Consider the following 132,333-nt stretch of genomic DNA (forward strand, 5'->3'; position numbering starts at 1 on the left):
GATAATTTGGTATCGCACTGATGCTCCGGGCACTCCTGATGTCCGGATCATAAGTGCGATTCCAAATTATTAGCTGTGTTTATCACGTGGTCTTGTTATTGGCCAATCAGATGCCGCCTACCATATGCGCCACATGAAGCAGACGGGTAGCTCGGAGGGCTCCGATAATTTTGCACGCAAATGACCCTGGGTACTCGTCCAGGGTCATTTGTCAGGGTCACTTGTCAGGTTAAAATCTAATTTCTACACGTTTGTATGGGTCTTCATTGACATGATTGATGGCAAATTTCGTCGAAATGACACATCCTGAACACGCGGACAGGCAAATTTAGATTTCTAGATGAGTACTCAACATCCATACGAAATTATGTATGGCGGATCGATTTCGCTAGGTTCGAAAATACACAACAGCGTGGCATTGTATATCGATACAACGCCACGTTCACGGGCATGACGGGTCTTGCATTGTCTTGTGTCCAAACTGTGCAAACGAAAGTTTCCATTGTCTTTCAAATTGTATGAAAAATTTCACAGAATGCAGATTCGGTTACAATATCCCCCATAGCCTTTTTATGCATTTATCTACTGCGTTTATCCTGGAAAAAGTGAAAGAAAAATAGTCGAATCTTGTGCACATGCGCAGTTGGAATACCGAACTGGCTCCATTCGCATAACAATTAACACTATTCACTAATCTGTAATTTTACCTCAGTTCCCGATGGAAGGGGAATAACAGCATACTTTTTACTCTGACTGCCGTAACGGCGTAAACACCACTCACAAGTGGTCGTCATTTTGGCTAGACTTTACTGGAAATAGACAAACATTGAACTTTTTTTAAGCTCGTCGTCAGGTCAAACGGTCAAACGGTCAAACTCGAAGTCAGCCATTTTCCGCTGGTGCGGTCTCGATCTCACGTACATCTAGGGCAGGGTGACCGTACGGTCAGAGCCAAATTCTGCTAAATGCACATCAAAAATCTGTCAGATTTATCAAAAATCTGCCGAATTCCTCAGAATTACTCGAAATACACTATAAGCACTTAAAATCACATGCAGATTGGTAGTATTGCCTTAATTAAGATTCAAATTACATAATTAGCAAATCTAGTCGCATAAAGATGTTGTGAAGTTATTGGTAAATTTCGGGCAAAATGCTGATCAGGTGACAAAAGTCCGTTTCCCAGTGAACCTCAGCACCTAGACCAGCCATTCTGTCCCATTATGCAAGGGTTTGTTTGAAAAGGATTGAAGCTTTTTTAAACAAATGTACACTTTTTTGTTCAAATTTGCTGTTTTTCTGTCAAATAACCATTTTTGCAGAATCTGCCAGAAATCTGCCCAAAAAATCCATTCTGTCAAATTTTCTGTCAAACTCGTTTTTTAACAAAAATTCTGTCAAAGTTAGCCGAAAATCAGCTAAAACGGTCACCCTGATCCAGGGTGACCGCAAGATAATGGCAAAATTCTGCTACTGCTACATTTAACAAAAATCTGCCAAATCGCCTATTATAGGTTTTCCCGGCTATTTTAACACTTTTATCACACGAATTCCCTATATCGATAATTCAATTTCGTCCCCGATTATCGCCAAGCTCACTTCTCAATTTGAATTTCAAAAAGCCACCACTAGATTTCATTTAAGGTTCAGTATAATTCAAATTGTTAGCATTCCGATTTAATTGGTCCAAAACCTTTGAATTTCGTCACGTGAAGTAATCGGCGTTGAATTGACAAAGCAAATACGTTTTTTGTCATTCGTTTTCATGTTGTTATTACATTTCGTTTCTGGTGACTTAAAGTGTGTACGATTAAAAAATGCACCCAATCTTTAGACTTATTTGAAGAATTGTGCGCATTAAAACAATGATAATTTCAACACGTATTACCTTATTATGTATAAATAAAAGTTGTTAGCTGTATAAGGTATGCATTTTTATTTCTGTGTTTCACAATTAACATTAGAGTCAGGAATTGACATTTTACAATATGACACGAACACCAAACATTAGGCCTAAGGTCAAACGCCTTCTTAATGTTGCTCTTTGATAGACATACCTTATTTCTGTTGTTATATTCATATACATATATCAAAGAGCAACATTACGAAGGTGTTTGATGTCAATGCTTAATTTCCATATGCTAAACAAAGAGCATATTGTGAAAGTTCTATTTCTGATTTCAATGTTAATTGTCAATGAAAACTCAAAACTTACAGCTAACTTCTTTCGTTTATAAGGAATCATTTGTTAACAATTTAAATTTAATTAATGTGCACAATTCTTTAAATAAGTCCAAAGATTGGGCACATTTTTAATCGTAATGTTTTGAGCCGCCAGAAACGAAATGTGATGATAACAACATGAAAATGAATGACAAAAACCGAATTTGCTTTGTCAATTCAACGCCGATTGCTTCACGAGACGAATTTCAGAGATTTTGGACGAGTCGGTAGGGTAAAAATTTGAATTATACTGAACCTTAAATGAAATCTAGTGGTGACTTTTTGAAATTCAAATTGAGAAGTGAGCTGGGCGATGATCGGGGACGAAATTGAAGTAGCAATATTGGGAGTTCGTGTGATACAAGTGTTAAAATAGCCGGGAAAACATATATTACACGGAATACATTATAAACACTTATAAACTCATGCAGATGTTATAAAAATTTCCTTAAAACAAAAAAAAATCATAAAATTTACTTTCAAAAAAAGTAATTATTATTAAATACATATATATATATATATATATATTAAATTGCATGCCTAGCCGGTCTATAAACTTTACTATGTGCTCACGTCAGGTAAGTGAGAGGGAACCTCAAATTGAAGTTTTTTCAAAACTAATCAGCTATATTTTTCAAATCTGCCATATTTTTCTGTCAGATCACTAATTCTTACAGAATTCTGCAAGCAATCTGCTGCAAACATTCAATCTGCAAAATTTTCTGTCAAACTTGTTTTTTTTCCTAAGAATTCTGTCAAATTTAGCCGGTCACCTCGGTTTATTCGCGCGGTACATCGACCACTGAGACTGCTTCTCTCGTACCCGCCTGCTGGGGGGGGGGGTATTTCTGCTATAGGAAGGAAAGCGGAATTTGCTTTTTCCTGAAATGTTTTAAAATGCTTTTCTGCTTCTCTGGCTTTTCTGCTACCTGAACTTATTTTATTTTGTATATTGCAGCTTTTCACGAAGTGCTGGCGGATGAAAGTAAGGAGCAGAAATCAGATCAAACATTTTCGAGGTTTCCATTTTTTTTTGCTTTTCTGCTACTCGAAAAGAAGATATCATGCGGCCGAAATAATCCGGGGTCATTTTGTCAGTTCTCCTTTTAGAGAAAAGAATAGCCAATCGACTACGTTTTGACAACTGTACTTTTCATTCAGCTAAAAAGCAGATTTTACTTGGGGCGGCTGGACAGTCATTTGATTTTAACACATCACAAAAGCACGTCACAAAGCCGAATAAAGCTATATTCGTTGGTCAAAACTTTATCCCAGCTGAACGGCATATTGCTCATGGCTCATCAGCTTTGCGTCTGCATAGTATGCGCAACAACGTCAGAAGCAAGCGGCCTTCATAGTTGTCAAAGAAGTTCGATCGGCTTTTCCGCTTTCAAGAGAAATCTTTAAAGCACATTGGGTCTCTGAGAAAATGCCATGCAGTTAATATGTAAAAGAAGTGATTTTTCATCCTTTCTATGGTGCTTCAAACAGCTTTCAAATGTGCAATTTTTCAAATATTTTGACATATTTATGAAGCTGAAAAGGTCTATAAGCCTACAATAGGAATAAAAAGGATAAGATATACCTGTTCAGGTGAACAATAAAAAGGTGAAAAATAGTTATATATATACCTGCGTACGTATCATAAAAGTATCGTAGGGGGGGGGGGGAACTGGTGCCATGCGTCGATGGGGGCGCTGTTCAACACCGACGATTATACACACTAACGGATTATGGTGCTTTTCAGAGCGATACGTGCGTGAAATTCGAAAAAGGCACCCGTAACGGCCGATGGCACAGACAAGGGCACGACATCTTCTTAAAAAGGGCACTTGTTCCGAACAAAATAAGGGCACTTGTTCCGAAAAAGAGGCACTCGTTCCGAAAAAAAGGGCACTTGTTAAAAAAGGACATTCTTTAAAAAAATATTGGGGGGAGGGGAATACCCCCCCCCCCCCCCCCCGCTGGCTACGCCTATGGGAGGGGGGAACATGTCCCCGCCCCCACATTTCTTAAAGTGGCGGGGGGGGGAGGGTATCATATCGTTTGTCCCACCGACTTTTTGTTCGTCCCCGAATAAAATGTAGCCTACTACAGTTTGATTTTAGATTTTTCAGGATAGCTGATTCAATGACTCTAAACTCGATGTTTAAATATTGATCTTTTGCTCAAAAAAGAAAAATGGTTAAAGTGGTCAGATATTGCCTGAGATCGCACCACCGAACATCTAGAATCCAATTAATTTTAAGATATAAACTCCTGCAACCTCAGAGGCCTTATTTGCAAGAATTTGTAATAACATATTTGTAAGACCCTATGATTTGAAGCAAAAACCCACCTCAGTATAATAAGCCATATGAGCAACAATAATACAGTGACTGTTAAAATGAAGATCCGTCTCAGAACCCTTTCACCTATAAAGAAAATCACAACAAAACTAATGAAATTCTTACAGCTAATATCCATTTATTGCAATAGGCCTAAACAGCGGGTCATTTTGCAACCATTTTGATTAAGCATCACATGAAAAATTTAGTGAGTAAAGTTCTGACATTAAAGCAACTTATTAACACAATAACCGATGGTCTATTTCAACATCTGGTCTATTTCAGTATTATTTAAACACAAACACAAAGACAACATCAATGGAAACCAGAGAAGGCACCTGTTATTGTCTAACATGACAATACTCCTATTGCTTTAGAAATAAGACCGAAATTCATTAGTGTATTAAAACCGAAGTAAAGTTCAATCAACACAATAGAAATTAAGCTTTCTAAAAGTGAACGAAACGTTTTGTACACTTTTTTATCAAAACTTTTGAATTAGGTTTTAAGAAAAAACCAACACTTGTACTATACTTTGCTTTGAAGCTGGATTTGTTATCCAAAAAATGTTTTCAGCACATGCTTGGTTAGTCTGAGTAGGCCCTATCACTCGTTATCCACGGAGCCAAGTCTCCTGTATAACGTCTGATATGTCAAAGCATGCAGATTTACGCGATCTCGCGCCTCAGCCAATCGGAGTCGACTTTACTAAATCGTGACGTCAATTCGTTCCCAAATCAGGACTAAAAATGTGATTGGTCAATTCGAATGCAAGGTTTTGTAATACAACAGCCAGGCGCGTGTCGCGTAACATAATACAGAGCGCGTGACCACAGCCTTTGTTGCTGTGTCCAGCTGATTTTTAATCAATGTCTAGACGCGACAACCGGAGAATGACCGAAGACCCGACATAGAAAGCGCCGCTGATTGGTCAAAATCTAGAGGTCAAGATCAGTGGCGCACCCAGGATTTTAGGAGGGGGGACTCACAATTTTCTTTTCAAATTTTTTAGAAGTTATAAATTTTTTCCCCACAATTTTTGGCCGATTTTTGAGCCGATATTTGAAACAATTTTAAATATTATCCGGCTGAATTCAATAATGTGATACGCGAGTAATTAACAAATCACGGCAGAATCGCGTCAAAGCATCTGTGAAATATTGTCCAATAACATGATACACAAATAGACGTGGAACGCGCAAAATCTGAGACACACAAAACTTAACGTACAAAATTCCATAGGGTTGTCAAAGGGGCGTGGCTAACTCCAAACGGCGATAGGTCAATTTCATTTCTTCCTAGATCATATTTTTGTGAATTTAATATTAATTTACCTGCATGTATAAAGCATTCACATCAAGTAGCAGGTATACAAAAAAGCTCACTAAAGATATAATTTCGGGCCTCACAACATTTGAATAATCCATGCTGACCTGTTTTTCTTCATCATTATAGGATGACCCTGTTCAGATACTTTACGATCTAAAACATCACAAAGCAAACCCTAATCCTAGTACATACAACTCATTTCCATACATGCGTATTTAAAATACCCTGTCAATGTCATCATTATTAGACGGAAAACTAAATTCAGAAAAAAACCCACATTCTGTGTAAATCACGCACATCTCCATGTACTTGACTGTAATCAATGTGTATCAAAACCAAACGCTTATTTAAGACTACGAACAGTTTCTTTATAAGAAAGTGTCATCATATATCAGCAGTTGTTATCCTAAATAAGGCCATCAGATTAGTAAATTAGTTATGAAGATAGTTGTAAAATGAAAGAGCAAGATGAGAAATACCGTTAAGCCATTACATCAATAGTACCAATAAAACCAAATTAATGTCCAAAAAAATATGTAAGTTACCAAAACTTACTAGTCTGGACTGATGAATAATTCAAAATTTGTGACTAAACATATCCTCATGTCGTTGGCAGCATTTTTTTTTTTTAAAGTGATGCTTCGAATGCACTCTAATCATATCATAGTCAAGGGCGGATCCAGGGGGGGGCCAAAGGGGGCCATGGCCCCCCCCCAAAACGAAACCAATTTTTTTTTTTTTAATGTGACATCGCAATAAAGGCAGGCAATGAGTACACCACCATCTTTTCCTCCAAAAAAATTGGTTAAAGTGGTCAGAAATTGCCTCAGATCGCACCACAGAGCATCTAGAATCCAAAAAATTTTCGGGGCCCTCACGGGCCCCGAACCCCACGCCGTAATTTTTGAGACCCACTTTTTTGGGGGGACCAAATTTTTTTTTGGCCCCCCCCCAAAATTGTGTTCTGGATCCGCCCTTGATCATAGTCTGGCACCATCCTAGTCAACTTATTTACAATTTATGAAATAGATTCTGAGAACACGATCGAAAATGGCTTCTTTGTGAATAATGCCTATACAGAGACTGCATTGGGTAATTTGCGTACATGCAAGCGATGAATTTAGGGAACACACATTTTTTTTGGCAAAACTGAACTCTCTTCTTAGTCTAATTTTTAAACAGCAGAGTTTTTAATGACCATTCTTTGCTCTTTCCTGTGTCATTATATTGATTTTTTTGTAATGTACACGTATTTTTTGGGGAGTGTTTTTAAGGACTCCGATGGAAATAAGCCGTCTTATAAACAGCTTTTTAGGGTTATCCTTGGCTCTGTATTCATGTAATAAGTTCATTTTTTTAATGTATCACTGTATGTTTGTTCGTATTTGCCTAAATAAATAAATAGAATAATCAATAAATAAAACATGGCAGATATTTTGTCGGTACATAAAAAAAGTTAACTTCGTCCCGACTTTACGCGAGCTGTTGCGAATATATCCGAGTGTCAACGAAGTGTATTCGGTAAACTTCGGACATTTTCGGAAACGGGATGAATCCTGCATTTTTTTTTAAAGACGTGGCGGCTACCTGACCTAACTTGTCAGACTGAAAGTCGGAATCGCATTTATGTTGGCATAATACGGGGTCTACCCGATTCCCCAATACCTATGCTCCCCAACCTTAGGATTAGGTTAGGGTTATAGGGTTAGGGTTAGGACTGGGATATTTGGAAACATTAAGGTATTGGGGAACATAAGCATATGCACCCCATAATACATGAAAATCATTCATTTCCAAGATCAAAAGAGGGGAGTACCCTACCCTATCCCTACCCCCACCCCCTCCCTGGATGATCGACACCCTTACTGTGAGGGTTTTGTTTTCCCAAGCGGTATTTAGCACCATCATTGTAGTTCTTTATCCCTTTCCATGCAACTGTAAAGTGATTGGGCGTGAATGGCGCATAGTTATATGCATACATAGTAATAATAAAATTAATAATATACATTACCCCGGATTGGACATTTGGGAGCCATCACCATGGACTTGTGCACAAACTTTTTCAAACTGAAATGTGCCCTAACCCAATATTCCCTTGTCCTTTTCCCACGAAATTCGAACTCTTTACTTATTAGACCACGAGAAACAAATATAACCTAATTGCGACGATGAAATTGTGCATCTGAAAGGGGGCTGGGACATTATGACCGATGTCTCCCATCGTGCGAAGAAATTACGATAACGTGTCTCCTTAGTGGTACCTTTACACGTATAATAATAATACGCACAGAAAACAGAAAGTGAGTAATTAGACTCAATATCGTAATAATTGAGTCATTTTGTCCGTGTAGTGAGACACTTTGAGCCAAAGTGTGTCACTATGCGGACAAAAATGACTCATTTTTTTACGATAATGAGTCAACTTACACACTTTGTGTTTTCTGTGATAATAATAATACTAATTTACATTTATAGCGCTTCACACGCCTTGTTTCTAAGCGCTTTACAAAGAAAAATAGCAAACCAATATATAGTACATAAATACTGGAATTAACAAAAACTTGAAATAGAGTAAACAACAAAAGTGGCATAATGTATCTATTATTTGAACGGATATGTTTTCAATCTACATTATTTTATTAATTCCCCCTGGAGTCGGTTGACGTCCATCCCCCCACCCCACCCCACCCCCTCCTCCCCATCTCGCCCGAATTTGAAAGCTGCTGGACCCTCCCCTCCAATGTTGACAAGAAATCCTGACTCCTGGTGCCATAATAGGCCTATTTATGTATTTATTTTTACCCACTTCAATATCCGTATATAGATTCGTATTTCCCCCATGATTTCAATCGACTGCAGACTCTACTCGTCGCAGTTAGTGTAAAAAATCCAGTTGACATCATGAAAAAATGACGTTATACCAATGTACTTGACATTAACCCGATGTGAATCATCGTGGTACTCTATGAAGGGCGCCACCTCGTGGCCGCGACCCACCTTGATAGTCCAGCTGTCGTAAGTTAGCCAAAGTCGGCGGTACTCGTGTTCACTCATGATCCCAGGCGTGTCAACCCTTGCGTAGAAACTTTCAGTGTGTTTGCGGGCCCGGATAATTGTCCTTTGGTTGTTCCAAGCAGCTATAACTGATCAATTAAAAGAATCAACACAAAAACATACGATAGTCGTGTAGTTTAAAGAACACCTCTGAGTTTGATACAAGTTCGGTGCAAGAATCAAAACCCTGTCTTGTCCTCTTTTTACAAAATTAAGCTGGCTGATATTCAACTTAGTATCATAGTGAACTATTTAGATGATTTCGGACACATAAAGTGACTCGTGGATTCATAGCCAAGTGTTCATAACCCTAAAAGGGCCGGGGGGGGGCGGAATCGACTTTTTCCGCGATAGCCTTGAAAAAATTTTTTTCGCGACCCGAGCTATTGTGACTTTTTAGCCTTAAGCCTTGCGCATCTGTTGACACCAAAAATATAAAAATCGAACCACGGGTTACCGCGCAGCGAAAATTTTTCCGGCGAAAACTGAATTTTCCAATACATATACGTCGTGTACATAGAGCAGAAATACCATCCGTACATATGAATAATTAATTAGCCATAATTCCAAAACCCGGCCCTTTTAGGGTTAAGTCCCAAAACATTGTGTCTTTTCGGCTTTTTTTTTTTTTTTTTTTTTTTAAACTCTGATGAGGTCCGAGGTACGGGGCATGGCGCGGCCAGATGATTGACTTCGGGTCCCTGACCACTGATCTCGCCTGTGCGTGTGCACCCGACCGTGTCGCCTCGCACACACGTGGAGGCCATTTTGAAGCTCCCTAAAAATAAGCCCCACAACGCACGGCCGGATCAAAAAGCACAGAATTACATTGGTTTAGGAAGCGATTTTGGATCATCAAACACGTTTGTATTTATTCATTTTGCCCACAGTGTTATTTTACTCATGTTAATATTTGTTCAAATATTTAATTTTTTTATGACTATATACTTTTACGTGGCCAAAAGGAGCTTCAAAATTGCGTCCAGTGACTTCATCCCCCGCGGCACGAAGCGTTATCCAGTTAGTATGATAGAGATCAGTGGCCTAGACATACAATATACATGATGAAGCAATACTTTATTTTGTTTTTAAGCTCTTCCAACCTCATCTAGCATATTGTTTACTGCAATGGTCTATGCTTACCGATGTCATACAGATTGTCTTCATTTGTCCATTCAGAGAGAGCGAATATGGCATCTTCTTTTCCTTTCACAGCGAAGTCCAGTCGATAGGGCTTGCCTTCCTTGGGAGGTGGCAGTACGAAGAACTTGTATATGTATTCCTCTGTAGTCTCATATTCAAGACACTCTAAACAAAATGGGACGAAAATGAGTGATTTAGGCTCATAACGACTGTAGGTCTTACGATTGTCAAGTTTATACGCTTGTCAAGTTTACGGTTGTATTGTTGGGCACATCCACCACAAGTTTTTTTTTTTATCTTGCCTCCACAGAGTGGAATTAATAATCGTCTATTGAATCTAATTGAACTGAAGCTGATTGGAATGCATGAATTAATGAATTCACAGCTCCTTGTGGAGGACAGTTACTCTTTTATTGTTATGTTAACTATAAGCAGGTGAAGTCTTGGAAAAATAGTACGTTATTTTATAAGGATGTGTTTAATGCGTATTTGGACTTGTTTCAACCCAGACAAAATAGCTGTTGCATCCCAGTGTGTTTGGAATAATCAACATAATGTGTATTGATAAAAGGCCTTGCTTTTATAAGCATTTGTTGGATAAGGGAATTAAGACTGTTAGCGATCTTTCTTTCTTTTTGTTTTTTGCAATGATAATTATTCCTTTTGAAACTTGGGTAAATAGAGGGGTCCGAAATAATTATTTTTTGCACTGGAGATGTATTATTTCTGCAATATCGATTTTGGGAAGAATATTTTGAAAGAGGGCTTTGCCAGAAATCAGTGTGTGCCTCAGGGATTTTCATTGAGTCATAAAGGAAAGAGGTATAACATTGTCGCAAACGGCGGACTGGTATGCAAGTCTATTCCTCATTATAATATTTTACTGTGTATAGTATTCGGTTCGTTAGTAGTATGACGTCACCTCCAGCACTTTCTGCACGATTGGAACAGGAAGTTAACGCAGCTCGAGCCTTTGTAGCCAATCGGCGCTAGTAATCAATGGTGGGCGCGCGTGAATGACGTTTTTACTAGCGAATCGGATAGCGTGAATGTATGTGACCCATTTGGTTACGTCACTAGTGTTATTCAATAGGGTATCATCTTAAGTCATGCGCTGGGCTCTAGCCTAGATTTCGTGTCTACGATCAGTCTGTGTGAGAGAGTTCGGGTCGAGCACTTGAGGCCGAAGAAGTTTCGCTTTACAGCCATATGGTTGCGAAGACGAAAGCGTGCCGGTTGTCAAGAAAAGCGAATCCGATTACGTACTTAGACGCTGAACAGAGCAGTGAAATTCGTGAACCTTAAAAAACATGGCATTTTGAACGTTGTGTTTCTCAGAAAATATGCATGCTCAGTATGATTGAAATGCGAAATTATAACGGAAGAACAAATTCTAAACTTCATGTCAGTACAAAAAATTGCCATCATCAATGCCGAAACGTCAATACTGGTTACTGGTAAAGCTGACCTTCATGTCTGGAAAAAATCATTCGAAAACTTCTCCAAAATCTATGTATTTATATCAATTTCTAGGAATTTCTTCAAGTTGTTATTTCACAAGCAGTTGTACATTTATATCATCTAAGTTTATTGCGAATTTCAGCTTAATCTGTTGTTGCAAACGCTAGTGTTACACCTTGAACTATCTCCAAGGAAATTTCGACAATGATTTTTTGCCAACCTAACTCACGTGCATTGCTCAACAAAGCGCCGTAGGCGCTAGCGCTACGGTTGACCGATTTCGGCCCGGCAAAACGATGACGACAGGCATATTAGCATATTCATTAGCGTCACTCGGCGTGACTTGGCGTGGGACTCGGTATCGACCAATGGAAGCCGGCAAAGGGTGATATTTATCAACCAATAACTCGTGAAGGAGGCTTTTCTGCAAATTGTTACTGCACACAATAATTGATAAGAACCTTATTAATAATCGTGAGGCTTGAAAAGATTGACAGATATTGCAAACGCCAGTGTTACAACTTTCAAAAATGCACGTAGCCAGGCCTATTTTTCCAATTTTAACGAAAAGTAATAAACATGTCACAACGATTTTTAGCACATAGTTACTTGGATCATTATAAGGGAAATAAACCCAAAAAGTGCATGAAGATATGGTCTTCCAAACGGGAGAAATTAATTCTCAAAGATTTCGCCCGCCAACATGAACATGTATGTGCGCATGTAGTTTCATTCAAAATAAAGTGTTACGTAACCTTTAGAAATCGCCCTTCTCAAACACACGGCTGTATATTTCCGAGAAGAACGGAGGCCTGCTCGATTGAGAGACAGGTACCGTTACTGTACTGGTAGAGCTTCTTATTGTTGTCGATTGCCAATAAAAAATTGCTTATAAATTATTGTTATATTGTATAATTTTGGGTTAACTCACGTTGCTGGGTGCTTCGGTGGGTTATGATTATAATAGTGTAATTTTCCTAGGCTTGCTCTGTGCAAGCAGAGACAGTGTCATACTTGTAAGCAACTGTATTGTTTGTTTATTTATTGTTTATATATAGGTCACGGAAATCAGAGGCTGGGAAATAGGATACAGGTCGAGCGTTCGACTATAGCTGAAGATTCATGACCATTGACAATGTGTGCTGCAAATAAAAACACCGCACGCGGCAAGCATTGGCAACATTGATACTCCGAGAGGTATGGACTCCTGCACATTTACGGATTTAACCAACTGTTTGTCCATGGGATGAGGCCATTTCTTCACAAAATTATAGGATTAATCTTAATATTATTTTGGGACTTGGGACATCATAACATAATGCTATTAGGTGGCACAGCCGGTATTCCGGCTAAACAAACTGTAATTATGAAACTAATTTTGTGGAAAACAGATGAACTTATATGCCTTTTGCCGCATGCAGCTTTCACAAAGATGGCTCCACCTAACCCGTTTGAACTTTTTACAAACTTAATAGGATTAGCAAACAAGGAAAACCATGATAGATCCCAATGTTATCCACATTCCGAGGGCATATTGCTTTGAGGTCAACCTCAAATCATGTAAATTTAAGCTATTTGGGACACAAAATAGTCCAAAACTCACAGTAGACTTTTAGATACAAACATTCTTTGTATTTAAAACACTGCCTGAGATTTCCGTCTTGAGAATTGGGCTCGCCGCTATAGCCGTTTTTGCTAACCCTCATACCCCTAAATAGCAAACCTATTGTGCATTTTAGACCAATATCATAGAAACATTTGTGGATTTGGGTGCAAGGCAGATCCTGGCCCAGGCCCATGACGGCCGTGGGAGCCATCATTCAACCTTACAAGGGCCGGGGCGGAATCCGCCCCGCCTCAACTTTTTCCGCGATACCCTTGCAAAAAAATAATTCGCGACCCGAGCTTTCCTGACTTGTTAGCCTCGAGTCTTGCGCATCTCTTGATACCAAAAACATAAAATTCGGAACATGGGTTGCCGCATAGCCAAATTTTTAATTCATTTAAAAACTGCCGTAAAAACTGAATTTCTCCATGTACATAAAGCAGAAATACTATTGGTGTATATGAATAATTAATTAGCCATAATTCCACAACCCTTTGACCTACAGTCACGAAATTTCTTGGGTAAGTTTATGTTAAGTTGTTCTATGCAATACAGAGTTTCATAATTTTTCGTCACTCAATGGCCGACATCTGAGGCGGGGGAGTGGGGGGGGGGGTGGCCGGCTGTGAAGATGGTCAAAATAACCCGGCCCTTTTAGGGTTAACAACTGCCGAGTCATGCCATATATAGGGTGACTCAAAGAAATACAACCCTAAAACATTCGCCTTTAAAAAAAAAAGGATTCCTGGATTTTTATGTCTGGGGTATCAGATTAAAGCTGACAGCCTTTTCTTTTAAATACTGAAAAAAAATCATGATAAGAGCATTTTGGGTTCTGAGAAATGCCAATTATGTAAAAGTAGCCATTTCTATATCCTGTACAAAAAAAATACCACAGTATTAAAAGGGATTTTCACTGCATACCAATTGGTGCATGTCCTAATCTTTACTAACAACACGGCACATAATGTGACAAGAGCTACAAATGAATAACAAGATGGAAATACCTTTTATTTTCCACCTGAAAAGGTATCTTATCTTTTTTTAGTACCATTTGAAACCTTTTCAGCATCATAAATATGTCAAAATACCAAAGACATTTCACAAAATGAAGGGTAATTGCACAGTAGGCTTTTAGTAAAATGTTTCACTGTTTGAAGTATTTGTGCAAACAGGATGAAAAATGAATGCTTTTACATAATTGGCATTTACATAATTGGCAATCCAAAGTGCAATTTTTATGGGTTTTTTTTGCAGTATTTGAAAGAAAAAGCTCTCAGCTTTAATCTGATACCCAAAACATAAAAATCCAGCGATCCCCCCCTTTTTTAAAGGCAAATGTTTTAGGGTTCCTTTTTTCGGGGGGGGGGGTTCACCCTGAATAAATCAATACTATTTTTTTTAATGCGTTTTCCCTTGCGGTTTGCACAATTAATGTTCCGCCCTTTTCTACCTGCTTGAAAAAAAAATACTTCTTTATCTAAAACATCAGATTGTATAGCAACATTAATTCTAGTACGAATGAACGCATTAGCAGGTACATATTTAACCTTTATTCGAAATTGAGTAACCTTTGTCTTGCTAAAAAATGGCAATAAAAAAACAAACCACAATCCATACTTTTCAGTCTAGAATCCGAAAATAGCACGGGGATGCAACAGGCGCGGATCCAGAGGGGGGTTTTGGGGGTCAACCCCCCCCCCCCCCCCAGCTCTGTAGCTCTGTCCAATAATTTTTTTTTCATACAAATTCCTAAAAAATAAGTCGAACCCCCCCCCCCCCCTGCTGTGACACCCCCCCAAAAAAGTTGTACTGGTATAATGTTTGCGGCCTGTTCAAAATACGGTACACCATTCTGTAATCTAGTGTTAATAATCATCGAATTTGAACAGCGCCCCTATTGAAATATGGTACCAGCCCCCCTCCCAGTTTTTGATTTTACGGAGGTCAAGTGTCCGGAGAAAAAAACCTGTGTACATTTTCAGATTTTTTTGCTGATGAACCCCCCCCCCCTGCGAAAATTCCTGGATCCGCCCCTGCGCAACTTTATATGATTATTCGGTTCTGGTCTGAGTTCCTGACGCCACGAAGTTTGCACAATGCTATTAATTAACGTCTTTTTAGCAATTTGCATCTTACCAGGGGCCAATCTCATGGAACCGATAAGCAAAGACATTTTCTAAGCCCAGAAATTTAGCTAAACGAACACAAGTCAATTAATGTTACCAGCCAAAATGTCAGGCAGAGGTATTGCCCATGACTGGTTCCAAGCTGAAGTTTGCTTAGCACATAACTTTGCCTAAGCATTATTTTATACTCAGTAGCTCTTTTCAGAATTGACCATCACGATTGCCAACAGGCAAAGTCCATCAATTGTTTTCCTTTACATTGCTACACAGCATGAGTAGGCTACATTTGAGCCTTAAGCATAATATTTATTTACCGACGTTGGTTAATCGTTGCATTAAAACACGAAATATTGGGAACATTTCAACAACTCTCTTTTAGAAATGTGTTACTAATTAATTCCTGATTCGCATAGACTTTGTATATAGACAACTAAACCAATAAATTGTCGTTCAGTGAGGAGGATACTTTTTTGTCGAGTATGATAATAATTGAAAAGGATTACTTACTTCCGTGTGGTTGCTCGTCGAAGTAAAGACAGCCATTCGACGGAAACAAGTCGCTCATGTTCCGGGAGACCACGGCCAAGTTGAGCTGGCAGAGACCGTCATCTCGGCAGAAGTTGAAGGACTTGCAGGCATCATCGCGTAAGCACTCCCCGGCGCACGATGCGTGCGAGCGCGCCGTGTGGTTGCGGTAGGCCTGGCCAACGATTGCGTGGTCCAGCAGCGGTCCCTGGTAAAACCGGTGGAGTTCCCCGCCTTGCACCCGACGCTCGCGTTGACTCGGGAGGCAGGATTTTAGGCCTGATTCCCCGGCAGAAACGACGGTCACAGCCGCCAACAAGTCGAGGCAAAATGTGATGAGATTCATCGCTGATGGTATATTTTATTTGAACACGACAATGGATACAGAATAATATTATGGCAGTTATTGAGAACAATTAGTAAAATGTTTTGTCAGAGCTGATCTGGAGCTCGTGTGCCAGTTAAATCATCACAGTATTGCCTTCGATTATCACTACAAAGTCGTCACGATAACCTTCACGTTGGGCAATGAACGTCGATTCATGGCCAAACTCAGCCTTGTCTCGATATGAGAGTTTGGATGAGAGATGCTGTTAATATTGTTTCCATTGTTAAGAAATCGAGTGCTCCTTGCTACGGCGCATGCGTAACCACGCCTTACAGCCAATGATTGTTAAACTTTTAATTACCAATAACAGAGGTTTAAAGGGCAAACATCATTGTAATCCATCGAGTTCATTAGACACAATTTAATAGTTGCTCATTACTGAAAATATGCCATCTGCTTGTATTTTTAGGATTCGTTCACGGTAGGCTATCACCCTTAAACAATAATATGCGGTTTAAAAAAGAAAATCGTCTCAAATCTGAAAACAGAACTACAATCAATTATCATTTAATACGTAAGTACACACTGATCCTCAGTATGATCTTGGAAGCCCGCAAATTGAATACCTTGTGTTTTAACCACCTGTAGAATTTAAAAAATTATGCGTCTTGCACGTCATGAGTGTTTGTGTAGTAGCAGCGTATAGTGGATTGGCTTTACCGGTACGCCTGTCGCTCGCTTCGCAGGCTTCGCATTGTCCGCTTCGCTAATTCGCGAGCGAATGCCCGTTTCGCGGTTGATCAACTCGTGTGCAACTTGTGAACACACATAGTCCGTACGTGTGCTTTACATGTTGTATGGCGGTGAAGAAGCCTATAATTCATTAGATATTGTTGTTTACTAAAACTGTAAGCATGTTTCCTTTGTATCAAATTATTGTAACGTTCTTTTTAATAACTACCATTTCTAAGGGTATTTAGGGTCCTATTACCTAATACCAACCTGAACTCACAGCTTCATAGCTCCTTACACTGTAATAACTATGGTGTTAATTAAAAACCATTTGGTATCTATGTAAGGACAACACCAGTACTATTTTGTACCAGGTGGTCATATAGATACCAATGGTGTTAAATGTAACACCGCTGTTTTTGCAGTATATATGCAAGTGGTAAAGACCTCTTTGACATTTCACGATTCGAATAGACGCGCCGGCTTTAAAAGTCGGTCATCTGAACAAATGTTGATTTTCCACTCCAGTTTTGGCAGTTACTGAAACTGAACGGATATACCAGGGACAGTTTAGTTCCGGTCCAGGCGCAGATCCGGGGGGGGGGGGGGGTTCATAGAAATACATTAAAGGTAATGTGAACCTCCCTCCCCCCCCCCCCCCCCCCCTGTTCTGATGACACAAAGTATTACAGAGCCAGCTGTGTTCAAGTACGGGGGTATTTCTACACTATTCTGTAATATATTGTTGATGATTTTTGGAATTTAACCGCGCCCCCATTGAAAGTATGGTGCAAGCCACCCCCCCCCCGCCTCCCGCCTCCCCCTCCCCCTCCCCTCCCCCACCTATTGATTTACGGACGACAATTGTCCTGAGAAAAAAAACCTGACTTAATAGTTTAATATTCTGGGCATGCCTACACTGTCAAAAGAAATAGATCGACTTTCCGTTGTTGAAAGGCACACTGTTAACACTCCGTTTCCTATAACATTTCAAAATTAATATCGGTGGTTCAAACGAAGGTCTCGCGGGGGTTTTTCCTTAAAGTTGCTCTTCAAGATTGTGTTTCTCCTAACGAAGTTGTATGTTTTGTTTAAGCAAACAAAACTACTTTTTTTTTCCCATTTTGGACTTGTTCAACCCTCTGAATATATACTTATATTTTTGGTTGCATTTGCCCCCATAACGCACAAAACAATATCCTGTAGTGAATTATTTTCAGGAAATTTGCAAAACAATTTTTCAATAACTAAACGTAGATGTCTCACTTTGTATAATTTAATAACAAACTGTACAAGTTGTGTGATGGTTTAGTTGTCTGGGCATGCCTTCACTGTCAAAAGAAATCGATCGACTTTCCGTTGTTGAAAGGCACATTGTTAACACTCCGTTTCCTACAACATTTCAAAATTAATATCGGTGGTTCAAACGAAGGTCTCGCGGGGCTTTTTTCCTGAAAGGTGCTGTTCAGCATTATATTGTGTTTCTCCTAACGAAGTGGTATGTTTTTACCGTTTTTATTCATGAGCCAAAATGTGCATCTAACAAAAAAAATTCTGAGGTATAAATCGTGACAATGTTTTAAAAACAGACACAAATCAATACGAACGTTGAATATCTTACTTAAAAAAGGTGATAATTCTTGGTTTCATTGCGGATGACATGCAAAATGAACACATTCCATGCAGTCAAAACACGTGTTTAATTTTTGTTTTTAAAGTTACACAGTTTACATTACACTATAAAATGAGTAAATTCCTTTACTTTTTCACCAGGTGGGGGATGAGAATTATACTCACTGACATCTGTATCAATGCATATCGTAAAGCACGAATATTATTATCAAGATCTTTCACCACAATATTTATATGTAAAAAAAACTTTAGTAAAAAAAAGGATTATTTCAGCTGGCAAGGCTCAAATGAAGAATTTTTTGGTCATGAATATTCATATCATCGAAAGATATAAACAGAAACGGAAGAAGCAAAAACCAAAATAGATATTGTGTTTTGTGGATAAACTCGCAGTTACAATTTGGCTCAAAATTCGATTCTTCGAAATACGTATAGAAAAGGCCCAATATTGCTTCCGCGACGTATGGAAATAAATGGGGGATTTCAACGCAAATTGAAGACATTATGTAGATCTCCTGTCTCAGACCTTTGGAAGATGGTTAGTATTAAAACATCTAAAACATGAATAGACAAGTTAGGCCTAAATGGTAGTTTTCCCATGATCCAGTTTGTATCATACGCATGCAACATACATTCTGACGCAGAGCGAGTCTCCATTATCAGCGCTGTTAGTTTTATCGTGGTGTACTCAATGTTCCCCAATACCTATGCTTCCCAATACCTATGTTCCCCAAAATCCTTAGGGTTAGGGTTAGGGTTAGCGTTAGGGGTGGGGAGCATAGGTATTAGGGAACATAGGTATGCACCCGTTTTATCCACACAGTCGTGCCGCGATGGCAAATCACGTCAGTGAATGAGGTCTACTTTGCATGCCAAACCCACCAGAATTATGGCTGTCTTTTCAAGATATAAAAGTCATGACATTTTATCAAAGATTTTTAGTTTGTCTGGTTTGTGTTCCTTACTGTAGAGAGGGAATGGATCCATTCAGATGTACGCATTCCAGACACTTCTGTTTGTACCCTTACTATCGATTAAAGAAAGTAAGAACAAAGAGAGACCGCCAGAATCGTATGTGTTTCAAAGCCAAACGTCCTACTCGAAACAAGTTTATTGTGAACTTTTTTGTATTTCAGAGTCATGAATGAGAATATCCTGTTTAAATTGTGTGTGTTTTGAGAAATTAAAAATAAAGTGAACCCCCCTGCTCCGTGATTCTGGAATTTGTATTCTTGTGGAGACATTTCTTTGTTCTCGTGTAGTAAAGTTCTCGAGTTTGAAATTGAAGTTTCAAAATGCTCTTATTTTAACCAGAATTAATTTCCTGGGCTGAAATTTGGACTAAATATCCCTTTTCTAAAACTCTTCCATTTGCGACGAATCAACCTACCTTGGAAATTCCTAGTTTTTGAGTAAAATCCATATATCTATTTTGTGAAATTCTTGTGGAGACGTATTCATCTATAGAAATGTTCTTGTGGAGACGAATACAATATTTTGTTCCCTATTGTGTGCATGTCTCCGTAAGGTAGTAAATTCCAGCACTGACACACACACACACACACCCAAGTTTACGTTACATACCAAGTGTGGACTTTCCATTGCTTTCGTGTAGTTAAGAAAAACCAGGGAAAAAAATCATTTTTCTCAAACTGTGAAAACTCTTTCAACCCAATTTTTTGTCTATGATTCCCTTTAGTGTTTCTCTTCATTCTGCTACAGATAAACCTAACCCAAAAATGCCTCTAAACCTGTTTTCCAGAAATGGGGAAACACTGTGTGGACTTGCCCAAGTCCGCACAGTGTCTCCTCTACCTGGTTTATGTGGACATCTTTTGTTCGGAAGTCCACACAGTGAATGTAATGCCTGTACACACCCACACACCCACCCAACGTCACACACACAAAATATTGCAGAGCCAGCTGGGTAAACGGGGGTATTTCTACACTATTTTGTAATTAAGTGTTGATGATTGTTGGATTTTAACCACGCCCCCATTGAAAGTATGGTACGAACTCCCCCTATTGATTTACGGACGCCAAGTGTCCGGAGAAAAAAAACCCTGTCTACATTTCAGCACTGATTTGATAATGACCCCCCCCCCCCCCGCAAACATTCCTGAATCCGCCCCTGTGGTCATTGCATGTTTTTGATATCTGACTTAATAGTTTAATATTCTGGGCATGCCTACGCTGTCAAAAGAAATTGATCGACTTTCCGTCGTTGAAAGGCACATTGTTAACACTCCGTTTCCTACAACATTTCAAAATTAATATCGGTGGTCAAACGAAGGTCTCGCGGGGTTTTTCCTTAAAGGTGCTCTTCAACATTATTTTGTGTTTCTCCTAACGAATTTGTATGTTTTGTTTAAGCAAACAAAAGTACTCCCCACCCCCTATTTTGGACTTGGTCAACCCTCTGAATATATGCTTTCATTTTGGGTTGCATTTGCCCCATAACGCACAAAACAATATCCTGTAGTGAATTATTTTCAGGAAATTGCAAAAAAAAAAGTCCCATAAGTTAAACGTGTGCGGATTATGTTAGATGTCTGTGTTTATTGTTTGACCTTTAACCGTTTGTTTCATGAGCCAAAATGTGCATATAATTAAAAAAATTCTGAGGCAACCGTGTCAACTGTTTTTAAACAGACACAAATCAATACGAAAGTTGAATATCCTACTAAAAAAGTGAGATTTCTTGGTTTCATGGCGGATGACATGCAACATGAACACATTCCATGCATTCAAAACACGTGTTTAATTGTTTGTTTTTAAAGTTATACAGAGTACATTACACTTATGAATTAATAAAATGAGTATATCAGTGGTTTTCCTTCACTTTTTCACCAGGTGGGGGATGAGAATTATACTCACTGACATCTGTATCAATGCATATCGTAAAGCACGAATATTATTATCAAGATCTTTCACCACAATATTTATAAAAAAAAAATCTTTAGTCAAAGAAAAGATTATTTAAGCAGGCGATACTGACTCAAATGATGGAAATTTTGGTCATGAACATTAATATTTTTGAAAGATGTACACAGAAACGGAAGAAGCACAAAAAAAGAAAGAAAAAAAAAGATATACATGTATCATGTTTTGTAGATTTCGCAGTTACAATTGGGCTCAAAATTCGATTCTTCGAAATACGTATAGAAAAGGCCTAATATTGCTTCCGCGTCATATGAAAATAAATGGGGGGGTTCAACGCAAATTGAAGACACTGTCTCAGACCTTTGGAAGATGGTGAGTATTAAAACAATCTGAAACATAAATGTGCAAGTTTAATGTTAGTTTTCCCACATTCATCCAGTTTGTATCATACGCATGCAATACATACATTCGGACGCAGAGCGATGTTAGTTTTATCCGCACATTCGTACCGCGATGGCAAATCACATCAGTGAATGATGTGGACATATTCTGCTTATACCCCTTCTATAAATAAATGAAAATAACAATGTAGAGAGACCACCAGAATCGCATGTGTTTCAAAGCAAAACGTCCTACTACAAACGAGTCTACACTGTTATTTCGGTTGTGTACTATATGAAACTAGCAACCAGTTGTGAAAAAAAATAATGAACAAGTTGTGTAATATTTTACACAAGTTGTGTAAACAACAGTTTTTATACACAGCGGGTTGCTAGGTTCATATAGTACACACTACACAACTGTTTGATTCTTACACAACCGAAATAACTAGTGTGAACTTTTTGGTTTCCAGTGTCATGAATAACAATATCCTGTTTAACTTTTGTGTGTTTTGAGAAATTGCAAGGGCTTGCGTGCTTGATTTGAGTGAGCCCCTGCCCAAACATAATCCACCCAAATCCACCTAATCCATACAATCAACCTTGGTCATACCTGTGAATTGGAGAAGAATAAAAAATATGTGTACTGAGTTATCCAAGAACAGAATGACGCTCAAAGCCCGCGAAATTCAAAATGAAAATCTATAGAGGGCGCTTTGTCAAATTAAAATAGCAAAAGAAGTAGCTATAGTTGAGTGATCTACGTCAACGAAATAAATGAATATGTAAACATGGGATAAACCAAAAATCAAGGGGGGTGGCGAAATATCGCCTAAGTTTTAAAGCAACCGTGACACATGCACGAGCAATATACACGCATTCCCAATAACATTCAGTCCCAACAACATTACAACATACGCTCCTTATGATTCATGAATTGGCGCCAACGTGTCGCTTCCGACGCTAAAAATAACTTTTTGGAAGATCCGTATTATTTCCGTATTTAAAGCACAAATAAAGAAAACTTTACCCCGTTGTCTCGTTGACAAGACATCCGACACGGAGTGCGCACTGAACTTCAATAGCCTCAAGCCTGCAGTGCATTTGATTTAATGTCATTTTCTTATATAGAAGCAGAGATAGAGATTTAGCTCCGTACAGTTGCAAAGAAATGTTCACAAAATAATTGCAACTTTGTCAAAGCACCTATACAAAATAAGGATCACAACAAAACAGTAACGCTGTGAACATACCAAACTATACAATGTTATGACAACGTAATATTTACAACATAACAACAACGTCATAATAATCCCTTCATACATCGTCATCACAGCGTCGCGTTTAACACCACAGCAACGTTGTGAAAATACCAAACTACAATGTCATGACAACGTAATATTCACAACTTAACAACTGACAGCGTTATGATAATACCTTAATATTCAACATCATCACGACGTCATCTCGCAGCAACGTTGTAAAAATACTAAACTACAACGTCATGACAACGTGACATTAACAACATAACAACAACGTTATGAAAACACTCACATACAACGTCACCACAACGTCATGATTAGAAAATCACAGAAACGTTGTGAAATACCTAACTTCAACGTCATAACAACGTGAAATCCACAACATAATAGGCGGCAAAAATGTAGAAGATGGAAACATCGAAAACATTCGATCTGATTTTCTGCTCCTCGAGCAAGAGCTTGTCACTTTTGTCGCTAGCAATTACGCAGGAAAGTAAAATGTATTTTTCAGGTAGCAAACAAGCAGAAAAGTAGATGTGATTTAACGTAACTTCTGCTTCAGTTTTCTGGTAGCAGAAAGGCAGGAAAGCAGAAAAAAATTGAACTTTCAAAAACGTCCCATCTGATTTTCTGCTATTCTGAAGGCAGAATTAGCACATGTACATAATAGGTATGCGTTCTTGCTTGGTTACGGTACTCTCTAAAATCATAATACAATCTATCGCACCACTTTTTAGTAAATTTGTTTGAATTTGATTAGTAAAAACGCATGATAAATCTGTGTGTTGTTTCTTCCAGAAATATAACTGGAGCATTACAGACTAGTGGTATCTTCACATCAATAACTGTACAAATGCATTTCTCGTGGTTTTTATCCCAGGATATTGAAAGCAATACCACAGGGCAATGGCGGCGCCTACAATTTGGGGGAAAGTGAGGGACAAAGAAATAATTTGGGGGCAACAGAGAAAAATCACAGGCAGTTGCAAATTTGAAGGGGGGGGGCTGGGCATCATTTGATGCTTGGGGGCGCTGTTCAAAATCATTCATATACGTTTCCGAACACTGCATCATTAAAAGTGCGCCCGGTGACATTTCAAATAAATTCTAACCAAAACAAAATTGTTCAACAAGTTCACCATGATTACATTCACCTCTCCATTTTATTTTAAACAATGGGCGCAAACAAGGTGTCAAATGCTTTTAACAAACAAAGCTATATAGGGCTAAATGCCATATTTGATGCTCTTCATTTTTTTGCAAGAATTTGTAATTATAACAAATTTGTTAGACCCAAAGATTTTGAAAATAACACCTCAGTATACTTAAGTATGTGAGCAACAATAATACAGTGACTATTAAAATTAAGGTCCATGTCAGATTCATTTCTCTTATAAAGAAAATCACTACCAACTAACGAAATTATTATATAAGCCTATACATCTAATATCCATTTACTGCAATAAACAGCGAGTAATTTTAGAAGCAAGTGCAACCATGTTACTTAAGCATCACATACAACATTAAGTGAGCAAAGTTCTGACATTAAAGGAACCTATATTAAAGGGAAGATACAACTTTTGCAAACATCACAAAATGAAATGATAAAATTATCACACAATACCTCACTGGATTGTTAGAGAATGACAATCTAAAGCATTTTGAAAATCGTAGCTCCTGGTGTGCATTCATTTTCAAGAAAACCGATATTTTTCCAACGCTGGTCGGCCGAACAGCGTTGGAGAAAACTGGCTATTTTTTTTCAAAAACTGCTCCTTTATTTTAATAATTAGTTATTCCGCATTATTTTGCAATTGATTACACAACTGTGAAGGGGTACAAGCGTGCTAGACTGTTCTCTGACCTTACAATTCCCAAAAGGCTATACATTCTCCGTTTCATCTAAAGCGGGGTCAGGGAACCAGACTACAAGAACATAAATGGTCTTCTTGGTTTTTCCAGCAACTACAAGCCCAAAACGTGAAACAAGTCATTTATCAATATTTGCTAAATTAACATACTCCTCCAAATCCATTTATTTCTGAAAATTGCAGCAAAAACAAATGTTGTACATTCCCTTTAACACCATAATCGATGGTCTATTTCAATATGAGGTCTATTTCAATATCATTTAAACACAAAGACAACATCAATGGAAACCAGAAGAGACGCCTGTTTTAGTCTAACATGACACTGAACAACACTCATATTGCTTTAGAAGTAAGACCAAAATTCATTAGTGTAAACCAAAGCAGAGTTGTAATGACTCGAGTCAATGACTCGACTCGAGTCCGACTCGAGTCACATTTTTTGGCGACTCGACTCGACTCGAGTCCCGACGGGTAAATGACTCGACTCGACTCGAGTCACTGCGAGCAAATGACTCGACTCGACTCGAGTCCCTCATCAGAATGACTCGACTCGACTCGAGGAAGGCTAATAAGACTCGAGTCCCAAAATAAAAGCAAAACTTACTTGCGAAAAATATTTGCAATGACTTACGCTGCGCCGTTCGCGTTGCCAGTTTTTGTTCACGTCACGTTAATGTTCGCGAATAATGTACGTTTATATACAGTGGCAGTCTGTTTCCTTCCTCCATAATGAAACAACAAACATACACCGTGTCGCGGACTCCCACCTTGTGGTTCTATAGCATGTAATGCTAAACCCGGAACGAGACTTAAAACGCATTTCTCAATCCGTGGTTTCATCATTGGTTTCGGGCGATTTTGAAGTTCTTGGTGGAACGCTAGCTAAATTCATGTCCCAATTTCACACAAAAAAATGGATACGGACGGGCCCACCTTTAAATAATCAGAAACAGTTTTGTATAATGCAATTAGGTTTTAACGTTGTCAGCGATCAGCGAACAACAAAATCTAGACCCGAAGCCAAACCAGTTATAAGACCGAAGTTTCACATCTTCTTATCTGTGACGTGAGCTAGCAATGGAAACTGTTGGTTGGGTACCATACAGCATACTTTATGTCTTTGGATATCCGTAATAGACTGGTGCCTTGTATTCTTTCTCTCTTGTGTTGTTGCTTTTTATTGTAATTTAGTGTTCAAATATTTGTGACTCGAATTGACTCGAGCTAAGTACTTGACTCGACTCGACTCGACTCGACCACACTCTGTGACTCGACTCGACTCGACTCGACCTTGTTGACCTAATGACTCGACTCGACTCGAGTCACTTCTTTAAAATGACTCGACTCGACTCGAGTCACAAAAATCAGTGACTCGTTACAACTCTGAACCAAAGTAAGTATCAATCAACACAATCGAAATTAAGCTTTCTAAAAGTGAACGAAACGTTTTGTAAACTTTTTGTTATCAAAAGTTTTGAATTAGTTATTAAGAAAAAATAACAAGAGTACTATACCTTGATTTGAAGCTGGACTAGTTACCCAATAACTGTTTTCAGCACATGCATGGTGAGCCGATTTTCAAGTAATTTTCCGGCTGAATTCAATAATGTGATTCGCGTGTAATTACATTGCTCCCTGTCAGATAATTTTTGTGTGAATGTGATATAAATTTACATAATGTATAAAGCCTTCAGAAGCAGGTACAAAAAAGCTAACTGAAGGTATAATTTCGGCTCTCACAACATCAATCCATGTTGACCTGTTTTTCTTCATCATATAGGATGACCCTTTTCGTATTAATACTCTCTAATACTTTGCGATCTAAAACATCGCATAGCAACCATAAATCTAGTGCATAGAACTCATTAGCATGTGCGTTTTCAAAATACCCAATCAAAGTCATCATTATTAGACAAAGGATAACTGATAAAAATAATGAAACAAACTTTCTGTGTAAATTACGAACATCTACATGTACATATATTATGTAATCACTTTGTTTAAAAGAAACTGTGCGTAGTCTTAAATAAGGTTTTGGTTTTGATGCACATTGATCTGGTACACGGTACCCTGTGGAGACGTGCATAATAGGGAACAAAAGATTGTATCCGTCTCCACAGGGCAATTTTTTCATAGATGAATACGTCTCCATAAGGTTATCACGAAATAGATATATGGATTTTACTCAAAAACTAGGAATTTCCAAGGTGGGTTGATTTGTCGCAAATTGAAGTATTTTATAAAAGGGATATTAAGTCCAAATTTCAGCCCAGGAAATTAATTCTGGTTAAAATAGGAGCATTTTGAAACTGCACTTTCAAACTCGAAAACTTTAGTACACGAGAACAAAGAAATGACTCCACAAGGATACACATTCCAGAATGCGTGTCATCATGTATCATCAGGTTAAAAAATGTTATCCCTTATATAAAAGCCTGTGCAAGATTTGTTAAGTTGTTATTAGGATAGTTGTAAAATGAAAGATCAAAATAACAAACCCTGTTAATCCATTACATTAACAGCACCAATAAAACCAAATTTATACCAAAAAATTATATAAAGTTACCAGTCTGCTTTGATGAATAATTTAAAATTTGTGACTAAACACACCCTATTGTGGTAAGCCACATTAAAAAAATTATTGAAAGTGAGGCTGGGAACGCACTCCAATCATAAAATAGTCTGGCACCATCCCAGTCAACAATTAACAATTTATGAAATAGATTCAGGGAACACGATTGAAAAGGGCTTCCTCGCAAATAAGGTCTAATTCGCGTGGCATGGAAATTTTTAATGCAAGTAATGAATTTTTGGTACATAAAATTATAAAAACTATTAACAAACATGACAGGTATTTTGTCGGTACATAAAAGTTGTTTACGCACGGACTGTACCCGAGCTGTTGCGAATATATCCGAGTGTTAACGAAAGGTATTCGGTAAACTTCGGACATTTTCGGAAACGGGCAGAATCCTGCCTTTTTTTTTTAAGACGTGGCGGCTACCTGACCTAACTTATTTGATAGTCAGAATCGTTTGGTCTGGGAACCGCACTTATGTAGGCATATTATCAACATCTACAGCAAATCAAATGAAATTTCATAACAATCAGTCATGCATTTCCAAGATTAGAACAGGGGAGGACCCTACCCCGCCCCTCCCCCCTCCCCGGATATAAGATGATCGACACCCCCATTTTAATGTTAGTTCCGTTGTTGGTATTTAGCACCATCATAGTGCTTGTCTGCATCCCTTTCTATATGCAACTGCAGGGTTTGGGCATGAATGGCGCGTAGTTATATGCATACATTATTTAATCAGCGCCCCCTGGAGTCCGTTGAAGTCCATCCCCCACCCAACCCCTCCTCCTCCTCCTCAACCCGCCCGAATTTGCAAAGCTGCTGGACCCCCTCCTTTCCAATGTTGACAAGAAACCGTAGCTCCTGGTACCATAATAGGCCTATTATTTATTTTTACCCCCTTCAATAGCCGTAGTTTCCTATATCCCCCATGATTTCAATCGAATATACAGACTCTATTCGTCGCAGTAAGTGTAAAAGATCCAGTTAACATCGTACCAAACTGACGTTATACCAATGTACTTGACATGAACCCGATGTGAATCATCGTGGTACTCTATGAAGGGCGCCACCTCGTGGCCGCGACCCACCTTGATAGTCCAGCTGTCGTAAGTTAGCCAAAGTCGGCGGTACTCGTGTTCACTCATGATCCCAGGTATGTCAACCCTTGCGTGAAAATGTACACTGTGTTTGCGGGCCCGGATGATTGTCCTTTGGTTGTTCCAAGCAGCTATGTCTGATTAATTAAAAGGAATCAATACAAAATACGGTAGTAGTGTAGTTATTAAGCACACCCCTATGTTTTACAAGTTTTACAAGTTCGATATGCTTTATAGACAACCCGCAAGCAAGGACAGTCGAAAGGACTACTTCCTGCCGAGAACTACAGCAGAATAGAACCTCTTCCCAGCATCTGCGCGAGAGCCCCCTTCGCTTGATGCATTTAAGGAAAGTCTACTGAAACTAAACTTGTTCAGTATAAAAGCAGAGCTTATTATAAGTGCCGCCAGCCATACACACCTGCAACCTATACATCCCATAACGGGAGATTGCTTGCAGTACTGATCCAGATCCAGATCCAGATCCAAGTTCCGTTCATGAATCCAAACTCTGCCCTCTTTCCACAAAACTAAGCTAGATGATAATCAACATTGCATCTTTGCAAACTATTAAGTTGATTTCAAACACACAAATTGACTTTCCCAGCTGCTTTTAATAATCCTAGCCAAATTAATGTTTAGGTATTAAGTCCCTAAAAGATGTGTCTTTTCGTTCTCTTATAGGGAACGGGCCAATACATGTATACACGATTATCAAAAATATTATCACTTTTAAATGTGTTGTACTTCGATAAAGGCTCGGGGCGCGGCCAGATGCTTGACTCGTGCCCAGATATACATGATGTAGTAATACCTGATTTTGTTTTTAACCTCTTCCCACCTCATCTAGCATATTATAATTATATATTATAATACCTACCGATGTCATAAAGATTGTTTTCATTTGTCTCTTCAGAGAGAGCGAATATGGCATCTTCTTTCCCTTTCACAGCGAAGTCCAGTCGATAGGGCTCGCCTTCCTTGGGAGGTGGCAGTACGAAGAACTTGTATTTGTATTCCTCTGTAGTCTCATATTCCAGACACTCTAAACAAAATGGGACGAAAATGAGTGATTAAGGCTCATAAAGTGGTCTCACGATTGTCAAGTCTAAAGGTAGAAGGATGGTTTTGTTTTAGTGCATTTGTTTTTCGTTTGAATCAACAAATTGCTTAAATCTGAGGAAGGTCACGTAATAACTAACCTGTTGAAGTTTCAGCTTTATTAGATGTTATACATTTTGAGAAGAAAAAAAAAGAGAGAAAAGTCAGGCAGATTTTTTTGTGGCCCAGTTAATTTTGTTTCTGAGTGTGAATTACGCCCTCTCGCGGTACAATCCCTGAATCAGCAATCGGGAAATGATTATACACAGCCGATAAGGATCCGCCGATGCAAAAAGCGGCAAACAGTATATCATTCTCGTCAAGCATTTCTAGTTCTTTAAAGATAGCGAGGGCAATATTTTAAATTCTCGATATTAAGTTATATTATTTAATAAATATGGAAGCCGGTTCGGGCTAGGTTTAAAAGCGAAAAAAAATTAACACAATAATTGTTTTTTTCTGGAAATAATGTAATAATTTTTCGAAATAAAGCAATAGTATTGTGAAGTAACGCAAACGTTTTTTTCTGGTCTATACTGCACTGGCGCACAGAAACAGATTTAACCAACTTTGAACAATACCGTCCCCACTAATCATCTTCAATTATTGTTGTTTTCTTCCAAACGACACCAATTTCACAGATCAGCCCTATCTTCGCTTTGGGCAAAGTTTTAGTAATTTAATCGATAGGTATACGTTTCTCGGTAAATGCAAAATGATCGTACGTATACCTTCAAATAAAGCGCATTTCTCACGAAAGGACACCATTCCTGATCAAAGGGAACGATCATGGACAAAGTGGCGCTCCATTCTTCACGGCGGCACAGTTGCCGATGTTCGTGCGACATTCAAAACAGGGCACGCGTGAAAAAAAGGTCACTCGTGAAAAAATAAATGGGGGGGGGGGAGCCTGGGCTATGTCGATGTCTCTTTCGAAATTCAATAACTTTTGTCTTGCAAGAAAGTGATAAATTTAAAAAAAAAGGAATCTACTTTTCGGTATGATACTCGAAAATAGCACGGGGAACGCCACTATCATTCTATTGTGGTCTGACGTCCTGACGCCGCGATGTTTGTATAATGATATTAGTGTTAGGCCTACTCCTTTGGGGGAAAACGTTTTGCATCTTACCAGAGGCCATTCTCATTGAACCAATAGGCACAGACATTTTCCAAGCCCAGAAAAATAACAGTGGCGTATCCAGCTTTTGATGTCGGGGGGGGGGGGGGCGCACTCGCACAGCCGCCGAATTGTGGACATGTTTTTTTCTCGGGACACTTTTTTTTTGCCCCCTCCCCAAAGAAATTGTGTTCTGCCCACTTGTTCCCAGCTGATTTTCGCTTAGCACATAAAACTGCTGAGCAATAAGCCGGCTACGTTTGGAAATGACACACGTACACGCCTATAAGCGGCTGCAGCCATAGACTCGTGTGGTATTTCCAGCCGTAGCCCAGTCATTCGAACGCGGCCTATATTTTCTGCTTAGCAACTCTTTTCAAAATTCACCCTGGAGATTGACAACAGATAAAGTCCATTTACTCTTTCTCTGCCATGTCAACACAGTGCACGAGTACATTTTTTGAAGTCGATTTTCTTTTTACCGACGTCTGGTTATTAATTGCATCTTGTTGAAACACGAATTATTGGGAATATTTCAATAAATTCTGTTTTAGAAAAGAGTTATTAATTAATTCCTGATTCCCATAGACTTTGTATAAACACAACCAATAAATTGTCGTTCAGGGAGGCGACTACTTGTTTTTGTGGAGTATGATAATAATTGAAAAGGATTACTTACTTCCGTGCGGTCGTTCGTCGAAGTAAAGACAGCCATTCGACGGAAACAAGTCGCTCATGTTCCGGGAGACCACGGCCAAGTTGAGCTGGCACAGACCACCATCTTGGCAGAAATTGAAGGATTTACAGGCATCGTCGCGTAGGCACTCCCCGGCGCACGATGCGTGTGAGCGCGCCGTGTGGTTACGGTAGGCCTGGCCGACGAGCGCGTGGTCCCGCAGCGGTCCCCGGTAAAACCGGTGGAGTTCCCCGCCTTGCACTCGATGCTCGCGTTGACTCGGGAGGCAGGATTTTAGGCCCGATTCCCCGGCAGAAACGACGGTCACAGCCGCCAACAAGTCGAGGCAAAATGTGATAAGATTAATCGCTGATGGTATCATATTGAACACGAAAATGGACACAGAATAATATTATGGCACTTATTGAGAAAAATGAGTAAAATGTTTCGTCAGAGCTGATCTGGAGCTCCTGCGCCAGTTAAATCATCTCAGTACTGCCTCCGATTGTCACTACAAAGTCGTCGCGATAACCTTCACATTGGGCAATGAACGTTGATTCATTGCCATACTCAGCCTTGTCTCAATATGAGAGATTGGATGAGAGATGCGTATAATATTGTTTAGATACCAATGGTATTAAATTTAACAACACTGTGTTTGATGTGTATTGGTAAATACCTCTTTGACATTTCACGAATAGACGCGCCGGCTTCAAAAGTCGGTCATCTCTGAACAAAATATTGATTTTTCCACTCCAGTTTTGGCAGTTACTGAATCTGAAAGGATATACCAGAGACAGTTTAGTTCCGGTCATTTCTTTTTTTATATCTTACTTAAAAGTTTAATATTCTTGTCATGTCCACACTGTCAAAAGAAATCGATCGACTCTCTGTTGTTGAAAGGCGCATTGTTGAAACCCCGTTACCTTCAACATTTCAAAATTAATATCGGAGGTTCAAACGAAGGTCTCGCGGGAGTTCTTCCTTAAGTTGCTCTTCAGCATATTATATTGTGTTTCTCCTAATGAATTTGTTTTTGTTTTATTTAAGCAAACAATATAATTTTTTTTCATTATGGACTTTTCCCCCACCCTCTGGATATACGCTTTATGCGCATGAACATTCATATCTTCGAAAGATAAACACGGAAACGGAAGGAGCAAAAATATATACAATGGCATGTATCATGTTTTACGGATAAAATTTGCAGTTACCCCAATTTTTTTCTGCGGCCAAAACATTTGGGCAAATTTCTTTTGAAAAAAAATCAACTTCTAACAAATTTGCGCCACTGGTTAGTTTATCTACACATTCGTGCCACGATGGCTGATCACATCAGTGAATGACGTGGACTTTGCCTACCAAACCCATCGCTATTATGGTGGTCTCTTCAAGAAATAAATGTCATGACACTATATCAAAGATTTCGAGCTTGTGTCTTTTGTTTTCCTTACTGCACAGAGGGAATGAATCCCATTAAGATGTACTAATTCCAGACATATACCCTTATATACCCCTACACTGAATAAAAGAAAAATAACAATATACAGAGACATTGTGTGAAGTTTTTGGTTTTCCAGTGTCATGACATAGAACATCCTATTTAACTTTTGTGTGTTTTGAGAGACTGCAAGGGCTTGCGTGCTTGATTTGAGTGAACCCCTGTCCAAACATAATCCAACTAAATCCAGCTAATCCACCTGCAATCCATCTGGTTTCCTTCCAAGCAGATGTGCCGACGCAAAAAAAAAAAAAAAAACATCACGAGCAACATTCACGCATTCCTAATCACATTCAGTACCAACAACTGACGCTCGCTCCTAATGATTCATGAAAAGGTGCCAATAATGAGTTGCTTCCGACGCTAAAAATATCTTTTTTTGGAAGATCTGTAGTGCCGTATTTAAAGCAACACATAAAGAAAACTTGACCCCGGTGTCTCATTGACAAGACAAGCGACACGGAGTGCGGGCTGTACTTCCATTGCCTCAAGCCTGCAATGCATTCGATTAAATGAATGTTATTTTCTTCTGTGAAACAGAGATCGATGTAGCTCCGTACAGTTGCAAATACGTTTTTATTCATTTTTTGATAGGTGATCTTTTTGTGCAGCAATTAAGTCACTGCTTGAGAAGATTTATTTTCAAGAACAGGCAATTGTTCTGGATATCCTTCAGACTTGGCTTGCCCTGGCTGTTCATCGATTAAGCATCTGTTACGACACAGATGGCAACACGGGTAAGACTTCTGGATAAATTTTGTTTGAAGTGAATTCCGAAAATGGCCCCATTTTCTTTGCAAAAGTAAACATCGATCATTTTGGCATTCCTATCCACAGTCAGTGGGCTTTTTTTTGGGGGGGGGGGCCATATGCATACTTGGGTACAATCGTTAGAACTCATGATCTTTTTTGGCTACAAGTGCGTGCAAAACTACTTGATGCCAATTTTTCGACCCTTTCAAAGGCGGGCCGTGATTTTAAAAAAGTGGGCACTTGATGTAATATCGGGATTCGATAAATGCACTTTTCTACTTTGCCTGTAGAATTAAAAAATCCAGCTGTAATAGGCAATTGTGGTGCTACTTTTTATTAAATATTTGTGCACGAAGCTAGGTAGAATGTTTACATGTCAAATCAGAATTCTTACCCTTCAGGGCCAAATCATTATGATTGTCCCCTTTAAAAGGAGCTTCGAAGAATAGACCTCCCAGTTCTGTTTTCTAATTTTAGGGACACAAAATGGCTTTTAATTAAAGTTGTCTTTGCTTTTAGTTATCCCCATTTTTTATCAAAATCTGTTCCATCATTCTGCTATAGAGACCACTAGAGTCGGATATGTGTTGCAATTCTCCAAGTGCCAAGTCTTCCTCAATTACTGCTGCCCAGAAAAAAAACTTTGGAGCAGCTGCAAAAACGTGCGTGCAGAACCATTTTGGCAGATCGCTATGCCTCATAATTATGCAGATGCAATGCAGCTCTGCGGGTTTGAGTCTCTTGCTAAATTGTTATCAAACCTTGGTGTTCCATCCGCAAAAAAAATTTAAAATAAAACTTTGCTTTTAAATTTTATCACATACTCGGCCACAAAAAAGTCGTTCCGTTGAACATCTTCATTTTGGCATAAAATATCCCCAAAACACTCTGCCTGGTCGGGGTGCATCAAGTGGATTTTGTTTTTTTTCCCCTCTAATAACCCCTGGAATTTTCAGGGATTGTACCCCAAACTGTATAGGACATACCCGAGTCCTCTGACTTTTAACAAGGGCATTATATTTATGTAAACGACTGGGAAGTAAGAATCCTTAAATTTTCCAAACTTGTACATTTGAAAAGCGGGGAGGGGCGCGTTTGATACCATACGTCACTCGGCTGAATACCCAGACAAGGTCAATATCGATTCCGCGTCATATGAAAATAAATGGGGGTTTTCAGCGTTTGTCTCTAAATTGAAGACATTGTGTAGATCTCCTGTCTGAGACATTTGAAAGATGGTGAGAATTAAAACGATACAAAAAATGGATGTGCACCTTTAATGATAGTTATTCCCACATTCATCAAGTTGATATCTTATGCACTTACGCAGCGACATTATCAGCCGCTCTTTTGTTAGTTTCACCACACACTCGTGCCACGATGGCTGATCACATCAGTGAATGAGAGATGGACTCTGCCTGCATGCCAAACACATCGGTACAGACCTTTATCATGCTGCCACCATTTCAGTCATGTTCTCTGTATCCAATAAAAGAACTGAATGATAATGTTTCTTTTGTTAAAAAAGGAACCAGACAATTTGTCCTTCCAGCCTCGCTTTGGTTAAGTTGATCTGAATGGGAACACATCAAGATGGCCGCAACATGATAATGGTCTATTACGGTGGTCTCTGCAAGAAATAGATGTATTGTCATTGTCTCAAAGAGTTTGTGTGGTTTGTATTCCTTTATGTACAGAGGGACTGTATCCCATTAAGATGTACTTATTCCAGACTCTCCTGCTTATATACCCCTACACTAAATAAAAGAAAAATAACAAATAACACTAGAATCGTATGTGTTGCAAAGCCAAACGTCCGACTCGAACGAGTCTAGTCTGAACTTTTTGGTTTTCCTGTGTCATGACGTAGAATATCCTATTTAACTTTTGTGTGTTTTGAGAATATATTTGCAAGGGCTTGCGTGCTTGAAGGGAGTGAGCTGCTGCCCAAGCGTAGTCCATCCAAATCCACCTAATCCATATAATCCACCTAATCCATCTGGTTTCCTTCCAAGCAGATGTGCCAATGCCAGAAACATCACGAGCAACATAGAGGCATTCCCAATAACATTCAGTCCCAACAACATTACAACACACGCTCCTATGATTCATGGAAAGGCGCCAATGTGTCGCTTCCGACGCTAAAAATATCTTTTTGAAAGATCCGTATTATTTCGGTATTTACATCAACACATAAAGAAAACTTGACCCGGGTGTCTCATTGACAAGACAAGCGACACGGAGTGCGGGCTGTACTTCCATTGCCTCAAGCCTGCAATGCATTCGATTAAATAAGTGTTATTTTCTTCTGTGAAACAGAGATAGATGTAGCTCCGTACAGTTGCAAATACGTTTTTATTCATTTTTTGATCGGTGATCTTTTTGTGCAGCAATTAAGTCACTGCTTGAGAATATTTTTTTTCAAGAAGAGGCAATTGTTCTGGATATCCTTCAGACTTGGCTTGCCCTTGCTGTTCATCGATTAAGCATCTGTTACGACACAGATGGCAACACGGGTAAGACTTCTGGATAACACATTTTGTTTGAAGTGAATTCCGAAAATGGCCCCATTTTCTTTGCAAAAGTAAACATCGATCATTTTGGCATTCCTATCCACAGTCAGTGGGCTTTGGGGGGGGGGGGGCCATATGCATACTTGGGTACAATCGTTAGAACTCATGATCTTTTTTGGCTACAAGTGCGTGCAAAACTACTTGATGCCAATTAAGGCGGGCCGTGATTTTAAAAAAGTGGGCACTTGATGTAATATCGGGATTTCGATAAATGCACTTTTTCTACTCTGCCTGTAGAATTAAAAAATCCAGCTGTTATAGGCGATTGTGGTGCTACTTTTTATTAAATATTTGTGCACGAAGCTAGGTAGAATGTTTACATGTCAAATCAGAATTCTTACCCTTCAGGGCCAAATCATTATGTTTGTCCCCTTTAAAAGGAGCTTCGAAGAATAGACCTCCCAGTTCTGTTTTCTAAGTTTAGGGACACAAAATGGCTTTTAATTAAAGTTGTCTTTGCTTTTAGTTATCCCCATTTTTATCAAAATCTGTTCCATCACTTCTCCAAGTGCCAAGTCATCCAAACATGTTTCAAAACTAAACCCCCACCACATGCCGAGTCGAGCATTGAGGGAACCCTCTGAACTTTGTATCTGAGGCAAAGATACTTGGAGTCTGGCTACAGAACGACCTTCGATTGGAGAAAAATATCAATGAAAGTTCCAAGAAAGCCAAAGTTCCAAAAAAATTGTATATGCTCCGCCTGCTTAAGTGGTTTGGATTCAATGTTGATGAGCTCATATCATTTCATAAAAGTTATGTGAGGCCTGCTGTTGAATATGCTGATGTTGCCTGGTCTTCCTCAATTACTGCTGCCCAGAAAAAAACTCTGGAACAGCTGCAAAAACGTGCGTGCAGAACCATTTTGGCAGAGCGCTATGCCTCATAATTATGCAGATGCAATGCAGCTCTGCGGGTTTGAGTCTCTTGCTAAATTGTTATCAAAACCTGTTGTTCCATTCGCAAAAAAGGTTAAAAATAAACCTTTGCTTTTAAATTTTATCGCATACTCGGCCACAAAAAAGTCATTACGTTGAACATCTTCATTTTGGCATAAAATATCCCCAAAACACTCTGCCTGGTCGGGGTGCATCAAGTGGATTTTGTTTTTTCCCCTCTAATAACCCCTGGAATTTTCAGGGATTGTACCCAAAACTGTATAAGACATACCCGAGTCCTCTGACTATTAACAAGGGCATTATATTTGGGTAAACGACTGGGAAGTAAGAATCCTTAAATTTTCCAAACTTGTACATTTGAAAAGCGGGGAGGGGACGCGTTTGATACCATACGTCACTCGGCTGAATACCCAGACAAGGTCAATATCGATTCCGCGTCATATGAAAATAAATGGGGGTTTTCAGCGTTTGTTTCTAAATTGAAGACATTGTGTAGATCTCTTGTCTCAGACGTTTGAAAGATGGTGAGCATTAAAACGATACAAAAAATGGATGTGCACCTTTAATGATAGTTATTCCCACATTCATCTAGTTGATATCTTATGCACTTACGCAGCGACATTATCAGCCGCTCTTTTGTTAGTTTCACCACACACTCGTGCCACGATGGCTGATCACATCAGTGAATGAGAGATGGACTCTGCCTGCATGCCAAACACATCGGTACAGACCTTTATCATGCTGCCACCATTTCGGTCATGTTCTCTGTATCCAATAAAAGAACTGAATGATAATGTTTCTTTTGTTAAAAAAGGAACAAGACAATTTGTCCTTCCAGCCTCGCTTTGGTTAAGTTGATCTGAATGGGAACACATCAAGATGGCCGCAACATGATAATGGTCTATTACGGTGGTCTCTGCAAGAAATAGATGTATTGTCATTGTCTCAAAGATTTTGTGTGGTTTGTATTCCTTAATGTACAGAGGGACTGTATCCCATTAAGATGTACTTATTCCAGACTCTCCTGCTTATATACCCCTACACTAAATAAAAGAAAAATAACAAATAACACTAGAATCGTATGTGTTGCAAAGCCAAACGTCCGACTCGAACGAGTCTAGTCTGAACTTTTTGGTTTTCCTGTGTCATGACTTAGAATATCCTATTTAACTTTTGTGTGTTTTGAGAATATATTTGCAAGGGCTTGCGTGCTTGAAGGGAGTGAGCTGCTGCCAAGCGTAGTCCATCCAAATCCACCTAATCCATTTAATCCACCTAATCCGTCTGGTTTCCTTCCAAGCAGATGTGCCAATGCCAGAAACATCACGAGCAACATAGAGGCATTCCCAATAACATTCAGTCCCAACAACATTACAACACACGCTCCTATGATTCATGGAAAGGCGCCAATGTGTCGCTTCCGACGCTAAAAATATCTTTTTGAAAGATCCGTATTATTTCGGTATTTACATCAACACATAAAGAAAACTTGACCGGGGTGTCTCATTGACAAGACAAGCGACACGGAGTGCGGACTGTACTTCCATTGCCTCAAGCCTGCAGTGCCTTCGATTAAATAAGTGTTATTTTCTTCTGCGAAACAGAGATAGATGTAGCTCCGTACAGTTGCAAATACGTTTTTATTCATTTTTTGATCGGTGATCTTTTTGTGCAGCAATTAAGTCACTGCTTGAGAAGATTTATTTTCAAGAAGAGGCAATTGTTCTGGATATCCTTCAGACTTGGCTTGCCCTTGCTGTTCATCGATTAAGCATCTGTTACGACACAGATGGCAACACGGGTAAGACTTCTGGATAACACATTTTGTTTGAAGTGAATTCCGAAAATGGCCCCATTTTCTTTGCAAAAGTAAACATCGATCATTTTGGCATTCCTATTCACAGTCAATGGGCCTTGTGGGCCCATATGCATACTAGGGTACAATCTTTGGAACTCATGATCATTTTTGGCTACAAGTGCGTGCAAAACTACTTGATGCCAATTTTTCGACCCTTTCAAAGGCGGGCCGTGATTTTTAAAAAGTGGGCACTTGATGTAATATCGGGATTTCGATAAATGCACTTTTCTACTTTGCCTGTAGAATTAAAAAATCCAGCTGTAATAGGCAATTGTGGTGCTACTTTTTATTAAATATTTGTGCACGAAGCTAGGTAGAATGTTTACATGTCAAATCAGAATTCTTACCCTTCAGGGCCAAATCAGTATGTTTGTCCCCTTTAAAAAGAGCTTCGAAGAATAGACCCCCCAGTTCTGTTTTCTAATTTTAGGGACACAAAATGGCTTTTAATTAAAGTTGTCTTTGCTTTTAGTTATCTCCATTTTTATCAAAATCTGTTCCATCACTTCTGCTAGAGAGACCACTAGAGTCGGATATGTGTTGCAATTCTCCAAGTGCCAAGTCATCCAAACATGTTTTAAAACTAATCCCCCACCACATGAAAAGAGCATTGAGGGAACCCTCTGAACTTTGTATCCGAGGCAAAGATACTTGGAGTCTGGCTACAGAACGACCTCCGATTGGAGAAAAATATCAATGAAAGTTCCAAGAAAGCCAATCAAAAATTGTATATGCTCCGCCTGCTTAAGTGGTTTGGATTCAATGTTGATGAGCTCATATCATTTCATAAAAGTTATGTGAGGCCTGCTGTTGAATATGCTGATGTTGCCTGGTCTTCCTCAATTACTGCTGCCCAGAAAAAACTCTGGAACACCTGCAAAAACGTGCGTGCGGAACCATTTTGGCAGAGCGCTATGCCTCATAATTATGCAGATGCAATGCAGCTCTGCGGGCTTGAGTCTCTTGCTAAATTGTTATCAAAACCTGTTGTTCCATCCGCAAAAAAGGTTAAAAATAATACTTTGCTTTTAAATGTTATCACATACTCGGCCACAAAAAAGTCGTTCCGTTGAACATCTTCATTTCGGCATAAATTTTCCCAAAACACTCTGCCTGGTCGGGGTGCATCAAGTGGATTTTGCTTTTTTCCCTGTAATAACCCCTGGAATTTTCAGGGATTGTACCCGAAACTGTATAAGACATACCCGAGTCCTCTGACTATTAACAAGGGCATTATATTTGTGTAAACGACTGGGAAGTAAGAATCCTTAATTTTTCCAAACTTGTACATTTGAAAAGCGGGTGGGGGTACGTTTGATACCATACGTCACTCGGCTGAATACCCAGTTAAGAGAATAATAGTGTAATTGTATTGGTGTTTGGTTTAAAACCAAATACATGTAGATGCCTTGTCGCTGATAATGGCGCTCGCCTTCGGCTTGGGTCATTGTTGGTGACAAAACGCTTATAACTACCTACTCATTAAACTATCATTCCCATTCGTAAATACCTTTTTGGTCAACAGCTGCAAAAGGTAAAAAAAAAAAAATCCCAAGGATTTTGTTTGCCCATGCACTATTGTAACGGTATACATGTATTGCTGTTCATGTTCGGAGCCATTTCTGTTAACAGAGCATGTGTAACTCATTTACCACGAGTTGCAAAATTTATCGACATCATATGTGAGGATTTCATACATTTCTTTTCAGCCATATTTATGGTGGCTTTGAAGGGACATCAAGAATACTGACGTCAATGTTCACGACATTCCCCAAATCGCGAATATGGACTTTAATATTCGTGTCAACAATTTCACGTTTCGCTCTCCGTTGGCAAATAGCGGTCGCAATTTTTTCCCAGCAAGCTAGGCATGTTGACACGTTATGTCGATACACTGAGGTTAACCTGTAGGCTTGATCCCGTGTCGGTAATTGGCTGGGGTGGGTTTGCACAGTCTACAGTTAGGTCAGCCATATGTCACGTGACACATTTGTCTGGTTCCCAGACTTCGTGACTATCTAGCTTGCTAAAACATTTTCCAACAAAAAGTTTGCGACCGAGAGCAAGACAAGTCGTGATAATATGTTTTACGCAAATATTGACGTCAGTGTTTGCGACCGGATATAGTCCATGAGCCAGGGGCTGAAATTTCACAGATTTGGACCATCTCAAGGGACTAATCGCCACTATGATTTTTCTTTCCTACATGTGTATAGATGTCAGAAAAGTATGATAGACTTTTGTAGGTAATAGCTTAATGTGGAATTTGGGGCATGTTCTATCAAACAATAACAACAAACTTTATTTTACTCCATAAAACACTTGCTTGATATCTGCTATGGCATCCCAGCATTAAATACTTTCAAAAGGTTACAATTATTTCACCTGTATTTGGCTAAACACTGTATTGAGGCCACCTGCCTAGTGTGGCCAACATGTCATTGCATGTCATAAGCTCATAAAAGGGAATGTACAACATAGCTTTTCCTGTAATTTTCAGAAGAGCTGTATTGGGGGGGGGGGGCGGGGAGGTTAAGTATTTTATACTTGTATGAAGTTGTGTGTTCATAGATGCTGGAAAACCCAAGAAACAATCATTTTCTTGTAGTCTGGTTCCCTGACACATCTTTAAATGAAACACAGCAATTTATAGACGCCAGGGAATTGTATGGTCAGGGACACAGTCCAGCTGGCATATACCCGTTCAAAGGTGTGCAATCGATTGCAATCAAAATGTCGACTAACTAAATATGGAAAATTGGGGGCAGTAGTTGGCGGAACACAGTTTTTTCGACCAGCGTTGGAAATTGATACAAAATACATGTACCACTTTTCTTGAAAATGACAGCAAATCAGGTGCCATGGGTTTTACAGGGTATGCTTCACTAACAGTCAAGTACAATATTTCATAGATATTTGGTAGTTTTATTTTTGGATGTTTGCAAATCTTGTATATATTCCCTTTAAACTGCTCACTTTGCTTTTGAAACTGCACTCGAAGACTACTGACCCATGCGTGTTATTTTGATGAAGCGCATTGCAGGCTGCCGGGGCAGATATAAAGGGAGGCAGTTGTTTTTCTTGGGGGGGGGGGGGGCTGGTGTAGAAGGTTCATTTCAAATTAGCTTTTGAGTTGCCAATGGCCACATTCTACAGGTTGATGGTTGAGGTGAAAATGTATTAAAATTGGTAAAGAAGTCGAATGTGTAATCTTAAAAGAACATGTCCATTTTGGAGGGCTGAATTTTCTGAAAGCCATGGTTGTTTCCTTGTACTATAATTGGCAGGTTTTATTTTCATGAAACTGTAACTATTAGATCATGACAGAGATACCTACAAATGGCTTACATATCTGTTATAAAATTAAGTGCACATGTATTTCCATAAATTTGCTGCACAGAAAATGTGAGTTTTCATGGGAAAACAATTCAGTATTTTTTGGTCTTCTTGTCTTCTTGCTACTGCTGGTATTCTTATATAGGTTTTCCCGGCCAATTTTGCAAAAATAGCATTCGAATTCATCTTGATGGTGGCCAATTTGAAGCGGGTATAGCGCCCTGCTGTCATTCCCGTAGTTCGTATTAGATTTCAGGCGGTCAAATTCGTTTAAATACCTGACATTTTCATGTTTAACACATCCTAAATTGAAGTTATGTCAGTCGGTTTAAGTGATCATTCAATTTAGCAATCGGTTTGATCAAGGGTTATTTGCGTGAGATTCTTTGATTTCTTTTTACATTTCCGTGCATTCTATTTAGCACTTTTTGCATTTAAAAAAAAAATAAAACGAAGGCATACAACGCGAGTCTTTTAATTTCTTCCACCTTTTTTTTCTGCTTTTCCGTTTCATTTGTTTCAAAGTGTCTACTATCTGTCTCTTTCTTCTAAAGAAGTAAAAATGTAAACAAATTAAACAAAAAGGGGGCGTCAATAAACATATATGTATATATATGAAATAATAAACCTATAGGCAACAGTAAACTTCAGTGGATCTTCTGTTTTCAATTGTGATCTTGGTCATATATTTGTTTATATCTCTTAAACTTTTTAGATGTTTAATTATCTTAGAGTCCCTTTTTGTCTCTCTTTATTTTGGAATGATACTGTCTCCTGGTGCAGGTCTGTTAGCCATCGATCTCTTGCCGTGCCAAGCATCTACATTTGAAATTCTCATATAACGCCCATGAGCTGCCATGTTGATATTTCTAGTGCTTCAAGCTAACAGTGTGCACGGTGATCAGAGTATTGGCAGAATTTTGTTGGAGACAGATTTTTATATCCACACTTCCAAATTGGAACAAGGGCACTCCATCTAATTCTAACAAACAACGTAATGACATAAACCTATTTCGAATTCATTTGCTTACTTTTCACAAATGCCTGCCTAGTGGTGAATTTGAATGACCAAACTTACACAGCTGGAAGCTCCGGCGAATTTGGATGCTCGTTTGTACAATTTTTATTTGAATGCCCTGTTGTTAAAATTGCATGGTTAAAATGTGAAATCGCATGCTCCAAATGTTAAATTGATTGATGTTTTTAGCTAATTGAATGTTGATCTCAACGTGCATTCAAATTCGTGCGAAAATGAGTGATTGGTCACCAATTTGGCCGCCAAATCTGCTAACTTGGCCGGGAAAACCTATACCTTTATAAATGTAATAAATATAGTATATTTTGCAACCAGATGGAACTTAAGTTCTTTCTACATACTGCAATAGGGCTTATCTGATTTAATTAATCACCAAACCCTCCGAAATGAGCTTAATAATTATGAACATTTATTAACTTAAAAATTGTGATGCCTGTATATCACTTTTGATTCTGATGAAACTCCATGACAATCATTCAAGTTTACTCGAATTCAGAGTCAGAGTCTGTATTTGAGTTGTCATAAAGACAGGCCTGATCATCTTTGTTGATTTAATTGTCACAATGTAAGTTGTTCCCTTGTTGACCTCCTCTGTTCTGTACTACAACCTGCCAAATCTTCATCACTCTCAACTTTTGACAGTTCATGTTCATGTAGTGCAATAACTTTTTTTTCAGTGTAATCAATTGAGAAATTAATTTTCAAAGATTTCGCCCGCCAACGTGAACATGTGTGTGTACATGTAGTTTCATTCAAAATAAAGTGTTATGTAACCTTTAGAAATCGCCCTTAGCAGCCACATGACTGTTAGTCTATTTCCAGCGCGGTATATGCACTATAGCTGTAATAACATGAAAAACAATCTACATGATGTAATTTAAACGTGTCTTGCTTACACTGTACTGACCATGTTCACGGACAGAAATCATAATCAGCAGTCTGGTGGTTTCAGTTCAAATCTTCAGCTTGTTCCTTGGGCCTAATCAACCCTGTTAAAAAAAATGAGAGTGGGGGTTTACGGTGATATACCAACTCCAGTCCACGGGGACTGTGCCCCTTTCAATTATTTCTCGTTTTATTCAATTTCTTTTTTAATTATTCCCCGGCTTTTTCAGGAGCAAAGAAAACCCACTGGTCTGCTGCAGCTGCTACCTCTGGTGATTTTGTTGCTTTGGCTTTCAAGTAACCATTGTGTCGCTCAAGAAGAGCCCACAGACTCAAACTGTTGCAGTGCTTGCTTCCAAGGCCCGGCCGGAACACCAGGTGTTCCTGGAATCCCAGGAAATCCAGGTGGAAACGGGATCCAAGGACTTCTTGGTCCCAAAGGTGACCCTGGGTTAGGCCTTCCTGGACCCACGGGAGAGACCGGTGTCCAGGGACGGAAGGGAGATCGAGGCGAGCCAGGGATGTTGGGACCTCCAGGGAAGCAGGGACTCGCAGGTCGCAACGGAGACATCGGTGAGAGGCAGAAAGGTGACAAGGGGGAGCCAGGGATCCAGGGACCGCTAGGTCCGCTTGGTGGAAAGGGGCAAAAGGGCCAGCCAGGAGATGCTACCCTTGTCACACCAACACCGCCCTCTGCCGTCGCATTCACCGCTTACATCACGTCACCGGTTTCAGGATATAGTGAAGATCAAGTCATCATCTTTGACAACATCATGACGAATCTGGGCGGTGGGTACGACTCGCAAACGGGATTGTTTACCTGCCTGATACCCGGGGCCTACTTCTTCACGACCAGCGTGCAAAGAATGCTATCATCTAGGAATCCTTTCGTACAACTGAAACATAACTCGGCCTTAATCTTTACAGCGTATGACAACCACCACAACCATTATCACCAGTCCAGTAATTCAGCAGTTCTTGTTTTGACCAGAGGAGATAGGGTGTGGCTTGAGGTAGGGGATGGCAATGGTATTCACAGCAGTACCAACCGAGATTCTTTCTTCTCTGGCTTTCTGATTCAAGCAATGTAACGGTTGCGCAACTATAATTAAACATCCCCGTGTGAATATTTTCTGAAACCAATTGGGCCTCATAATTATATATGTTTAGACGCACTGATTTAGGAGTGGTTTTTGGCCGCATGTTTGGAAGGGGTGTCTTATAAACTAATCAAAAGCTTTGTAAACTTATCGAAGAACAGGAGTAAGAGCAATGCATGGTCAACAACTGTGTTCTGCAAACAGAAGTAAATATTAAAATCTGGTTGGTGTTTTGAAGGTTTAGTATTGACTATGCTATACTCTGCCCCTATCTGTTTATGGCCTCTGCCTATTTGTGATATTTCTGGTGTTTCATTAGAAGTATTTTGAAACCAAGCAATGGGTTATCCAGTGGTGCGTTCCAGTTTACGCGAACGTGTTTGCGCTCGTTACGCTAGGTCCAAACCCAAATGGATGGTTAACACAAACTGTTTTCAAAATGGCGGCCCTGTCTGCAAGTCGTATATACAAGTGACACTGTTTGGATAGCAGCTTGCAAATCTTTGACCAAAAAAAAAATTGTGACTGGAAGCGAAATGTTGCCAGTATACAATGAACTTACTGCGGATATAGAAAACGGAAAATTTCAGCTCCAACAGTTGTATACGTTCATTAAGTTGCTAACGGCATGTTGCTAGCGTCCACCAACGTCAGCCAATGTTGGTGATAAACGGTCGGTCTCACTTGCGCAAACGTTGCCAACGTTGGCAGCGTTAGCATTGTTCGCGTAAATGAACGCACTCCAAGCCAGAGAGAAAGTACGCCGAAAGATGCTGTGACGTCATTGTCAGGCATTAACCACGCCCATTTTACAAGATCAGCACCCGATTTCATCAAACTCTTCGTATTAACTTACGATGCATCGCAGCGCTGCGACGCGTCGTATCTCTACGATGCGTCGCAGCTGCGACGCGTCCTGCGATCCATTTCACTAAACACGTCGTAAGTGCGACGCGTCGTAGGTGTATTTATAGCACAACTCGGTGACTGTTTTATGTCTTTAGTCAGCGTACAGTAAATAGTCGTCTGATATTCAACAAAGAGTCGTCGGATCTCAGCTCGAAATTTGTTAAAACGTAAAACAAAATGGCGGCCGTGCAATGCAATTTTGAAGGAAAACAAGCTCTCATTGGACTTTATAGCTTCTTTGAAATTTCAACTCTAATATTCCGGTCTAATTCATAATTATTCAATGAATTTTCTATTTACAACTTAACACACATTGCCTCGGTATTATAATCTCGTTAATGTAATGTTTGTGGCATAAAACTGGCTTAGAAATGACTCTTCTTATTTTGTGACGACCAATATACACGTCTTAACTTGCGACGTGTTTTAAGCCGTTGTCAAGGAACTTACGACGCGTTCAACACATCGCAACTTTCGTGAAATGGAAGTTACGACGCGTCGCGAGTTGCGACGTGTAACACGTCGCAACTCGAGTTGCGACGCGTCGCAGCGCTTCGTGAAATCGGGTGCTGCTCTTTCAGATAAATTTCATTTCGTTAGAAAGTATATTATATGAGACTTGTAGGCTTGTATGGTGGACATGAACAAAGAATGGAAGGTTTGCGGTAACACCACGCGAATATCTTTTGAGTTGTGTGGTTCTAAGAAGAACCAGTTGTTTTCACTGTGTATGTTGGTTTTAACTTGTTTATAATCTTCAAGAGAGTAATGACTTACGAAGTATTCCGTATACTGATTAATCTAACCTTTGTGCCCAAAGAAGCAAACGAATGACTCATCATGTCTGGTCATTTTATTCACAACTAAAGCAATGTAGACCTATTAACATACCATTTCCCCCTATTAACATCCACCTTGTCAATGTAAAGTTATATAGGGCACCTCAACATTAATGTTGTTTTTAGATTGGTGCTCATATCGCGCAAATAATGTACACACAGATGGCTATTGCATGGTCGCTTTAAAAACACATTACAAATAAAGCATGCTGTTTGACAATTTTCAAATACAGACACTTCACTCAATTCGATTGAACTGTTCTATACTTTAATGAGTATGTCCTCTTGTTTTAATAAAAATGTAAAACAATTTAAACTTCTGTGTAAGTGATGCATTTATAAGTCATGAGCATGGCAAAAGCTGCCAATTAAACGCTATTTATAGTTCTAGAGAAGTCATCTGAACATTGTAAACAACTGAAACGGCCTTTTACCCTTTTTTCAGCAAAGAAAATAGCTGATGGGTTTACAAGAACGAACCTTACACATGGACTTATTGTCTACATGCTAGAAGTCTAAGTGAGATTATGCAGAGCATGCCGACTTGAAGCCGCTATGATTTCGGTCAATAAGAAATAATTGAAGAAAAACACGCGAAACAGACCGCGCTCCTAAGCTGCGAGTGTTTATTTCAAAATTAAAAACTAAAGCGGGGATGTTGAGGGCCAATGGTAATTTGTTACCAGGAATGTATCCGTTAAATGTTTTCGTCCACGAATAAAAACAACTAAATTCAATTCTAGCCGGTCCTAACACCTCCGTGTTTACATGGACATAGCTAGGCCTGCATGGACCATTTACAATGGCATTTTTACTTTAATGGCCATTCCGTGGTTTCATTATTTTGTGTTATTCTATTACTGCACTGATGGATTCAGTATTTCATCGAATCATGCACGCACGCCCTAAATCGTACTCATGTTTCTCTCTAACGACCTTATACTGTGATTATTATAACTACCAATGCCAAAATGACACAGCCAGCGTGTAATGCATAACCTCTGCTACATTAAATTATCATACCGAAACGTTGCGACAGGAATTCTCGAATTAATGCTTATATGATTCGGCTAAAGCACTAAATATGGTCAAAAAATGCTCCAAGAGTTCGTCCACTATGAAGAACGAGCAGTCGAGCTCTGGAATACGCTGTATAAATACAAGGTTTTTATGGTTAGGCGGGTAAAACCTCCGTCGATCGCAGTGACTCCTCCACGCTGGTATCAGACAGTCCTCTGCCGGACATAGTTGTATACATCTTGAAACGGAAAATCTCGCTATTTCCTTTGGAAAGAACAAAGTTTTGTTCGAGATACGGAACAGTGAGCTGTTACGCCTCTACCTCAGCCTTATTCCCTGAATATTCCGACACTTGTCTCACGTTCTGGGAGCTGATCTGCCTGAAGAATCAACCACGATGGCGTCACTGGTAAGGTTATTTTTCTCCCGATTCAAAAAAAGTAATTGACGAAATTATTATAAAAAAGCTTACTCGGTTTAAAAATAGTAATGGCACTAAACTCCCCGTTAAATTATTCTTTCTGACATGCTGTCATTTTGAAGAAATTAATAAAAGAAGGCCTTTTCGTTCTCACGAAGAGACGGGCATGTCAAAATTGACAATTTTTTTGGATTTCGAGTATTTTCAATATTTTGCTTTAAAACATGGTACTTAAGCATTCTGACATGTTTCCGTAAGCAAAACATCATTAGTTCCTGAATAACATTAATGACGTCAGGGCAGGCATCTCGATAATTGCATTTTACGATTTCACGAAGAGACGCAAACATGCCTGCCCCCGTGAACACGAACAAAACGTATTACACGGAAAGGCGGTAAAAAGTAGGTCAACGGATAGTTTCGTTTTCACGAAGGGAAGGGCATCTTGTTACATTCTCAGCTGCGCGCGCGTAATCGAACACGCGCACCCTTCCCTATCCGGTTCGTTAGTAAAAACGTCATACACGCACTCGCACCACTGATTACTAGCGCCCATTGGCTACAAATGCTCAAGCTGCGTTAACTTCCGGTTCCAATCGTGCAGAAAGTGCTGGAGGTGACGTCACACTAACGAACCGGATGGAAAAGCACATTTAATTAAACAAGAAGGGCGTAAACGTGGAACAGTTGGATTTTCGTTTTCACGAAGGGACGGGCATCTTTACTCATTAATTTTGGCTAATTAACACTGTATTAATTATAATTATTGGTTAAAGTTTATCTATCAAAGAATTACGTCAAGGTTTCCTTATTGCATAAACTTGTTGCAAACCTCATGCATATGCATTGCAGAGGCTGCATATTATGAATATACGCTTGAAAACGTCTTAGTCAAGTCGTTAGACACGTACAGACTGACCATGCCGCGCGGTAGTACATGACTTTTGCATGAATGGTTGTAGCGCTCACGTTGCATGAACGGCAGTGGCATGGTATGCGGATTCTGGCGCTGATGACGGACATAAACCACTATAGTCTAACGACTTGTCATCAAGTCTATCACGTTGCATGAACGGCGGTGTCATGCGGATTCTGGCGCTGATGACGGACATCAACCACTATAAGTCTAACGACTTGTCATCAAGTCTAATGCAGAAACTGACAACGATCGAGTTATTCAAGTCTGTAATGCAGCACACGCATGGGATCGCACACGCATGGGGTCGAAAATGTACGTAGCGTCCCCGCTACTAGGACAGCATGCGGTACGTCGTACCCCCGGCACAGAGCTTGGCAGTCGCGCGCGGCGGACGCGATTAAAACCTACGGAAGTGGATTTAGGGACATGACCCCCCAAACAATTTCGGCCCTCTATTTCGCCCGGGCGGATTACTATTTCGCCCGGACGGATTACTAAATCGCCCGGGCGAATTATTATTTCGCCCGGGCGGATTACTAATTCGCTCAGGCGAATTACTATGTCGCCCGGGCGGATTACTATTTTGCCCGGGCAGATTACTAATTCGCCCGGGCGAATTACTATTTCGCCCGGACGGATTACTAATTCGCCCGGGCGAATTAGTAGTCTGCCCGGCCGGGAGAATTAGTAATCTGCCCTGGCGAATTAGTAGTCTGCCCGGGCGAATTAGTAATCCGCCCGGGCGGAATAGTAATCCGCTCGGGCGGAATAGTAATCCGCCCGGGCGGAATACTAATCCGCCTGGGCGAAATGCTAATCCGCCCGGGCAAAATAGTAATCCGCCCGGGCGAAATAGTAGTCCGCCCGGGCGAATTAGTAATCCGCCCGGGCGAAATAGTAATCCGCCCGGGCGAAGTAGTGGACCTAAAAAATATTTTCGGTCATGTCCTAAATACGCTTCCGTAAAAACCACTCATTACAGACTTGATTTCAAGTCTAGTCCCTTCGTGAAACCGGTGACAAAGTGACGCATTGCGGTTGCTACTATTCGTCAGTTCAGTGCGTGACATCGCTAGCTGCGGCAATCAGCTGAATGAGAACGTGTCCGGACGCTGATTTTGGGCGCATATCAAAACAAGACTCTTCAAGTTTTGAATTGAAACCAAGATCCTAGAATATTGGTTGTAGCGCTCACGTTGCATGAACGGCAGTGGCATGGTATGCGGATTCTGGCGCTGATGACGGACATAAACCACTATAGTCTAACGACTTGTCATCAAGTCTATCACGTTGCATGAACGGCGGTGTCATGCGGATTCTGGCGCTGATGACGGACATCAACCACTATAAGTCTAACGACTTGTCATCAAGTCTAATGCAGAAACTGACAACGATCGAGTTATTCAAGTCTGTAATGCAGCACACGCATGGGATCGCACACGCATGGGGTCGAAAATGTACGTAGCGTCCCCGCTACTAGGACAGCATGCGGTACGTCGTACCCCGGCACAGAGCTTGGCAGTCGCGCGCGGCGGACGCGATTAAAACCTACGGAAGTGGATTTAGGGACATGACCCCCCAAACAATTTCGGCCCTCTATTTCGCCCGGGCGGATTACTATTTCGCCCGGACGGATTACTAAATCGCCCGGGCGAATTATTATTTCGCCCGGGCGGATTACTAATTCGCTCAGGCGAATTACTATGTCGCCCGGGCGGATTACTATTTTGCCCGGGCAGATTACTAATTCGCCCGGGCGAATTACTATTTCGCCCGGACGGATTACTAATTCGCCCGGGCGAATTAGTAGTCTGCCCGGCCGGGAGAATTAGTAATCTGCCCTGGCGAATTAGTAGTCTGCCCGGGCGAATTAGTAATCCGCCCGGGCGGAATAGTAATCCGCTCGGGCGGAATAGTAATCCGCCCGGGCGGAATACTAATCCGCCTGGGCGAAATGCTAATCCGCCCGGGCAAAATAGTAATCCGCCCGGGCGAAATAGTAGTCCGCCCGGGCGAATTAGTAATCCGCCCGGGCGAAATAGTAATCCGCCCGGGCGAAGTAGTGGACCTAAAAAATATTTTCGGTCATGTCCTAAATACGCTTCCGTAAAAACCACTCATTACAGACTTGATTTCAAGTCTAGTCCCTTCGTGAAACCGGTGACAAAGTGACGCATTGCGGTTGCTACTATTCGTCAGTTCAGTGCGTGACATCGCTAGCTGCGGCAATCAGCTGAATGAGAACGTGTCCGGACGCTGATTTTGGGCGCATATCAAAACAAGACTCTTCAAGTTTTGAATTGAAACCAAGATCCTAGAATATTGTATTCTCGAAATGTACAGCATTCACTGAGCTAAAATCAGGTTAGTTGTTAAGCACTCTATCTTTAGCACTTTTGTTGCTTCAAACGAAAACAAAAATCACAAATGACAAATGATCTATACCTTACCTTTAAAGGTAACATGCAACATTTTGCACACATTAAAAAACCTACCAACTTTCTTTGAAATACCTTATTTGACTGTAAGTATAAAAACCTCAGGCATCCTGTGAAATCACGGCACCTGGTGCGCTGTCATGTTTAAGAGAAGTGGGATTTTTTTTTTAAATTTCCATCAATTTCCAAGATGGTCGCCCGTACTCCTAAGAACCCCGCAAAATAGTTTTCAGCACAAAACACTAATGAAGTACAAAACACGTCCATCAGAATGCAGACATTTCCCACAGAACCGCTGCACAGTTTGCCCCCAAACTCCGTACTACACCTCATGACATACTCACGTATAATATGCGCAGAACAAACATTGCTGGATTTTGTCGGTTTTTTGGCTAAAATGATGACAAATATGCCCTTTCCGCACTGAGCCAACCTGACACTTGAAATGTGCACGCATATGATCCAGCGATGATTTTCGGTTCGCTCGGTGAGCGCCGCGGGGGGGGGGGGGGGGGGTACGGTACTTGCACTTGTACTCATGCGCGTACTATCATTTCGCTTGTACCGTACCCCCCGCGGCGCGCTCCGAGCGAACCGAAAATCATCGCTGGATCATAATGTGCACGTTTCAAGTGTCAGGTTGGCTCAGTGAGGAAAGGGCATATTTTTCATCATTTTTGCCAAAAACCCGACAAAATCCAGCGATGTCTGCTCTGCGCATTTTACGTGAGTATGTCATGAGGTGTAGTACGGAGTTTGGGGGCAAACTGTGCAGCGGTTCTGTGGGAAATGTCTGCATTTTGATGGACGTTTTTGTACTTCATTAGTGTTTTGTGCTGAAAACTATTTTGCGGGGTTCTTAATCTATGAGGCTCCACTACGTGGAGCCTCATAGTTCTAGGAGTAGGTCGCCCGATCGCATCATCGTTTGAAAAAAAACCTGACTATTTTTCATTTACCAAATTTAGTTAATCCACATTTTGTTTGAAATGGATTACACATCCTTGAACGGGTGCAAGCCACAATGGCTTGTCAACTTTGTACTTCCTTTCATCTTGATTAGGAGGATATTTTTTAGAAGTGACGAACCATCTTGGTTAGGAGGATATTTTTACAAGGGAAAACATGGAGGACACTAATCGTCTGGGCTAGGGGGATACTTTTAATGGGAGGTATAGTTGAACTAACCAACTTGGCAAGGAGAATATTTTTAGAAGGAAATATGGAGGAAACTAACCATCTTGGCTAGGAGGATATTCTTTGAAGGTAGTTATCGAGTGGATTAACCATTTTGGCTAGGGGGATATTTTTATAAGAGAAAATTTGGAGGAGATTATCCATCTTGGCTAGGAGGATATTTTTTAGAAGGGAATTATGGAGGTGACTAATCATCTTGGCTAGGAATTTTTTTTTTTTTTAAATAAAAACAAATGTGACCCTTGCAGTAATTTTGGGCCGAGTATAGATAGAGGCAGTCGGCAACAACAAAGTATCTCAGTTTTGCTGGTTTAATTCTGTGGGACGAAGACGAAACAATGTTGGTGAGTCTACGTCAAAAATCAGTATCAAGTAAATAAGTTAAAAGTAAAATAATAGAAATGAAACAAATAGAATATTTAACACTCTGCAGTTCGCGCCAAAATTACGGCAGCGGCCGCCATCTTGAATTATGCATCGGTTATAAGCAAAATCAACGTAAATGATTCTAAAATAGGCCTAATAATGCAAATACCGACAAAATCATCATTTATCCGATCTCTTCAGTAGTCAAAGAAGCAAGTAACTTTAGAAGGAATAATTAAATAATCGGAAACAGGGAATAGTCTGACGTTAATACTCTTACTGTTACTCCCGAATAAAGTCAAATACATACATATATAATCAACGAAATATCATCGGAACGGCAAATAAGAATGAGTAATGTAATGTGTTTATAGTGCTAAATAAATGATAATCATACAAAATAAAGTGAACTTACAGCAAAAGATTATTACCTGTGGGACGAAGACGAAACAATGTTGGTGAGTCTACGTCAAAAATCAGTATGAAGGAAGCGCGCGAAACCTAGCATAGAGGGCGCTCTCCGATTTAAATAATATATGCGGGTAGATAAAGAGATTGTTACGTAATCAGGTAAGTAAAGGCTAAACAAAAATAAACGGGGGTATTAAAGGGAATATACAACATTTGCAAACATCCAAAAATAAAACTACCATGTTTTTGCGAAATACCTTAATAGGATGTTGGTAAATGACAGTCTAAAGCATCCTGTAAAATTATGGCACCTGGTATACTGTCATTTTCAAGAAAAGTGGTATTTTTGTATCAATTTCCAACGCTGATCGGCCGATCAGCGTTGGAAACAACTGGCTTTTTTTCAAATACTGGCCCCAATTGACCATTGCACTTGTTTGCAATCGATTACAAACCTATGAACGGGTACGAGCCAGCTAGACTGGTTCCCTGACCTTACAATTCCCCAATGTATGTAAACTGCTCTGTTTCTTCTTATATGGAGTCGGGGAACCAGACTACAGGAAAATGATCGTTTTTCTTGGTTTTTATAGCATTTTCGAACCCAAAACCTCCAAAAAGTCAGTGTAACTATATTTGCTTTATATTTCCAACCCCCCAATTCCATCCATTTCTGAAAATTACAGCAAAAGCAAATGATGTATATTCCCTTTAAACTTACGACCGTCACATTATTCCCCATTTTGGATAAAATATCGTCCTCGACATTGCTCAAATTATTTACACAACAATAAACACAGAATTAATAATAAACACTGTAAATTAACAATACACACTGTGAAATCTCTTTCCTGTCGTGATAAATATATACACTTATTCTTTAAATGAACATTACGACCGGCGCCTGGCCTTCAGTAAATTCAAAGAAAGGAGCATTCTACAAGCTTTGCTAGAACACAAATAATGTGAGAAATCACTTAGAATCAAATGCAACAAAAAATGTAACCATCATGATCTTTCATAATGAGTGGAAAACGGTCAAAACGATATTTAAAATAAAACACAATAATCCTTTTCATTAGCATCATAAAAAACAGGCAGTACTAACTGAACAAACTCATTTCCATATACCTTGAAACTCTCAAGTGATTTAAACAATGGAAATTACAATAGAAATTATACCATCCTCTGTCCTTATTATGTGAGGATTCTGACAAAAAAAATAACATATACATTGACTTAATTCAATTCACTATATTCATGGAAAGTGGAAGTGCGAGGGTTGGATTGCACTGTGTTCTTGCAGAAGGAGTCGAAGACAAGCTCTTTTTCTTGTCTCTGCCATATTGGGTTTTTTCCACTCCTTCTCTTGGCGTGGCTTGGGTTGTTGTACTCGATGTTGTCTGTTCTGGCCAAGAAAATCGTAAGTTAGTCGGTTGACAGGTCTTCGAGTTCTGGTTGGTCTTGGACTAGGTGGTGAGAGATATGCTGTGCTCTCGCTGACATTGGCCTCTTGTACACCCTAATTAACACTTTCTGTGGGTTGAAAGGTCAGAGAAGGAGGTGTGTCTTCTGCGTAACACACTTCTGGAGTCAGTTCTGGAGGTGATAAAGATGGAAATGGGGAATTGTCTCTGGGTGTGTCATGCTTCATTACTGGAGTGAGTACTGGAGGTGACAGTGAAGGAGATATCGTTTCCATCGGGAAGAAAGCAATGTCTATCTCTTCATCACTGGTCTCGTTCTCTTCCATGGCTGACTTGTGGACGTTCTTACTTGTATCTGTTTTCACCTTACTTGAGGCATACACAGGCGTTTCGTCCTCCATCTTGTTATCCTCTTTTACGGGGAGAAACATGCATGGGGTGAGGAGATTCCTGTGCACAGTTCTCTCTTTGCCATCGTCAAGGGAACGGACGGTGTAGACAGGTACGTTTGTGTGTTTACTGATCACGACGTAAGGCTGTGGCTCCCATCGGTCGGCTAATTTGCTGGTTCCAACTAGGTGTTTATTCTGAATCAGAACCCTGTCACCTGGATGTAAAGGGAGCTACTTGGGTGCCTCTGTCATACAGACGTTTCTGTTTTGCCTTTGCCTGTCTGACGAGGTCGCTGGCTCTTTTGTAGGCACTGTGAAGTCTATTTCTGAGCTGTTCTGTGTATTCGTCGTATGCGGGTGTGTCTTGTTCCTCTGCTTTCAGTCCAAAGAAGAAAGGGGCATACCCTGTGGAGTCATGGCGAGTCGAGTTGTATGCGTGAGTCATCACTCCGTATTGCTTCCAGTCTTTCTTTTGGTCTGCTTCAAGTGTACCGAGCATGTTCAGTAGTGCGTGGTTGAAGCGTTCGGTGAGACCGTTTCCTTGAGGATGATAGGGGGTTGTACGACTCTTTTTGATGCCTGAGATTTTGCATAGTTCCTTGATGAGCTGGCTTTCAAAGTTTCTACCTTGATCGGTGTGAATTCGGACGGGGAAGCCTTAGTTTTATATGATCTTCACCCAGAGTACCTTTGCGACTGTGTCGGCTTTCTGGTCACGCGTCGGGAATGCCTGGGCGTACTTGGTAAAATGATCTGTCACTACCAAGATATTTTCAAAGCCGCCTTTGCTTCTCTCGAGCTTGAGGTAGTCTATACAGATAAGTTCCATTGGCTCGCTGGTGTTGATGTTGACGAAGGGCACTCGGGTTTTGGTGGATGGAGTTTTTCTAAGACAACATCTCGTGCAGCGTTCGCACCATTGTTTGATGTCTTGTGCCATCTTGGGCCAGAAGAAACGGTTTCTTGCCATGTCCAGAGTTTTTTCATAACCAAAGTGGCCGAAGTCGTTGTGTAAACCCTTCATAACGAAGGTCTTGTATTGTTGAGGTAGAGCAAGTTGTTGTGTACTTGAACTATCAGGTGTCTTCCGAACATGATACAGCACACCATCTCTCATCTGAAGCTTCTCCCACTGTCGCAGGTACAGGAAACAGCCAGGCTGCTCACGAGACCTCTCAGCTGGAGTTGGCTTTCTACCCTTCTCCAAGTAGTATATTACTCTGGAGATGTCTGGATCGGCTGTCTGACCTGATATCAGATCCCGCTGCGTAACTCGAGGTAGCTCATTCTCCGCGATTGGAGTGTGGCTTTGTGTCATGACGTCACATTGAACAGCCGGTGTTTCCATAAAAGGATGAGACACCGGTGGATGACAGTTACAATCCTACCCCTGACGCATCCGTCTGCAGTATGAACGGGAGTTCATAGTCGGCGTACGCAAGGATTGGGGGAGACGTCATGTGCTTCTGCAACAGATCCATGGCTTTCTGGCAGTCTTCCGTCCAGATGAATGGTGGTGTTAAAGATGGAGACTGTCGTTTGGTTCCCCTCTTCTTTCGTCGTGGGTCACCGGCTGTAAGCTGGTACAGTGGAGAGACTATCTGTGCGTACCCTTTAATAAACCGTCTGTAGTAGCCTGTGAAGCCAAGAAAACTTCGCAGCTCTTTGCGGTTTGAAGGAGTTGGCCAGTCTACCACTTGTGCGGTCTTGTCTGGATCAGTGGCAACGCCTTTGCCTGAAACGATATGGCCAAGGTACTTCACTTCTTCTTGAAGTAGATTGCACTTCGAAGGCTTAAGCTTCAAACCATGCTGTCTGAGACAGGAGAACACTTTGCCGAGACGTTCAATGTGCTCTTCGAAGTCCGCTGAAAAGACAATTATGTCATCGAGGTAGAGTAGGCAGGTGACATAATTTTGTTCTCCGAGGCAGGCCATCATGAGTCGTTGGAAAGTGCGTTTTATAAGCCGAAGGGCATCCTGTTGCATTCGAATAAGCCCATGGGAGTGGTGAAAGCCGTCTTTGGAATGTCTTTCTCTTCCATCCGCACCTGCCAGTAGCCTGACGTTAGATCTAGCGTGGTGAACAGGCGAGCTTTGCCAAGGGCATCCAGGGCTTCTTCGATGCGAGGAAGAGGGTATCGCGTACTGTCTTGTTGTTGAGTTGACGGTAGTCGATCCATATGCGTAGGGAACCATCCTTCTTGTGTACTATCACGATAGGGGAGGCGTAAGGACTGCTGCTCCTGCGAATGACATTTGCATCTTCCATTCCCGTTAGATGATCCTTTACTGCTTGATACTGGGATGGTGGGATTCGGCGGTGAGGAAGACGGAAGGGTGGTCATAAACGATGAACAAAAGATTGCTCTTTGAAACTTAATTAATGTCACTCTTCCGTCTTACCATAGAGCTAGTCCGAGTAACTTGGACCCAACTTATCGCCTTTTTAACATTCGGACATGGTCTGGCGATAGTAGGGTCCAAGCTAATCCTTATATGCCGAGCAACACAATTCTGTCATTGACCCGAAACCCAACAATACCCCCCAAAAACATCAGATTTCACCCTCAAAATGGCCTCCAAATGACTAGATACGCCACCTGAGGTACAAGTAGACATCGATGATTAAGATGGTTGTACTGAAGTTTACTTGTGATCTGGATGAAAAGTGACATTTCTCGTTCAATTCCGAGAGCTCCCCTCACGATCGTGAACACGTTAAATTTCCGATTCCTCTTTGAATTGCAATGTGGTCTTCATGCCCAGCGTTCACTCGATGGTCCCCGTATTCCGAGTGCAATTCCGTTACCGAGCGCGCGCGCAATGCATCGATTATGATAATGAGTAGACTGGATCACGTTAGTAAACACAGGTGCATTTCGAACGATAATAGGGAGTCGGGAACTAGGGCAGATTTTATGGACGGAAACCAGTTCAAGCTAGTTCCCGACTCACTATCGTTGGAAATGCACTCGTGTTTACAAAGTATGTGCACTCGGGATACGGGGATTTTAACGTCGGAATTTAACGTGTTTACAATCGCGAGGGGAGCTCTTGGAATTGAACGAGAAATTTCACTTTTCATCCGGATCGCAAGTAAACTTCAGTACAACCATCTTAATTATCGATGTCTACTTGTACCTCAGGTGGCGTATCTAGTAATTTGGAGGCCGTTTTGAGGGTGAAATCTGATGTTTTTGTTGGGCAATGTTGGGTTTATGGGTCAATGACAGAATTGTGTTGCTCGGCATATAAGGATTAGCTTGGACCCTACTATCGCCAGACCATGTCCGAATGTTAAAAAGGCGATAAGTTGCCGGGGTCCAAGTTACTCGGACTACCATAGAGCAAGGACTCTTACTGGCCTTCAGCGGGCAATCTTGGGACAAATACAAATGTGGTACTCGGTATGTAATCAGACCCCCTATGCGATCCTATTTCTACGCACTCACATTCAATTTGCATTACCTGCGCAAATATGCAGGATTGAGGATATTTTACACTACGTCGTACACAATAGGCTGCATGCAGTGCGCGATGCCAGGCTATACTAGTACTATGCACTATCTAGCCCTGGTAGGACGTCGGTCTCCATTGCACTAGTTACTACTGACGTCCTGGATATGAAGTGGTCGCTACATAGCGAAACAATTTATAACAACATTATTTCATTGTTTACCTGATTAAATTAGCTGAAACTTCGTCCATAATATTCCTTGTGTCAAAAACTTGCAGACGGGCGGGTTCATAACTCTTTAAAATGTTTTGACCAAACATTATTTGCGCAAAAATAAAATGAAAATGGGCCCCGAAACAGAAATCGGCGAAAATTGCGCGGTCTTTATCACGGAGCAGCAGTGCTCATTTACTACTTTGCGCGTGCTCTTGCCTTGCGCATTTCTAACATGTGCGAATATAATAGTTGCCTGCTAATTTTGTGCTGCGCAAGATTCCAAAAAACTGCGAGCGATGCATTAGCCTGGCTCATGCGTACAAACATGAAAAACTTCTCGACGATTCGTACACGTGCACGTTTTATTTCACAGTGAATTTTCACTGAAAGTGAAAGCAGATTTTTAAAAGATATTCAAGGAGTTGTTAAAAGTACCAGGAATATATAACATCCCACATGAGGAGGGTGTTCGTGCTTGCTCCTTGGCTCTGGCCAAGGCAGGACACACGACTCCTCCCAAGAGTGATGTTGGCACCCTCATGAGACTTATACTAACGAAGAACAATTTTTCCTTCCTTGGTGAACACTATCTACAGGTACACGGCACTGCAATGGGCACTCGCATGGCTCCGTCGATGGCTTGCCTCTTCATGGGTGACCTCGAAGAACGCATTCTTGCCTCGGCCCCATGTCGCCCTTGGATCTGGTGGAGATATATTGATGATGTTTTTTTCATCTGGACTAGTGATAAGGACAGTCTCTTGAACTTCACTATAAACCACATCAATTCCTTCCACAGAACCATCAAATTCACATCGGAGTTCTCGGCTCACCAAACCCACTTTCTGGATGTCACCGTCCGCAAGCAAGGCAACTCACTAACCACTGACCTGTATTCCAAACCCACAGACACCCACCAGTACCTCCACTCCTCCAGCTGTCACCCCAGGCACTGCAAAACTGGCATAGCGTTTAGCCAGGCACTCAGACTCAGAAGAATTTGTTCTAATGATTCCGATTTCTCCCGCCATACACAGATACTGAGGAACAACTTGGTGGCCAGGGGTCACAGCTCTCGCCAAGTTCATCGTGCCATTACCAGAGCTAAAGCTATCCCCAGAAATCTAGCTCTCACGGGAAAGGCCCCTGATGCCATGGCCAAACCCATGATTCCCTTGGTTACCACGTTTCACCCCAATCTCCCTCCCCTTCGCAAAATCACTAATGACAATCATCATATCCTCCATACTTCAGATCGCCTTGCCCGCGCCATCCCCAACGGCCCCACATTGGCTTACAGGCGTCCTCGAAATCTACGGGACTTGATTGTTCGAGCTGAAGTCCCATCCTTAGATGCATCCCCTCCCACCCAGCATGGTACTTTCAAGTGCAGTTCCAGATGTGTTGTCTGCCAGATTCATATCCAGGAGTCTGACTCCTTTTCTGGCCACTCTTCTGTCACTACCCACAGAACCATTGGTAACATCACTTGTAACACCTCTAATGTCATATATCTCATTTCTTGCAGGGTCTGTGGAGTGCAGTATGTAGGTGAGACTAAGAATACGCTCAAGAAGCGTTTCTATGCCCACCGGTCAACGGTCAACACCAAGAAACTAGACACCCCTGTTGGTCATCACTTCAACCTGCCTAACCACTCAATTTCTGATATGATTTTGCAGGGCATTGAATCTCTTGGCCATCGCAAGGACTCAGTTCGCCTCAGCAGAGAGAAAGTGTGGATGAATCGTCTTCGAACTATTCAACCACATGGGCTCAACATCCAACTTGGAAATGATTAATCCCTTTTTTTCCTCCATTGTCTTCTGTTACAGATAATCCATCTGGTCTTCCTTGTTTGTGTTTACCCATCTTCCCCCACCTTTCATCCCTTTCCACCTCCGCATTATCCCTTCACTCTCACACTCTTTTGTCCGTTCCCACTCCCTGTGACCTTTGATCCTTCCCCTTTCTGGTCCCTCCCCTGTTCACAACAGACCCCTTGTGGTTTGCCATCTCCCTTTGTTTCTTTGTTCTCTCATCCACCCTCACCTGCATCTTTCTACACCTTTCCCACTTAATCCTCCTTTTGTGTTTCTTCTTTCAGCCCTGCATGTTTGTGTGCACCCCCATGTTAATGTATGTACCTCTGCCATTTCTGTTTTAGCCTCTGAAGAAGAACTTGCTAAGTTCGCAACGTCAGGCCACATTAATTTTAAGATTTATATATTTCAGGTCCATCCAGTCAGTAAGCAGTTTGCAGCAGTTTCACTTTTTTACAGGAATATATATGAACGGACTTTGAACGAAAGCGCGGGTAACGTTCGCCAGCGATATCCCATAATTTCTTATCGACCAATCAAAGGCCTTATTTCACACACGCAAGCGCATTAGGTCAAATTACACCATAAGTTCGTAACACCAGTACTTGATTTGAAATGAATGCTTCAAGAATCATTTTACTCTATTTAAACACCAATTTTCATTCCAAAAGATTTAAAAAAACATTGGTGTAAAAATTTTATCACCACAGTTTTTGCAGTGTAGATGAGCGTATCAGATCTCTGCGGTCCGTGGGTCTTTTCAAGTCTTCATACAACCAAGCTAACATCTCCCATTATGCATCCTAGCCTTCTCTCATAATTGAGTATACTGGGTTTATTTATTCCTCACTTATTATAAGTTTTGTTTGTTTATCTTTTTTTTGCTCATACAGCCTTTTGTCATCTTTTCATCATTGCCTCTGTCATCAGTATATGTTCCTTGCAGTGGCGTAGCCACGGGGGGGGGGGGGGGGAGGGGCGACCGCCCCCCATGAAACCTTGCCCCCCCCCCCCGGTCGCCCCCCACTGAGATTTTGAGTTTCTAAAAAAATTATCATTGGCGCCATGGGCCCTATTATGTACTACAATGTATCTTTTGCTTAGAAAATATTGGTTAAAGTGGTCAGAAATTGCCTCAGATAGCACCACAGAGCATTTAGAATCCAACATTTTTCAGGGCCCTTAAGCGGGCCCCCAACCCCACGCCTATAGCTCAGAATTCTGGTAGCTGATTCAATGACTTAAACCTCGAAAACAATGTTCACAAAATTGTCTTATGCCTTTAGTAAAAAAACCCTCGAAAATTATGTTTAAATTATTATCTTTTGTGCTAAGATAATTATTGGTTAAAGTGGTAAGAAATTACCTCAGATCACACCACAGAGCATCAAAAATCCATTTTTTTTCGGGGCCCTTCAGCGCTTGCATCAGTTATGATCAAGGTATGTCCCCCCCCCCCCCCCACTTTTGAGAAGCAATTGACGTCCCTGCTTGACGCCCCCCCCCCCATGAAATGTTCCAGCCCCCCCCCCCCCCCCAGCGCCCCCCACTGAAAAATTCCTGGCTACGCCACTGGTTCCTTGTGTCGTGTCTGCTTACCATTTTAATGTCTTTGTTTGTTTGCTTGTTTGTTGTTTGTCATGTGTTGGTTCTGTAGGCCGTTTTCAACAAGCTTCTGTTTATTAAACAGCCCCACGCTCTATTTGCCTCTTATATTTTGCTCTTAATTTGATATTCACTAATGCATGGTTTAACCCTTTGTATGTATTTTTTCTTTATTAATCATGCAACTAAATGTGAAGTGGAATTGAAGAATTAAGATAATGAGCGTGGTCCTAGGGCCCAATCAACCCTGTTAAAAATGAAAGGGGAGTTACGGTGATACACCCACTCCAGTCCACCGGGACTATACGCCTTTTCATTATTTATCAGGACATTTTATTCAATTTCTTTTTACTTTCCCCCAGCTTTTTCAGGAGCAAAGAAAACCCACAGGTCTGCTGCAGCTGCTACCTCTTGTGATTTGGTTGTTTTGGCTTTCAAGCAGTCATTGTGTCGCTCAGGAAGAGCTCCCAGAATCAAGCTGTTGCAGTTCTTGCTTCCAAGGACCGGCCGGAACACCAGGTGTTCCTGGAATCCCAGGAAATCCAGGTGGAAACGGGATCCAAGGACCTCTTGGCCCCAAAGGTGACCCTGGGTTTGGCCTCCCTGGACCCAAGGGAGATACCGGCGACCAGGGACGGAAGGGAGATCGAGGCGAAACAGGGTTGCAGGGCCGTCCGGGGAAGCTGGGACCTGCTGGGAAGCTGGGACCTGCAGGTCTTGAAGGAGGAATCAGTGGAAGGCAGAAAGGCGACCAAGGGGAGCCAGGAGTCCAGGGACCGCAAGGACCGCCTGGTGAGGGGCAAAGGGGTCAGGAAGGAGAAAAGGGCCAGCCGGGAGCAAAGGGCCAGCCAGGAGGAAAGGGCCAGCCAGGAGGAAAGGGCCAGCCTGGAAGACATAGCTCGGGTTCACCAACATCGTCCGCTGCCGTCGCATTCAGCGCTTACCTCACAACAAGTGTCTCAGGAAATCGTGGTCATGTTATCATCTTTAACAACATCATGACGAATATCGGCAATGGGTACGATTCGCAATCGGGCGTGTTCACGTGTTCGATACCCGGGACCTACTTCTTCACGACCAGCCTGCAAAGAATGACACAAACTAGGGATCCTTTCGTACAATTGAAAAAGAACGGGGACGTTATCTTTTCGGTTTATGACAACCACGACCATTTTCACCATCAGTCCAGCAATTCAGCAGTTCTTGTCTTGGCCACATGGGATAGGGTGTGGCTTGAGTTAGGTAGGGATGCCACTGGTATTCATAGCGGTTACAATAAGGATTCTCACTTCTCTGGCTTTCTGATCCATGCAATGTAACTCAACTACTGTGGAACATGCCCGTGTGAATATTTCCTGAAACCAACTGAGCCTGATTATGTGAAGACTCACTGATTTAGGAGTGGGTTTGGCCAGATGTTTGGAAGGGGGTGTTCCATAATTTAATCTAAAGCTCTGTAAACTTATGTAATAACAGAAGTAAGAGGAATGGTCAACGACTGTGTTTTGCAAACAGCAGTCAATATTAAAATATGGTTGTTGTTTCGAAGGGTTGGTATTGACTATGCTATACCCTACCCCTGTGCGTTTGACCTCTGCCTACTTGTGATGTTTCATCAGAAGAATTTTACAACCAAGCAGTGGGTTATCCAATTGTGCGTTCCAGTTACGCGAACGTGTTTGCGCTCGTTAGCTATTGGCCATGCGAACGTGTCAACCCGAAATGGATTGTCATCAAAAAATGCTTTCCAAATGGCGGCGCCCTGTATTTCAATTCTGTATGTCAAGTATCGCGGTTTGGATCGCAGCTTTTGAAATCTTGGAAAAAATTAATTGTGACTGGAAGTGAAATGTTGCCAGTATATATACTTGTATATTGGAACTTACCAACCCAACTGATGTAGAAACGGAAAATTTCAGCTCCGATATAATAATAATAATAATAATAATAATAATAATCGGCATTTAAGAACGCTCTTTTTAGTACACTAAATCACAGCGCTTACAGTATTATTATTATCCCTGATCATTGGGCCAATTTAACATTCCAAATACCATCTCAGCTCCCTGGGGAGTATACAGCTCGATGCTGCCTGTTAGGCGCAAGCAAGCTAAATCAATCACATAACCATCTCTGCCCTCACAGGTACCCATTTACCCCTGGGTGGAGAGAAGCAATGAGTGACAAAGTGCCTTGCTCAAGGGCACACGCACCATGACCCCGCCAGGACTCGAACCCACAACCTGCAGCTTTACCCACAGACCACGAATCAGTGCCCATGCCCTTAACCACGAGGCCACAGCACTCCACTATAAGCATTACACTGTTAAAAAATGTCTGTTCATTAACAGTTGATTCTATTGTCAATTGGCATAACAGGAGTTACTGTTTTTGCACAGTATATTCTACTGTTTCTTTTTTCTCTGTACATTAACAGCAGATTCTACTTTATTTGATATTGTTCATTTACAGGGCATTCTACTGTTTTGCAACAGATGATTAAGTGTTGTCGTTTTGTAATCTAACAGCACATTCGCTGTTTTTTTGTTCCTTAACAACTCTCTGTTGCTGAACAAAATGTTGTTTTTGTTTAAACGGTGATTATTTGATGGGGCCGATAAACGACAAAGTGTTCATGTTTGTATCGAGGATTGCGAATGACAGGTCCTGTGTGAGCCTCAGTACACAGATATTCTCGTATAATGAACGTACTTCACATGCAGATACTTGTTACACGTCATGTAATGGCGGTTCTATCGATAAAACCCATGAAGGTGCAAATGTAGATACTTGCACGTTGGCTAACGGCGAGTCATGCTGCAATGACAACCAAGCAACTTTTAAATGTGTTGTCGTTGACAATCAGGCTTACAAACTGAAACCGCTTCTATATAGCGCTTCTCCTTGAGAGTAATAGTCATTTACAATACAAAATACAAACATGTAAGCAGAAACGGATAAGTAAATTTGCTCCAAGATGCTACCGTACGCATACGCATGGACGCAACGGGAAGTTGTATGGTACTGTATAGTCCAACTCCCGCGTGCGCCTTCCTTGACAACATACTGATACCCTTCAGCGTTTATGCCACAGTAACGTTGCACTACTACCGCCTACCAGTGAAAAATCACGGGATACGGCCGAACCCTGTACAAAAAAGATGATTCTCTGTTGACCGACAGCGATGTGACTGCGTTCTAACAGAGTCAGAACGTGGGCTTGTTCAAAACATGATGTTCCTTGTGCGTCCACAAAATTTTAGTTTAACAGCGAATATACCGTAACCAAACAGAGAAATTGAGGAAACTGTACGTAGGCAGTAACACATTTGTAGATTTACAGAAAAATTCGAAAACAGTAACGTCTACTGTAAATTTACAGAAATGTCAACAGAAAAACAACTGTTAAATTACGCAATTTTTTACAGTGTACGTTCATGAAAATTTAGTGTGTCGGCCATTTTGGGAAACATAGCGACTGACCCATGAGAATGCAGGAAGACCGTTGGGTTTTGTTGCCAACGTTCCCTAACGTTGGTGGCAAATAGTCGGTTCCTCTGCATAAACGTTGCTCACGTTGACAAACGTTGGCATTGTTATCGTAAATGAAACGCACTCAAAGCTAAGGGAAAGTATGAGGTTGCTGTGACGTCATTGTCACCATAAACCACGCCCATTTTACAAGATCTGCCTTCAGACAATTTTCACTCCACTTTTTCACTTCAGTGCAATGTGGTTATAATCGGGAAAACGATTTTTTTCACACGCTGATAAATTGTTGCTTTCATGTTGTACCGCACATGTAATGTATATTGCATGATCGCTTAAAAACACAGTAAAAAACATGCTAATTGACGACAAGTTGTGTTTTTTCTTCAAAATACAGACACTTCACTCTATTCCATTGAACTGTTCTACTTTAATGTTTCAATAAAAAAATGATATAATTATAATTTTGATCTGATCTTAAAGTGATAAATTTACAGTCACAAACAAGGAATGCTGCTAATTAGACGCTGTTCTTTAAAGTTTTAAAGAAGTCATATGCAGATTGTAAACAACTGAAACGGTCTTTTTACCCTTTGGTCAGCAAAAATAGTTTACATGCCAGAAAGTCTCAGTGAAATTCTGCAGAGCAGTCGACTTGAAGCTGCCATGGTTTCGGTTATAATTTTTTTTTTTAGGACAGTTCTCCAAAACAAAACTATAGTTGCTATACAAACGAAACAGACGCTCTCCTTAATTGAGACGTTCAATGCTCCGAATTGGAATTCCGATTTATGCGAGTGTTTATACATAAATCAAACAAGCCGGGCTGTTTGTGCCAAAGAAAATTGATGACCAGGAATGTAGCCTTAACTTTTGTCGTAAATAATAGGCCTAACTGTAATTCTTGCTGTTTCGGTGTTTACCAATGTCATAGCTAGAGGCCTAAATGGGTCCTTTTTATGTGATTCATTATAAAGGCCATTCCATGGTTCAGTTATTTGCATATTTTATTTACTGATGGATGTAGTATTTCGTCCAAATAGCATACCTTCCATCGAACCGTTAATACCCTAACTCTTACGACTTCTGATTAGAACTACCGACGCCAAAATGCCACAGAATGTAACATATAACCTCTGCTGCAGTCAATTATCATTTCAAAACGTTGCGCCAGGAATTCTCCAATTAATGCCAATTATGATTCGGCTAAAGCACTTAATATGGTCAAAAAATGCTCCAAGAATTCGTCCCCGGGAGACCGAGCAGGAAATCGCTGTATAAATACAAGGTTTTGTGACTGGGCGGTTAAAACCTCCGTCGATCGCAGTGACTCCTCCACGCTGGTATCAGATAAGCCTCTGCCGGACACAGTTGAATACTTCGTGAAACGGAAAACCTCGCTATTTCCATTGGAAAGAACCAAGTTTTTTTTTCGAGAAACGGAACAGTGAGCTGTTACGCCTCTACCGCAGCCTTTTCCCCTGGATATCCCGACACTGGTCTCACGTTCTGGGAGCTGTTCTGTCTGAAGAATCAACCACGATGGCGTCACTGGTAAGGTTATTTTGCAGCCGATTCGACTTAGTCCAGTAAGAATTGACATGAAAATTACCCCACCCTAACATTTTAGTTAACAATCGATATTTTTACTCAAAAACCTTTATACGGTTGCCATGAACACACACAAAACTTATTGGTGTTTCCAAATACAAACATTGTGTGCATGTCTGTCGGCAAATACACTCTAAAACGTCCCTGGTCATAATATTGACATGGAATCCGGGTTCTATTTGCCCTTAATACCCTTTCCGGCCACAATGACAGTTTTCACGGTACAAAATGACACTTTTTCTGGTCATTTTTACCCGGTAACCTCTGGGGAAATTTCAAAATTATTTTGACCCGGAAATTGAAAAAGTATCATTTTGACCCGGAAAAGGGCAAGGCCAATTAGATTCCGGATTCCAGGTCGCGTATTTTTTTGCATCATACACTGTAAACCATGTGTTTAGGTTTAGAACACCTAAATAAACACTAATCTGTGACAGTTTTTAAACATGTGACGCAGTTTATCCAATGAACATGTTTAATTTGAAAACATATTTGGTGTTTAAAATCAGCACACTGACGGTGTTTAATCTTTAAACAGAACAGTGTTTAAAATATATACATCAAAGGCGTTTAACATTTAAATACTACTGACGTTTAAAAAGTAAACACACAGTCAAAAAGAAAACACGTCAATCTGTTGTAATTTTAAACAAGTGACACGTTTATTGCCTGTGACAGATTTTAAACATGTGACGCCATTTATTATTATTTTTCAAGTGTTTATATTCACAGTGTGTGTTTAGTTTCGAACAGTATTCAAAATTGCAAGTAAAACCTCAGTCACAATATTAACAACATTGCAATAAACGCATTTAGGGCACTTCACAAAGCTGTCTTGTTTTCACCTATAGGATTGTGGTGACAGGCCAATTGCGTTCTATCGAATCATGAAAATGGACACAATAAAATACAAATGTATTTTGTGGTCACCCCTAGAGAATATTTTACATCACGACAGCAAAAATAATGTGACATTTATGTGAATATACTGCCATGCCTATCAGTATGTTTCCAACAATCCTTTTTTTAAGACGCCAACATTTTAAGGCCAATTACAACTTTTACAAGTATCAAAACAAAGAAACAAAAACATTTACAAACAAAAAAGGGTGAATATAATGTAAAAAGGGCTAAAACAATTAGTTTCCTATTCAATGAGAGTTAGTTTTAGAAGTAAAACTGCAAATGAATTATACTTTCGGTATAGTTTGTAGTGGTAAAATAAGTATTGATCTTTAGCTGAGATTTCAACACAAATACCTTGTAGTGAACTGCATGAATTTGCTGGAATCTGCCCAGAATATTTTTCTCTGATTATGATTTTTTGAAAAGAACTCAAAGCATGTGAAAATACTTTGAATAATCCAAATCAAAGGCATAGTACCCCGAGGATAGGATGGAGAAGAAGCACATCAGTGTATGTTGTAGTTCGAGACTTTCTTGATGGTGTCTCCACATATATTATGTAAACTGTCGTTTAGATGCAGATAGTCTGTCTGGTTCAGCAGCATTCTGTGGACAAAAACAAGATTTCTGAGTGAGCCATACAAAAACTGATCAACTTTGAAAGTGAAACCATGTTCACAATAAAAAAAACAATGGAGAAAAATAACAGTCATTAAATAAAGTTTACTCAAGGAAGAATATGAAAACTGATTACAAAATTGGGTTCAAAGTAAGTTGCACAATTGTCGGCCTTTTTTTGGACCCACGTCAATATTAACCTTTGTTATCCAAGATAATGTGCACAAAGACTGTAAAGTTACAGTTTGAGCTTGATCATGGATCAAAAATTTTTAAAAAAACTGAAGAAAATAGGCAAGCTTTTCACAGTTTCGTACATAACTTTGCAGTCATGTAGGTATTTTACAATACAAAAATACCTCATGAATAGTTAGCACTCTCCTCGTCTTCGTACCCTCGCCACGTTTAAACTTGGTGTTCTGCTGGACGTACATGCATGCAGTTACATCGAGCATCTGCAGAGGACCCTATATTCAAAACATAACACATGTTCTGTAAAACGAACGTTTTTGAATCACGCACTGCAGGTTTTTTCAAAGGTTTTATACACAGCTGATCTATACAATCACACACTGCCAAAGCCAAATGACGATCAATGCCAAAAGACACTTAGCCTACCTTATTTTAAAAGTCAATAGCTTCCTTCATCCGCATGCAAGGGATTAGACACACCCTGAAAATATACAGACAGAAAATATTAAAACAATATACGCCCATATCATCATGTGAAATGGAAATTATGGTTAAAAAATCCACTTCACTGAATTTTCTAAGATTACAAACATTTTGACACGGCGTGTTTGCAATTGTAATTCGCACCATAGGCTATAGCCTCATATTAATGTAGCCGTACTCCATTAAGGAGGTCCGCTCAAATGATTAGATTCAAGGATGCCAAGAACAACCCAAGACAAACAGATACAATCAAAACACCAGGAGGAGTCAAAATATGTTTGGTCTCATGAACTTGTTACAGATTACTTGTTTACAAAATCAATTACGATAGTTCTGGATCTGAATCTCAATCTAGCTCACGAAACAAGTGTTACAAAAAGCAGACTTGGATTCAACTTCCAGCTCTATAAATTGTAATAACGTTGCCAATGATAAATTATAATCACAAAGTTTGTATTTCTAAAGTTGCCCCGGTTCCTAAGATTCCCAGGTTCCTAATATTCTTGGTTCTAATATTTTAATCAGGTTCCCAGTTCACAGGTTCCTAATTAAGGTTCCCAGTTCACAGGTTCCTAATATTTTAATATTTTAATCAGGTTCCCCGAAGTTCCCCGAACGCCTGGCAAGTGTACGGCTGTATAGACCGCTTGCAGACGCGTTCGATAATCGACGCGCGAAGGCGCGCGACGCCATGTTGTGGGACAGGCGTATATCAATTCACGCACATTTTGTCCCATAACATGGCGTCGCTCACCTTAGCGCGTCAATTATCGAACGCGTCTGCAAGCGGTCTATTGTGAACTAGGCCTCCATATTGCACCTGACATGAAACAGTCGTATTGCAATAAATCAACATGTGACACACGGTGATTAAAACTTTGAGATAACGAAGACTAATTCACCCAAAAATCACTCCTTTCATCAACATGAAATAAACTAAAACCTAGCCCAGCGGTAGCAGAGAACTTGCATTGTGACATTAGAATGTAAAGAAAATACAAATTTCGCTCATTTGAAACTAATATGTTGGTTTTCAAGCACAAATCTATGCACACGATACTCACACTTTGGTGTGCAGGCAGAAAAGGGCTGATCGCGCGTTCACGGCATGCACTGAGTGCGCGTTTGTATACATTTTTCTGGGCTGTGTGCCAATTGTATGGTGCCTCGTAAAAGACGTCTCACTACATTAAGTATACACTCAACATAGACCATCCCAATAATGTGGCTCAAATTCAGAACTTCCTTCATAATATTGTGAGGTGCACAGCAGTTATACTTCATAACAGCATCGTCATCCAAGAAAAGGAATATGAAGAAATCGAAATCAGGGTTCTTTTTCCCCCTTCATATTCATGTTTTATCACACGATCCTTTGGCCAATACCCTCTAATTCATCTCAATCATATTTTTAATCTATCATACTGTATATCGGGATTAATTAAATCAAACAACACAAAAGATAAAACTTACCACCTGTGTGGAAGCTTCCAGAACTGGTTCAAACTACAACCGTCGTACTGCATGCACAGAATACGTTGCATCTGAGTCGAGTACTCTTGCTGACTTGGCAATATGCATACCAAACTTGACCTCTAGCCTAGGTCATGACCAACTGTTACTGTTAGTACTTTCGGTGAGACTACATCATACATGTATATTGTTTCATTACCCGATGCAAATTTTGTTACCACGAATGACGATACTAATTCTCGCCATTACATTATTCTATTAGTGTGCCCAGATTATTGTCAGAAAAATGGCGGTTCTCTTTGTGCCGCGTAATTACTGGCCCGATTATGCCAGCACGCAATCAGATTTAATCCTATTGGTTAAGACCTAACATCACGTGGTCATATTTAAACATCGTGACGTGTAACGTGTTTATTAGGTGTTGAACACAAACAGCTAAATTAATAACTTGAGTTATTATTAGTGTCCTAATTAGTTAATAAGCCTTTTTTAAACAAAGTGTTATTCTTTGGGAATAAACAAAATGCTAACTAGTGAAATTGAACAGTTAAAACATTTTCTAAAACCGATCTTTTAATAAACACCCTATAGCACTGTTGACATTAAACGCAAACTGTTTTGTTTAAAAACACATGATGTGTTTAATATATTTTCACATAGTGTTTAAATCTAAAACACTGCGTTTATTTTTTAAACGTGTCACATGTTCTCGCGTTTTACAGTGTACATCGTCTTTGTAACCAATCACATCACGCACCCTAACATGAATATTTATCACGATGTGTGGATGGAAGACACTTAGGTTCTCGTAGTTTTTTTCCCTTCAATTAAACTTATCCCAACCAACAAAGAAATATTTGATGAAAACGGGCATGGGCTCGAACCACAGATATTGCGTTTTATAGTTCACTGCACTATCCACTAGGCTACAGTCTGTGGCAGCTCGACGAAAGCCGTCATTTGAAATGCTTGAATGTACATGTCTGAGTGATAGAAATAGTGTGACGTCATTGTTATTTTCTTATGAATTAACATCAAACTAGCTGAATAATCTGTACAGGCAATATCAGAGATATTTTGGACAACTGCACTAGTCTTGTTTATGTTTCTTTAAACTCCTTTGTTTTTTATTATTATCCAATACCCTATAGGTGAAAAGAAGACCTACCGTTATGTTTCTTTTGATTCTGCTGCTGTGGCTCTCCAGCAGTCATTGTGTCGTTCAGGAGGAACCAAGAGAAGCAACTTGCTGCGGTGCTTGCTTCCAAGGACCGGCCGGAACACCAGGCATTCCTGGAATCCCAGGAAATCCAGGTGGAATTGGGGTCCAAGGACCTCTTGGCCCCAAAGGTGACCCTGGGTTTGGCAACCCTGGACCCGAGGGAGAGACTGGCGACCAGGGACAGAAGGGAGATCGAGGCGAACCAGCTTTGCAGGGACCTCCAGGGAAGCAGGGACCTGCGGGTCGCAACGGAGACATGGGTGAGGGGCAGAAAGGTGACCAGGGGGATCAAGGGGTCGAAGGACCGCAAGGTCCTTCTGGTGAAAAGGGGCAAAAGGGCCAGCCGGGAGATGCTACATTGATTACTCCCTCTGCCGTTGCATTCAGCGCTTATCGTACGACAAGTGTCACAGGCGGCCATGGCGAAGTTATCATCTTTGACAATATCGAGACGAATGTGGGCGATGGGTACGATTCGCAATCGGGCGTGTTTTCATGCTCGATTCCCGGTGTCTACTTCTTCACAGCCACCCTGCAGAGAATCGCATCAACAGTGCGTCCTTTCGTGTACCTGAAAAAGAACGGGGAGAGCATCTTTGGGATCTTTAACTCTCATGATAATTACTATCATCAGTCCAGCAATTCGGCAGTTCTTGTTTTGGCAACAGGGGATAGAGTCTGGCTTGAGTTTGGCAGCAGTAACAGAGGTATTTACAGCGATAGTAATAAGTATTCTTTCTTCTCCGGCTTTCTAATCCATGAAACCTAACGCAAGTGTGGAAAGGCTTCACTTGAGTATTCCTGTTTTTGATCTATACTGTTGCTTGCATTGCAGAGGAGTAGTTCCTCGCTACATCATTTTCCCGCTATATGGACTGATATAACAGAAAATGCCTATCTTGCTCTTCAAAAATTCATACTACCAGAGACAGTACCTCCAGATAATATTCTGACTTTTAATCCCTAAAAGAAACACACATCACGGATAGAACAATAACACACGTGGATGTTTCTTGTGAATGTATACATATCAACGTATTTGTTATGGAAGCTAATTATAGTATATAGGGCCTATCTTGTATATCGAACTTTTTTTTATTGAGAGTTTTGGTTTGAACTAAGAGCCCTGAAGGTACCTGTATAGTTTTTAATAGCCTGTGTATAATACTTAAAAGTAGAGTGGACCATTTTGTAGCTATCCAAAAAGTAACCGATCAATTACTGTTGGAAAGCTGACTTGGTTTAACAATAGTAATGGCACTAAACTCCTTGTGAATTATTCTTTGTGGCATGCTGTCATTTTGAAGAAAACATTAAAAGAAGGGTATTTCCAAAGATGTGTCAAGTGACACACATGCGCGCGCGGCTGCTATATGGCTGTGTCCGAATTACTTGACTGCGGCTGGAAATAACACACGAGTTAATGGTAGTGGCTGCAGCCACTTGCCATAGACCCGTGTGTAATTTCAAGTAAGAGCCAAGTAATTCGGACGTGGCCTATTATCGGTTCAGTGTGTGACACCGCGTAGCTACAATCGGCTGCATGAGAATGCTGATTTCGGGATTGTGTCACGAGAGGGCAAAATTCAAAATATGACTTGGCAATTTTGAACTGAAGACCAGATCCAAAATATTGTGTTTTCTCGAAATATACAGCATTCACAGTGCTAAAACTTCATCGGGCTAGTTGATAAGGAACCGGTCTTTAGATTTGGAGCACTTTTGTTGCTTCAAACGAAAAAGAAAGCACAAATGACATATGAATCGGTAGATTTTGCCCTTCACCAACGTAGTAACACTGTATACTCAGTGTGTTACCTCTCCTGCTTTCTAGTGCAGACGTCTTACCAATCAACCACTGAGCTTGCGGGATCGGTTAGCTGGTTCGAAGGGCAAAACTTATACTGATTTACATCACCTCGACGCAAATTAAATAAAATAATGACAAAATTTTGATCCAAATATGCGAGCTCCTTTGGTTGCAATAATGTTCTCCTTTTTAGAAAAGACATGTTTGATTAACACTCTTTGAAGCCTTCATTTAGAGGATATTTTGAACTCGTTAAACGGGTTTTGTAAGGACGTACGTATATATTATGTTTACAAATAACTCTTAACATGGATCTTTGAACAGTTAGGACCACTAAGGCTCAAAAAAGGTCTCCGGTTTCTGGTATGGAGCTTGCCCGAAAAGTGGTGCGGTGACGCGTTTTTTTTTTTTTTTTTAACGTTTTTTTCTTTAAATGTCGGCTGTTGACTGCAAATGGTGCCCGACTAATTTTAGTGCAAATATATGGGAGTCCAGAGAGGCCACATACAGCTTATACTCGATCGTAACCCCATCTGAAAACAAGTTAAAATTGTGCAGCAGCAGGATTCCAGTCAAACCAGTGTGTTTGGCGGTTTTGAGATCATCTTTCATTGAAAAAAAACTTCTTCATTTTGCCGACGCGCATGGCTACGGCGACGCGCGTGCATACCAGAAACCAGAGACTTTTTTTGGGCCTAATCGAAAGTGGATGACGATATCCAATCAGGTTTGCTTGAAAATTTTTGCTTTTCCAACTTCAACTTGTCAAGAATTTCTAATGTTTTTCTTTATAATCTCGATTTTTGCTACCCTTAAAGGATAGCAAAATTCCAACCAATCATAAGTCTTTTAGGACGCGCGTGGCTTCTGTCCGGACTCGCGCACCCTATGCGCGCGCGCAACCCGGATACTGGCACTTAATTTAAAAAAAAACAATAAAAAAATGCGAGTCTATTTCTAATTCTGCCTGAGATCGTGTCAGTGTAATTGTTCTTTTATTATCTTATTATAATTTTGCTTATAAAAGTATTTCAAGATATTATTTGAGTGTATGAACTTATTGTTTTATCTGAACTTATTTTTTTAGTTATTTCCTCTTACGATTTCCATATTAACTCACCTTTCTTTCACAAATAACCGCAACTAGGCAAAATCCGCGCGCGTTGTGATTGGTTAACCTTTCAGCACTCTACTTATTTGCATAAAAAAATGAATATAATTCAACAAAATCAAGGTAGAAAAGGCCTCGTGGCTTCGCCTCGTGCGCGCTGAATTACTTTTCGCTCCAGTCGCTCACAGCTTCGCAGCTTTAAGCCACGATGGTCTTGGCGAAAGGCTAGGTGGACATGAACAAATAATGGAAGGTTTGCGGTAACACCATATGAATGGTATGTCTCTTGAGTTGTATGGTTCTGAGAAGAACCAGTTGTTTTAACTGTGTATTATGGTTTTAACTTGGTTATAATCTTTGTGCCGAAAGAAGCAAACGAATGAACTCATCATTTTTGGTCACGTTTTTATCACAACAACTGTAGACCTATTAACATACTAATTTCCGCCAGTCAACATCCGCATTGTCAATGTTAATTTATATAGGGCACCTTAAAAAAGATACAAGCAACGTAGGTTTTTTTGCATTGAACATAAATGTTGTTTTTAGATTGGTGTTTATATCGCGCATATAATGTACACACAGGCTATTGCATGATCGCTTTAAAAACACATTACAAAAAAGCCTGCTGTTTGACAATTGTTTTTCAAATATAGACACTTCACTCAAATCGATTGAACTGTTCTATACTTGATGAGTATGTCCTCTTGTTTAAATAAAAATGTAAAACAATTTAAACTTCTGTTAAAGTGATACATTTTATAAGTCATGAGCATGGCATGCTGCTAATTAGAAACTGTTTATAGTTCTAGATAAGTCACAACTAAAACGGCCTTTTACCGTTTTTTCAGCAAAGGAATTAGCTGATGTGTTTACAAGAACGAACCTTACACATGAACTTATTGTCGACATGCTAGAAAGTCTCAGCGAGATAGTGCTGAGCATGCCGACTCGAAGCCGCCATGATTTCGGTCAATAAGAAATAATTGAAGAAAAACACGCGAAACAGACCGCGCTCCTAAGCTGCGAGTGTTTATTTCAAAATTAAAAACTAAAGCGGAGATGTTGAGGGCCAATGGTAACTTGTTACCAGGAATGTATCCGTTAAATGTTTTCGTCCATGAATAAAAACAACTGAATTCAATTCTAGCCAGTCCTAACACCTCTGTGTTTACAGGGACATAGCTAGGCCTGCATGGACCATTCACAATGGCATTTTTACTTTGATGGCCATTCCGCGGTTACATTATTTTGTGTTATTTTATTACTGTACTGATGGATTCAGTATTTGATCAAATCATGCACGCGCGCCCTAAATCATACTCATGTTTCTCTCTAACGACTTCTGATTAGAACCACCAATGTCAATATTTCAAAGTGTGTAATAAACCTCAGCTGTATTGACTTTCTAAATACCAAAACGTTGCGCTAGCGATTCTCGACTCAATAATGATTCGGTTATGGATTATGGTAAAAAAAAATGCACGCGAAACATACCGCGCTCCTGTGACGTTTTCATTAGACCATTAAAGGAACATGGGAACATCTGCCTTTTGTGCATTTCTGATTTTTGTTTGAAACAACAAAATTGCCAAACATCATAAGAACGGTGCATATACAGAGAAAACGTGTGCAGTTTTTGGTGTCTTGACTGGATTTCGATGCCAACTCACGTGGAAATCTGTGCCCTCGGACACAGATTTTTTAAGAAAACCGTCAATGATTGTTTTCTTCCGAATGACACCATTTCAGACGGAATACTTTAATAGGGTGTTTGGTACCAGTCCTATCTTCACTAAGATCTCTCGATAAATCGGTAGATACATGTATATACATCTTCGGTTAATTGCAAATAACCGTGTGATGCGATGGTCTCGCCAAAGATGAAACAAGCCTAAGATGTTCGGGGCATTTAAAAATTTGCGACCAGGAATGATGCCATTAATTTTTTTTTCACCAAAAAAAAGTTCCTACTCCAACCGTACGATTGCTTTAGGCCTACATGGACAAGTTACATATATGAACGTCTGTGTATTGCAGGCCGTTCAGTGAGTACTGCATGTGTGCTTTACTGCTTTGCTGATAGATTCATTTTTGGCGAAACACGCACACCGTAAATCATACACAATTTTTGCCTCCTGATTACAACTATACCGACGACAAAATGACACAACTTGTAATACTCTGTTGCATTGAATTATCGTGCCAAAACGTTGCGCAAGGAATTCTCCAATTAATGCCAATGTGATTCGAAAAATGGACTAAATATGGTCAAAATATCTTCCAAGAATTCGTCCACCGAAGAGCTAGCAGGAAGCGGCTGTATAAATACATGGTTTTATGATTGGGCGGGTAAAACAGCTTCGAATGCACTGACTCTACGATGGTATCAGACAGTCCTCTGCCGGAAACAGTTGAATACGGAAAATCTCGCTACGGAAAGAACCAAGGTTTCTTCGAGTCACGGAACACCGAGCTGTTACGCCTCTACCGCAGCCTTTCCCCCTGGATATCCCGACACCGATCTCACGTTCTGGGAGCTAATCTGTCTGAAGAATCAACCATGATGGCGTCTCTGGTATTTTTTGTTTTTACAAAATATTTGTTCTTATTCTTTTTACGAAGACTAAACACAAATTGGTGCTAAAACCCGAGTAATATGTGTTTAAAATTACACTTTTAGTAAAATTTGCCCCAGGTCCTATTCTACTGAGAAGAATCAAACCTTTTCTATGTGCAAAAAAAATGTTTCCCCGGAACAACCCAGGGAAACCCAATTTTTTTTACAGATGAAAAAGGTAGCCATATTTTCATTTCAAAAAGTGGGGCAAGTACTATCGCACAGTAGGTGACACAATTCGAGTGTCCCCCGCAGCGTAAAGTATTACTACATGTACCATAATAGTATTCGCGCTTGCGAGGTGCTGGCACTTTCGTTTAAAAATTATTGGTAAAATACCACTGGATGGAGTTGGCCCCGCCCTCTACAGAGTGTCTCTAAAAAAATACCCATTTATAAATGTAAGTTATTGGAAATGTACCTAATGAATATTTCAGAAAGCGGCAACTACTATGAAACAGACCAGTTATATCCAATGATATTACAGGCGCGTAGCAATGTCATTCTGATTGGGATAGACGTAAAAAGGGGCACATAACCCCCTTTTTACTCCCTTTCCTGTCACGGATGCTACGCCACTACAATGTCATTGTCATGGATAACTGAGCAAACATGGCCTTTGTGAAAGAGGTCAAGATCAGCACTGTGACAAGTTAGTAGCAATATTGAAAGTTGGTGATAGGGACAATTATAAGGTGCTTCAATGAAGGATACGACCCGATCACCTGTTTGAAATGGTAAAAAAGTTTCTTCTTTACTGTTTTGAAATTGTGTTAATATATGTTCTTTCTTTCTTTCCATCTTTCTGTCTTTCCTTCTTTTTTCCTGGACAATAATTCTCCGCGGGTATTCTTCTAAACGGTTTATCTATGAACTTGTAACTTTGAACCAACATCAACCCTGATTTAAAGGTGTGCATATTACTTCTCCGTCATGAAAATATGATCAAATATGTTTATACTTTGTAATCGGATAGATCATTATTGGATAATCGTTTATTGTCGCGTATGTGAAATCGCTTGACATTCACTTCCGAAGCTACCGGAAGGTCAAAGTTATTCATAATTTAAAATAAGACAGAAGCTTCAAAATCAAAACGAGCCTAATTCTTTCAAAACGATTCATGCATGGATAATGATAAAATCTTGTAGAAACTTGGACCCCGGTCCAAAGATATGTAAAATGTTGTGACGTAATCATGACGTCATACGGTACCAAATTACAAGCAATTTAAGGTAAAAAAATTAGTAATTACTTTGAACTATATAATTTTTTTAATGAATGTTCCGTTCTCATTCTTTGTGATCATCAATTACACATTACCTTTGGCAATATTTTGGATTCCCTGGCACAAAGCCCACGGTTTGACCTTTACTTCCGGTGTTAAAGGAGGTGCAATGAAAATGTAAGCATTTTAGTACACCCAAACACATTATGGAAGTGCTTAGTGAGGAATGTCAACACAAATTTGTAAATGAATTTTCTATAAACACAGCCAATTACTTTCGTAGTTTCGTTTACGTTTCGACTAGTTTCACTAGTCATCCTCAGAACGAAGCTCCACCAGTCGGTTGGTGGCGCTGTTTCCTGTTGCGGCCACTAGATGGTGGTCTGGCCGCTTGTGTCCTCCCCCCGGGGTGGTACTTGGGGTGTGAGGGGTCCCATATGTGTGACAGTATCTTTATGATAATTTTCATGATAATGTCAACACAAAAAGCATGATGACGTCATCACCCAAAAGGGCGCCCTCTAGCGGCACATCAAAGACAGTTGAACTTTTGAGATTTAAAAACCATTCTTCAAAATTTTACCAGATTGCCCCTAGATATTATTTGGACAACCGCAAATGGCTTTGCAAAGTTTCAGAATCATGACGTCATCAGCGACCGGAAGTAAATGGAGGGAGAATTAAAAATCTTAAGTTTTTCTTTTTTTAAAGATCAAATTCATCATTTTGATCCGTGTCAAGTGACTTATTTTCATAGCACAAGTAATGATATCCGGCACAATGTTGACCTTCGGCTTTCAAATCCTGTGACGTCATCAAACCGCAAGTTAGGTGTTATTTATACATAAACACACTAAAACATCCATTATAATTTCCATAAATGTATTTCAGAATTTACTTTCACTTCTCGATGAACTAAATCTATATTTACTTTGCACGTTGTAACTGATGATCATTAAACATGAATTAAGGTGATGTTTCCTCCGTACGTGTAAATAAAAATGTGTATCGATCCCAAAAGATGCTTTTCATATATTATTTAAATAAATTGTTCCACTGGAAAAGCTGAATTTCGTGATCCTTTTTCTGTTGTGACCAAACATAAATTCACAACTTTAATAAGTCGAGAATGGCAGGGGTATTCACAGCAGTTCTAACAAGGATTCTTTCTTCTCTGGTTTTCTAATCCACTCAATGTAACGCCGCAATGGACCTTTATGCACACATGCGCATATAATGAACCTGGCGGCAAGAAGCGCAAGCTGTCCATTGAAAATGTACAGAGGTCCAGATATTCGGGGCATTTTCTTTTAATTTCTCCGGGATTTGTCGCTTTTTGTATTTAGAAAAGCCCCTAAAATTGTCATAGGCATCATTTTTAGGCGTCACTGAAGCCCGCGCCGGTGAAGCCCAGCGTATTTTATCTGCTTTCAGATACTTTTTTAGTTTTCACTTGGTTATAATCGCTTAGAATGTAATAACTTGCAGCTGTAAACATTCACCATTGGGCCAAAAAAAATGTTTCGGTCTCTGGTCAGACCAAAGTTCCGGAAATGACGCGGGGACGCTTTTGGTTTTTGTTTTTTGTTTTTTTTCTTTCTTTTTTTCTTCAAGCTTGGATTGTACAGACAAGGTGGGGTACTATTTTGCTTTTTTTGGTGTCCTCATGTACATTGGTGTCCTCCATAATTTGCCTTGGTGCTCTTGATCATTTGCCTTGGTGCAATTTCCCATTCCTTGGTGCTCTTTGGTAAAAAAAAAAATTGAGCAGGTGCGGCAATAGAGGGCGCTGTTGGAGCTACCGCGGAACATTTTGGGGAAAAAAAAGATTGACGCGCATGATTAAAATCGACGCGCGCGCTGACCAGAGACCGACTTATTTTTTTTTTTGGCCTTATGGGGAAAAATATGGTGTTTGGCAAATATAACTTTAATCTGATAAATCGAATCTTTGTTTACCGGATGTATCAAAATGATTTAACTTTATAACGTTTGCGGCACGTTTCACTCAATTACTTATAAAACAATGTAGGCCTGTTGATATATTTTCCGCCCTACCGAGATCCGCCTTGTCAAACTAAAAGTAGTCTTGAACACAACAAAATGATAACGCCAAATAACATTTTTGCACTGAATATTAACTTTGCTTTTGGATTGCAGTATCGCATTATCTAATGTACATAAACATGATGTATTGCATGGTTGCTTATAAAAAAACCTTATAAAGGCATGCTGTTGAAAGACAATGGTTCTTAATTACAGACACCTCATTCAATTTGATTGAACTGTTCCGCTTTAATTAATGTGTCCTCTTGTAAATACAAATTTAACAATAGTTTTCTGCTAAAATTTAAGTGATAAAATTTAGTATCACAATACAAGGAATACTGATAATCAGACGACAGTTCTAAGATTGTAAATATTACTTATAAACCTTTTAACCTCTTTGGCCATGTGTTTACAAGAACGTAGTCCAATTACATATGGATCGTTCTATAAATTTGGGGTCTACTTTTTTCTTTCTCTATTACATCCGACATCTATGACTATATAATTCTGATGCACTTCTAAATGTAGTGATTCTCCAAGAGTGATTGTGAATAGCAAACAACCAACCAAACAAATTTAAAAAAAATTGATGTCAATTCTTACCGATACTTGAATAGCAAAGTACTAATAAAGGTGACAGGGACAGGAAAAATGTCACACTTTGCACCCTAAATTTATAGAATGAAGCATCACTTATCTTCTGCTTACGGAAACACTCTCAGTTGCTTTCGTCAGAGTGGTCCAGTTTAAAGCTGTCATGATTTCTGTCATGTTGTGTTAATTATGGAACTACCATCCTGGTATTTTATGTGGGACTACCATCATGGATTGATAAGACAGGCCCAGAGTGAGCCTGTCTGATTTTATTGTGCATCTTACTATGCGTTTAATGTTTTGATGTCTTGATTTTAATTGTGGGATTACCATTATTTATTTTACATTAATTTTCAATACGGGACAACCTTCATGGATTGATAGTCAGGCCCAGAGTTAGCCTGTTCAGGGGCAGATCCAGGAATTTTTGTTCATCAGCAAACAATTCTAGAATGTAGACAGGGTTTTTTCTCCGGACACTTCCCCCCTCCCCCCGATAAATAATAAAAGGTGGAAGGGGGAGGGGCTCGTACATATTGTCAATGGGCGCGCTGTTCAAATCTGACGATTATTAACACTATTATTACAGAATAGTGTACTAATACCCCCTAACTAAGCTGGCTCTGTCCGTATTTTGTGCACAGGCGGACATTATTACCAGTATAATTCTTTTGGTTGTCAAAGCAGGGGGGGGGAAGGTTCGCATTATTTCTAAGGAATTTCTATGAAAAACAATATTTTTTGACGGAGCTGGGGCGGGGTTGAACCCCCCAGGATCCGCGCCTGCCTGTTTCATCTTGTGGGTTTGAGGGGTTTTTTTAATTCAACGTTTTGATGACTTTATTCTTATGCAATTTTTTTTTAATTGTTACAGTTTTATTGTAAATAATAATCAATGTATCCATCCGTCTATGGCGCTTGCGCAGTTGGATGTTGTGTGAAATAAATAAATTTAAAAAAACAATTTAAGAACCACACGCAATCCTGACGATACGCAATGCTCTGAATTAGACAACCGATACTCTGATTCATGTAAGTGTTTATGCCAAAATCAAACGAACCTGAGACGCTGAGGTTAGCTAACAATTTATGACCAGGAACGTAGCCTTTAATGTTTTTCGTCAAAAAGGGCCAAATTCTAGCTGATCCAAACGCAGCTTGCTTGCCCAGCTCTAGGCATACATTATGATCATTTACATAGGCGTTTGTATATGGGACCATTCCATGATTTCAGTTGTGCTATATTTTTGTTTTACCGATGGATTCAGTAATTGATTGAAACATTGCACACGCACCCTAAATCATACACATGTTTCTCTCTAACGACCTCTGATTAGAACTACCGACGCCAAAATGGCACGCCAAAAATAATCTCCACTGCATTAAATTTTAATATCAACACGCTCTAGAAATCCCCCTTTTTTTGTCGATACAACTTTTAATTAACGGTTTTGATTTAGAAAGCAAATTATTTGTGGGTAAATAAAAGACTCAAACTTCGCAATTGAATTTGTTTCTTTATTTTCTGCGTAGATGACAACAAAGTGACAAAACCTGTTTATTTTCTGTCACCTCTGCCTGCTAAAATGACTGAAGTTACTGATAATTAATTTAATGTGTATCTGTAGGCCTACACCAAAATATAAATACAAACTCGTATGTTTGAAAACGCATCATCGTATGCTATCGTAAGAAACTGAATGCTCATTTCAAAGTTTGCTTTCAAGTCGGCGTTTTCTAGCCCAATACTCAAAACGAGCCGAATTAAAGTAAACAGCTTCTAACTGCATGCATGGATCGTGTTTCAACAAAACATTATACTGGTAAACAAATAACACATTCCGCGGCGTCAAACAAACAACAAATTCTCTTCATAACACCTCGCCGATGCATAAATGTCACGGACGTGCTTCAATTTTATACTTTTTGTCCAGACAACCAAAAAATGTATGTTTGTTCGAAATTCGGGTACGGTCATCGATCGACAGGCGAGGATTAATTAGTTTCGCAATTAGTGTACTTATGTTTAATTACTTTAGTAAAACAATTGTTTACTTGGGTAGCAGAAAGGTATAAAAGCCACTCCAAATCGCAGTGCCACACTAGATCGGGACTTCGTAGTAGGCACGATCTAATTTGCGATGTTAACCATGAAGTTGTGCGTTCTTCTTGGAGCGGTTCTGGCGGTCTGCCACTTGGTGGCTGGCCGTAGCAAAGACTACAGAATGGCGAAGGTAATTTTTGATACTTTTTTGGTTTAGAGTAGGCTATAGATTGACTTGAAGATACCTATTATGGCTTTTTACTGGCTTGTGTATGATACTAAATATGACGGTAATTATCATGCGAGCTCCAGTGGCGTAGCCAGGATTCTCATCCGGGGGGGGGGGCGAGTGGGGGAGCTGAATGTTACAATGGAGGGGCGCCAAATTTCTTCCGTGCTGAAAGGTAGACAGGATTTTTTTCACCTGACACCCGCCCTCCGTAAAATAAAATAGGTTGGGGGGGGGATGGACACCATGGCGCTGTTCAAAACCGATAGAATGGTAATTGTCAGACAATAGTTAGCGCTATTCGTTTGCCGCGGCACGTTCAAATAAACAGCCCTCGCGGATAACAGGGTTTTGATCGGGAGAGAGGGGGGGGGGTAAGCGGATTTTTATGGGGGAGGGTAGGGGTGTGCCCCCCACGCCCCTGGCAGCTACGCCGCTGGCGAGCTCCTTCATAATTGTTTTCGGTTGCAATAATGGGCAAGTTCGTGCAAGAAGTATTGTTGACCAATGGTTAACCATCAGTTCGACTAAAGTTAGCCCGAACCCTGTCTAGTCGACGATGGGTGACTACGGTAGTCGACTATTTGGAACCAGCAATTTATAATATTTGGAATAACAATTTAGCTTGTTATCAATAGCATTTGTCCTAGCATAGTGCAGAGGGGACAAACTATCACCAAAAATGGCGGAAAAAGAAACTGTCAGCGCTAAATTTCATTTTCATTGCACAGTTTTTCCATGTTAGTTTACGATTATGACTTTTGTCACTATTGTACAATGATATTGGCGATTATGTAAGATGTCCTAAACTATACACATTCAAACAATTTGTGTAAATATAGAGAATTAGAAACAAGAGTTGAATAATTGTGCGACGGCAATTTTCTTGACGGTCGTTGACATGACAAGCAGTAGTTTCACTAGAGTCGTTCGCACTTTAACTTCAGTGGTACGTCACGAACCAACCACTAGTTAACCACTGGTCCTTGCTCGAACTTGCCCAATGTTGATTGACTTCTCTGAAATTGTTTTTTATTAACACTCTTTGAAGCCGTTATTTAGATATGTTTTCAAATCGGTGCTTTTGAACAGTTAGGATCACAACTCGAAAGTGAACGATGGTATCATATCAGCTTTGCTTGAAAAGTCTTTATTCGTTAGCATAATGTTTCGTATCCATTCAACAAATATTTTCCTGTCAAACAGTCGATTTCAAATAAAGAGTTTCCTTCAATTTTCTGCCATAGCTCAATGCGATGAATATTTTATCCACTCGCGAGCATCAAATGTGATAAATTGTAGATAGGCATGCAGCACTGAAACATGCCTATCTATAATTAGCCATTTTTATACGCGATCTGTAACATCATGTTTATATTTTCTTGTTTTCTTTCAGGGAAAAGTTCTCCAAGAGCTCCACGGGACCGGGTCCGTCCGGCCCGAGCCGGCGGAGGAGATCGACGACACTGTGGGTGCGTTCCAGTCGGACATGCTACTGACTCCCAAACAGATGCAGGAAGTCATGGAGCTGATCGAAGAGGGCAAGACTGGAGTCGAAAAGCGGAAAGCCGTCGCCTACCTGAACTACCGATGGCCTCAGAACACGGTGCCTTATGAGTTTGATTCTTCCTCAGGTAGGCTACACACTAACAAGTCAGGGGTAGGATTTGACCCGGAAAGAGGGTTCTAGTTGGCCTGACAATGTTCATGGTCAAAATCGACACTTTCCGGGTCAAGATGACAATTTTGCCAACTCTCTAAATTCTAAAGAGTGAAAATTCACTCCATTCGCGTGAAGATTCACCCCCACAGTCGGAAACTAGGGACTAGACGTTTTAGAGTGAAATTTCTTTAATCGTAAGGATCGAGGTTTCATTCGAGCTTCGACTGAAGTGGTTCATTTTTTCAGACTGTGAATCGAAAATGAGAGTGATTTTCACTCTAATACGTCTAGTCCCTAATTTCACTCTTTGGAATTTAGAGAGAAGGTTTCGGAACATGTGTCATAGAAGTGCCATTTTGACATTGGAAATTGTCAATTTTGACCCTGTAAAGGATTAGGGCAAATAGAACACGGATTATGGGTCAAACTGGCCAGGGACCTTTTTTTGTTTAGGATCATTTGCATTTATTCCAAAAGTAATCTACCGAATTATCATAAAAAAACTTACTCGCATTAAAGATTGTACTGATACTAAAACCCCTGTGAAATATGGCTTGCTGTCATTTAAACGAAATTTACAAATGTAGGTCATTTCCAACGATTGGTCAATTGTTTTTACAAAAGAGTGCTATTAACGAAAGCGTGTTTCGTGTGCATAAGATTGTGCACGGCTTTTCACGAAAATTGTAATATCTACCGAGCTGAAACTGGTTAGGTTTTGAACTTTCTTCTTTTGGTTTGAGAGGAATTATTTTTTGGAAACGAACAAAATGCATGCAAAGCAAACGATCATCTATGCCTTTCAAATGAGTTGGAAGTCGCCCAAGTTAGTTTCACATGTTCAACCCGCTATTGTTTAGTTTGGAAAGTTAAACAAGACGTTTGAAAACAGAACCACCTCAGAAACATGTCCTTTTACTTTGCAGGCCGTTAAAAATGTTCATGTTTACCACGTGATGTCCGTATTCATAAGGATGTTAAACTGAGCATCAATAAAACACAGTTTTCAATACATCCCAGTCCGTTGGTTCGTTTTTGTTTTGTACATTTTGTCTGTCCTGTTCCGTTCTCCGTCTTTCCTGTACGATCTGATGTAAGTTCGTTTGTCCAGTTGTTTGTCTTAAAAAAGGCATTTCTATATAGACATTGGCTTTTGTCTATGCCTCCATAATTGCACCTTTTTCATTTGTGTCTTACATAATTGTTATTCTTGCATTTTATCAAATATCATTTATATATTGATCTTCTGTATAATTACCTGACTGAACACTTTGCAATATGGAAATATATGTTGAGAAGAGTTGAATTAAATTGGCCGAAAGTTGATGTTTATACTGTACGTGAAAAAAGCTTTAAAAGCCTACACACTTATATATATATATTGAGATCCTGCGATTTGTTTAAAAGACCAGAGGGTCCAACACCAAGCGCTGTTTGGGCCTGTTTTTTTTTTTTTTTTTTATAGCAGACCCCTTTATCCCCAAAGCAACATTAAAACTTCAATGGGTCCGTGGGTCTTTTTACAGAAACAACTTTTGAGCTAAAAGAAGTATCAAAGTCTATACTTGTGAATTGTGACTAAGCTTTCCCTATATTTGCCCCAACACACTCAAACACCTTCGTCTGAAAGTTTCCCCTTCTTTATCCCACGGATCCTTTCAGAGGCCGACCGAGACGCCATCATGGCAGGCATGAGTCTGTGGAGCGAAGAGTCTTGTGTTCAATTTGTCCCGTACTCGGCACAGGTTGCCTCAAGTCTGGGCCATGAGAATCGTATCCAGTTCTACAAAGGATCAGGGTCAGTAGTTACTTGATTTGCGGTGTCTTTTATAATATGCATGGCAACTTGAACATACTGCACAAACTGTGGTAGATATTCTCTGTGTGGCAAGGTAGAATCATTTGCAATCCCTACAACCCGAAAAAAAAATGCCTACTGCGATATAATGACAGAAAGTTTTCTCAAAGTAAAGATCGGTCTGGTAATGATGTCGTTTTGAAGAAAAATATTGCCATAATGTTGCAAAGTCATACAGTTGTTTAAGTTCAGGATTTTTTCCATCGAAATGATGATTGAAATGTCAGAAAGAATCTTTGACAGTAAAAATTCGACTTCATTTTTCAGTCGCTGCTTCAGTATTGCTTGAATTCAACTTCCGTTAAACTTCAATTGGATTTAACAATTTTGACAGTCAATACATGTCGATTGTACTTCGGGCAAGGTTTAAACTTATTCGTGGTAACTTTGATTGAGTATAGACTAATGTGGAAACACTCCTCATGAAGAAAGATTATTGAAAATAGATTCAGAGGAAAAATGTTTATCACGAAAAATGAGTAAAGCATCAGATATACCACTAATCTCTCAAGAGAGAATAATGACAGAAAGCCGGAACGCCATTGCTGCCGCGCGTTTGGCGTCCATCATTAAACTTTGCTCTACAATTTTGTTTCCGTGTCATCAAAGTGCTCGATGGATAAAGTGTCTACTAACGAGCAAACTGGCCCATACAAACAGAACTGATCTAATGTAGTTATTGATTTCTCAATCACAATTTGTCTTTTACCAGCTGTTCGTCTTACGTGGGCATGATCGGAGCAGGTGCACAGCAGGTTTCAATTGGAAACGGATGCACAGGAGTGAGTACAATATTCTATTTGTACAGCATCACAGGCACGGCGTCGCTGTACAATCATGATGGCCCCCAGTAATGGCGGAAGCATTGTACCAACTGTTCCATGATGATTACTATGAATAAGAACCTTGCCAAATGCTTCAGTCATTACTAGGGACACAGCAGTCATTTCTATAGTATGTTCTTTGCAGAAATCGGTTCATTTACATAATTATGCTATTCATATTTGGGTACGGTTTTACGTTTACTACTTAAGAACACAACTTGTGAAGTAATGTTTTTCTCTACATTTCTTCATATACCCCATCCGTTGCAGTGATTCTAGAGGGCAATCATTAATCGATAAAGATTTAAAATAACAAAAGATGCACGCTAAGATGGCCGCTGCGCATAATGTCTATTGAAGATATAGGTTGTATTGCTATCGATTTCCTGAAATTGTATTGGAATCTATAATTGAAATCCTCACGATCAGCGGGTTTTCTTTTCCACAACGAGTTCACCTCCTGTTCTTAAAAACTAGAGCAAACAAGTCAGAATTTTGACAATTTGGTATTTAGAATATAACGAATTGGCTGGCATGGCTTTCATTCAAAACGCCTAATTTTTTTTAGGCAGGTACTATTGCCCATGAGATCGGGCATGCGCTCGGCTGGCATCACGAGCAATCCCGGCCGGACAGAGACGAGGCGGTCACTGTCAACTATGACAACGTGCAGCCTGGCAGGGAGATCAACTTCGCCAAGTATTCCACTGCGCAGATCAGCACCCATGACGTGCCCTATGACATCAGCTCCATCATGCATTACGGCAGTGGGGTGAGTTATCATGGAGCTGAATTTGAACAGAACTTATCTTTAGCTTGAATAGTTTTGTTTAGCATAACATGTAAAACAGCCAACTTGTTATGTATTTATTGCGACAGCTTCTCATTCGATTTGAGTAAAGGCATATAGGATCATTTGCATTTATCCCAAAAGTACCGAAATATTATCGTAAAGCTTACTTGAATTAAATATGGTACTGATGGTACTAAAAACACCTCATGCATTTTCCGTCTGGCTTGCTGTCATTTAGAAGAAATCCTGAAACGTAGGTTATTTCGAACGATCAGTCTATAGACTGATTTCTGGAAATAAAGAGTGCTATAGACTAAATCGCGTTTAGTAATCGGAAGTTTTGTATTATGTTTTCACTGTTTTATCGACAATTTAATATCCAATGAGCTGAAACTTCGACAAGTTAGGTTTTGAACTTTCTTCTTTGGAATTCGAGTTGTGTTATTGGAAACGAACAAAATACATAGAACGCAATTGATCGTATGCCTTTAAGCATTAGTTTCTGCTTAGTGGCTCAAAACTGAGCCAAGATGCATCAATGCGCTAAATGTATAGCATAGAACTGTCAGAATAGCCTAGAGTGTTAGTGTTAAAGTGATGTTTATAATCAAGAAATCGGCCTTTGTGCGCAATGGAATAGTATTTCGCAGGGACTTAATATATAAGTGATTACTTGAAATTGGAGGTTGATTTAATGCCTGGTTTTTACAAACAGTACATGTAGTTTTGTGTAGAAATAAACAGTGGATATCAACACAAGCCATTACAAAAGTTCTTCTTTTCGAATATTAGTGTTTGACGATGGTACTGGCGAAGGTCAATTTTTCTCTTTTTTTATTTGTTACTTATACATATATCACGCCACCATAGTTTTTTTGGGGGTATTGTCTATCATATTGGTCCTTGTTACTCTAAAAACAATTGTCGTTTAACTTCTCAGTATTTTAGCGCTAATGGGGAGCCTACTATCGTGGCTCTTGATCCTGTCGACCAATTCCTGATGGGAAACAGGGCCGACTTCAGTTTCTATGACATGAAACTGGCTAACATCATGTTTGGCTGTAGTGGTGAGTGTTTATACTGGTAATGATATGGATAATGTTCAATTGATAAAAATATGACATCAGACGCAAGGACTGTTGAGCTACAATTTCAACTAACATGGTGGGCCTGCTTTGGGTGGATCCGGCAATCAGACTAGATGGGGCTAGACATTTAATCAGTATCCAGACACTTTTCCCGGTCACGGACAAAAAGAGATTTAAAAAAAAAATGGGAAGTTGGAACCATGGTACTGTAGCGCTCCGTACATAATGCGGAAGAGACTGAACAACTGACTTTAGGTGACGCCGTTTGCCAATGCGGGTATGGGGTAAAACGGGCCGAAGAGGAGTTTTTCTTAAATTATTTTTGTATATTTATACTCTTTCAGCCATTGTCGATCCACTGCAGGATAAAGGCCTCAGCATATAGATCTCCAAATGTCTCTATTTTGTGCTTGATGGTACCAATTGACTTTCCTCGTATTATTGCAGCTCGTCTCCCCATCTTTTTTTCTCTGGCGCCCTCTATTTCGTTTGTTCTCATACGGTGTCCAGTGATTGATTGTTGAACTCCAATGGTTATATTTTTTTCTGTCCTTGTGGGTGATCTTTATCATACTTCTTTTCCATATTGTGTTCAGCTGCTGCTAGTTTTCTTTCCCTTTTTTAAGTAAGTGTCCAGGTTTCAGCTCCGTATGAAATAGCAGGGAGGATGCACTGGTTATACACTTTTCTTTTCAGGCAAATTGGGAGGTTGCCTTTCATGATGGTGCTGTTTCTTCCATAGGCTTGCCATCCAGCTTTGATTCTTCTTCGTATTTCGTTGTTTAAGAGTCTTGTTGAGGGAGAGGCTGAGTACTGGCAGGGGATGGAACACCCGGCTTCTCTTTTCACCTTGCGATTAGCCAGCGGCAGCGGTTGATAGCAAAGATTATTGTAAGCACTATGCTAAAGCTACCCCTGCCTACTACTGCGCTAGTGGCAAGCTATCCAAATGAATTGCGGTAGTGGCACCAGCCCCTGTTGCTTGTGACTTGACTTGTGATTGACTGTGATCTTATGAATTGATTTGTGATAGGCCTGTACTTCACGCGATTACAATCTGCCTGCAGCTCAAATCACATTATTCATTTTAATGTTGATGTTCATTTTTTGTCATCGACAGATCATTGTAACACCAATCTGCAATGCCAAAATGAGGGATACATCGGAAAGGACTGCACTTGTGTCTGCAAGCCTGGCTACAGCGGAACCCACTGTGAATCGTTCAATCCGGATAGCTTGGGTTAGTTATCTTTCACTTCGTGACCAGCTTATTGCAAATGAACATGAACAAAAGTTAATTTCAATGAATCCAAACGTTTAAGCACCTTTTGGTGCTATTGCTAAAGCCTTTTATTGTTTGTTGAGAGCTGTCATGCTTGCAATACATGTGTCTTAACGTCAACTGGTTTACATGGTGAAGGTTTTCGGATATAGAAATAAGAAAAATGCTAACTGTTATGAAACAACGTTCAATTACGTATAAGATATAAAAGGCATAATTGTGTTTCAGTATAATTTATCGAGAATTCCGACCGGAGAAAAATGTCATTGTGCATCAGACAATCCCCAAAACGCTCCTTTGGGCAAAGTAACAATAGTTTTGCACGCGTACAAAATCGGTTTGTATCTGGGATGGGCAAGCTAAGTTGTATTTCATGTTCATTTGTTGTATTTATGAAGACACAGTGGGACAGGGGCGGATCCAGGAATTTTCGCAGGGGGGTTCATCAGCAAAAAAATCTGAAAATGTACACAGGTTTTTTTTCTCCGGACACTTGGCCTGGGGGGGGGGGCTGGTACCATATTTCAATAGGGGGCGCTGTTCAAATTCGAGGATTATTAACACTAGATTACAGAATGGTATACCGTATTTTGAACAGGCGGACATTATACCAGTATAATTTTTTTTTGGGGGGGGGGCGTCACAGCAGTGGGGGGGGGGGGGGGTTCGCATTATTTTTTAGGAATTTGTATGATAATTCTTTTTGCCAGAGCTGGGGGGGTTTCCCCCCCCCCCCCGGATCCGCGTCTGTTGGAAACAATTAAAACTTAAAGCACATCAGTCAGCAACATTATACTTGTACACGATTGTACACGACGAACATATATCTTCGCTTTGGGAAGACGTCTTAAAAAGTCCCGTTTTTTCAACTATGTTATATATTGGTTTTTATTCCAGGATGCATCCGCAAGATGACTGCTTTAACTGGTACCCTGGAATCATCCGGATATCCGGCACAATATCAAAATAATGCGGTCTGCGCTTGGCAAATCATGGTACCTTAAACGATCGATTATTGCAAATACTTAATACCTGTCCCTCGACAGCGAATTGTTACAAGTAAACCGACTGTTTTGGGGTAACAGCATGTTAATAGACGAAACAGTGCAAAAGACGCTTTGTGCAATTCTATATCTGTTCAAGATACGATTTTTGGGCAGTATTTCGGAAGGTCATTCGACTACTTTTAAACGCGCTTTAAGAAACACATTTTTGATTATAGTAATGAAACAAGATACTATCTTTTTATTTGTTACACTCTCATGGGAATCTCGTCACAACGCTAAGTGCCACTCAACTACAAACAAGAACTGAAGCAGCAAGTTGAAGAGAGAAAAAAGAATCTATTGATATTCAAACTCTTTCAAACCAAGAGTTAGTTTTCAACCTTTCTCGAAAAAAAGGAACACATATTTGAGGCACATGCTTTGGATGTTTCGTTCTCTCTGTTAGGGCGGGGCAGGTTCCACCATCTCGCTATCTTTTGAAGCATTTAGTTTGGAGACTGATGCGACATGTCGCTATGATAAGCTGACTGTACGCGCAGGCACTGACATCTCTACCGGCGGACAAGTGTGAGTGCATTTGAGTGTCTTTGATTTAACATGAATGGACTCGATCAAATATCAAGATATGTTTAAAAAAAAACACAGGGCAGAGGAACTTGAATTTCAAAAATTTGACCACACCCTTAAACATATAAAATGTGCAAGTTCTGATTAACTTTCTTTGGTGTCAATTTTCTTTCCAAAAATTTGCAAAATTCTAACCCTCAAATTATTTAATGATAACGAGGTAGTTTTATACCAGTTGTCGGGTAAAATAATATTAAACCCTTTACCCAACAATCCGCAAAAAAACCTGAATCGAGGTTAACGTGCAGGCTTCATATAGTAAGTATTTCGAGTTTTGGTATACTGTACTGGAGCCAATACAAACAAACCAAATATTTCGTTTTGCTTTCAAGCGTAAAAAGCCCAGCTCATCTTTGGCATAGCTGATCTTCGACTATAATGCCGAGCAAAACCAAGCTTAGCTTAGCCGGGCGGCCCAGAACAATTTGATAACGGTTGCTTTTTTTTTAAGTATTTAAAAATTTAAAAACAAACATTATTTTCACAGGTTCTGTGGTACCACCATCCCGCCAGAAATCGAGTCAGTCGGTAACCAGATGTTGGTGATTTTCTCCTCCGATAACATCATCACTGCGCCAGGATTCCAGGCCAACTACGTCATCCATGGCAACACCGTAGCAACCAATGCCCCGCCCCCTCCTTTTCCAGCTATAACCACCAATCAACCAGCTGTGGCCACTACTCGTGCCCCTACAAATTGTGGTGAGAATTGTGTGTCTTTTCATTTTACCAATGTGAACAAGCAAGAGCATGACATGACTATTTCTATACTTAAACTATATAGCGTCATCGGCACCACGAACTGACACTCACGAGCAAGTGGGTATCAGTTCGTGAAAACTACGTTTTTATCAACATTTCGGTTTCACGAACTGACACCCAGTAGTGCGATACTGACGCGAAATAGAAAGATTTTCGTTTTCACGAACTGACACCCAAGTATGATGCGGCAATACAGAACGGAGAAAATCGGTTTGAAAGATTTGACACGAATTTAATCCGTCCGTATACTTGTGTGCTTAAACAAAATTTTAATCAAAAAGCGTTTTAATTGGTGAAATTAAGATCAGTGTCAGTTCGTGAAAAAGTGCCGCACTGTGGAGGATGTCAGTTCGTGAAACCAATAGAGCTGTATTAAATTACTAGAGCGCTAACGCGTCATTCTGCGCGCGGAGACGCTTTGAAGCAGTCCTGGGCGCAGACATTTTGAATTCATGTGCGTGTTTGTAAAACATAATGAAATTAGATACTCTACATGCAACGCGCAAGTAGAACATACGCAAACAACTTAAGCGCGTCATTGACGGTTCAAAAAACGTGACGGCAAAAAGCATCTGCAGCGAATACGTGCACGCGTTGCGCTGTTTGCGTATAGCAAAATGACACGCTCGTTTGCTGATCGTGCGTTTCGGTTTTGGGCGTATTGGCTTCGATAACGCACCGGTATGGAATACAAACGCAGATATGCAAATAGCCGTGCAAAGCCGTACAAATGTGCTAGGTCTTCATAGGTTTGTTCACAAACATGGATGCGCCCAGCAGGCATTACTTTGTACACGAAGTTAGCGCTCTAGTAATTTAATATAGCTCAATGGTGAAACCATCCGGTTCGTTAGTGTGACGTCACCTCCAGCACTTTCTGCACGATTGGAACCGGAAGTTTACGCAGCCCGAGTGTTTGCAGCCAATGGGCGCTAGTAATCAGGGAGGCGCGCGCGTGTATGACGTTTTTACTAACGAACCGGATATGGAGATCAATGGGTGAAACCCAAAATATCCCGGTTCTGTAAATACGCGCGCGTGCAGGGCACTCACACGCACATGCGTGTCAGTTCGTGGTGCCGATGACGATAGAACAAAAAATACATCTTCAACACAAATTATAAATTTATCAAATACATGTACTGGGCAATCCAACTGTCTTAAGAACAATCTCTGGGATAAGTGCAGATGATTTAAACCTCTACGTCTCTTTCTGTTCCGATTGTATTTCCCAAGAGGTGATTCCTGGTACATGTGGAGGCACTTATGGCAATGCTGGCTGCATCGCGTCTCCGAACTATGGCGAAGGTACTTACAACAGCGATGAAGAGTGCATCTACAACATCGAGGTACGTCCTACGCCATTCAGGCGACTGTCTTCAACTTCAACTTTTCAAAAAAAAATATGGAAAGCTACTGTCTATGGCCGTCAAAAAATACCTGAATTGCGTTTTGTGCGTTGTAACAATCTTGTACACTTACACCACTTACTGTATAACACTTATAAGATATAAATCAAATTAGGTTTTGCCCTTCACCGACGTTTAAACACTGTATACTCAGTGTGTTACCTCCCGAGTGAAAGTTGGAAAAAATCACTCGGGTGGGACTCGAACCCACGACCTCCTGCTTTCTAGTGCAGATGTCTTACCACTCGACCACCGAGCTAACGGGATCGGTCGGCTGGTTCGAATCTGATGTACATAGCAGCGGGTACCGCATAAACTTATAAGATATGCATCTTGCGGGTAACGATGCACTGCCCATGCTCTTCAACGAGCTCTTCAAACAAAAAACTTTTGGGATCTCCGACATCCTCTGAAAAAGACTTTTATTTTGAGTTTCTTTTGCGCACATAATCACACGAGAACTAAATTACTGTCTGACCGCACTATCTGACCGCAAATAATTCGCAATTAGTTAAGACATTATTCCATAACTATATGTGGGCCGATTTTTCATTAACAAATAAATAACGTTTGTATTTCTAGCAAAAAAGCAACTTACAAAAAATCTACTTTTTGGGGTGAATCTCTAAAATAGCGCGGACTGTACATCTTCAAATCCCCCAATGTAATTCCGAGTTATACTCAGATTTGCGATGAGACTTGTGCTTCACTTGGGATAACGGCTCCCTGTAATTTAATCTCTGAATCCGCTCTGCGGTATAGGTGCCTTCTGATCAGCGTGTTGAGTTGAACTTGATGGATCTAGACATCGAGGAGCAGAGCTCCTGCGCCTGGGACAGGCTGGAGATCGACTTGGGAAGTGACTTCATCGGTACCTTGAAGTAAGAATTTGGTCTTGATGTCTGTCTGTCCGTCTGTCACTGACTTTTACAACAAAACGTGGCCCCTGGTGGCGGTTTGTGCAAGGGGTCTATGAATAGTTTTAATAACCTTTCTTAAGGCTGGTTCAAATTTCACACGAATGCAAAGCATTGTTAACGGCACGGGACATTCGGGGCGAAATTCGAAAGTTTAAATTTGCTGGTGATTTTTTTTTGCGAATTTCATGCGTGAAAACTTGCTTCCGTTACGTCATAACTTTGCGTGTCGATCATTTCGCTCCAAGAATGAAACGGCCTTTGAACACTTAATTTAGGTAAAACCTGAACAAATAACTCTCATTGCAAATCTCTAATTTCTGCTTTGTGGAACCTTGTAATAAAATGTTTCTGTTTTGTTAAAAGAAACTGTTGACCAAATCATACTCTTCAATATATACTTCTGGCAGTTTACTGCTGCCAACACATTTAATAACAACTGTAACATCTTTAGGCCTGTTCGCACAAATTCATGGCACAAGATACAAAGCTAAATAAACACAACTATATATATATTTTTTTTTTAAATTACAACTAAAACAAAAGGAATATAAAAATCAAATGACATAGATAGCAGTAATTATTTCGATGACATCAGTGTCATTAAAAAATTCCACATTCAACAACGCCGTCTCTAACATCATTCAAAATATCCCTATTTAAGGACAGACACATTTGATTTCACATTTAAAGGTACGTTATTATACCATGCTTTACGGGAATCCTTCAGTTCAATACAATTTGATGTTCCGAGCTCAATTATCGATTTATTTCACTTTTTTGACAGGCTGTGTGGAAGCAATCGCCCAACCGGATCTATTGTTTCCATGACAAACAAGATGCAAATTCGCCTGATCAGTGACAGTTACGTCAACAAGAAAGGCTTTGCAGCTGCGTACAAGGCGGTCTCCATCTCTTAAAAGGCAGTCGTTTGGATGGACATCAAAAACTGCGTATTAATTGGCTTATAGTCGCGTAAAAGAAAAGCCGCAATTTCAAGTTTGATTCTTAATTCCTATATTTATTGCTGCCTGTGCATCCATAGGCTAGAAAGCTGTTTTTTATTTCTTTTTATGAAATAGAAGAAAGAAGCAGGCTTACAAAATAATATCACTTGCGCTTTAGTCGAATATTGCCTTGCGTGATTAGTTGCCATTACCAATGATTTTGCTCAAAGATTAATGTTAAAAACTATTCGCTAGCAATAATGTAAAAAAAAAATCATATAGTTATTCGTGTGAAAAAGCGGGATTATAAAACAACAACACACGACCGAGGTTCTAAATTTTAACCCCTTTTCTGAACACCTGTTTGTGTGCATGCGTAAAAGAAGCATCACAATATTGAAAGTATTTTTATCAATTAATTTAAGATAATCATTTCTCTTTCTGGATGAGTTTGTAATTGGCCGATGTAATTTACAACAATTATTGGGTGGTTAGATTGCAGGTTTATAACTTAAAATTTCGCACTTTAGAAGAGATTTCGCGTTTTCTTAGTGAATCATGGCGCTGAGATCTCTTAACGAAAGTAAAGACAGGGAAATTTGCGGACGTCTCTTGGTTATTGACTATAAAACAAGGATGGAAAAAAGCCCGCCGAAGCTGCTATACCGCGCTTCTCTGTCATGACATCTCTTCAAAAATATTCAACAATGTGACTTTGGAGTCTCCTGTTTTACATGATTTATATGATTATAATAAGTTAAATAATGATTATCATTCTTTCAAAGTATTAAAAAAAGATGTCTCAAGCGTGAGATGCTTCAAGATTTCTCATCACGTGTTCTATTTAAAAAGAATTGAAGAAGAAAAGAAAAGCATGTGCAATAAAACATCAGGTATGGATATGCGTCAAACGTTTCGCATTGTCGTGTCGAATGCAATTCGTCCGATGCAGCAAAAGCGCCACAGGAGTAAGAGTCGGTGTCAAAGTACGTCGAATTTAATCAATCACAGAATATATACTCGCAGTTGCTCATACGGACAAAATGGCCGAAAGAATAAGGTACTATATGTATTCCCCCCCCCCCATTTTTAACACTATGAGGGTCACCTTAGGAAGAAGCTTGGGTGTAAGCTTCAGCATCTAATAAAGTTTCATTTTGGGGAGGAGCTTTGTGAATTGGAACACGCCAACCTGTGAACGAGCACATTTGATGCACTCAACTTTTCTGCATGAGCTATCTATTGGGGTTCATAATTATTACAAAATCTTTGACATGTATATATGGAAAAAGTGACATATATAAAGAAAAAATGCATGAACTAAGCCAAGGCGTCTCCTTTTATGGAGAATTCAGAGAAACAATGGATATTTGCCAAAAGTAATTTTTAAAATAAAATCCATTGCATGAAACCTTTCATATACCTTTACTGATATCATGCAGCGTAGGTCCCATACCTGCACGTACCCTACCCTTTGTCCAACATGTCTTATTTGTTCTGATATTATACATCATATTTTAGATGAATAAACTGAAATGTTCACGAACTGATGGCGCGATCGAACAAATATTACTTATCAAAAAAAAATTTGTCCAATATTTCGCACGCAATAATAACAAATTTAAATTATGTTATTCACAAACCATTGGTTACTTTCGATTCAGATACTTCAATCGGGCACAGTTAATTAATCAATTCATTACAGAAAAAATTCAACACCTCAGAATACTCTGAAAACAATAGTACATTATTGGTTGGTATCTGTAGATCGTGTACAATGGAATCAATGCAATGATAGATATTAATCTTAACTAAACCTTATGATTTCGTTTTAAAGCATGATCACCCATACATCATTTTAAAGTTCTTGTGTTTTGTCAGTTTTTTTTGTCTTTAATACCAAAATAGTACATCCTTGTCATGTTCTTCATATCATTTGAGGGTTGATCCAATAGCCCCTCCCCCGTTCAAAAAGTGGGGGGTATATACCCCATCCCCTTCCCCGGGATTTACGCCCCTGGTATTATTGCAGTTATGTGTATCAGGCTTAATTTGGCTTACACTATACGACTTCAATAAGAGCCAAATATGAAAAGTCATGATCAGAATGGATAAACAAGACAAACATTGCCTTGTCAAAGATGCGAGCTACCACCTGCCAGGTAATCCGCTCTTTGGGCTGATGGCCGATGTAGGACAGACAGCGGATGTCTGGGACAGGTATGGGCTTGTCAGCTGGTGTATGAAACAGTCGTAGGACGAAGACCGATACGCAGATTGAGGCACACGACTCCACCACCATGCAAAAGATGTACATAGCTGTCAACATTCAACAAGAAAAACAGTAATCAACCCCCACAAAGAATTATGGCTAGAATAACAAGCTATTTTGAATATTTTCAAAATGGCTGCCATTGCTTGTTTTTCTACATATATTTTTTCAAAGGACAAATTTGCGATGGCCCTGTAGCCAAATTTCTTTCTCATGACACACTCTGACCGTGTGCCAAATGCCATGCTTGTATCATCAAATGCACAGTCCCATCACCTATCTGCCGTGCTACATGTATGTTAGAGAGAAGATGGGAAATACTTATGATTCAGTTATTAAAAAGACTTAACACATAGCACCCACCCAGTTCCCTTGCTGATAATAAATCACCGAACTCCTGCTCCTAAATAAACTATAACCCGCGTCCGAATCACTTGTTTTTAACATTTGCAACTATGGGTTGGCACATGCTGACAGAATAATGATCATAATTTGGAGCATTTGATGGGAGTCATAAACAGTAAAAATATCACCATCATTGAACCGAATTCCACAATACCTTATCTTAAATTTAAATATTAAACGTTTCCTTTTAGATTTAAGAAGCATTTAAACCTAGATCAATAAACTTGAATTCAAATTTGTTTGCACCCCACGCAATGGTACCGCTTCAATAGCGCCACCATTTTGTTCAAAAATATTGCTGATGTAATTAGGGTGTAAACCAATAACATTAGTAAAGAAAAATACCATTACTTCATAATATCAGGAAAAATGCAGCTCCCCAAAGTCTTTAAGGAATAATGTAATTAAAACTTGATATATTTGGGGAAGGGGGAGGGTTCCAGACAGTTGCACCCTTCATTGCTACGAACCCTAAAGTAAAAGAGCCATACAACTCTCTATTAGGAGGAACATTTTATAATACAAATTGTGAATTGTTTCATATAGGAAATTTGAGGCTTCTTTACTGCGCGTTTCGCATTCGTCTACATACTGTATTTTGATAAATGGGTACCCTCATTATGTGAACTACCTCAACACAAAATTTTAATATTCTTTATTTTGGGAGAGGGAGGGTTATTCCCTTTAATCCTGTGCTTACTTCTGAACAAACCTTGTGTCTTGGATATTAAAATGTCTAAACATCACTGGTTCTCCCTGTTCAATTAAGGTCTCTGATTTTCCATTATACTTCACTGGAAAAAAACAACTTGTCACACTAAAGGATAAGGCCACAAAAAAAAAGTCTCCGGTTTCTGGTATGCGCGCGCGTCGCCGTAGCCATGCGCGTCGGCAAAATGAAAACGTTTTTTTTTCAATGAAAGATGATGTCTCAAAACCGCCAAACTCACTGGTTTGACTGGAATTCTGCTGCTGCACAATTTTAACGTGTTTTTAGATGGGGTTATGATCGAGAATAAGCCTCTCTGAACTCCCATATATTTGCACTAAGTTTAGTCGGGCACCATTAGCAGTCATCAGTCGACATTTGAAGCAAAAAAGTCAGGTAAAAAAAAAAAAAAGCCGCGTCGCCGCACCACTTTTTGGACAAGCTCCATACCAGAAACCGGAGACTTTTTTTTTGGCCTAAGGTAATTACGTACACTGTACACGGTTTTCTGAAATGGTGTTAGACCTTTCCATTAAATTTAAGGTTTAATTAGCGGTCTGCAATTTAGCTAGTTCCTTCCTTTAATGTACATGTAAATTCGATGCGATAAACGACGATGCGATGCGATAAACGACACTGGGGGATGGGGGGGGGGCGGTACTGTCTATGATAGTCCGATTTGAACAGCGCCCCCTATATGAAGATGGTGTCCAGTCCAGTTCCCAGCTTTTCGATTTTGTGAAGGCGGGTGTCCAGGTCAGACGTCTAAAAGGGGTCCCCTGGGGGAAATTTCTAGATCCGCTTGTGATGAACGAGGTGTCAAAATCAATTAGAACAGCTTTTAAACGATATAATTTTTTTACACCTGTTTCTACGAATGTCGCCAGCCGGGTGGGGTTTCCCATGCCTCGGTGCTTTCAGCCTTCAGGCCCGTGTGCAGTAGACAGTCCATTATTATAAGAATTAAAAACAACGCGGAGAAACACTCGAACTAGAAAGCACTCAGCGATCGCAAACCTCCGCCAAGGCTAAACAAATCCCCGCCGTATTGTCAGTACACCCAAAAGAAGTACTCGCATAAATGGTAAAGAATCCTTTCAAAAAATTCTGGATCCAGACCCAGATCCGGATCACTTCTAAAATCTAATCGATTTGTACTTGTACCAAGGACCACCCCTAAAAAAAATTGTCATGCAAATCTGTCCATAACTGTTTGAGTTATCTTGTGAAAACATAACCACCTTGGCGGACGAATTCAGCAAATAGTCAAGCTTGTATACCGCCCTCTACGGCAAGCGTACAACATCGTGCAACCTGCTAGCACTGTGTGCGGAGACCTCTTTCAGTGTTCACGTCTGCGTAATTTATCTTGCGGGACAGCTACTGTTTGAAACACCGCTCAATTAATTAGATTAGTGATTTCCTGCACTTCATCATGAACATGGCTCGTACGGGAATTAAACGTCTCCTCTTGAACCTGGCAACCATTCAACTGGCATGTGGAATAATAGGTGAGTTCGTCGTATTGTCGTTGAGTGGTGTGTGGAGGGCAAAAATATTATCTTTGCAAACAACAATAGAGTGAGGGAAACGTTGGTGGAAAAACTGTGAACAAGGAAACAAAAGGCAAAGCATCACTCATTGATATGCTCTATTAAAGATCGAAAGGATTTTGAAGCAGGTCAAGATTTCAGCAAAGTCCCATAAAGCTTTAGTAAGATTTGAGGCTTTGCATGGTGGAGATACTAAATAATGCCAAGGTTTGCGGAAACACCATGTGCGAATAATTTCTCAACTAAGAGAATGGTTCTGAAAAGAACCAGAGGTATAAACTCGACGTTCCGGTCAGTATGCTCTGACCGTCTTCTGACTATCCTGAAGACGGTCAGAGCATACTGACCGGAACGTCGAGTTTCAGAACCATTCTCTTGGTTGAGAAATTATTCGCACATGGTGTTTCCGCAAACCTTTCATTATTCCCATAAAGCTTGTGTAAATGGGAATCACTAAATAAGAAGTAAGAAGCAAAAATGACATTATAAAACCCTAAAACGAGCCACTTAATTCAGAAGTGAAGACCTGTTTTCAAAAATCAAGTTAGGATTGACTTTTAATTAGTTGAAAATAGTTATATAATATTGGATGGCTTTGGGGGATACTATGCCGAGTGGAATGGAACATTTTATCTGTCACCGAAAGAAATTATTCTTTCCATAGCACGAACGTGAAACATTCATTATTTGTTTTATATAACACCTGGAAAAAAACCCTGATCATCTGATTGGTTGACTCTAAATACTGCCAATTTATTCAGTTTAAAAACTGTTTAAAAGTTCGACAAGTTCACCATATTAAATTTATGCAAACTGTTCAACAGGCTGAGAACAATCATATTTAATTTAAGTGGAGTAGAAAGTTGCGCGAAATATGCTCCTATGAAAAATTCACTTCACGATCCCTTTAAAAAATTCAATAAAAGCTTTGAAAAGCTATAAAAACATTGGAAAGAAATTAGTACAATTATATTACATTAAAAGCCTGAGGTCAAAATCAATGAGAATATAATGCTAAGCTCTTTATGAAATTCAATAAAATAAACATCAATCAAAATGTGCTGACAAGGTTCGTTTTATGCATTACCCAGCCCAACATAATTATCTTATAGCCATGCCTTTTATGTTCAGTTCGACGCTTTTTGTTGTCAAGGTGAAATTGATAAACACACCTCCACTGCATCGGCCTACGAAGGCTTATTTAAAGGCGTACAGGATGATTTGCCTGTCATTCATTTTGGTCGTTTCCAATAATAACCCCATAGAAGAAGGTTCAAAACCCAACCTGTTGAAGTTTGAGCTCTGCAGTTGAAACTTTTCGCGAAAACAGTGAAAAACCCTTTCCAAAGGAAATCGATTTGCCATTTTCAAGGGTATTTTGATGCCTTTTGGTTATGCTAATGCAAATCCGCATATTCATGCAAACCTCAATGTTTTCGTTGGAAATGCTATAATTCTTGGTTCGTTGAGTACCAGTACGCTCTTTAATCCATGCAAGCTTGTTGCAAAACCAGTTATCTCCCTGTAAAAAACAAAAATACACAATTTTCCGAACGAATAACATCCTTAAAATAAACCATTTCAATGCTGCACCATTTTTCATATTGTTGATATTCCCCGTTTTCTTTTGCTTTATGCTTTTGGAGTTAATTTTTCCTTCAAAGAAATTCAATATTGGCATTGTTTGTTAACTTAGCAATAAATGAAATTTCTAATGCACTTTCACAAAGCTCCAAAAGTTATAAGAATTCTCCTGGCCAAGTTGCAAAGTTGAAGTTTGAAAAGTTGAAGTTCTGCCCACATACCAGCTGCTTTGTCATCGATATCGCTCGATTTAAGGAAAGTGGGTGGAATGGCTAAATTTGGTCTGACATTTGCGCACGATGTCGATTCGAGCGGATGTGAGAGTTTGTTAGTGGATGTTAGAAGGATGATGCAATTTGGTCAATAAGTTGAAATTGAGATATTGATTATTACTAGCCAGTGAGCATAAAACTAATGTAGAATTGGTAAAAACCTAACACCGGCGTGACTGGAAGTTGCGAGTAACATGACAGGTCAGTGATCATGTCTTTGGAGTTTGGTGTATACATCGTGCCATATGTTAAAGCTATAGTCCATCATTTGTAATTAGTGCATTTTGTTCGTTTGAAGCAACAAAAGTGTTCAAAATCCAATGAAGGATACTGAGCAACTAACCTGATGAAGTTTCAGCTAAGCTTCAGCTGTACATTCCGAGAAAAACAGCATTCTAAGATCTCAATTTCAAATCAAAAGTTACTGAATCATGTTTTGAATTGTTTTGAATTGCAGCTATACGCGACGTCGCGCACTGATCCGACGAATTACAACAACCGCGCGCGCGTGTGCGTCGTTCCAATACTTGTGCGCGCTGCGCCGAATAACAAAACGAACTACTAACTTAAATTTTCCCATTAAATGCCTTCTTTCGTTGATTACTTCAAAATGACAGCTTCCCAGAAAGTTTAGTTCCCTTACTATCTTTCAACCAAGTTTGTTTTTCAACAATAATTACGCCAGTTACTTTTCGGATGGCTGCAAATGATGGACTATAGCTTTAACTGACTGGTTATGGTGGCTTTTTTATGTAGTGTGAATATTACACACCTCTCCAGGCAGTAACAATTGGCTGTGCTACACCACCTCTTGACTTCCCAGCAACCTCGTGTTAAAGTGAAATTATTTTTTCATGGAATTTTGGAAATTTCTCGGTGAAAAATCGGGGAATTTGTTTTCATAAAGTGCTTTGAACCCTTTTTTTTTAACTCAAGTAACGATAAATTGCAGGGTAATTAATATGTTTTTCTACGACCATATGTTCAATGTAAATTGTATGCAGCATTTGCTTTTCGTGTATCTTTTTGCACATGTACATGTACACACATGGACTGTACCGGTATGGACATAACAAAAATGTGTACGTACATGTATTGTACCTGCATTATTCCCGTGTTTCATGTAATTTGTTGACACGTTTATAGCACGAGGAGTTACTCATTATACTCACTTGTTCCAAAGTCTTCATTTTCAGTGTGATGAAATAATTTATCAAACGCATGGGTTCGTCATATATTCCATAAGTACTTTTTTGGTACGGCATCTGCGTGCCACAAATTCTTCTTAACAATGCGGTTGTCAATGCGGTTTTTTTGTATCAGTCGCTTACGTACGTGGATTAAAAACTGTTTTTGGACTTGTATTGTTCCAACTGTAGTTTGTATGATTGACGCTTATCATCCATACGTATTTCGTACTTAGGGCAATTCTGTGGTAACTCCCGTTAACGGTTATTTATACAGGGGGTCTTCTGTCAACTTTATACTGTTATGTTATAAAGTCAAAGTATGGAGGGTAGATTTTTTTCTGACAGAGGATTCCTTGAAGTTAAGTGACTAACTACAAAAAAAAGGTAAACAAATTAAATTAAGTGATTGGTGAAGTTTGTCTGCCCATCTTTGATTTACAAGTAAAAACGTATTCGAAACTAAAAATTAAAAAAACAACTTTTTTTGGCACAGACTATGAACCTTCCTCTAGATCTGCCTTAGAAACAAAAACTCAACATAAAACTTAATAAAACAAGATGCGAAAATGACTACCGAAACCAATAATTTTAGCCAAAAATTGAAGTTTTTTGACGTTACTCAAATGAAAGGTCTTGTTGTCCCCTTTTATTTGATACCACATTTGAGGTTGTGACGCTTGTAGTTCTGAAGATTTCATAAATGTTCTACTTTTCAGCCGTCTCCTTTTTTGCATGAAATTGCCCGTAAATTAAACAAATGTATGTATGTATTCAGGGCTGCTTTTAATCTCTATATCTCTTAGAAAGAGAATGAAAATATTATGCTGGGAACTGCTAACATTCGACAAGCCCCTGATCATGAAAAGTCAGATGCTACCAGAGAATTATATACAATGTACAAAACAAAAACTTACCCCTAGCAGTGGTCCGATCAATATGATACATGAACTGTACATTTATCTATGCATGAGCTAGGTGTATATTAAAAGAAAAAAAGGACAAAAATATTGTTATGACAACATCTTTGCGAAAAAAAATATCTTCCAAAGTCATTGTAGTACCCTATCAATCATACAGTAGCCTAGATCTTCCAGTTGTTGATATGTTTTGCAGATACCGGTAATCTGAAATTTGAAAACAAAACTCCTGAAACAAAATTGAAAATAAGAAACAATAGCATTTATAAAGAAAAAAAACTTTATTGTAAGAATATAGAGAGTGTTCAGTCGGCTTCCACCTTGACAGAATGAACGTCGTCATTAAAGGTTTTTTGAGTTTCATCCTGAACATAGATTCCTTTTCTGAACTGCTCTTTTTCCTGCAATACAAAAGTTAGTTACATGTACAAGTACTTTTGAATGAGACATCGAATGAAAAAAAATCATCCATTGATTAGTTATTGAACTATTACTTAACAATTTCAAATTATTGGCTGCCAAACAATAATCTTGTTCTCATGGGGTAGGCTGGTTGCCGCCCCACAAACAGTATGAAAAATGTATGGTCCGGGAACCAGTCTGCTCGCGAAGCAGATCTGGTGGTGCCCAAAACAAAACCGTGTATTTTCAAAGGGGTTGCAGATTGCCAAAGAAGAAAAAAGGAGGTATATTTCCGTTGGAATAAAACATAAGTTGAAAAGTTTATTAACCCTAACTCCCTGCATGTACTGGACCAAGTCTGCCAAAATCCATCACTGATCCTGCTTCACATAATGCTTCAGGAGCAAATCCGCAGAAATCCACCACAAGACCACCACTACTATAGGTGGATTTTGATGGACTTAGTACTCATGGCTTGCCTACCAAAATCCCCAAAATGGGGGGGGGGGTGGATTTTGATGGATTTAGGAAGGTTGGAGTTAACAGGTAAAAAAAATGAACTTTCATTGAAGAGCTAGGGAACCCAACTTTAATTTGAGCAGAAAAAAAACTGTTATTCAGAATGCTGCAGAGTACACACAAAGTCTTGTGCCTGTATACGAAAATAGGATTTTTTTCCAGGTCACTCAACTGTCTCCGGGATAATCTGCCATTTTTTGACATATTTATTCAGGTTCAACTGAGCTGACAGCCCTACTTGACCTTTGACCCTATATAAGCTGGCTCCTGGCTCACCTCTAGAGGTCTACTGTGCAGGATAAATATTGTGGCAGTGTCAATGGGGTGGGCCTTACAACCCCCCCCCCCCCTTTCCCAGCACTCAACCTGATCAAGGAATATATGTTCATTTGCATTTACCCCCAAAAGTAACCTACCGAATTATTATACAAAAACGTGTACTGGTACTAAACACCCCATGAAATTATTCCGTCTGGCTTGCTGTCATTCTGAAAATCAACAAATGAACTTGTACATGTAGGTGATTTCCAATAATCAGTCAAACTGTCAATTGATTGATTTTTGGAAGTCGAGTGCTATTGACGAAATCTTGTTTCGTGATCAAAAGTGGACTTTCGTTAGACTCTTATAGGAATGGGGACCAGTAACTATGCAATCGGACAGGCCTCACAGCAATACCTATAAAACTAAAACATGTAAAACCTATAAAACCCAATAAAAACCTGTATTGTTTAACTTGGGAGCCTACCAGTATTTACTTTTTAATGTAATCTATTAAAGCTAGAAATATATCGATCTTTTTGTTCCGCCAAACATTTTTAAAAAAATTAAGAAACTGTGAAAAATCAAATTGACCCACAGTTTAGTTGTAAATGATAATGCCAAAATAACCACATTGTCAATACAGATTTTTTTACAAGTGTTTTCAGAATTGGGCAGTTTGCATGAAATTGGTTTTAGGTAACGTTATCTAGTGTGGAGATCTTGAGGTATGCAGTTTGCTATGTTTTAATTTGCACAGATTTGCATCCTAAAAACCTACAATTTACAAATGCTTATATTTTGGCACTTGGAAAGCCTTTAAAAACCTAAATTTGGATTTTCAAAACCTATTTATAAACAACCTATTTAATGAAGAGGGCCGCTAGGCCTGGAACTGCCTTGATTCATGTAGTCCTTTCCCTTTAATATCAGGGGGCGTCTGTCATGTTTCATTTCTTGGTGTAAGTTACCTGGCTAGGAATACAATGTACGTCCCATTAAACTCCTGACACCGCCTTTCTGTCAGGCCATGTAATATGAAGCGGCAATGACATGAATTATAGGATTCACCAGGGAGTTCATTTCAAACTGATGAACAAGTTGGTTGCATTGGACATTGACCAGACATATTATACATATATTATCGGATCAGTTTCAGATATGAAACTTATAACTTTAATATAAATAATGAAAGGTTTGCGGAAACACCATGTACGAATAATTTCTCACCTAAGAGAATGGTTCTGAAAAGAACCAGAGGTATAAACTCGACGTTCCGGTCAGTATGCTCTGACCGTCTTCAGGAGAGTGCCTAAACTCTAGCAAAAGGCGAAGTCAATGAAGTGTGAAGTTGCATCCAGTGAGGATGCCAAGTAGACAGGATCCTAGAACAAGCTTGGTGCCCACTGAAGTGGAACAGTAGGGTAGCAGCTTGTCAGTAGCGGGAGGACCTAGGGTATAGGAGACCCATCAGTCTAAGGTGGTAGCTGAGGACCTAGGGTATAGGAGACCCATCAGTCTGGAGAAGTGGGAGCCAGATGTCGTGGAGGTGAAACCCGATTACTTGCGGAACTGTGTTGTGCTTGCGGATCTCGATGGCTTCCCGTATGCGTCTTGGATCGGTGCGATGAGTTCGGCCGCATCCCAATCAACTTTGTGGTCGTTGATGTGGGAATGTTTGACAATGGCCGATTTGTCAAAATCCCCTCGCCGTCCATGTGCTCTGTGTTCCTTGAGCCTAGTGGGAAGGTTCCGACCGGTTTTGCCGATGTAGACTTTGCCGCATTCACATGGAATGCGGTAGACTCCCGCCTTGGAAGAGGAGTCCTGCTTGTCCTTGTGAGTATGGAGGCTGCCTTGGAGCTTGTTGCCAGATGAGTGGTACACCTTGACGCCGGCTTGTCGGAGGATGCGTTGCATATGATGAGAAGCTGGATCTATGTAAGGAAGAGTGACTGAGGGAGATACAGTGGAAGGACCTTGTGTATAGGAGACCCGTTGGTCAGGTTTGCTGATCGTGATGCGGTTGGGTTTGTAGCCGTTCCGTTGTAGTGACGCCTGGATGTGCTTGAGTTCACGCTTGAGGTTGTCTTGGTCGCAGACCTCAAAGGCTCTCTGTACTAGGGTGCGGTTGACCGATGACTTGATGCTGGGGTGATGAAACGACCGCTGGTGGAGATAGCGGTCGGTGTGGGTTGGTTTCCTGTAGACGCTATGTCCCAGGGTGCCATCCGGATTCCTGGAGATCTTGACGTCCAGGAAAGGAATGGTGCCGTGCTGTTCTTGTTCCATGGTGAAGCTGATGCTGGTGTGTTGCTTGTTGAGGTACTGGAGGAAGTCTTGGAGTGTGTCCGGGCCATGGGGCCACACTACGAAGGTGTCATCAACGTAGCGTAGCCACAGGCTCCTGTGAGGAGAGAGGAAGACTCGAACTCCTCCATGAAGATGTCGGCTAGGACCTTCATGGGCCTTCATGCACATTGTACATGTAAATCCTTAATAGCTGAAGATTAAGCAAAAGGTTATGCTCCGTATGAATAACAGTCACACTTTGAAGATAACCAGGCATTACTTATTTAAGGCATATAGGATCATTTGTATAATCCGAAAGTATAACCTACCGAATTATTATCAGAAAGCTTACCGGTACTTGGATTAAAGATCGTACTGCTACTAATCACCCCCGTGAAATTGTTGCATCGGGCTTGCTGTCATTTAGAAGAAATCAACAAATAAAGGTGATATTCCAAAGAGCAGTCCATTGACTCATTTTTGGGAATAGTGCTGTGGACAAAATGGTTTGATGATCAAAAGGTTGTACATGGTTTTTCACTGTTTTCTCAAAAAGTGTAACGTGTCCACTGAGCTGAAACTTCAACAGGTTGAATTGGATTTTGAGTGGTGTTATTATTGGAAACGAACAAAATGCATGAAAGGCAAACGATCCTATATGCCTTTAAGAAATCAATGGGTAAGAGATATTCACATGTAATCCAATTGTTTTTGGTTTCATTTCCTTTTTCAGTTTTGGACATTGCCCTTTCTACTTTTTTGGTCAAATACATGTCACCTGTTTTCGAGTGGCTTTCAGGTGTTGTTGCAAATCAAAGGTGATATTCTAAAGAAAAAAATCATGGAAAAATCATGGAACCCTGCACATCCCGTACGTGATGATGGCTATGGTAGTTGGTACTTGTAGTCTTCTAGTTTGCATGCCAGTTCACTATATTTCCCCTTTATGCACGTGTACTTGTTGCTTCTTCAGTGCACAATTTCAATGCTTTTGTAGTTTTAAGTCCAACTAGAGCTGCAAGGTACCGGTAGTGACGTCCTTTGACTCAGTGTGATGATGGCCAGTGAAATGTAAACAGGCTCCTAACATGCCAAAACAGAAAAGGAATTGGTCACGGAAAGCCCTAAATTTTGTCCTTGAAAAAAATGGAAAAGTCATGGATTTTCATTTTAAGATTTCTGTGCGAACCCTGATGTAATGTTTTAAGTGTGAAAACTTCATTGCTGTGTTCAACAGGCTGAGAACAATCATACTCAATTTAAGTGGAGTAGAAAGTTGCGCGAAATATGCTCCTAAGAAAAATCCACTTCATGGCCCTTTAAAAAATCAATAAAAGCTTTGAAAAGCTATAAAAACGTTAAAAAAAATTAATACAATTATATTACATTAAAAGGCCGAGGTCAAAATCAATTAGAATAGAATGCTAAGCTCCTTATGAAATTCAATAAAACACACGTCATTCAAAATGTGCTGACAAGGTTCGTTTTATGCATTATCCAGTCCAACAAAATTATCTTATAGCCATGCCTCTTATATATGTTCAGTTCGACGCCTTTTGTTGTCAAGGTGAAATTGATAAACGCACCTCCACTGCATCGGCCTACGAAGGCTTATGTAAAGGCATGCAGGATCATTTGCCTGCCATTCATTTTGGTCGGTGCCAGTAATAACACAAAAGAAGAAGGTTCAAAACCCAACCTGTTGAAGTTTGAGCACTGCAGTTAAAACTTTTCGCGAAAACAGTGAAAAACCCTTTCCAAAGGAAATCGATTTGCCATTTTCAAGGGTATTTTGATGCCTTTTGGTTATTATGCTAATGCAAATTCGCATATTCATGCAAACCTCAATGTTTTCGTTGGAAATGCTATAATTCTTGGTTCGTTAGTACCAGTTTGCTCTTCAATCCATGCAAGCTTTTTGCAAAACCAGTTATCTCCCTGTAAAAAAAACAAAAATATACAATTTTCCGAATTAAATGAATAACATCCTTAAAATAAACCATTTCAATGCTGCACTATGTTTCATATTGTTGATATTCCCCGTTTTCCTTTGCTTTATTTTTTTGGTGTTAATTTTTCCTTCAAAGAAATTCAATATCGGCATTGTTTGTTTACTTAGCAATGAATGAAATTTCTAATGCACTTTCACAAAGCTCCAAAAGTTATAAGAATTCTCTTGGCCAAGTTGCAAAGTTGAAGTTTGAAAAGAGATATGAAGCTATGACCCAGCATTTTACATTTCTTTCATACCCTCAACGCGGTATCAAATAACCTTGAGGAGAAATTATTTAACCACTAACTGTCGGTGTTAGTTTTTTTCAATTGATGTCTCATTTAAAAGTGAACACATTGTATATTGATAAGAACATTGCAATTAAAAAAAAATCTATTTTTCGAGGTTAAACGTGAAAGTAGCATGGAGAACCATCTCTAAGTTCGCATTTTTCCACTGGCGACTTTCTCTCCCTTGTGAACCTCTTCACCTGAGTTTATTCAAACTTTCTCCAACCAAGCTTTACGGAACAGTACCAATCTCCACTCACTGCTGAAACAACATCGAATTGCAAGTCCAAAAAATAAACAGTTCTAAAAATAATACATGGAATAATACCGCATTGACATTATAGATACTTAAAAAAAAAAAAAAAAAAAACTATGCAAACACCCAATACCGGATACAATACTTTTAAGTTCTATCACTTTCATTTTAAAGCTAGACTAATAGTGTTCAGCACGCACGTCACAATCTTAACTGAATTTGCATTTTTTAAATAATGAGGTACTGTTCTTCTTTAAACGGGAAGTTCGGAAAATAGAAAGTGTTGGTGAAACTCTTTCACTAGTAAATTATGCAGAATATAAAGCTACATAAAACTACACGACGTCAACCGTGTTGGTGCTGAATTAATCGGAAGATCAGAAATATATAACTACACACAGGCCAAACGAAGCCCAATATTCAGGCAACGTCCATACTTGTCCCCGTTGTCCAATTAGGCATTGTTACTGTTTTCTAAATCGCCCTTCAACACCATTATCTGACTTTCAAGTACCATTTTTTTCACGGCCAGTTTTTATTAAAGTGGTTGAGTAATAATAAAGTAAACCTAACTATGGAAACGCACTTCCCTAAATCCACTCTTTCTCAACCACAAGGCCGTATCCATGGTAACCAATTAATGTCCCTTGACAAAACCAATGAGAGCTGTTGCAAAAAACAAAAAAACAAAAAAGGGAAGAGGAACCATATTAAAATCCTCGATTTACACCATAAACAAATATGTATGGGCGTGTTCAGGCGTTCAATGTGTGGACGCAAAATGCCGGAGAACAATATCGTCCACGATTCCCAGCATACGTCCACGAGTGGGTCATGTACAAAACCTATGGGAGTCTTCCAAAAAATTGGAGTACAAACAAAAGAGGGACAATAGGAACTGATCAGAATCATATTATCGTACGTTCATTGTCGTCGCTAGACCCAAGCAGACGATTGTGGACACTCATGGACAATAATTGCTGCCATTCGTTACGAACCATTTGCTGGAGGCCACAATATTTTCCAGCGGAACAACGATTTAGCCGACAAAAAGATTAATGGGGTAGGGGTAGAGTGTCGACAACACACACCCACGCCCATGCCGACTTACCTTCCATACCTACTGTGGACATTTCTTAGTTTACGTGTAGTTAAGAAAAAAACAGAGAAAAATATCATTTCGCTCCCACCGTGACCACTCTTCAACCCAAATTTGTTATCATGATTTCCTTGTATGTTCCTCTTCATTTTGCGACAGATATACCTAACGCAAAAATGCCCTAAAACCTATTTTCGACAGAACGGGAAACATGGTGTGGACGTGTGCAAGTTCACAAAACGTTCACATTTCCTGCACCTTGTGGACCTCTTTTGTTCACATGTCCTCAACGAGTACATGTATATAGAAGGTTAGAGCGCCGCCTACGCGAAATACAGTCAATTCTTTCCTGTGCCATGCTATGTGGAGTGCCGTGGCCTCGTGGTCTGGAGCGTTGAATTCTTGGTTAGCGGGTAATTCGGGCGATTCACAATGCAGTGCGCCGCCAAGAGTTTGCCACGGAAAGGTCATTTTTCCCATTGCATCGTGGGAAATGGTCGACAAATTCGCAGCGCGGGACATTTAAAATCGTTAGTTTTTCCGGTCAGTAGTTTCGTAAGCGTTTGATTCGAGGATCTGTTTGCCCTTTCCTTTTCTTCTTATCACTATGGTGTTTTTTGTAAGGCGGCAGAATGCTATGCCCTAATCTATATCATATTAGCTCAAATTGTCTACTGACACTCATTCAAATGGGCCATGTTTTGTCGACCGTAAAGTTGAAAAATGGACTCTCCATGGCAAACTCTTGGTGGCGCACTGCATTGTCTGAATCGCCCGAATTCTGCAGGTTGTGGGTTCGAGTCCAGGCTGGCGTTGTGGTGTTTGTGTGCCCTTGGAAAAAGAACTTTGTCACTCATTGTTTCTCCCCAACCAGATGTGGTTGTTGTGCTGATTGCAGCTGCATTTACGAAGCAGAAGTAGAGTAAAAAAGAACGGAATATATATTTTTTTTTGAAAAACGGAATGTACTTTTGAAAATCGATATTGAAAACCGAATGAAATTTTGCAAATCTAACGTGTTTTACGACTCAAATGTATTTCAAAACAGAATGAAATTTAGGTTTGTAAAATCTCATTCGGTTTTGAAATGGATTCGAATCATAAAAACATGTGAGTTTAGTAAAATTTCATTCGGTCTTGAAATGCATTTAAATCATTTAATTCGGTTTTGGGAAATGCATTCGGGTGGTAAAAATACACGTTCTGTTTTAAAACGCATTATATTTAGAAATACGTTCGATTCTCACAATACATTCCGTATTTTCAAAAAAATATGTTCCAATCTTTCTTTTACTCTTTTTCTGCTTCGTAGCTTTGATCCGAAATTGCAGCATCAAGCTGTATACTCCCCGGGGGAGTTGGGATGGTATTTGGTATGGCTAAATATCCCAATTAGCAGGTTTATGATGTAGCGCTTTCAGCATCAATATTGATGGACACGTGCGTTTAGCACACATTATTATCAGAGTTAATGTATTTGGTTTAATCAGGCATTATCACAAATTGTTAACGCTCTTCGATGAGTAGCGTATTACATGTAATAATTTCTCGCGCAGCTGCTCAAGGTGCAAGCGATCTCCGGCCACGACACTGGAAACGATGTGTTACTTTTTGTCATCGAATTGTCAGTGAATAGCAAATCTATGTCCCAAGCAAAAATCAAGCAAGACTATTTATGAGCACTACATAATTGCATTTCATTTTGGCTCGTGGTCTGATATTTCCTATTAAGCAAATTCATCCCTCGCCCAGCACTTTTCTGTGCTTTTATTTTCTGTCTCCCCCAGCAAAGCCAATGTCTGGAAATTACGAGAAAGACATCGTAGCCAGTCTGCTGAACAATTACGGGTCACGTGTGATCAGGCCCCTAAGGAACTCCTCACAACCAGTGGATGTCACCTTGCGCCTTCTGATTTCGCAGATTGTGGATTTCGTAAGTCCAAATTTTCTCTGATTTCCAGACAATACGATTGTCAATCATGGGGCATCCCTTTTTTTTCCTTTGGTTCTCATTTCCGACCGAACCTTTTTTGGGCTTCCGGGTTAAGATATAATATTTTGTTTTTTATTACCGCCGACCCTGTCTGGAACCCAATTAACAAATGAGGGCTCAGCCCTCGCACAAGTGTACAGGTGTGAGGTACATGCGACGTCTACAATATTAATAAAGATAATGGGTAATAAGCCTAGCACTAAATTTTCAAATGGGAGTCAGCCAGCTGACCCCAGCAAGCTCGTTGGCCGAGTGTTAAGACGTCTGCAAAGCAGGAAGCTATGGGTTCGAGTCCCATCCGAGTAGTTTTTTAATCACAATAATTATTCGGTACAATACTGAGTGTAACAGTGCATGAAAAACAAATATCGGTGAAAGGCAAACCCCAATATTGAAAATACGAGCAGTGAATTTATGAACTCGAAATTTCAAAACTGATAGCAAGGAAGACTGGTGTTTTGTTATTGAATTTAAAAAAAAGTAGTTTTACGCCCGGAAATCCCCGAGCTGTTGCGAACATAATCCGAGTGTTAACAAAATGTATTCGGTAAACTCCGTACATTTTTGGAAACGGGCAGGATCCGGCGTCTTTTTGGTCATGTTTATTTTTTAGCCGCGGCGGCTACTTTATTATTATTCTGGTTTATTTAAAACAAAAACACCGAGTCGACAGCCACTAAAATGTCTCTGATAAGACCGGCTTACAATAGTATAACATTAATAATACATATAAAACATATAAATAAAAGACATATAAAACATATAAATAAATTCCAATAGGACGAATCGTCAAGTTATTACCAGAAGAAAAACAGGATGTAATTCCTTATTAGTTACTTATCCAGACAGTTTAAAATTAGTTTGTTGTGCGTGGTTGTTAGTGAAATATTTTATGGTTATTAATATTTTATGATTAAGTTTTTTTTCTGTGAACCAATTTGTGAAAATTTTCGACTTTACACTGAATTTGAAACAAAACGTCATTTAATTCGCTAAAGAATGGGAAATGGGAAAAATATATAAAAGAAAAGTTGTTAAAGATTCTCTTATTTATACAGCGTTCTCGTTAAGTAATATATCCTGCTTTTCTTCTGGTAATAACTTGACGATTCGTCTTATTGGAATTTCAATGCATCAATACTTATTACTTATCCAGACAGTTTGAAATTAGTTTGTTGTGCGTGGTTGTTAGTGAAATATCTTATGGTTATTTTTTTTTCGATATTTGTCTGAAACAGGATGAGCCGAGACAACAACTGACTGTTAACGCTTGGCAGAAAATGGTACGTGTACATGAGGTAGAATACCGGTTCCTAGCAAGTGATGCGAGGGGCTAGAAAGGCTGGAGGCGTCCTTTTACCCTGAGACTTATCCCGTTTTTAAACAATATTATGAAAGAGCAATGTAAACCGCCATACCGGTGACTAAATGTTTATGTACACACGTGCGTCGATATACATTATTCGGTGCAGACTAAAATGTCATGGAATAGTAAGCAGCGCCATTGTTTGACTTGTAATAATTAGCTGTTGAAATGAGATAGCAAAGACAACCAAGTACTTCCAATCAGAAGAACACCAAATAGTTTAGTCAAAGAGTGACACGAATTATCTCTATCAATTTTTTGCCCCGAGAACATTGAGCGAAGAATCTCTTCAGAAATTAAAAGAGTGATTAACCAATTTCAATTTTCCCTTGAATTTCAAGTCCTGGCGAGATGACTTTCTAGTCTGGAACCCCAACGACTTCGGCGGTCAGGATACTGTGTACGTGTTGGAGTCGGATATTTGGATACCACGAGTCGTGCTACTGGAAAAGTAAGTTCCCCAACCTGTAGCGCCCAGAAACTGTTAGTGTTTGGTCGAACAATAGGTGTTTTTTTTTTGGCAATGACTGATTTATTTCAGGGCTGGTTGTGGTTTTAAAAGAAACATTTAGTAGAGAAGAGAAATGGAAATTTATTTTCGGAAATTGAAGAAGAGTATTGACTATTATAAAATATTCCACATATAATTATTATTTTCATATTCGATAAACAAATATGTAATTGATAGGAGAAATTGACAAATTTTGTAAGGGGTCCCTAAACCACTCCTCTTGTCCCCCCCCCCCCCCCCCCCCCCCCACTTAAGTTTGGTTGATGGATAACTATATAGGTCTCGGTCAAATTAATCGCAGGGTTTGATACAAAGTTCTTGTTGTAATCTTGATTAAGCCTTGTTTTCACGAGGTTAATATACCTAACATTGTTGTCTGGCGTTTCCTGTTTTCAGTGTACATTATGAGTTTCCGAGTGTTGATGAGAAGGAATTGATCGTCTCATCAGACGGTACCGTGGTCTGGTACGCGTCCGCCATGTTCCAATTCTCCTGCAAGGTCTACGTCAAGCGCTTTCCATTCGACGTCCAGCACTGTAACATGACTCTCATGGCCTGGTCCCACGACATCTCCACCCTCAACCTGTCGTACTTTGACGACGAAGACACTAAGCAGTACATCTTCAGCAAGAATGGGGTTTGGAATCTCACTGGCGTTGAGATGACTCGGGTGGAGACGAAATACGCGTGCTGCGAGCACCCCTTCCCGCAGATCATTTACCGTTTGACCTTCCAGAGGGCGTCCTTGGTCTACATCTTTAGCATCTTGATTCCATCCATTCTCCTTGCAATGCTCACCCTGATGGTGTTCTGTATTCCCCCTGAGTCTGGGGAGAAGATCTCACTAGGAATAACCAATCTCCTGGCGTTCGTTCTCTTCCAGCAGCTCATATCGGGCAGCATGCCACCGATTGGTGACGAAACACCCATCCTAAGTAAATTGGAAACTTATTTGTGCCCGTCCGTTTCACATTTTGCTATAGGTCACTCGTACCCTGCATCCGTGGGCACCGACATTACATCGTTCTTTGTCGACAAGTTTGTGTCGGCATCGTACATTTTAGATGTCAACACGTAGATAACTTAAGATGTTTCCAACCAGTAATAAATGAACAAATAACGAGTATTGTCGACGTATCATTGTTCTAAACCACTCCCCCAACACGCACACAAGCCAAACAGGTTTCAGTGATATTAAATGAATGTAACCCCCGAATGTCAGTTTAGAAACGCATGATGTGAAGACCTAAATACTCTTCTAATAGAGCCCTCTCTAGGAATGAAGGGTGCCTGATCCATATAACAGCCTGTTTTTGTCAAATTCCTGTTTTCCATGCAGCCATCTACATTTTCTCCATGGTTGTCATCGGTTGTGCCTCCATCTTTGTCTCCGTCTACGTCCTGTGGCTGTTCCACTCTCCCCCAGAGCGGACCGTCACACGCCGTCTGGTCTCCGCCATGACGTACTTCAGTCATGACCCGAGCAAGAGCAGGGTTACTTGGAAGGCTGTGGCTTGCAAGTTGGACCGGGTCTTCTTGGTTTTGTTCCTGGTGTTGACTCTTATTGTCATACTTGCATCGTGTATTGCACTCGCAGTTGCCAAAGATGGACCCAACTGATTTCATTAAAACCTCTTATTTTTGTGAAATCGCGGCTGCGTCTACAACAGTGGCTTTTGCCTTGGCTCTCGAATTATTTCAAAATCCTAACCAAGATGTAATCCAGACTCTGATCTTGTATTTATAAGTTTGATTTTCCCAAAGCAAACCATGGACTGTATAATTGTATTAATTCGGAGTCCTCAACAAATGATCCAAAATCACCTGGAGCCGAACCGCACACGAAGTCGACCTTTAGAAAACCGCTTAGATGTGAATGTCGGAACATAGTATTTGCAGGTGATTGACATCCATATGAAAAAACATTGACTTAGTAATATTTTATTGAAGCAAATAAAGGCAAGTGTGCACAATAATATTCAACTTTAACCCACGTAGTGTAAAGCATTCTTGATGTCTTATTTTTTATGTTTACAGAGCCATCCAGCTGTATAGACTACGAGATCTTTCAAATTGTTTTTACATGAATTGGCATTTTCGAGTAGAAGTTGGTAACATAATTATTTTACCTAATGATGGTTCGTAAACAACTATAAGTTTATTATATACTGACAAAAATGTAGACCTAGCGGTACAGAACCTTAATCTTGAGCTCCGGAAAATCACTACTTTGCTTTTGGCCGATAAATTATGTATAAATGGTATTAAATCAAATTATATAATATTTTGTGCTAGCCACTGAGTACAAGTACACTCAGTCTGCTCCTATAATTTTAAATGATACTGATTTTGATCAGGTTAAGGGTACCAAATTTTTGGGAATGCATATTGATGAGAATTTATCTTGGAAGAAACATAGAGACAATATAACAGCTAAATTATCCAAAAAAAATATAAGTATAATGAACCGTCTAAAATATATTCTACCTAGTACCATGTTACTAACCTTGTACAACTCATTTGTTTTACCGTTTTAAATTACTCATTTCTGACTTGGGGTAGTCCAAATCCTACATGCAACAAACTGCTTACTCTCCAGAAACGAGCAGTTCGAGTAATTTTTAAAACTGTCTTTTGTGAACACTCTGGGCCTCTATTTGCAAATTTAAAATTGTTAAAATGCACAGACCTGCATCATCTTAACTTAGGAAATGTATGTATAAATATATGAATCGTGCATTACCTGCTTGTTTTAACCTCTGTTTAACACTTACATCAACCATTCATTCCCATAATACCCGCAGTACTACTAGGAAAATCTGTATGTTAATTATAGTAGAACTTCATTGTCCAAAAATAGTGTTGTTCAACGTGGCCTCTATATTGGAGTAGTCTGGATGACTCTTTTAAATCATCACCCACTCTCTCTATTTTTGCTAGAAACTAAAAACTCATTTGTTAATTGCATACTCAAGCATTGTGATAGGGATAATAACGGCCTTGATTACTGTCTGACACCGGTGTCTCTATCACCTACTCTCTCTATTTTTGCTAGAAACCTAAAAACTCATTTGTTAATTGCATACTCAAGCATTGTAATAGGGATAATAACGGCCTTGATTACTGTCTTACACCGGTGTCTGTGCTCTGTCTTTTCATGTATGTCTGACACTTTTCTGTCTGTCCATAAGCTGGGGAACAAAAGCTGCTGCTTCACCCCGGACCTAGATGTTGCCATTTAGTTAATGTTAACTATTGTAAATATATCTATGTATGTATTGACAATTTGAATATATAACATTATGTATTATGTATCATCCTTATGCAGCATCGAAATAAATGTATGTAATGAAACAGGATTTGGAGTTCGTTCTAACACAGTCGGTCCCCTACTGCTGCCGTTCCTGGAAAGTGCGGTCAAGCCAATTCAGTCTGTGGAACTTTGGCACTGTAATCCGTGGAATTCCGAGCATAAACAGTCCACTTCTCACGATGTATGTAGGTTAATGAACGCTAGTGAGTCGAGGTACGTTTGGAATGTTCCAGGGGCGGCGGAACGCTTTTCAAATTTAGGAGGGGGATACCAAAAAGGAGCACTTCGGTGTGAAAGTGCGAAACCTGCGGCTTTCACGATGACGGATCCAGAACACATTTTTGTTAGGGGGGAGTGAGTCCACAAATTCACAGTGTAGGGTTCGCGGCCCGCTTAAGGGCTCCGGAAAAACTTGATTATAGATGCTCTCTGGTGTGATCTGAGGCAATTGCTGACCTCTTAAACCAATATTGGTGAAAATATATAGTGGTGTATGTAGTGGGTGTTTTTGTGACATCATGGGGGGCATGGCCCCGTTGCCCCCCCCCCCCTTTGGATCCGCCTTTAGACCTTCGGCACACCTCACACTCTCTGATCCTGGCGGCAGTAACCTCTCTCGGACCGCCCATGAACTTGACTAGTAATGTAGAGAAACCATTTTTTTCGCGAGGGGTGTACTGTTGCTTTTAATGTCCAGCACAGTGACCATATAATTCGCGTTAGGAGGAGTACTGTTATTTTGAAAGGCCAATTTTTCATGAACGTGTACGTGTACTCTACTCTATTCATGCATTATTTGGACGTAAGCTGCAGTCGTCCAAGTCAAAGATATGCAGAAATATTTTATTAGTCAATTTGCGTTCATAAAATCTTGATTTGCTCTGTAAGTTATTCATGATGACGTAAGGACGTACTGGTACCACTACATATCATGTACATGTATGTGTAATAATTGTTATCGTCCTTGTATTGTGGTAAAGGATTGGTCATCTTGAGGGATATATTCACCTGGCTATTTCTTGGTAATCTTGAAAGCTTTTCCTCAGTGCTAATATTTTACCATTTTGCTTTTGGAAGTTCGACGATTAAGTTTGGTTTGGAAGTTCGATAATTAAGTAACCCATCCCCCGGTCAAAAAGTGGGGGAGGGGTATATAGCCCTTATCCCCCACCCGGGATTTACGCCCCTGGTCGAGTTCCTCAATATAACCCATGATAATAAGTGAATAATATTAAAGTGAATAAAGAATGTACTCGGTCAACTGAGATTGCTGTCTCGACAACCCCAATGGATCATATCGGCTCTTGGTTATATATTTGTGTCGACAAGGGGAGTTGGAAATGGCATTTGAATATTCAAATCCTTACTCTGCACAACCTTCAAATAACGCAATGAGCCAAACGTACATTTATCATGGTACTATGTATGCAAATCTTAACTAGCCAGTTCTGCTATTAAGTAGGCCTACTTGATAATGTATATCACGTGTAGGCCTACAATAAAAAAAATATAAAAATAGAGCAAACCTCGTTTTGCTTGCCGGGAAAGTAACTTTTAGTAGTTTTCAGATCGCGTTAAACCTGTTTGAGGATTGTAACAGTTTTTTTTTCAAATTTTTGAAGAATTTTTGAAATACTCTTGTTCGTATTGGTTGTTCTAACTGTGAGATTTTCTCTAGGCACGAAGGATTTCAAGGTTGAGTTAAGATAATACGAAGTGCCAACAAACGGCATAAAATGTCCTGTGGTTTGGCTTTTCTTGTGTTGGCCATTTATGTTTCGTAATAGTTTCAAGATGGTCTTGGTTGAATTCAAGTGCAATGCAAACACTACAAACTCCCGTGCCTTTTGTTAACAGCCAACTAGACAAGCTTTGCTGAAAAAGCAGTCAGTCACTGCAAAGTGTACAATTCGCTCTTTTCACACTCGGCCTTTAGGCATGCATCGAAATGGCAACTGTAGGCCTACTCAATAAAAATAGCCGGTTCAGTGATCTGAACCCCAACACGGGAATCACTGAACCGGCTATATCTATTGTGTAAAGTTGCCAGATCGAGGCTCATCATGCCCATGGCGGAAGTGTGAAAAGAGCGAATGGTAGTTTTCCTCTCTGAAACACCTTATTTTATTCAGGACTACATGCTGCCCACCATTCGTACATTTCTACAAATAAATCCTGCCCAAACTTCATACAGTTTATCGTGAGAGCTTACGTAGGTGTAGATCTATCATGACTCCATTGGCCCATCATTACCGTAAAATGCACGTTCTGCACGAATGCTCATCTGCATTGATGGCTTGCTATTATTAGCATACTCAACCATTACATACCGTCAGGGTGACCGTTTTAGCCGATTTTCGGCTAACTTTGCAGATTTGTTTTAAAAACGAGTTTGACAGAAAATATGACAGAATGGATTTTTTGGGCAGATTTCTGACAGAATTCTGCAAAAATGGATAGTTGACAGAACAACAGTAAATCTGAAGAAATATGGTACATTTGTTGAATAAAAAGCTTCAATCTTTTCAAACAAACCCTTGCATAATGGGTCAGATTGGCTTGTCTAGGTGCTGAGGTTCACGATTCCGGAATTTCAAGTCGTGATGCAACCTTGGTTTGCCTGAAATTTACGCAATTTCATAGCATCTTTATGTTACTTTAGATTGTTTATAATGTAATTTGAACCTTAATTAAGGCAAAACTACAACATCTGCATGTGATTTTAAGTGTTTATGGTGTATTTCGAGTAATTCTGGAGAATTTGGCAGATTTTTGATAAATCTGGCAGATTTTTGATAAATCTGACAGATTTCTGAAGTGCATTTGGCAGAATTTGGCCACGACCTCACGGTCACCCTGCATACCGTAGATCACACAACCGTTCGTTGCGGAGTGGTTGTCAGAAGGTTACAAATATCCGGATGTCGATCGTCATTTTGAGGACCCAACTAACACACTATAAATAGCCCACAGTAGCAACATCTCCTTGGAAGGGATCTGTTTTAGTCTTGTGTAAGTGTTGCTAACGCCACAGAAACATCCTGAATTATATGCGTATCATAACACTACACAGGACTATACCGAGAATGGTTCGACGAGAGCATATTCACCCCTTGACACTACCAATCTTGATCGTGATGTGTGGAGTAACAGGTAAGAGTAGATAATTAAGAGGGACACAACATAATCTCCAAACAAGTGTTGGTCTCATTTAACTTACTAATCGCTGTATCGTGTTTCATTTTCTCGTGTTTGTTTGTTTGTTTTGTTTTATAATTTTTTCTTTTCTGTTCTGTATAGGAAGATTTTAAAAGCACTTGCTTCATTTTCGTCCCTACATTAAATACAGTACAATTTAAAATTTGCTTTTCTGTTATGATACATGTAAAATGTATTTCTATACATGGAAATACAAGTGCTATGCAGATCTTTTTGAATCGATGATGTCAATGCATATCAGCAGTAAATTTCTTTGTATAAAAAAAATAATGGATGTACCTTTTTCACGAAATCTGGCGAAGTATGAGGTACAGATTCATAGTTGCTCCTTCATGTTGGCATTCTCAAAACCTCAGCATGAAGTTATCTTGTCAGCCTGTCATGCACACTCTTCTCTCCATAGTGGCATTGGTGTCTGGAAATAACGAGAAGAACCTAGTCGCGGAGCTGCTTGGCAGCTACGGATCCAAGAGCGCCAGGCCTGTGCAAAACACTCACCAAACACTCAATGTTACCTGTCGCCTACTGATAGCGCAGATTATCGAGTTTGTAAGTAGTCCAGCCTTCAAGGTTATAGACTCATTTGCCTTTGTTTTAATGTCATGAAATTTACTGATTTGAAGGATGTATTCATTGAGAGCAAACATCGTTCCACTGAGCTGTCTAACGTTCTGTGTCCATTGGTGCTGGGAAAGCACAAACAAAATGTTGTTACCAGCCGACATGATAATGTGTAGCTTGCGGAATCTGTCCGATTGCATAGCTGCCCGAGTGCCGGCTCTGTCGTGGGAAAGTAAAACATGACATTTTACCCGAGCGCATAAAGTCAGCAGCGAATATAGGTCCTGACCATCGTTAGTAGGTTACTGATACAAAATGATTCTTTTCTTCAGAATGATAGCTAGTACTATATAGGAACAACAATTTTGCAGGATGTTTTTAACTATTATTACTTACAATGTAGAATGCTGTTTCATAATATTTTGGTAGTTTCGTTTCTCAGTTTTTGCAAAATAATTATATACCTTAATTACCTTTTCTGGAGGTACTCGTTTGAACAGTCACGTTATAATCAGTTTGTCTCCTGATGAACTTTTGACTTCCGAGCACATCATTCAGCAAGGAGAGAAATCGTTTCTCGTTGATTCATATTATAGTCGTGAACTATCTGCAATTTTATTTTCGTAAAATTGTAGAGACCAGCTTGGATTTAGAACCAATATTTAATGTTCTGTTATACGTCAGACGACTTCGTTATGTTCTTTTAAAACTAATTTTCAAATAAATGATACTTTTAAAATCAACAGAATGAGCCCAAACAACAGCTGACGATAAATGCTTGGCAGAGATTGGTACGTTATAACATATCTTGCTTACTATATTTCGGGAGCTTTAAATTGTAATATGCATTTAGGGAATAAATTTGTGATTGGCCGATTTTAAACAAGTCCGTTTAAGACCAGCGTGGGTAATGGACGCCGATTGGCGACCAGGCCCCTCACCGGTCTAAAACGAACTTTTTTACTTTCGGTCAAAAATATCTTACAATTCAAAATCATCGAATCCTGTCGTGATGTTTGATGAAGTTTAGGATTTTCCAGGCTTATAGATTATTCTAGAGCCGGGTATAAGGTCCAGTTGAAAACATAACTTATTTTGCTCATTTTAAAATATATTTCGTTTAAATTTCAAGTCATGGCGCGACGAATTTCTTGTCTGGGACCCAGTGGACTTCGGCGGACAGACTGAGTTACACGTCTTCCCGTCCGACATATGGACTCCTAGACTCGCACTCATGGAAAAGTATGATTACATTTGAAATAAACTGATCATCACCTTTGTTTTTATAAGCTCTTCGTCTTATGATTTAATGAAAAACAACGAAAACTATTATTCATAACATGGAATTTTTGCGTCGGGGTGATGTAAATCACATTAGGTTTTGCCCTTCACCGACGTATAAACACTGTATACTCAGTGTGTTACCTTCCGAGTGATGTTGGAAACAAAAATCACTCGGGTTTTTTTTTTTCGGAGAACCTGTAAGCAGTAATGAAAGGAAAAGCTTCATTGAGAACGTCACATTCATGGAATCTGCATACAAATGTTATCTTTATAGATCATAGCTCATAGATCATTAATTTTGCAGATTGTTATTCTACAATCTCGTGTTTGGTGGGATAGGCCTATTATAATAAGAATCACATCTTTCTGCATTAACGTTGCCGTTGCAAATGACGGCCATATTAAACCGGGTTCTTAGAGCATTGTTTCCATTGAAGATGTCATGTCCATAATACTATCGATGCTGTATTTATTATTGTCTCTGTAGTGTCAATTTCGACTTTGCAAGCATAGATGATACGGAGATCACCATAAGTCCGAACGGTACAGTCAATTGGTACACACCAGTCATTTACCAAGTCTCGTGCAAGGTTGACGTCCGGAATTTCCCCTTCGATGTCCAACAATGCAAACTAACCTTCGTACCGTGGGTCTACGAAAAGACGGGTCTGGCCTTGCAGAACTCCATTGGAGCGGACACTAAGCAAACTGCTTTCAGCGAAGACGGAGTGTGGAGTCTGGTGGATGTGGATGTGGCTGGTGTTGAGGTCAAGTACGCTTGCTGTGAGAACCCTTTCTCTCACATCATCTACACACTGACCTTGGAACGATCATCTAGCTTCTACATCTTCAGCATCTTGATTCCCTCCGTTCTCCTGACTACCATTACCTTAGCCGTGTTCTGGATGCCGGCCGAGTCTGGGGAGAAGATCTCTTTAGGTATGACCAATCTCCTGGCGTTCGTTCTCTTCCAGCAGCTCATAGCAGGAAACATGCCGCCACTTGGTGACCAAACGCCGATCATTAGTAAGTAGACACAATTTGATTCTCCGCCCATTGGATGAGGGAGTTTACCTTTTCTTTACAATTAAGTTTGACTTTCGTTGCTTAAGTTGCGTTTCTGTGTTCTTCAACAAATGTCTTTCTTTTTTTTCCTTTTTGTAATCCATTTTCAATTTGTGCGGTTTATTCCCATCAAGCATTATTTGGTGCTGTTTTGTAGATGTCTGGGATGTTTTGTTCGGGATTCCATTATCGATAATGATATTTGATACTGATTATCGATACTAATTGTGGGGTACGAAACAGCAGGGGCGGCGGAACCGGGCGAGGGGGCACGGGTGCACTTAACCCCCCCCCCCCCCCCCATTTCCCCAGGCCAACAAAGTGCCCCTCTCGCGGTCATAAATGGGGCCCCTCGAGCTAAAAACAAAACTGCCCCTCAAACGCACACATGAAAGCATTATGATCGCGCTTAAAAACAATATTGTGCTCCTCTCCCGATAACTTATCGAGATGGAAAACTACTCTGTGCCCCTCTTGAGATGGAAAACTGGCTTGTAAACAAAATAATTGTGCTCCTCACGCAAATAAAATTGTCACTGAATTGGCCATCAAAAACAACAGTGCCCCTCTCACTATAAAATAAATTTGTCTCTTTGCATAGGCCTAACTAGTCAAATCCAAGGGCGGACAAAGAGAGGTTACTGCTGGGGTGTGCCGGAAGCGGAAGGGCTCTCTCAAGTGAAAAAAATACCTCATTTGATAACAATATGGCTATATTGAGACTATTTCAAAAGGCCTACGCTGTAATTTTTTTGAGTATGGGAATTAGGATGTTTAAATTTTTAACACAAACATTTTTAAAGTGTGTATCAACGTTTTTTGTAAATTTTGTTCCGGTTAACATATTCCTTGCAAAGTGAACGAAAATAGTTTCACAATTTTCTTCTCTTTCTCACCGATGGAAGGTGCCTTTTTTCTGAGCAAGTGCCGCTTTTTGATGATGCCCCCCCCCCCCCCCCCCCCCCCCCCCCCGTTTGAAAAGCGTTCCGCTGCCGCTGCGAAGTAGCCTACCCCGGAATTAATGTCTGGCAGCCAATAATCGAAATTATACAGTAATAATTCAATATACATGCAGGGCACATTTTTTTCTGATCGATGTCCCATTCAAAACATGAATGGCTAGCAACTATAGGTATCTTTTTGTTCGGGTGAAACTCGAGAATTGGACGGGGAACGCAGCTTTATAGTTTTGAATGTGAGTACATGTGAAAAAAAGCACTGAATTCGTGTATTCACATGGGGTTACATGGTTTCAAATAGTGTTCTGTGGTCAAATAGCTGACATAATGTGATGCCTTAGTGAAAGTTTTTCTAAGCGCAGTGATTCATGACCGTTACTGGCCTGTTTTAATACGGCGCTGCATGGGATAGAGTGCGTTCTGCACTAGTTGTGTAGCAGTCTGAAAATCGACGCACTTTTATCTGGAAATTAAAATATGTGCGAATGCGGCTTTTAGGTTGATCTTTAAACCATGTAAATCAGACATCGCAAGATCCGGAAGATTGAGGGAAAATCTTAGGATCCTAACATTTTCCGATAATGACGGTGAATTCCTGAAATGCCACATAAGATTAGTTGTCCTGTGAGGGATACCATTGTAAAAGTTGTGTTTCCCTCAATCCTTACAGCTGTCTACCTCTTCTGCATGGTGGTCTTGGGTTGTGCCTCCATTTTCGTGGCTGTTTACGCCTTGAGGTTGTACCACACAGCTCCCGACAAGCCCATACCTAAAACAGTCGTCGGAGTAGTGAAATGTCTCAGTCGTCAGAAGATCCCAGTCACGTGGCAAGCGGTTTCCCGGATGACAGATAAGGCCATGTTTGTTTTGTTTCTGGTGGCATCCATCGTGATCCTGTTGTTCACGTTCATTTCAATCAAACATGACCATACTCTGTATTAAGATTCATGTATTTATTGGTTAACGTTATGGTTAGCAGGTTATGGGGTTACGTTATAAGGTTTAAGTTATGGTCAGAACACGACATTAAAGTTATGGTCAGAACATGTTATAGCTTTTTTGAGTTTTGTTTTGGTGAAGTTAAATGTTCTTACAAAATTATCTTTTATATTTTATACTACCATAAGATTCCAATGAAGCATAGTTTAACGTTTGGCCTTTTTCATCGAAAACTAAAGCCCATAACAGTAAAATCCGTAGGGTGCGATAGACTACGCTATTTTTATTGAACACTTCTACAAACAGACTGTTCCAATGTTATGTTCAAACGTTTTGAATAGTATAAAACCAACATTTTGTTAAATGTCAATTACATTTGATCACGAGGTTTTAATTCCAGGTAAACGAGCAAGTAAATCAAAGAGGACCATGCAACTATTATTTTGATTCTGGTCTTTTTTTATTAAACGGCGTCACTATTGAGGTTAAACTTCGTTGTCGAATTCTAAGCTTGAAGACGATTTGAACAGGCCGAAATACATCACTATGATCACGGGGACGGGGTGCACATATGCAAGTGGGAATACCATTAAAAAAATAAAAATAGTAGTAGGAGAATAGGGATCCACTGTTATGTAGTCTTACCTTCGATATTAGGGCAATATGTGTAATGTTCATCGTATTTCATTTGGGGTATTGTTCACACCCCCCCCCAAAAAAAAGAGATGGCAACGTGACAATAATACTGATAAACTGCGTTTTAAGGCCAAGGATCCTCTTCCAGGTTTTTCTTTACCTAACTTAAAGTTTATGTGAAGGGTTTACACAATATATGGCGGTTGTCGCCATGAAGCTGTAAAGTCTAAATTATACACATTTTGACAGGCAGAAGAATGACCAAAATATTCTTTAAAGGTTTGCATTTTGTTTGTCAGGTTGGTTGGTTGTTTGTTGGGGTGTTGAAGTGTTTGTATAATTATGGGGGTTTTTTTTGTGCATTGCTTTATATCTTTATTAGATACTATACCGGTACAACGTTCATGTTCTTCACATCATTTATCGATTAACTTGATTTGAAATAAAATAAATCAAAATTCTTATTGAAGGTGGGAAGAAGTACAGCTTTGCTTAGTACAGACTTCGTTAATACTTCACATTAAGTCGAAGAAACAGCATTTTGTGGGTCGGAGGCTTAAACGGGACTACATATAGTGCGCCACCAACGTTCGTATGTTTCTCAGACGTACTTCGTATGTTTTTCAGAACGCTGCATCTTCGGGGCTAATAGCTCAGCTCTCATTGAACGATGTTTTCTATCCGGGGTCAACACGTTCTCAGCTCTCATTGGACGCACTATTTCCCCTTGTTACACAAATCAGAATAGATGTAATCATCTTTTTATTTCAATCACAAGGTCTATCTTGGCATCAGTGGCAATAATTTAGATTAAAATGTAATCAGTCAAATTTAGAACTTACTGAATCTCCAACAGCGTTGACTCCTTGACACACTACCTTATTCACAGTGATGTGTATCAGCTCCAATCAGAACCCCAACAAACATGTTACGCTCTCAGATTGAATTTAAGCTTCCTGGAAAGCATTGATAACATCTGTCAAAATTACTTTGATGCTTCTATCAATACTTTCCAAGCGCAAGCTGATAGGAAAATTTCCACTTTCTACAGTTGCGTAAATTTGTGCCGGCGAGTGGGGGAATGGGGGATGACCAAAGTCCAAAAATTGCCCGGCCGTGGAAATTCGAAGGGGGGGGGGGGTTGTACTTTGTTTCACCATTGTTCAGTGCCATTGAATACATTTTTGTTGTTGGGATGTTCGAAAAATACTTTGAAATCCGCATTTTTTTTCTCATCACGAAAAAGGGGGGAGGGGGTAATAAAAAAAACAAAGCCTCAATTGGTTTCGTCTTCTTTTTGATGATTTGATCACAATTTTGTAAATGGAACTTTCCTTGAATGCAAGCTTTGGACTTACTTCGAGTCTTGCAAAACCTCGTAGTGACGGCCATTTTGTGCATGTAGTAACCCTGTGCAATTCCATATTCTTTGGCCTGGAGGGGAAAAAATTACCTGTTAACGCAACAAAAGAGCGTGATTGAAAATACGTTGCAACATTAACAACGTATAGGCTGAGGGTTACTGGGTTGTGCGTGGATTGTTTCCATAAAGTTTATAACAACTCTACCAGTTGTAATCAACAGTACCCTATAAAATAAAATAAGTTTAAAACAAATTGATGTGGGTCTACTTACTGACTAGTAAAAGCCCCCATCATTTCCATAATTTTAGAGGTACATCCCCACCATTATGAATCACCACAATTACGACTTCAATACCATTCTCACCGCTACAATAACCGCATTCACAACTACCATCATTATCACCAAAAGGCCCCCCCAAAAAAAGTCTCCGGTTTCTGGTATGCGCGCGCGTCGCCGTAGCCATGCGCGTCGGCAAACTGAAAAAGTTTTTTTTTTTCAATGAAAGATGATGTCTCAAAACCGCCAAACTCACTGGTTTGACTGGAATCCTGCTGCTGCACAATTTTAACGTGTTTTTAGATTGGGTTATGGTCGCGAGAATAAGCTTTATGTGGCCTCTCTGGACTCCCATATATTTGCACTAAGTTTAGTCGGGCATCATTTGCAGTCATCAGCCGACTTTTGAAGCAAAACAATCAGGTAAAAAAAAAAAAAAAAGCCGCTTCGCCGCACCACTTTTTGGGCAACCTCCATAACAGAAACCGGAGACTTTTTTTTGTTGGCATAATGCCTTCTTTAAATGCGTTTAATTACTAATACACGGCCATGGGCCTACACTCGGCTCCGTGCACAAGAATGAACCGCCTATCTGTTGTTATTTACAGTTTAAAAAACTCGGCTAATTTACGGATTTCATGCAATTCCTGATCTTTCGCTGTCTTTGCACTCCCTCCACGTGTCGCATTCAACTTGCATCATAAGGCATTATGACGACGTTTTCGTGCAGTACTATAGACAGTTTTGTAAACTACACCATCAACACCGGCAAGCGCACAGCTGGTATCAAACCTAAAGCACTTGTTTTGTGCATGTTGGGAGTTTTAATACGCAATTCTTGAGGGCGCTGTTAATCTATCAGCCGTGATGGGTGCACACCAGTAAATGATATCGACTCCTACAGACCTCAGTGATAATCACGCGCGAAACTCTCCAAGGTGTTTGAGACACTCATCAAATTAGAGCTTATTGCATCATCTTTAATTTTCCGATCAAGTTTGGGTGATAATCCGATGATTTTTGGGAGAAAATTCCATCCAAAGATGATCACCCCTAAAAATAGTCCTGTGGCCCATCACAATTTTTAAAAAATGATTAAAAGGCTCCATTGAAAAATATAGCACTAAAATTAC

General features: G+C 39.9%; 8 protein-coding genes and 2 long non-coding RNA genes across 10 annotated transcripts in view; 5 read left to right on the forward strand and 5 right to left on the reverse strand.

Moving 5' to 3' along the window:
* The window catches only part of LOC119728489 (E3 ubiquitin-protein ligase RNF8-like), a 13,398-nt gene extending 12,536 nt beyond the window's left edge, over nucleotides 1-862 (reverse strand). The window contains exon 1 of the mRNA XM_038200748.1: nucleotides 708-862. Coding sequence (XP_038056676.1) covers nucleotides 708-794 — 87 coding nt within the window. The 5' untranslated portion in view covers nucleotides 795-862. The remainder of the gene's footprint in view (nucleotides 1-707) is intronic.
* Nucleotides 863-28,419: 27,557 nt separating this feature from the next.
* LOC119727944 lies at nucleotides 28,420-31,862 on the reverse strand. The gene is made up of 3 exons (XM_038200024.1): nucleotides 31,464-31,862; nucleotides 29,444-29,608; nucleotides 28,420-28,700 (listed from the first exon to the last, which is right to left on the reverse strand). The coding sequence occupies exons 1-3, from the start codon at nucleotides 31,840-31,842 to the stop codon at nucleotides 28,420-28,422; spliced, it is 825 nt and encodes a 274-aa protein (XP_038055952.1). The 5' UTR covers nucleotides 31,843-31,862.
* A 7,113-nt stretch (nucleotides 31,863-38,975) lies between these two features.
* LOC119727945 (collagen alpha-1(X) chain-like) lies at nucleotides 38,976-45,419 on the forward strand. Its single transcript, XM_038200025.1, has 2 exons — nucleotides 38,976-38,987; nucleotides 44,532-45,419. The coding sequence occupies exons 1-2, from the start codon at nucleotides 38,976-38,978 to the stop codon at nucleotides 45,390-45,392; spliced, it is 873 nt and encodes a 290-aa protein (XP_038055953.1). The 3' UTR covers nucleotides 45,393-45,419.
* A 4,446-nt stretch (nucleotides 45,420-49,865) lies between these two features.
* LOC119727076 lies at nucleotides 49,866-50,510 on the reverse strand. Its single transcript, XR_005270888.1, has 2 exons — nucleotides 50,480-50,510; nucleotides 49,866-49,913 (listed from the first exon to the last, which is right to left on the reverse strand). It is a non-coding gene; the product is annotated as an uncharacterized LOC119727076 (long non-coding RNA).
* An 8,790-nt stretch (nucleotides 50,511-59,300) lies between these two features.
* On the forward strand, nucleotides 59,301-73,606 carry LOC119727946 (complement C1q and tumor necrosis factor-related protein 9-like). Its single transcript, XM_038200026.1, is given in 3 exon segments — nucleotides 59,301-59,318; nucleotides 63,206-63,958; nucleotides 72,710-73,606. Coding segments are annotated over 3 exon segments (1,668 nt in total).
* Nucleotides 69,368-70,158, reverse strand: LOC119727253. Its single transcript, XR_005270929.1, has 3 exons — nucleotides 70,086-70,158; nucleotides 69,827-69,934; nucleotides 69,368-69,455 (listed from the first exon to the last, which is right to left on the reverse strand). It is a non-coding gene; the product is annotated as an uncharacterized LOC119727253 (long non-coding RNA).
* Nucleotides 73,607-78,141: 4,535 nt separating the features above from the next.
* On the forward strand, nucleotides 78,142-98,406 carry LOC119727947 (blastula protease 10-like). The gene is made up of 13 exons (XM_038200027.1): nucleotides 78,142-78,336; nucleotides 85,919-86,156; nucleotides 87,848-87,983; nucleotides 88,756-88,825; nucleotides 89,436-89,639; nucleotides 90,601-90,727; nucleotides 91,869-91,988; nucleotides 92,928-93,025; nucleotides 93,483-93,604; nucleotides 94,152-94,366; nucleotides 95,663-95,775; nucleotides 96,598-96,716; nucleotides 97,540-98,406. Exons 1-13 carry the CDS (start codon nucleotides 78,142-78,144, stop codon nucleotides 97,670-97,672), a joined length of 1,890 nt encoding a protein of 629 aa, XP_038055955.1. The 3' UTR covers nucleotides 97,673-98,406.
* Nucleotides 98,407-99,761: 1,355 nt separating this feature from the next.
* On the reverse strand, nucleotides 99,762-110,258 carry LOC119727948. The gene is made up of 2 exons (XM_038200028.1): nucleotides 109,541-110,258; nucleotides 99,762-100,018 (listed from the first exon to the last, which is right to left on the reverse strand). The coding sequence occupies exons 1-2, from the start codon at nucleotides 110,256-110,258 to the stop codon at nucleotides 99,762-99,764; spliced, it is 975 nt and encodes a 324-aa protein (XP_038055956.1).
* A 6,728-nt stretch (nucleotides 110,259-116,986) lies between these two features.
* Nucleotides 116,987-119,203, forward strand: LOC119727949 (neuronal acetylcholine receptor subunit alpha-7-like). The gene is made up of 4 exons (XM_038200029.1): nucleotides 116,987-117,004; nucleotides 117,414-117,523; nucleotides 117,980-118,518; nucleotides 118,923-119,203. Exons 1-4 carry the CDS (start codon nucleotides 116,987-116,989, stop codon nucleotides 119,201-119,203), a joined length of 948 nt encoding a protein of 315 aa, XP_038055957.1.
* A 4,538-nt stretch (nucleotides 119,204-123,741) lies between these two features.
* On the forward strand, nucleotides 123,742-130,044 carry LOC119729320 (neuronal acetylcholine receptor subunit alpha-10-like). Its single transcript, XM_038201947.1, has 6 exons — nucleotides 123,742-124,049; nucleotides 124,519-124,664; nucleotides 125,423-125,467; nucleotides 125,809-125,918; nucleotides 126,448-126,986; nucleotides 128,655-130,044. Exons 1-6 carry the CDS (start codon nucleotides 123,947-123,949, stop codon nucleotides 128,924-128,926), a joined length of 1,215 nt encoding a protein of 404 aa, XP_038057875.1. The 5' UTR covers nucleotides 123,742-123,946; the 3' UTR covers nucleotides 128,927-130,044.
* Nucleotides 130,045-132,333: the final 2,289 nt, after the last annotated feature.

This window comes from Patiria miniata, unplaced genomic scaffold, assembly GCF_015706575.1.
Source record: "Patiria miniata isolate m_02_andy unplaced genomic scaffold, ASM1570657v1 HiC_scaffold_20, whole genome shotgun sequence".
Classification (NCBI taxonomy): Eukaryota; Metazoa; Echinodermata; class Asteroidea; order Valvatida; family Asterinidae; genus Patiria; species Patiria miniata.

Bases quoted from the DNA above. Each gene is read 5' to 3' on its own strand.
- LOC119727944 (XM_038200024.1), bottom strand. From the start codon at position 31,842: ATGATACCATCAGCGATTAATCTTATCACATTTTGCCTCGACTTGTTG. The intron at 29,609-31,463 runs GTAAGTAATCCT...CATTTTGTTTAG, and splicing joins CGACGAACGACCGCACGGAA to AGTGTCTGGAATATGAGACT. The intron at 28,701-29,443 runs GTAGGTATTATA...TTAATTAATCAG, and splicing joins AAACAATCTTTATGACATCG to ACATAGCTGCTTGGAACAAC.
- LOC119727947 (XM_038200027.1), top strand. From the start codon at position 78,142: ATGGTATCAGACAGTCCTCTGCCGGAAACAGTTGAATACGGAAAATCT. The intron at 90,728-91,868 runs GTGAGTGTTTAT...TGTCATCGACAG, and splicing joins CATCATGTTTGGCTGTAGTG to ATCATTGTAACACCAATCTG. The intron at 91,989-92,927 runs GTTAGTTATCTT...TTTTTATTCCAG, and splicing joins GTTCAATCCGGATAGCTTGG to GATGCATCCGCAAGATGACT.
- LOC119727948 (XM_038200028.1), bottom strand. From the start codon at position 110,258: ATGAAGGCCCATGAAGGTCCTAGCCGACATCTTCATGGAGGAGTTCGA. The intron at 100,019-109,540 runs GTCGGAACCTTC...GAATGTTGACAG, and splicing joins AGTCTACATCGGCAAAACCG to CTATGTACATCTTTTGCATG.
- LOC119727949 (XM_038200029.1), top strand. The intron at 117,524-117,979 runs GTAAGTTCCCCA...TCCTGTTTTCAG, and splicing joins CGAGTCGTGCTACTGGAAAA to TGTACATTATGAGTTTCCGA. The intron at 118,519-118,922 runs GTAAATTGGAAA...TTTTCCATGCAG, and splicing joins TGACGAAACACCCATCCTAA to CCATCTACATTTTCTCCATG.
- LOC119729320 (XM_038201947.1), top strand. From the start codon at position 123,947: ATGCGTATCATAACACTACACAGGACTATACCGAGAATGGTTCGACGA. The intron at 124,050-124,518 runs GTAAGAGTAGAT...TTCTCTCCATAG, and splicing joins CGTGATGTGTGGAGTAACAG to TGGCATTGGTGTCTGGAAAT. The intron at 125,468-125,808 runs GTACGTTATAAC...TTAAATTTCAAG, and splicing joins TAAATGCTTGGCAGAGATTG to TCATGGCGCGACGAATTTCT.